This window comes from Myxocyprinus asiaticus, chromosome 11, assembly GCF_019703515.2.
Source record: "Myxocyprinus asiaticus isolate MX2 ecotype Aquarium Trade chromosome 11, UBuf_Myxa_2, whole genome shotgun sequence".
Lineage (NCBI taxonomy): Eukaryota > Metazoa > Chordata > Actinopteri > Cypriniformes > Catostomidae > Myxocyprinus > Myxocyprinus asiaticus.
Window position 1 is genome coordinate 4,625,799 of NC_059354.1, and position 106,307 is coordinate 4,732,105.

Consider the following 106,307-nt stretch of genomic DNA (forward strand, 5'->3'; position numbering starts at 1 on the left):
GGCTTTTGATCAAATCCTAAATAAAAGAGTTGTAAGCCAAGAACCAAACCAACCAGCTCCAAGATGGATCACAACATTTCAAACTCTGATTTGAAGCAAAAAGGTATTTGAAAATCTAACAAAAAGGCAAAGGTACAAGACTGTGTACTTAAAGTCTTTAATGAAGGAATGAACTACAATCCCACGAACATTGCAAATTAAGTAATCTAATAAAAAAAATATGGAAATTTATAAAACTATTGATTTTAGGTTGTGGATAATACATACAGAAACAAATATCAAAATATTCAGATATTTACAAATATATAAGTAGTTTGAGGGTGATAGGAGACTCAGTTGTGTCATTCACAGTGTGTCATGGAAGTGGGCGGTCACTTGGTGTGCTTTGTTGGCTGCAGTTCTTTGATTGGTGTATCTTTCACTTCAGGATCATGGGTAGTGTAGTTCTTCACCATGAATTTCGCTATTAAACACAATTTTTGAGCATAAATATGAAATAATGTGGACAGATAGCTTTAACAGAGGCATATCACATCGATGAATAATCTTGGAGCTCACGGTAGGTCTTTCATTAAATGTTTATAATTATTGTTACAAATTAAATTGTCTTTGAAAAAAAAAAAAATGAATGGGATTTTTACTTCTGGAACCTGACTGTTATGCTCTATGGTGTTTCCAGAAATCTCTGTGCCGTATTTTATGTGTTATTTATAAGATAAATAAATATTTGGCTAAATATTAGCCTACTGTTTAGCATATGTTTTCAATTGTGTTATGCAGTAAACCATATTAATACCATTAAACCATAATTGTATATTTATGTTCCAGTTTGAAAATATCATGATTGTGTTTTTGGAATATTTTCAAAAATAAGAGCGAGTCAAATGTTTAATTCTTTGTTGTATTGATTCATGAACGCTTTGCGAATGTTCTCTACCGAGTCATTAAAAAGAACCGAGTCAAAAGATTCGCGAATCGGACAGCACTACTGTGGAGAACCATGGCGGTGCAACAAATGACATGGTTGCGGATCTAAATTGCAGGCAACACAAAAACTGGCGCTCTTAAACATTGAAATATCTGTGAAGGTAAGAGAAACAGATGCTTTGATTGTTGCAGGAGTTGTAGTTGTCTCTAACTCGATTCCCGAAACTTTAACCTGATCATTTGTTGGAAGTAATGCTGCGCTATTGTTCCACGGCGAATCCCACTGGAGGAGTTTTAGTAGGTTTGGTGGGCAGGTTTACTGCGGTAATTCTTGATCATTTAAAGAACATCAGTTTAATTTAGGGCTTCAGCTTCAATCGATTACTGAGACGATGTTAGATACTGAGTAGTGAATCAATGGAAACCTGAGGATCTGCCTGCAGATGACTGTTGGAAACTTTTTGATCTGTGTTCAAAGTTTCTTTGATCAGACCGATGAGTCTCGGATAGATTTAATCTGGTAGCGAACGAGGGCTGAAATAACGAACATTTGGAATCAGGAAGTTTGAACATTTAAAATATATATGTATATACATTTTAAATATAGAGTGTTACATTGTCTCTTTTCTTTTCAGATGATCGCGGGGATTTGATACCATGTATCAGAGTGACTCAGAAGGGCTCATGGCATTGTCCGATTAAGGACAAAGGACCACAGACTTGAAAATACAGTTTTAAAGTCGCACTTGTCCTTTTAGAAAGTCAGTGGAAAATGATCAAAGCTGAGACTAAGGGAGAAAGCAACCTGCGGAGCGCGTCCCCGCACAGAAATGCATACAAGTCGGACTTCCACGCCATTAAATGCTCCTTTGATGGCACCAAATCCGACAGCGCGGCCAAATCTTATGCTAATGGCTCCAGTGACCCCCGGGAGGACACCAGAGGGAGGCCGTTTGGCAACCGGATCAACAAAATCAAGAACATTTTCCTGCAAATGGATGGTCAACAGCAGCAGGAGAACCAAGAGGTGAAACCGGCTCACAAAACGGATGCATCTCCGGTGTCCCCAGTGGCCAAGTTGCCACTCATTGCCAACAAAACCTGCCTCAGTAGTGTCAACAACCAAGAACCGCAAAACACAGACAGAACTCCAAAGGGAGAGGAAGCTGAGATAGATAAAGCTGCCCTGGCGGAGAAATTCTCAGTGACCAGAAAGCTCTTTGAGAAAGGGATAAATGAGCAGCCCTCTGGAGAGAGGCCGCTACCCGGCAGAGTTTCTGTGCGTCTGTCTCAGGGGAAGGTGTCCGAGGAGGGGCGTGGGGACCGTAGGTCCTTTGGATCTACTGAAAATAGCAGTAGCAGTGCCATCAAAAGTCCAACTGCACTTGAGGGGAAGGACGATGAAGATTCAAAGCAGGTTAGTAAACCATCACTTAACACCGGACCCATTTCCAGGCGGTTGGAGAACTTTACTGTGGATAGTGACAATGAGGAATCAGTTCGAACCTCAGCTAAAAGTCCTGAATGTTCACTACCGTCACCTCTACAAGGAGGTTCTCAAAAACCCACTTCCCCTGGTATGGATCCCACCCACAAACCCATGTCCCCAAACTCTGATGCTTCACCCAAACCAATATCACCTAAAACAGACTCTGTAGTTGGTAGCCCTCCATTCAAGTCCACCAACCCAGTTTCTCCGACCATCAGGGGCACCAGTGAGCCTCTGTCGTCCAATGCCCATAGCCCATTTAAATGCTCTCCAACCCAACAGAGCTGTCCTCAACCGAGGGACCTCAAACCAATGCAAAGCAATGTTTATGAAAAGATCAGGAGTCCAGAGGAACCAAAAAGTGAGAACCACATAATTCAGAGCACATCTAGAGACATGCCTCATGAGCAGGCCCCACCATGCGTGGATCCTGCTGGGGCAGGAGTGGTCCGAGCCGAGCTTGTGGTGGTCCAGAACGAGTCTTCGGAGAGTGAGGAGAATGACGAAGAGTTTTTGGAGGATGTTATGATGGAGGTAAACCTAAAAAGGGAACTTAAATCTGAGGTGTCGAGAGCAGGCGTGGCTGACTCTCTGATGGTGGCATCACCTCAAAACCACATGGAGGAAGATACAGAGGTGTGTTTGGCAGCAAAGCTGAAGAAAGAGGAACCAAATGAAGAAGAGGAGGAGATTGTCCAGCAGAGAGAGAACGACTGTCATGAAGATGATGAAGAGAGCGAGCAGGAAGATCCAGATGAATGTGGTAGAACATCACCTGTGTTTTATAGTTTTGAGAATGCTGCATTTGTGGATGATAAGGAAGTGGAACTGGTTCGGAGCCAAGAGCAGAATGAAGATGAGGAGGATGACTATGAGGTCTACGAGGAGTATGATGAAGCTCCTGGTCTCTCTGAGGATGAGGAACTGTCTCCACAGAAGAAGATAAGATTCTCCACTGAACCCATCCGGGTAAGCAGTATCATAACAGCGTTTGGGTGAATCTCATAAAAACACGTCCAAGTCACATTTCACCCTAAAATCAAAAGAAGAAATACGAAATTATAAGAAACAATAAAGGAATGATATTTTGCATAAAGACTAAGCCTAGTTAGGACCGTTAAGATTTTTTGCATTGTGACATTCTCTTTAGATTTAGACAGTAATTAAAAATATGCTGTATTACAACTTTTTAGATTTAAATCAGCATACATGAAATGTAGTACAACAAATGCCACCAATAAAAATATGTAAATACTTAATTATTTAAATATATCAGCGTGTTTCTTACGAAACTTGTCAAGGAAATGTCCTGGTTCTATTTCCTTGTTTTGTCAAGGATATGCAATTTTTATATATATATATATATATACAGGTGCATCTCAATAAATTAGAATGTCGTGGAAAAGTTCATTTATTTCAGTAATTCAACTCAAATTGTGAAACTCGTGTATTAAATAAATTCAATGCACACAGACTGAAGTAGTTTAAGTCTTTGGTTCTTTTAATTGTGATGATTTTGGCTCACATTTAACAAAAACCCACCAATTCACTATCTCAAAAAATTAGAATACATCATAAGACCAATAAAAAAAACATTTTTAGTGAATTGTTGGCCTTCTGGAAAGTATGTTAATTTACTGTATATGTACTCAATACTTGGTAGGGGCTCCTTTTGCTTTAATTACTGCCTCAATTCGGCGTGGCATGGAGGTGATCAGTTTGTGGCACTGCTGAGGTGGTATGGAAGCCCAGGTGTCTTTGACAGTGGCCTTCAGCTCATCTGCATTTTTTGGTCTCTTGTTTCTCATTTTCCTCTTGACAATACCCCATAGATTCTCTATGGGGTTCAGGTCTGGTGAGTTTGCTGGCCAGTCAAGCACACCAACACCATGGTCATTTAACAAACTTTTGGTGCTTTTGGCAGTGTGGGCAGGTGCCAAATCCTGCTGGAAAATGAAATCAGCATCTTTAAAAAGCTGGTCAGCAGAAGGAAGCATGAAGTGCTCCAAAATTTCTTGGTAAACGGGTGCAGTGACTTTGGTTTTCAAAAAACACAATGGACCAACACCAGCAGATGACATTGCACCCCAAATCATCACAGACTGTGGAAACTTAACACTGGACTTCAAGCAACTTGGGCTATGAGCTTCTCCACCCTTCCTCCAGACTCAAGGACCTTGGTTTCCAAATGAAATACAAAACTTGCTCTCATCTGAAAAGAGGACTTTGGAACACTGAGCAACAGTCCAGTTCTTCTTCTTCTTAGCCCAGGTAAGACGCCTCTGACATTGTCTGTGGTTCAGGAGTGGCTTAACAAGAGGAATACGACAACTATAGCCAAATTCCTTGACATGTCTGTGTGTGGTGGCTCTTGATGCCTTGACCCCAGCCTCAGTCCATTCCTTGTGAAGTTCACCCAAATTCTTGAATCGATTTTGTTTGACAATCATAAGGCTGCGGTTCTCTCGGTTGGTTGTGCATCTTTTTCTTCCACACTTTTTCCTTCCACTCAACTTTCTGTTAACATGCTTGGATACAGCACTCTGTGAACAGCCAGCTTCTTTGGCAATGAATGTTTGTGGCTTACCCTCCTTGTGAAGGGTGTCAATGATTGTCTTCTGGACAACTGTCAGATCAGCAGTCTTCCCCATGATTGTGTAGCCTAGTGAACCAAACTGAGAGACCATTTTGAAGGCTCAGGAAACCTTTGCAGGTGTTTTGAGTTGATTAGCTGATTGGCATGTCACCATATTCTAATTTTTTGAGAGAGTGAATTGGTGGGTTTTTGTTAAATGTGAGCCAAAATCATCACAACTAAAAGAATCAAAGACTTAAACTACTTCAGTCTGTGTGCACTGAATTTATTTAATACACGAGTTTCACAATTTGAGTTGAATTACTGAAATAAATGAACTTTTCCACGACATTCTAATTTATTGAGATGCACCTGTATATTGCTTGAAGAAAATAAAGCTCCCATTTCGGACCATTAAGATTTTTTGCATTGTGGCATTATTTTCAGGACACTAGCACATTTTACCTCCTGATTCTCATTACTCTAATGTGTTCGAATGTTCTTATTTTAACAATTCTCATTGTTTTCAGTGATGATTCTCATTACATTAAAACAGTCATAACTCTATTACAATTAAAAAATAGATGCTGTTGTTAATGATCTTTTAAATGAAAATAAGTGAAAATAAAATGCATTACCAAGGTAGTACTACCATGTTGTATAAATATTTTACAATTTAAATAATAAATCTTTTTTTGTGTGTTGCGGTTATGAGAATTGGGAGGGGTAAAAACTGTCAAGAAAATAATGTCGCAACGTAAAAACTCTTAATGGTCCTAAAAACATGCTTCATTTTATAAATGCAAAATATCATTTCTTATTTATTTCTTTTGATTTTGGTGTCAAATAGGACCAGGACATTTTCTTGACGGGTTTCGTGAAAATCACCCATGGTTTTTTATTTTTTCTCAACGAGAGATGTTTTGCATGAATTTTGGGGTGAAATATGACACATGTTCTTAACTGGTTTAATTAGATTCACCGATTTACCCTCAATTTGCCGCTGGTGCTGTGGTGTATGGGCATTTTATTCAGATATGCTGCCATAATATTAGTTTAAAAGCTCTAATACTAAATACTAAATGACCTCCAATGCTTTGCAGACGTTCTCTTTTATAATGGGTGGTAAAATCCTTTTTATAAACTGTTGCATATTTTTTCTGAAGATTCAGGGTTTCTCTCATGTGTCTTCTACATGTCTTCTGTGGTCTTGGTCTCTGTGGAAAATGTGCTTTTGTATTAATTTGTTTATTAGAGACACGTTGAGTTTATGGTTTATGAGAAGGCAGACACATCACTGTGGTTTTGGAAAGCAAAGTTTTTGGGGACGTTTCAAGGTCTGCTGGAAACACTCTCCCTCTGTGTCGCCTGAGGTCACAGCTTTGACATGTTGGGCATAAGAGGGACTCATTACAGAACACTTGTTTTGGGGGTGAATAGGTGGAATATTTTTAGGAGTTTTGTTGACACTGTGGTTTATAGAGGTACAGAGAGATGACCTGAAATGAGGATGAGGAGGAAGAATGCTACAGTATGGCTGGCATAGTACTGTAATATGTTTTATGACCTTGTAGCTGTTTCTCTACTGTCTGTGAGGCAGTACAGTTCTTCTGAATAGGGATTGCAATTGTGAAAAGTTTAAAGATTCTGGCTTCAGTTCCAAATTGGCTGGATGATTCTGATTTCTTAATGATTCCATTAATGATTCTTTTAATACTTCTGGCTAAGCACTGTTGTAGCACCCTTCTTTATGAAAGAAAAACAATGCAACATTATTTTTAAAGTACCTTACTATAACAACAAAACTCATTTGAAGTTTTGTTAATATGTGTCTTGAACAACACATATGATATTATAATGAAATATGGGATGTGATACGATAATTAGCGCGCTTACATGTAAGATCTTCCACAATGATAATGCTTAATAAGCCAACAACATATAAGGTCAACATATAATGTAAACACCTTAAACAGTTTTCCTTTATTGGTATAAGGTCATAAACGGCTGAAGCATAAACTGATCGGCACAGTAGATTTTTGCCCATTACCCCGATTTTGCGTTGCACATTTGCCTGCGTTCTTACCGATTTGCACGTGTTGTACGCATGACTGTTTACGTTTTGATTTCAAATTCAAAGCAGAGAATAATCCTATGATTTTAAATCTCATGTAAACACAGTTTTCTTGCATTTTTTGGTAGTTATCGGCGTATTGGTGTGCATGTAAACACACTCATTCTGTGATTATTTTTAATTGCAATATACATAAATGGTGAGATCGCAGTCTTTTACTTAGTGGTGCACCAATCAGGAAATTTGAGGCTGATATGATCATCGGCCGAAACAATCCAATCACCGACATTTATTTTTAAAATACCTCCTACCACACTTTTACAAGTTATATGCTGCAGTTAGATGCATTTGCCCCACACTGAAAAATTACAGTAAAATTGACTTTAATTGTGAAATGCAAACATGAATTAAAAACAGATAAGAATAATTCTGTTTGTAACACAAATCACTAATTATTAAGCAACTGTGTGAAGAAACGTTTAAACTACTGATATTAGTGGTATTGTGACAAACATATACCTGTGATTCTCACGAAACAGATTGAGCACCTGGAGAGCGCGCGCATGTGAGAAAGTGAAACCGAGAGCGCGCATAATCGCTCAAACTCATAATCGTCTCTATCGCTCCACTCATCGTCTGACTGACTCATGTTACATCACGTACTGTATACTCCGATTTCGTATTTGCATCTTTATTTGTTGTTTACATTTTTTTTTTTTACATTTGTTTGCAGTATATTTGTCCTCTCTGCCTCTAGTTGTACAGCGAAATTACTGCGTCAAATTTCGATATATCACGAACCAAAAAAATTACAATCCATATTAAAGCAAAACTCTGTATTTCAAAATTTGAAACATTGTTTTCTGTCCATTCTGTGATCATAAATGAAATGACCAGTCAAACATCATAATCTCTCTAAACTGATTTTACTCTACTGCACTTTTTTTTCTACACCATTGACAGGGTTTACATAAGGTCCTTGAAGTGCTTAAAGTGCCTGAATTTAGCTTTTAGACATCACTATTCGGTTTTTCTACATGTGCAATAGAGGTCTTTAACCCTATCCGAGCCCGTCAGCACATGCAAAGCAGGTTATGGGCCAGGTTCGGGTCAGTTTTTCAAGTATAGGGTTGAGTTAGGACTGTTCACATGTGTTTTTGCATGCGTCTGCACTGTTTTCCTAATTGTTTTTATATATAAATGCATTACACATACGTCTTTGACCGTTGCACCGCATCTTGCATTTATTCAGCGTCTCGCGAAAGACGGACACATTTTTTAGACACCATCACAAGTTAAAAAGAACTGTTTAAAAAGCATCTCTCAAGATATTTGCGTTGTTTCATTCTTGTGCTGCATGACTTCATGCAAGTGTTACATGTGATTCCAGATTGTTTTTCACCAGGAAAAGTTTCAGCGCTTGATAAATGGTAAGCCAATGTTTTTTTCCGGTGTGCTGGTGTGCAGACAAAAATTCAAAATGTAAAAATCAAAGCATCCCAAAGAGGCAAATATACCGCAGCAGTGTAACTCCACATGACAATACGAACGTTCGCTGCCTCACGGAAATGTGAACCTGCCCATGCAGAGCGCATATCAGGTTTGACACTTAAATGACGTTTTTCTCGTTGGTTAAGAATACTATGTTGCAGTTAGTGACAGTTTGATTATTTTTGTAATCTAGCCTATGTATTGCACTTTTTAAATTCGCAGTTCACTGTGGACATTATTTCTTGCTATTTTGAGTAGTGTTTGATGCAGATGCATTGCAATTATGGCTGCACAATTAATCAAAAAAACTAATCGCGATTATGATTACGTCTGTCACGATTATGTAATTATGAAAACTGACTATTATTAAATTTGTCTACTCCTGTTTGTAATGGTTTCTATTTAGAATGTGTTTTTGCAGCGGTCGAGTTTCTAACCAATCCCAGACATGTGCGTTGAGCAATGAAACAACAATGGCCAATCAGTGATGCAGTGAGTCTACAGTCCAATCAGTCAAGACAACCAATCCTTATGCACAAGTTTGAAATAGTCTGATGTCCAGATGCTTGCTTACAGTATGTTTCATCTTTGTTTGCGATGGCACACGAAAATTTGTGCTAAAGAAACATCATCTGACACTCGAAAAGAAGCTGTAGAACAAAAGTGAGCAATTTTTAATTATTTCCAAATCGTTGCATGTCGTGCCATTTTATTTACCATAGGTAAGCAAACAAGCAACGCGACAAAACTAAAACGATCCCCAACCGTTATAATCAAGGTACAGACAGGGTCTACATGAATGAATTATTGGCTGTGTCTCATTTGGAAGGCTGCGTCCTCCAGAGGTCGCATTTGTCGGCCGCATACGTTATCGAGGCTGTCTCGTTTCAGAAAAGCACTTCGAATGCAGCCTTCGAATGCGACCTTCTTTCATGGGAATTCGGAGGATGCATGAGGTGTATCCTTCATGGCACTAACAACCCACAATTCTTTGCTTCAATGGAAAAATTATGACAATTTGCCCGTAAATATGTTCAAACGCAAGGAATGTTAATTCCCAAGTTGAAGTACCTCAGTAGATGGGTGCAGAGTATATAATGCGTATAATTATATTAATATATAATTAAAATAAAGTATTAGACTAGAAGTACACCTGTAAACTCTATTTTCCTTTCTCTCTACATTAGGGTTGCAAAATTTCAAAGTTGGAAACTTTCCATGGGAATTAACAGGAATATATGAGAATTAATGGGAATATATGGGAATTAATGGGAATAAACTGGATATTTGCAAAATTGCAAATTAGCCTATAACAGGGAACTTAAATGTAGTTTATCTTACAGCATAATCTTGGTTAAAACAACCAGATTTAATTCAAATTCAGTTGAATTTCTACCCTGCGCACTCCTCAGTCACATGCACACAGCACACTACTTACTACAGCAGGACTATTGAAGCCACACTACTGCATTTGAGCACAATGACTACATCCAGTCAAGTAAGTTTTGATGATATTACTAGGGTAAATATATTTGATCTATGGTATTAAAGTTTAACTAGCAAATACTAAAATCAAAATGTGTTTATACAGTAGCTAGCTAGCCAGTAAATCAGATATGCTAAATGTAAGCTAGCTAACACCATTTCATTGACAATTTAAGAGGCTAGCTATCATGGTGCTAACTAGCTCAACTGTGATACTGTTTCCTCTGCCTTCTGCTAGCCAGTTTTCTGTTATCATACAAGAACGTAGGTTATAGTTTGATTTAGCATGCTGACTGAGGAGTGTTCATCTATTCATCTAGCCTATTTCTATTCATTTGTCCAGCATCAGTTGTAAAATATTTTACCATTCCAGAATATTCCAATTGTTTAGCTAACTATTTATATATCTGTGCATGGCATTGCATTAGTGTTTTTTACAAGTTTTTTTCTAATCTTATTCTACAGAACAATGCCACGTGTGCCATCTGATGTGTGGATACATTTCACCTCAGCCGATGTAGAAGGAAAGGCTGTGTACATTTGCAAATACTGTGCAAAGTCCTATGTTAAGAATGCCACAAAGATGTGGCAGCATGTAGCCAAGTGCCCAAAGTTTTTTCCAATGTTTCCAAAATTCCCCAGCTTAACTTCCCATGGAAAGTTTCCGGAAATTTACCGGAAATTTTCCGCCCCTTGCAACCCTACTCTACATCATTATAACTTTCCTAAAATGTACCTCATGCATTCTCTTCCATAGGGACTTTATTCCCTTCTCACTCAAAGTGCTCGCGATTGTTAAAGAGTGGCGTGCTGTCATAGCAACCATGTTACGTTCCGTTTCCGTTTGTACTACGAAGGCCGTCTCGTTTAAATGAGACTTGTTTAAAGGAGGACACTCGGTATACTCCGAGTGTTAAAAAAGGACACAAAAAAGTGCAACTGCTGTTTGAGGCCAAATATGATCTAACGATGATCTTATGCTAACAAGATCACAATTTTAAATGCAGTAAGTAACTTCAATCTAAATTGGCTGTTCAGTTTGACTTGAATATGTCAAATATTATTATTTACTGTATGTGGACCAATAATTTAAGCAGTAAAGTCCAGGTCCGGCTTCTGACAGCTATGCTAGGGGTGGGCTGGGGAATATCATAGGTGGGCATTTGGGATTGGGGAGGGGTTACTCAGACTACTAATTTAATGTGTTTAATTGACGTAACATGGCGTAATTGTCAAGATCATAAGACCCAGTATAACAATATTTTACACATTTTAAAAAATATATTGAAATAAATAAACTGATAAACATTGTATATAATCATACACACTTATAACACTTATTTTAACCACTAATAGTTCTAAATATAACTAATATTAGCATTATATTCATTCATTTTCTGTTAATGCATAATTTCATGTATAGCTGCTTTGAAACAACGGCTGTTGTGAAAGCGCTATACAAATAAATTTGACCTGACTCATAAGATTGAAGTATACTACCTCCATTACTAAGAAACAAAATAAAGCAATATTAATTATTTAATTATTAAGATAAATTAGAATTACAGCCTTAAAGCAAATTACAAAGACAAATTAGAGTCCCCACCAATGCAAAGACGGAGTGGAGAGAAATAATATCAAGGAGGAAAATAAGGATGAGTGAAAGGGAATATATTAGATGGAGAGATCAATAACATATAAGATTAAGATCCTAAAATTTGACACAGATGAGAACTGCTTAAAGAAGTAATTATATTATATTAAATGATGACAATTCTTTCTGTGTGACAGAAATGTAATAAGCAATGATCCTGCCCAACAAAGGCAAAACGCAAAATTGAGTTCAGACTGAAACAGGTCTCTTATGATCTGTCTGGTGACAGAAGAGTTTGTCTCATATTCTGAAATTCAGAGAAACCATTGTGCGAATATGCAGTAACAACAAAATCCACATCAAATAATTCAAGCTATTTTTCTCAGTTTCAATGTTAGTTAATGAGTATGGCTTTTGTAGGTAGTAAAGGGTATTGATATTTTTACCAGAGAAACTAAATGTGTCATTTAGTCATTTAGGGAACACAGGAATTTGGATGGCTGGATGGATGGAAAGTAATGACATGTAAGCACCAAAGGTTATTTTCATGGCAAAAATAGAGTAGTTTAAAAATCAATGACAAACAATAAACAAAAAACTATCACAGCACTGTAAAAAGATGTATAAGAGATGTAAGACGCATGGAGACAGACAGAATCTCTCATGGACACCGAATTAACAACAGGGAAAGCAGAAGCACGCGTCCCACAACAGTGCGGTGCGGGACCAGTTTTGATTGCTGAGTGCAGGTGCGGGCGAGATGATCTGCGCTGGAACGGGAGAAAGACATGACCCGCGTGACTCCCACAAAATATAAATATAAATATATTTGTTTCATGTATTTAAGGTACAGAGTGTTATTCGTGTCATCCGTCTATTGCGCAAGAGCAACAAAAAAATTTACGATTTACAGCCACAGGGTTGATTCATACAAATTCTTCCTTGTGCTCCATGCAGCGGAAAGTCCCTTCGTGCTATGGATGTTTCAAAACTTTGAAAGCAACCAAAGGTCAATCAGATATTTGGCAATGTTAGTGTTAACAAAACACTTTTGTTTTTTTCTCCATCTAACGTTTTTTTGTTGTTGTTGTTGTTTGTTTTTTTTAGATGGGAAAGCCTATGATAGAAGGGACAGAATCTTATGGGAGTGGGACTGAAAAATGCAGGCTTTTGCGGGCAGGAGCGGGACAAAACATGAAAGTTGCAGGCAGGAGCAGGACAAAATATTACATATTTTTTTGCGTGAGCGGGACAAAATCTTTCGGGAGAGGGTCTGAGAAATCCATCCCGCACAGACCTCTACCTTATAATTCAGGTCCAGTACTTCACGAACACCTGCAGCGCAATTTTGGGTAGCTGATGTGGAGGGAGATATTTGATAAGAGGGAGCCTGTGGTACATTAACAGCAGTCACATGGTCACTGCACACTGAGACAGCACCAGGCTTCTATATGGGCAGTAAAAACCTATACATTGCACAAAAATATCTCTTATTACCGTTACATAACAACTCGGACTTTCTGGATTGCAGCATCCACTTCTTGAGTGTGTCGTTGTTTTCGGCAAATGACAAAAATAGAAAAACACTACACATTTCTGGTGCTGTTTTGTGATTGGTTGGGCAGTCTACAGCCCACCCTCAATGTTTGCAACACACAGCCCTTACACATATTGCTTTTAACCAATGCACAAATTGGAAAAAAATATATTTTATTTAAAACCGTGTTTCCCAAATGTTTGATTATGTGGGCAAGACTTACGTTTGGGTGGGCTCAGACCACCCCTGCCCATGCCTACATCCGGCCCTGGTAAAGACACACATTGCATGTCTGATGGTAGTTTTTGATTTTTATGCCACATTTTTCAGGCTTTGGGAGTGTTAAATGTGTGAGGATGTGAATGCATCAACATGATACATGACACACAGGCACATTGACTGAAATTAAAACTGGTTTTGTCAGTAGTTCAAAAAGAACCTACATACACAGTATTTCTTCACTTTAAACCATAGATATACCTTTATAATAACCTTTAGTAACATTAACAAACATTATTACAGTATGTAATGCTTAAAAGAAACTGCAGCACAGCCCATAACCTGCTGTTCAGAAGAACCCAGAAGCGCGGTTGCCTGCTTGGTGACGTCACAGTGATTTCATCAAATAATTGTCATTAATAATTGCAATTATAATATCAAGGGCAATAATTGACAATTATGATTTTTGTCATATTTGTGCAGCCCTAATTGCAATAAACCTTTTTTTTATTCCTGAGTCCTGACTCCCGATGAAAAACCAAATAACCGTTCCTGAACAATCGCGGTTAACAGAGCATTAAAAATGGTTACTGTGCACATCCCTAACACAATGCTTTCTTGTGACATCTAAAAACTTTTACTGTTACACATGCAAGGCGATACATTTTCACATTTGTGTTACATAACCAACGACATTTACAAGGGTGATCAAATTGCATGGTTACTCAACTGATAGAGCTTTGCACTTGTGATGCAAAGGACCAAGGGGCCTCATGTATAAATAAAGTAGTCTTGACATGAAAATGTGCGCACTGCCACACAAGCTCTATCCCTTGCATATGCATTCTTATGTTTAATATTTAATCATACTTATTATTATAAACTTAGCTTTTCATTTATTAACCCACATCTAGAATAAAAAAAAATATGGGGATATGCTTTCAAATCAGAAGTAATCATTATCCAGCTGATAGAAGGCTATATACATTTTTACAAAACTAATTAAAAAGGCATTTAAATATAAGCAGTAAGGAAATAAGTAGTGGTTGACTGATATGGTTTTTTTAAATGGCCGATGCCGATATCCAGAGAGCAGGGTAGCCGATAGGCCGATACAATGCCGATATATCACACAAATTAATATAGTAAATAAAATAAACATAAAATTGCTAAAAAAAAAAAAAAAAGATAAACTCTTATTTAGCACTATATTTACTGAATTTCACATAAAACTTTAACTTTGTAAAAAAGAATGTAAAAAAATTATATTGTATTTTAAATGGTAGATTGCAGTTTCTTCTGATTTCTGTTTAGTCATCAAATTTTAGTAATTTATTTGCACAGCAAGAAATTGTTAATGTATTAGGAAGAAGGAAATAACAGTACACACAGTAGTCCAGCAACCATAGATGGCATGTCCACGTTAGCAATCACATTTACTCAAAAAAATACCAAATCAAACCAATTGTACATACAGTGAATAGTGAATAAGACATTTACTTTTACGGATATAGATAGTTAGTCCCGCCTTACAGGTAAAAGACCCAATCACCTTTTAGATACAGACATCGCCTGTCTGACATCGCCTCGAGAACGCGCATGCGCATTATCTATAAAAGCTGGGAAAATTGGTTTTTTAGTGTAATCTGAGGTAAAGAAGCACCATTTATGATACCAGTGTTGTCAGATTTTACTGCTGATTTGAAATATGTTCTTTGATCATAATCTTGACCAACCGTTTTGGAGATTTTGGTCTTTCTCCTTTCAAGTAGATAGGAGCTGCACTGTCATGACTGGAAATAACCTCCCTAGTGTGTTCCAAACATGGCCGACAGTGGACTGACTTGCTAGAAGGACTTTGGTTGCACTCACGCGCTCGTGTGGATCCAGCATGAGCCTCAATATCCTGACAGTTTAAATGGCCTGGATTGCCAGCTTGTGTTGTCGTCATGATTTGTGAATCAGAGGAGCTTTTGATCCTGATCCTGAAGTTTTTGATTCTGGCTGATTTCGTTTGTGAGGTTCGTGAATTACATCTGTTTAAACTAGATATCTGCATATTTGCAGATGGTATATAATAAATAATAGTTTTATTTATATTTGCCTTTTATCATTATAAAAGTGACAGGGAACCGTTAATGAGAGACTGTTAGAAAACGTGCTTCAGAGGAAGATATATGAGCGTTCCACAGGATGCTGGATCTGCTTAAGTTGTGTGAGGTTGGTTTATTACATCTGTTTAAACTAGATATCTGCATATTTGCAAACGGTATATAATAGAAGTTTTATTGATATTTGCATTTTATCATTAGAAAAGAAAGTTTAAAATGACCGGGAACTGTTAAAATACGTGCTTTAGAGAAAAGATTTATGAGCGCTCCACAGGATGCTGAAGTTGTGGGAGGTTGGTTTATTACATCTGTTTAAACGAGATATGTGCATATTTGCAGACGGTATATAATATTAGTTTGACTTGCCTTTTATCAATAGACAAGACAGTTAAAAGTTACAGGAAACTGTTTAGGAGAGAGAGGGAGAATGAAACAGGTGAGCACTTTAACATTATGAGCTCAAATGCGTCTGCCGTGGCTCTGATATACGGACCGTTCAAATGACGCTGTGTTGCACACCGGTCTATTATTGTAGTAACACGATTGCTTCACATGCAAGCAGCTGATTCTCGGTGCCCTCAAGAAACAAATCAGCCAAAGGGGCAAATTTATCTGCCGATAATTAAAGTCAGAATATCGGCCGATGTATTGGCCTTGGTGATAAATCGGTTGACCACTACTCTTAATGAACAGTGAAGGATTTCTTGGCCCAAGAACAGTGAGGATTTCTTGGCTCATGATATTTTCGATTCCCAAAGGCCATCCACTTGGAATTGTTCTATTACAGAAATCATTTTGAGGTAAAAGACAACATTCAAATAAAAATGATCTGTGATGTTGGCTCTGACTGATGTAGAATGGCCTGGTAAAACAGAAGCATCAGAAACATGGTACTGTACAGCCACACACAGTTGCAGCACTGCACTGCATAAAATGTCCTTCCTTTCTGCCCCATTTACCAATAATCTCGGCACGAAACGCAATAACAACCCCATGGTACTGAAAAATGATGAAAAATACCATACAAAATAAAAGATAAGCTTACATTTTTAACATTGGATTTATTAAAAAAAAAAAAAAGGCTGTGATCTAATGTGATCAGATCAGATTTTTGTTAATCACTATCTTTGTTTTGCTTCCAGAAAAAAAATCTTACTTTTAAGGATCTATAAAAACATCCTAAAAAATATTTTTGTAAATTACCAGAGTTAAGTTAGGTTTATACTTATTACAATAAAAAAAGAATTTCCCAATGGTGTGAGAAGACATTTAAAAAATATAAGATATATTCTTTGTAAACAAATCTTAGTATATTATTATGCTTCTCAGGTAAATTAATCTTGTTTAATGGATGTTAAGAAATTATTTTTAGCAGCAACGTTTATTCACATGTAACACAGGCTTCAGTGTGTATTATCTTCTATAGCTTCTCCTTCCATTAAACACGGAAGTATTACATGTCTGAATGGCAATATGCATATGGTAATTATGTGCAGATGAGGTCATGCATAGTAAAAACAGGCCCTTGTAAGCTCCATATATGGTTATTTTGGGGAGGAGACGGGATGGTGAATAAATCGCATGCATGTTCACACAATCATCCGCTAACTGGGTTTTATAAAGGGACTTTGTGCATGTTCTGGCGTATGTACAGTTTTATAAATGTGAAAATCTTTACCTGGAAAACTGAGCTCACACATGCCATTACGCCCAACCACACTTACCGCTTTGGCCACTGGGAGCAGTGTTTTGAATCTTTGATAAGTGCAGACCGATGTCAATTTACTGTTTCAGTATTCACTGTGATATCAGTCCTGGATTTTTTTTTTCCCCACCATCTTTAATGAAAGTCATTTGGTTACAGTATTTTTTTTAAAATAGAACCAATTCTGAATAAAAACCGGTTCTTGATTCCCAACCCTTTTGAAAAATGCCTGTTCTTGAAAGACTGTCCCTGTCTCACGGTGGACACACACCAGCACATTCTGTCCCCTGTCCTATGGCGGTCTGTCACGGTGCTTTAGATCTGCTCTTCCATGCTCTGTTGTCTGATCAGGCCTTGAGACACTGAACCTTTTAATGTCTATTAATCTATTTTCAGTTGATTTCCATCTGATGCATTCTTCAGCTCTGGAATGTCTATTACAGCTTTGCTGGTAATAATCAACACAGTTTTTTTCCATTTCCATTGGGCTATGTGAAATGAGAGGTGAACATAGCTCTGCCATGGTGGCCTCAAGGTGCCAAAATACCAGCAGTTGTCTGATTTCGTGGCATTCAGGAACCTGGGATGTGCTGCCTCTGTTATATGAAGGGTACTGTATGCTCCCTGCACTCCAAACAGGTGTGCTAAAGGTGTGGAAGTGTGCATTATATACAGTAGATAAACACATTTCTTGTGTGAAGCCTTGATTTCTGTCACTCTGTTTTTTGAGTACTCAATTGTTGTAGATTTTTTTTCCTTTTTAAGAAAATGTGATTGGTGCTTGCCCATGTAAAAGTTGCCACCATGCTGCGATGTAGTTGTGGGCATTTTTGTTACAGTTGCAAAGGCATTCTTAGTGGTTTCTAGTAGTGGTTGACCGAGATATCGCAGAGGCCAATAAATCGGCCGATATTCTGACTTTTTTAATTATTGGCATCGACCGATACATTTCGAGCACTCGTATCTTCCTCTGAAGCATGTATTCTATCAGCCAGAAAAAAAAACTTCAGGATCAGGATCAAAAGTTCCTCTGATTCACATATCATGATGGTCAGTGGTCACAATCCAAGCAGGCGATCCAGGCCATTTAAACTGTCAGGAGAATGCTGCTCGCTCTGGATCCGCACGAGCACGTGAGTGCAACCAAAGTCTTTTTAGCAATCAGTTCACTGTCGGCCATGTTTGGAACACTCTCGGGAGGTTATTTCCAGTCATGACAGTGCAGCTCCTATCTTGGAGAAAGACCAAAATCTCCAAAACGGTTGGTCAAGATTATGATCAAAGAACATATTTCAAATCAGCAGTAAAATCTGACAACACTGGTATCATAAATGGTACTACTTTACCTCAGATTACACTAAAAAAGCAATTTTCTCAGCTTTTATAGATAATGCGCATGCGTGTTCTTGAGTTGATATACAGGCGATGTCTGTATCTAAAAGGTGATTGACTCTTTTACCTGTAAGGTGGGACTTCCCATACATCCGTTGACCGTTGGCTGCAGTTGGGCATTCTAATTTCTCCCATTAATTTTAATAGAAGTGGTCTGTCTCTGCTAAATAGTCTCTGGTGCAACTTCAAAATAAAAGCATTTGTCGTGTGCTGTAAGTAAATGTCGTCTTCACTATTCACTGCATGTACAATTGTTTGATTTGGTATTTTTTGAGTAAATGTGATTGCTAACTTGGACATGCCATCTATGGTTTCTGGACTACTGTGTGTACTGTTATTTCCTTCTTCCTAATATATTAACAATTTCTTCATGTGCAAATAAATTACTAAAATTTGATGACTAAACAGAAATCAGAAGAAACTGCAATCTACCATTTCAAATACAATGTTATTTTTTTACAAAGTTAAGGTTTTGTGTGAAATTGAGTAAATATAGTGCTAAATAAGAGTATCATTTTTTTTTTTAGCAATTTTATGTTTGTTATTTACTATATTAAATTGTTATATATCGACATTGTATTGGACTATCGCAATGGGCATTAAAAAAACCCATATCAGTCAACCACTAGTTTCTAGCACATTGCTGTAAAGTTGCTAGGATGTTCTGGGTGGTTACAAGTCAAATCTTAGTGGCTCAAGTCAAAACAGCCTCCTCCCAAATTTCTATGATATTCTGGTCTCAACAAGCTGCACAGTTTTAGGTGGTTTCTTCAACTTTGAATACTTCTAAGTACAGTCTTGTTAAAAAAAATTCACACTCTCATTAATTTTGTTTTATTTGACTTCTAACAATGTTCAACAGTGTATCTGGAAAGTATTCATAGCGCTTCACTTTTTCCACATTTTATTATGTTACAGCCTTATTCCAAAATGGATTAAATTCATTATTTTCCTCAAAATTCTACAAACAATACCCCATAATGACAATGTGAAAGAAGTTTGTTTGAAATCTTTGCAAATTTATTAAAAAAAAAAAAACAACAAAAAAAAAAAACAAATCACATGTACATAAGTATTCACAGCCTTTCCTCAATACTTTGTTGTTGAAGCACCTTTGGCACCAATTACAGCCTCAAGTCTTTTTGAGTATGATGCTACAAGCTTGGCACACCTATTTTTGGGCAGTTTCTCCCATTCTTCTTTGCAGGACCTCTCAAGCTCCATCAGGTTGGATGGGGAGCGTCGGTGCACAGCCATTTTCAGATCTCTCCAGAGATGTTCAATCGGGTTCAAGTCTGGGCTCTGGCTGGGCCACTCAAGGACATTCACAGAGTTGTCCCGGAGCCACTCCTTTGTTTTCTTGGCTGTGTGCTTAGGGTCGTTGTCCTGTTGGAAGATGAACCTTTGCCCCAGTCTGAGGTCCAGAGCGCTCTGGAGCAGATTTTCATCTAGGATGTCTCTGTACATTGCTGCATTCATCTTTCCCTCGATCCTGACTAGTCTCCCAGTTCCTGCCGCTGAAAAACATCTCCACAGCATGATGCTGCCACCACCATGCTTCGCTGTAGGGATGGTATTGGCCAGGTGATGAGCAGTGCCTGGTTTCCTCCAGACATGACGCTTGCCATTCAGGCCAAAGAGTTCAATCTTTGTTTCTCATGGTCTGAGAGTCCTTCAGGTGCCTTTTGGCAAACTCCAGGTGGGCTGTCATGTGCCTTTTACTGAGGAGTGGCTTCCGTCTGGCCACTCTACCATACAGGCCTGATCGGTGGAGTGCTGCAGAGATGATGGAGGCCACTGTGCTCATTGGGACCTTCAATGCTGCAGAAATATTTCTGTACCCTTCCCCAGATCTGTGGCTCGATACAATCCTGTCTCGGAGGTCTGCAGACAATTCCTTGGACTTCATGGCTTGGTTTGTGCTCTGACATGCACTGTTAACTGTGGGACCTTATATAGACAGGTGTGTGCCTTTCCAAATCATGTCCAATCAACTGAATTTACCACAGGTGGACTCCAATCAAGTTGTAGAAACATCTCAAGGATGATCAGTGGAAACAGGATGCACCTGAGCTCAATTTTGAGTGTCATGGCAAAGGCTGTGAATACTTATGTACATGTGATTATTTTTTCATTTTTTATTTTTAATAAATTTGCAAAGATTTCAAACAAACTTCTTTCACGTTGTCATTATGGGGTATTGTTTGTAGAATTTTGAGGAAAATAATGAATTTAATCCATTTTGGAATAAGGCTGTAACATAACAAAATGTGGAAAAAGTGAAGCACTGTGAATACTTTCCGGATACACTGTACATGCATCACATAAGATTTATGTAATTTTTGTTAGGTAAATCCCCACCAAAGTGTGATTTCCATCACATCTCCTATTCATTATTGTGGTTAAAAGAATTCTGTGCTGGAAATAACGATGGAAATTACATTTTTAACATTTTTTTAAATATAATTGCCGACTCCTTTGTCTTGCTAAAGCTAATTTCATAGATAACATTTTATGTATCGATTGGAAATGATGACCAATAAAAAAATATTTTTCTTTGTTTTCTTTAAACATCACTTGTCTCGTATTTAATCTCAAGCATGCTCTTCACTGACACATTTGCCACTTGGTTAACAAGTAAACTAACTTAAAAAAACAAACAAAAAAACCCACTTTATTAGGGGCAAACTTGTTTGGTGTGTTTTAAATGATGCCACATCTGTGGGACAGTCATAATTTTGAAAAAATGTAGAAATCATTTTCATACAACAGATATTGAAATGGCTTATGTTTATTTCACTCTTTGTTTTGATTTTCATAGTTTTAAACTTGTGATTGTATTTGTAGAATAGGTTTTCATAGTTTGATATTAAAAATCTGGTCTGGCACAAGGCTAAAACAGTCAAATACGGAACGTATAAACATTAAAGGCATTTTAAATTTATTTTAAAATAAATGAGGAAGACCTGGTTAAAAGTTTGTTTTAATGTGACTTTATAATGAAAAGAAAATAAGTGAAATCTCTTTGCCTTAAAGGGATAGTTCACCCCAAAATTTTAATTCTCTAATCATTTACTCACCCTCATGCCATCCCAGATGTGTATGACTTTCTTCTGCAGAACACAATTTAATATTTTTAGAAGAATATTTCAGCTCTGTAGGTCCATACAATACAAGTGAATGGTGACCAGAACTTTGAAGCTCAAAAAGCACATAAAGGAAACATAATAGTAATCCATGAGACTCCAGTGGTTTAATCCATATCTTCTGAAGTGATATGATAGGTGTGGGTGAGAAACAGATATTTAAGTCCTTTTTTGACTGTAAATCTCCACTTTTACTTCCAAGTTCTTCTGTTGTTTTAGGCAATTTGCATTCTTCGTGCTTATCGCCACCTACTGGGCAGAGAGGAGAATTTATAGTATAATGTATAACAATATTGATCTGTTTCTCACTCAACTATCATATCACTTCAGAAGATAGGGATTAAACCACTGGAGTCTTATGGATTACTTCTATGCTGCCTTTATGTGCTTTTTGAGCTTCAAAGTTCTGGTCACCATTCATTTGCATTGTATGGACCTACAGAGCTGAAATATTCTTCTAAAAATCTTTGTGTTCTGCAGAAGCAGGGTTGTGCACCATTCAGAATTGAATGAGGAATGCCAATTCAATTCCAATTCAATTCCAGAATTTGGTCTGAATTTGAATTGAGGAAGCAAAAGGGATGCAGAATTGCAATTCAAATTTGAATTTAAGGCAGTAGAATTGGAATGAAATTCAAAGAAATTCATATGACTGTTTTGAAGTTAATTTTTTAATAATACATTTGATTTTTCAGTATAGCATGAAACATGCTATAATATTATCACATGCAAAACAAATGGGGTATTTCCAGAAACATTACGGTTTATAAAAAATATGGTTGTATTGTTCGGTCATTTGCATGGTTTTATTTAAATTTTTCTTGCTGATTTTGTTGTCATGGTAGGTAAATTTTTTTGTGATGTCAGGATGAGTTTGTTTCTCTAATAAAATGATCAATTTGTTGATTGTTAACTTTGTCAGGTTTTATTTACCAAGTGTCATGGTGTATGTGCCATTTTAAAATACATTTATATGTTTTTGTTTCCTCATAAATGTACATGTTATGAGTAAAAATGTGATATTGGTTTAAGACAGCAAGCACATCACTCTCCACAAAATATATGTTTGTTGAAATGTTGAGATGAGATCTTCAGATGCAGTTTAAAACCATGTAAACAAAGGAAGAAATTGTCATAGGACTTCACAGTCCTAAGTTCACAGAGTTTAAGAAATATTTATAAAGTTAACTTAATTTAAATATGTAATTGTTCAAACTAATATGTAAAAGTCATGGCAGGTTAACATTTTAAGTTCAGTTAATTTACTTAATTTTAAGTAAACTTTACAAAAAATAAATGCAAGCCTAATTTCTTTAGTTGTACAAACACCACTTTTTACAGTTTTAATAATCAATAATAAATATAATAAAATTTAATAATGTTTGAAATGCCACCTATAGAAATTTGTATTTCATTTATTTCACTATATTTAATACAGTGCTGTAAAAAAGTATTTGCCCCATCCTGATTTCTTCTGTTTTTGTGAATATCTCATACAAAATTGTTTCAAAAATTCAAACAAAATCTAACATAAAACAAATGCAATCTGAGTAAACACAAAATACAGTTTGTAAATGATAATGTTATTTATTGAAGCAAAAAAAGTTATCCAATACCAACTGGGCCTGTGTGAAAAAGTAGTTACTAAATCCCCAAATCTATGAAACTGCATTCATTATGGGGTTCAGCTGAACTAGACACACCCAGACCTGATTACTGCCAGCCCTGTTCAATCAAATCAACACCTAAATAGAACTTTTTCAGCAGCATGAAGTTGGTTACAAGCACACTATGCCAAGTTTGAAAGAAATCCCAGAAATGATGAGGAAAACGGTGATTGAAGTACATCAGTCTGGGAAGTGTTACAAAGCTATTTCAAAGGCTCTGGGACTCCAAAGAACCACAGTGAGAGCCATTATCTCCAAATGGAGAAAACCTGGCACAGTAGTGAACCTTCCCAGAAGTGCCCGACCTTCCAAAATTCCTCTAAGAGCACAGCAACTACTCATCCAGGAAGTCAAAAAAGCCAAGGACAATATCCAAGGAACATCTGTCGTAAATCAAACACAGATTTCCACAAAAAGAAACTCTTTCCTACGGTCAAGCATGGTGGTGGTAGTGTGATGGTTTGGGGATGCTTTGCTGCTTCAGTGCCAGGGCGACTTTATAATTGAGGGAAACATGAATTCTGCTCTCTACCAGAAAATTCTAAAGGAGAACGTCCGGTCATCACTCCATGAGTTGAAGCTCAAACGCAACTGGATTATGCAGCAAGACAATGATCCAAAGCATAGGAGTAAGTCCACCTCTGAATGCCTCAAAAGATGCAAAATTTAAGATTTGGAGTGGCCTAGTCAAAGTCCTGACTTGAACATGATAGAGATGCTGTGGCAGGACATTAAACGGGTAGTTCATGCTCAAAAACCCTCCAATGTGGCTGAACTAAAGCAGTTCTGCAAAGAAGAGTGGGACAAAATTCCACCACAGCGTTGTAGAAGACTGATCTCCAGTTATCAGAAGCGTTTGGTTGCAGTTTTTGTACTAAAGGTGGCACAATCCACTATTTAGTTTAAGGGGGCAGTTAGTTTTTCATATGGATGACATAGGTGTTGGATAACTTTTTTTTGCTTCAATAAAAAAATAAAACAGGTTGCCTTTGTTTTATGTTATATCTGTTATAAGAACTAAATGGGGGGGGGGGGGGGCAAATACTTTTTCACAGCACTGTACATTTTTATTTTATGGACCATGGTGGACGAATACATATTTTCCCAGAATGCTAATTTGCTCAATATATTAAACAATCAATAGATTAAAAATTTGAATCTGTTTTCATTAAGTAATTTACAAACAGTGTGGTGGACAATTTCTATTGCTGTACAGCAAAAACAAAATCTATTTTGATGGTTGTGTTAATTTTAGCTTTATTATTATTTTAGAGAAAAAAATTAGTGAATAAATAGGCATACTTGGTCAAACATAACGTAATTATTTGTCACAAAATGTGTCTTGGACTAATGACTAATGAAAGTCCAAGTAGTGACTGTTTTGAACTCAGTAAGTTCCACTTCCTGTCATTCCAATTCAACTTCCTGTTGGGCGCGGCCAATTCAATTCAAATTCCAACTCATTTATTGAATTTTGCACAAACCCGTGCAGAAGAAAGTAAGTCATTCACATCTGGGACGGCATGAGGGGAGTAAATGATGAGAGAATTTTGGGGAGAACTATCCCTTTAATACAAATCAAACCTTGGGACATGAAATTGGCCGAAGTTCAAGAAACACCCTTTTAAGTTATCTATTTAATATTATGCTGAATTTCAATTCTTAGGGTTAGTGGTTTGTTCATATCCTTAACCCTAAAATTGAATGGTAATGGCTAGTTACACTTGCCTTAGCAAACACAACTATAGAGGGATGCAACCTTTTGTCCGATCCTTACACTCACTCTCTTTTGCTTCATCTCTTATTTCTATGTGATTGTGAAATGAAGGTGTGTAACTGTGTAAACAGGTCTTGCCATGGCATGAAAGAGGTATTTTCCACCTCAGTCTTAACATGTTCAGTTAAACAGTGTTTGTTCAGTTGCTGCCACTGCAGGTTAGTAAATGTTCAGGCAAACGTTTGTTATGACTGTTTTAACAGGTTTGCTGATGTTTTGAAAAAAACTTCGAAATCTTTATTACATTTATTACATTTTTTTTTTATTTTTTTTATCTCTAGTGTTTGAGGCAATCTTTCAGCAGGAAACAGGAGCTCCTCTTCATTCCTCCATCAGAGTGAAATCGTTTTTATCGCTGGTTGTAGTTCACAAGACATCTGTTCTAATGGACAGTAGTTCAGTATAGTATGCAATAATTGTCATTAAACAGGACAGAAATCAGCGTTAATGAATATAGGTATGTTTTGTGTGAATACAACAGCAACTTTACAACTTTGGACTTTAGTCAGGGTAGATGCCACATCCAGATTAAGGAGGCTGTGAGGATTAAGGGCCGTTCACACAGAATATGTTGTCGTGTCCGTGTGCGCTCCATTTTCCATTGTTTTTCTGTGTAAAAATGCTCTGACAGATGTGTTTGACCACTGCATTGTCCAGCTGTTTTCTCAGCATCTCAGCAATTTAATATGCCATTTCCCTTGTGAGGACCGCTGGCTGGTCCTCACAACGTAGGTGATCTCAGGTTTTACTATCCTTGTGGGGACATTTGGTCCCCACAAGGATAGTAAAACCTGTACACACACACACACACACACACACACACACACACACACAAGTGATGTCACTGAGAATGAGCTGTATATTGAGGAGCTTAGTCAGGGTAGGGAGATAGTCAGGGTGGTGGAATCAGAGTAGAATTATTTTTTTGACCATTGTTTGTAAATATCAGTGACCTCGTTTGGGTCAACTGGGATGTCCCTCTCAATGGATAGCAGGAGAAGATCTGAGAGCCTGCCTTCCCCAAATCTGTTCCTGAGTCTTGATTAGCTTCAGTTTAGAGAATCTACTGCTCTACTGAAGTGTTTGTCACTGGCAATATGGCATATATTTTGAGGAGCTTAGTTAGGGTAGGGAAAACTGTGTCCACAATGTTGACTATAAGGCACCTTAGCATAGCTTGCACATTGTTGGTTGGAAGAGCATAGGATGAGCAGAACACCTTGAGTTCAGTGACGAGATTTTCTTCCTCCACGTCATAAAACTGGCAAACATCTCTAACAGATAGAGCAGCTCTGTCATCTGTCATGCCTTTCCAGTGACTTGAGATGGTAAGGCAGTGAAGACCCGATAGGATTGTCCCAGTTGAGGTTTCATCCTTCCCATTGAATCTCCGGTCTAGCTCCTTGGAGAGGATGTCAGTAAAAGTAAAGAACATCCTTCCCCGGTAGTGCTCTTCCAAGCTCTGGGCTTGATGGTCCTCTGTAGAAGATTGGGAGCTGTACTTGTACCACTGAGGTAACTTTCTGTGTCTGGCTTGTCCAGGTATTTCATCAGGGACCTTAATGCCAGCTGCCCCTTCTTGTTCTTTGGCTTTTGAAAAGAGGACCTTGAATTCCTCATCTTTCCTCATTGCTTTCACCTTTCCCATGACCCCTTCCACAATGGTGTATGACACTGAAAAATCAAGGTCCTTTCTCCAGAGTGCAGAAGAAGCAATGGCAGTCTCAGTGAAGACAGGTGTGGTGATCTCCATGCATAGAATAAATTCAAAAGGGCACTGCGTCATGTTTTCTCCACTGGAAGGGGACCCAGAGGGCACTTCAAGTTTTTTTGCGCATAGGGGCACCTTGGAGGGCACTTTTCCACATTTCCTCACACATAGGGGCACCCTAGAGGGCACTGCATTACAATTTATCCATTGGAAGGGCGCCCATTAGGGCACTGCATCATATTTTCTCACATGTTGGGGCACCCTAGAGGGCACTGCATCATGTTTTCTTGCACACTGAGCCACTGTAGAGGGCAGTCGTGTGTCAGTCAGACAGCGTGCAGGTACCGAATAATGTCGTGCTCGGTACTACCGGTACTGCAGAAACACCGGAAATGTTAACGTCTTTTTTATTTAGTATCGACTTGGAACCGAAGTACCGGTACTTTTTACAACACTACCCTGACATAAATGAAAATTGACAGATAATGATATTCGAGAGGTTATTTTAAGACTCTTAGTAGTAAAAAAACAAGATATCTTTGAACATAGTATATTCCACTTTGCTGTCAGGGTTATATCCGATTTCAGATTTCCCGCCCCTAAAAAGGAACTGTGATTGGCCACTTTACATGTCAGTCAGGATGGTGTTTTTCTATTTAAGTGGCCAGTTCTTGGTCAACAGATTAAGCTGCAAAGTAGACCAAACTTCATGCCAGTAGTGAAAAGTCTGGCTACATGAAACATGTTGGGTTGAAACCCAGCCTTAGTCTCATCTAAGGAAGTCCCATGATTCAGGGTGGGAAGAGGCAGATCAGACCGGGTCTCACGGTAACCTGAGACAGTCCTGTAGAAGAGGAGAGACAGTGTGAGAAAGAGACACTCTTTGTTCTGTAGAAGGAGTAGAGTAACTCCCTTGATCAATGTCTTCTGTTAGATGTTTCTGTTGCCACTGAAGTCATTGTGATATTGAAGTCATATTCTACACTTTATATTATTTTCCTGAATCCCCTTATTACAATTGAGTTTTTCTTGACCATTTCCACCCTCTCTCAGACTCTGAATTAAACAGGCTGTTTTTGCTACTGTACTTCCATATGTAAATGGCTCTATGTCTCTGTTATGATTGGCTGTCCTCAGTGTAAATGATCTGGGTAGAGGAAGAGTTTTGCATTGCTAATGTTATAAACATACAGCTCTTATTTCTGCGTAAGCAGAGAGTGCGAGTCCAAGTTTCTATTGAGTATGTGAAAAATTCTGCTTGCTAAACTGAACAAACTTGTGTCTTCAGTGTCCAAACACTTTAAGTGTTAATAGAAGAAATGGTGATGTTACACAGTGATAAACACTCGACTGTCCCAACTTTTTTGCAATCATCTGATTTGAAATGAGTGTATATTTAAAAAAAATAAAAAAAATAAAAATAATTTACAAGGTAAAACATCCAATAATGTGTTGTTGTAGTGCTTTCTAATGTATATAGCACAGGGTGAATAGAATTTACAAATCATTCCTTTTTGTTTTTATTGGCATTTTCCATACTGTCCCAACTTTTCTGGAATTGGGGTTGTATTTGGAAAAGCAGTTTTTATTGGATTTACTGCCCTCAGCAGTCTGTTACCAAATGATCAGATCATTTCAGATTTTTCTTGCTAGAGGTGTGTTTATACAGACTACTTAAGATATTTTGTTGTTCTCTTTATATATATATATATATATATATATATATATATATATAAAACTATGTTTTTTAAGAATATGTCAATGATGCCATTGATTAGATTTTTTTGCCCAGAATTTTTAAAGCCTGATTATATAGAAATGCGATTAAACTGATGTTCATATCCTTCCCTAACATAAGCATTGACAGGATTAGAATACTGTATTTTCTTCTATGTGATGTAACATATGTTAAGTTAAAGGAGCAATATGTAACATTGATATCAAGCGTTTAAAATGGGTACTGCAGTCCAAATTCAAAATATTAGAGAGAGTTGTCTCCCGCGCCCCCTCCTCCCCAGACTCGAAGCTCACGTTGGTTGCCAGGTTGAGGACACGCAACAGGAACGAGCAAACTGACAATGGCAAGCGACGAGCCTTACACTGTAAGTTGATCAGCTAATGTATAAGTTTGCAATGTTTTTGTCAGCTCATGTGGATTTTTTATAACTCTGTCAATGTTAGCTAGATGTATTGCTGGCTTCCATGGCTGCAGAGCGCTGTGTTTGCCCGCAAACTTGTTTCAAATCTAGCAACCTGGGGTGTCGAAATACTATTGGGAAATGGGCAGTGGACGGGATCACACAGGCCAAAACACAAACAGAAATTCTGGCCCAAAATTTCAAAGTAGAATATACAGGCTATAACGTTGATTTCGTAGAAGCCAGTATTGCAGCTTGGCATGTTTCCTAAATCTCTGATAAAATATGATAATTTTATGTTTTAGTACAGTAAATATATTACATATTGCTCCTTTAAGCAGCCAAACTGAAATGCTAAAGCAGTTCACTGCACTTACCAAAAGGTGTTTGTTGCTCCATATGTTGTGTTGTTTTGATGTTATTGAGAAGGTGAGCAGTTTAATCGTTAAATAGTGAATAGCAGACAGCAACACACAGTTACTAGAGTGATGACACCTCACTGCGGTAATGACACAGGTGTAGAGTTAGTACCTAGCTTTACTGCGCTGTTTACTCTGTGTGTGTGTGTGTGTGTGTGTGTGTTGTGACTAACTCCATAGCTGTTGTTAGCATCTCATATACACACACCACAAATAGCAGTGTGTGTTACATATGTGATGATAGTTTAAGCATTTGTTGGTGGTGTGTATTTTTAAAAGTGAAGAGATTAGAATATTTGGTTGGCAACAGTTGTCCTCTTGTGTTGGTAATAAGGGTTTTAATGGCAGTGGCAGCTGAAGTGGACGTTTTAGCTCTGTTCTTCACATTCTCTGTTTTAATTTACATTTACATTTATGCATTTGGCAGACACTTTTATCCAAAGCGACTTACAGTGCCCTTATTACAGGGACAATCCCCCTGGAGCAACCTGGAGTTAAGTGCCTTGCTCAAGGACACAATGGTGTTGGCTGTGGGGTTTGAACTAACAACCTTCTGCTTACCAGTTCAGTGCTTTAGTCCACTACGCCACCACCACTTAATGTAGTGTGCTTTATTGGCACGCTAAAACAAGACAAAGCAAAATACAGAACATTAAATAGAGTAAAATAACAGTGCAAAAGGAGTAACAAATATTGCAAGCTTTTTAATAGCACACCTCTCCTCAATAAGCCGAATGTTTCGAGGAATCATTCATCTCCGTAGCACAAACATTGATCAAACATTGTTCAAATGTCTAACCCCGAGTAAGAGCAATGGCTAATAGTGATGCTTGCCTAAGATAACACATCTAATAAAATGAAAGACAATAAAGCATTGTAAACTATTAAAGTAGCATTTAATGAGTTAAAAAATGAAGTAAAATAGTAAATAAAGATAAACTAAAGATGATAAAATAGGACTGAACGTGCCAATAATAGTGACAGTGAACTTAAGTATATTCTCTCTCTCTCTCCCTGTCTGTCTGTCTGTCTGTCTGTCTCTTTATCTTCATGTCTGTTGTGGTTATATTTAGTAACACAAGGTGTGTTCTTCCTGTTTTCTGTGAGTTGAGTATGAATATGCATTTGTGTGCTGTTGTGTCCTGGGAAGAGTGTGCAAGTAAGATTCTGTGTGTGTGTGTGTGTGTGTGTGTGTGTGTGTGAGATTGAGGAACTTCTTCTCAAAGCTACACAAAAGACTGAAAACACACACACACACACACACACACACACACACACACACACACACACACACACAGGTGTGGTGTTAACACTGACATACTTGAGTCAAAACATCCCTTCACCTAAGCAATGTAACACTTAACACGCCTCCATCTCTCTCTCTCTCTCTCTCTCTCTCTCTCTCTCTCTCTCTACTAAGTATGAGACGTATGTACTTCGAAATGCTGCTTATCGGACAACACATACTTTTGAGAATCTAGTAAGAAAGTAACATATTTAGACAAAAAGCAAGCTTGGATGTGTGCTTAGAAAATACACTGGGAACTGAACGATTTGGACCAAAAATCGTTCAAACCATGTTTTGCCCATGCTTTACTGCTGACCTGAAATACTGTTCTACAAAGGGTGTTCACACGAGTCATGTTTAAAAAGAACCAAACTAAATAAATAAAACCATGAAACAATGAGGGGAAAAAAATCCCCATCACACTCACATTTCACCTCTTCGCTGTGTACATTTTTGAAAATTTGTGAAAGCATCAGCTCACTTTATAAATAATATTTTTTGGAAACCCTCTCAACTTGAATGTTATATTCTTATTATTTAATTATTATTATTATTATTATTCAATAATAATTTATTTATGTAAAAATGTCCTTGCTTGTGGCCTTAATACGCAGTCCGGTTAAACCCTCAAGCCTTTATTTTGGTTGAGTTTGTAGTTGAGTTGACAACAGCCTTTTAATGCACTGAAATACAGTTGTGCTCAAAAGTTTGCATACCCTGGCAGAAATTGTTACATTTTGGCATTGATTTTGAAAATATGACTGATCATGCAAAAAAAAACTTTTATTTAAGGATAATGATCATATGAAGCCATTTATCATTACATAGTTGTTTGGCTCCTTTTTAAATCATAATGATAACAGAAATCATCCAAATGGCCCTGATCAAAAGTTTACATACCCTTGAAAGTTTTTCAATTTGTTACAGACACACAAGGTGACACACATAGGTTTAAATGGCAATTAAAGGTTAACTTCCCATACCTGTGGCTTTTTAAATTGCAATTAGTGTCTGTGTATAAATAGTCAATGAGTTTGTTAGCTCTCACGTGGATGCACTGAGCAGCTAGATACTGAGCCATGGGGAACAGAAAAGAACTGTCAAAAGACCTGCGTAATAAAGTAATGGAACTTTTTAAAGATGGAAAAGGATATAAAAAGATATCCAAAACCTTAAAAATGCCAGTCAGTACTGTTCAATCACTTATTAAGAAGTGGAAAATTCGGGGATCTCTTGATACCAAGCCAAGGTCAGGTAGACCAAGAAAGATTTCAGTCACAACTGCCAGAAGAATTGTTTGGGATGCAAAGAAAAACCCACAGGTAACCTCAAGAGGAATACAGGCTGCTCTGGAAAAAGACGGTGTGGTTGTTTCAAGGAGCACAATACGAGGATACGTGAACAAAAATGAGCTGCATGGTCCAGTTGCCAGGAAGAAGCCTTTACTGCACCAATGCCACAAAAAAGCCCTTGACACGCCTCACAGCTTCTGGCACACTGTAATTTGGAGTGACGAGACCAAAATAGAGCTTTATGGTCACAACCATAAGTGCTATGTTTGGAGAGTGGTCAACAAGGCCTATAGTGAAAAGAATACCATCCCCACTGTGAAGCATGGTGGTGGCTCACTGATGTTTTGGGAGTGTGTGAGCTCTAAAGGCACGGGGAATCTTGTGAAAATTGATGGCAAGATGAATGCAGCATGTTATCAGAAAATACTGGCAGACAATTTGCATTCTTCTGCACGAAAGCCGCGCATGGGACGCTATTGGACTTTCCAGCACGACAATGACCCTAAGCACAAGGCCAAGTTGACCCTCCAGTGGTTACAGCAGAAAAAGGTGAAGGTTCTGGAATGGCCACTCTGGGGAGATCTCAAACTTTGCATGACCTGGAGGCATTTTGCCAAGACGAATGGGCAGCTATACCACCTGCAAGAATTTGGGGCCTCATAGACAACTATTACAAAAGACTGCACGCTGTCATTGATGCTAAAGAGGGTAATACACAGTATTAAGAACTAAGGGTATGAAGACTTTTGAACAGGGGTCATTTCATTTTTTTTCTTCGTTGCCATGTTTTGTTTTATGATTGTGCCATTCTGTTATAACCTACAGTTGAATATGAATCCCATAAGAAATAAAAGAAATGTGTTTTGTCTGCTCACTTATGTTTTCTTTAAAAATGGTACATATATTACCAATTCTCCAAGGGTATGCAAACTTTTGAGCACAACTGTATGCTCATCTCCCTTTCTGTCCACAGAAACCCGCTGTCATGGGGTTATTTTAGATTTGTACAGTATAGTAAATTTTAGCGCCCAAACATACAGGTATGTGAAATTACACACACATGCAATTAAAGGGATTCTGGAATACTAATATATTATTCACTCAGCGCACATTAGCACACCGAACCGAACTCTGAGCACATCAGTCACTCATTTTTGTGTACAGAGCACAGAATCGCTCTGAAACCACATGTGTAATACACTGATCCCGTTTATATGCATTTAAGAAAGTACTACACATAACAGACAAAACAGCTGCACACATAATCGCAGCACTGCCGACAGAGCGTTCAGACCATTTATTTATTTAATTAAACTGCAGCCCTCCATTTCGATTTTAATTAAATGATTACCTCTAACGGGGAATAAAACCTTTCATATTCTGTTTTCAACATACTGTGATTGGGAAGCAATAATCCTAATTAGATTGAATAAAAAATAAAAAATTTTATTTATATGATTAAAGCAGATGATAACTGGATGTCACTCACAAGAAACGTAAAACCTAGTGAGATTATGTGAGAATAATGTAGCGTACTGTTTGAAATGCTGCATATTGTTTGATATGCTGTTCTTTAATGCTGTTCTTTTTGTGTACGGTATTGGGTAGAATGCAAGAAGTTAGCTAATAATCCTTTCTGAGTATAGCTTAGCAAACTTTTAGAGTAGCAAATTGGTTGAGATGATTGCAAAACATTGAAAGTTTGTGTTAAGTAATAGTACTTCGCTACTGAAATAAATATTTTGTGAAAAATGGTTGTCTTGGCCAGGTATTTATTTGTGCTCTTACATGTAGACCAATATGCTGATAACTGTAAAAAAGAAAAAAAAGAAAAAAGGACTTAAACATGATTTTCAGTAATCTGATTTTGATCAGTTTTGATCAAGTTTTTATGTCAAAACGTAAACAGTCATGCTCATAACACTTGTGCACATTGAAGAAGCCAGTAAAAATGCAGGTAAAAGTGTTTTTGTGCAACCGTGAAACCGGGGTAATGGGGGGGGGGGGAGGGAATTTGGTTTATGCTTAAACTGTTTATGACCTTATAAAGGAAAACTGTTTAAGTGTTCGTTAACAATTCTACATTTCCAAATGTTTACTTGAATACTTGATATTGCTTCTTGTATAGTGTGCTTGTGCCATCTTTCTTTAAAGCAAATGCCATATGGTTTGTTATTTTGTATGTTATGCATTTTTTAAGCGTGGCCAAAGTGTTCAAATACTCCTTTTCTGTATGTGAAAATTGTGACCCTAGATAATGATGTACCACACAAAAGAAGAGGCAAAAGAACATGAATGTAAACAGTATAAGGCCATTTTCTAATGTCTGAAAACAGTTAACCATTAACAGGTGATGCAGTACAGCATATGTCTAGTGCAGTGGAGCTTTTCACTGTCACATTTTTGATGTGTGCCAAATTTATGGGTCAAACATTAAACTTTAAATATATAATTAACATGAAAATGTTAGTTTTTGACAAATGACTCTGAGCCGGTTCTTTTAATGAATAGCTCCACTAACTCACAATGTATGACTTTGAATCAGGATTCATCAGACAAATGACTCTTATGAGCTGTTTTTTTTTTTTTTTTTTTTTTTTTAAATGAATCGCTCGAGACGACTCACTAAATCAAATAAAAACAAATTATTATTTTAAATCAGGATTTGTTGGACAAATGACACTTATGAGCAGGTGTTTTTAATATATTGCTTCAAACAACACTTTACTCACAATTTAGCACTTTGAATCAGGATTTATTGTACAAATGACTCTTATGAACCAGTTCTTTTAATGAATCGCTCCACTAACTCACGATTTACCACTTTGAATCAGGATTCATCAGACAAATGACTCTTATGAGCTGGTTCTTTTAATGAATTGCTCCAGATGATTCACTAACTCATGATTTATCACTTTGAATCAGGATTCATCTGACATGACTCTATTGAGCTGGTTCTTTTATTGAATTGCTTCAAACAACTCACTCACAATTTATCTCTTTGAATCAGCATTCGTTGTACAAATTACTCTTAACTGCTGATTCTTTTAATGAATCGCTCCACTAACTCACGATTTATGACTTTGAATCAGAACTTGTTGGATAAATTACTCTATGAGCTGGTTCTTTTAAATGGGTCATGACATGCTCTTTTTTAATATTCTGTTATCTTCCCTGAGGTCCATTATAATGTTAGTAAAGTTTTTTTGCACCAAAACAGTCATCATTTAATAATATATGATCATTTTCCACCCTGTCTCTGGTCCTCTGTCTGAAATGCTCAGTTTAAAGCTCTCTGGCCCTTTAAGACTTCAATGGAAACATACAGCCATATTTGAAACACAATCTGAATAAAATGAACAAACCTCACATTATAATCACATGTATCAAACTGTTCTCTCAAGCACAGCAACTATCAAACAGTCATGACATTTTTTAAACATTCACGAATGAAACTGGTTACTCACAGTTTTGCGGTCCAATAGTGTTTCTAACTGCCCCATCTTTCAATAACAGTTCCTTGCAAAGCTTGAATCATACTATGGCTGGTTCACAAACAATCCACGCTGATCTGAACTATAAACATATACAATCTATGCTGAAATGTTCTGAATACACAAACGTAATACAATCCATGGTGATGTTGGGTGATTCAACAGAGAAAAGCAGAGATGCTGGTCTTCACATCTCACATCTTCCTTGTTTGTATACACACAGAATGGCATGTGTTTCTCCCAGACAGTGGGAGCAGCAGAATGAGACATGTTTTTCAAAGTTACGCTTGAACCACACTTAAAATGCAGCGCACATCGCTGTAAATGCATCAAAATGATCAAAGATGTCCATCTAGTGCATGTTTAAAAAAGACCAACACAGATGGGTGCAAAAAACGGTCCAGGACACCTTAAAAACAGCAAGAAACAGTGCATCTGAATGAAACAAGTGGAGGTCTCATTTTTAGAGTTACAACTTGACATTGCGTCTTTTAAAAGCAGCGAGAGATGTCAAAAGCTGTTCATCTAGTGTAGAAAAACATTTAAATCCAGATAAGCACATGAAGGTGTCCTGTGTAAGTCCCCTTATCCCCATGGGATGAATCTCCCATGATAGGCCCATCTCTCCTCTTCACCTGTGTGAGTGTGACTGAGCACCAGTGGGTGGGGCCAAGGGTGCCATGATGAAAAATAGGCGTTGATTAAAGAGGCAGTCATTATGCAGATGTATTTGGTCCTTGTGACGTCACAAGTTCCACAAATTCCAAACGAGCCATTTCAACAGCCTGATTTAAATAAATACTATTTTTCTATTACGTATGTTTTTATAGTACAATGATCTCTTAATTGTCAAAAGATCAAGGAAAATTTGATTCCTCATGTCATGACCCCTTTAACTAATTGAATGTGTTTTTGCCCTGTTTAGTTTCACCTAAAAAGATTTGAGTGACTGCGTCCAAAAAATCTGATTTTGTCTGCCTGTGTGAACATAGCTATCCGATAAAAATCTAATTGTTTGGACGCAGTCACTCAAATCCGCTTAGATTTTTGTAGTCTGAACAGGACAAAAATACATTAAATCCACATAAAATTTTAACAAGCCTCATCCAAACCACATTCGTAGGTGGTTTGGAATCCGATTAAATCGGATTTTTTTTTTAAGAATTTTGAGTGTTTCATCACAGGACGCGGGTCCTCGTCTCACCATCCGATCTTTTTATGATTTAATACGGGACACAAAGCCTTCAATACGGGATGTTTCGCTCTCTGCTAAAATACAGGACCCCATGATAAAAGGCATTCCGTATGGGATGTTGTAATTTCGGCCAAAATACAGGACGTCCCCGCTTAAACAGGCAGCAACAACACTAGCAGCAACAAACATCTCATATGCAACCTCTCCCATTTTTAAGCCGTTGTCTGTGAAGAATGTTCATATTTGGATACTGCTCTCATCAAAGTCATAATCAATGGTAAAACATCCATCGCTAAAATCTCATGTGTGGTGAATATATGCAAGTTTGCTGCATTACCATGACAACTAATGTGGATGTGATCTATCTGGCCATATATAACTGTTATAATTTGAACAGTCACTCAAAAAAAAATTGATTTTTCCTGCAGTGTGAACAAAGCCTTAGCTGGTTCTTTTAATGAATTGCTCCAGACAACTCACTAACTTATGAATTATTTAATTGTCAGGATTAATTGTACAAATTACTCTTATGAGCCATTTTTTAAAATTTTAGTTGCAATTTATTTGTAGGAAAAGCAAGCGAGCAAAGCAAGCAATCGGACAAATAACTTTTATGAACTAGTTCTTTTAATTAATCATTCCAAACATCTCATTAACTCACAGTTTATTGCTTTGAATCAGTATTCTTCAGACAATTACTCAAATTATGAGCCAGTTATTTAATTAATTGCTCCAAACAATTCACGACACGCATTGAATCATGATTCTTTGGACAAGTGAGCTTTTGAGACGATTCTTTTTCAAAATCATTCCACACGTCTTACCAACTCATAAAATTATCGGATTGAATAAGTCTGATGAATCCTACTTTGAATTAACTCACTGACTCAGTTACTGAAGTAACATCATACTCACTTTTGACCGAGCGGAAATTAAGCAAGAACCTTTTTTGTGAATTTGGATTTTTTGAAATCAGCTACACTTCAGTTTAAGTTGTAAATAAACCAGAATATTACTTTAGCTCTCTGTTTGAGGATGAGGATGAGCAAGAAGTGTGTTCAGCCAGACAGGAAGCTGTATAAATGTTGTGGTGTTTGGTAACTGAAGCAGGTGTGAACAGCACAGCCCAGATTCTCAGTGGATGAACGGTCAGGTTTCAGCAAAGAAAAGAAACATTGTTTGAATTGCTGGGGTTGTCCATGGCAACAGGAGAGCTGGAAGAAAGAGAAAGGAGAGGAGGCCAAGCATGAGCAGTATGAGGTTAGAGGAGGCCTGCCATTCGTCACATGCACAAATACTCACATATATTTGACAGTTAATTACCACACTTGGGTTTGCTCTCTGTATTTGGCTATATGGTTAAATTTGCACTCTGTTTCTCTCTAGATGGATTTTCAGTGTGATCATGAGTTCATTTAGACAGCCTGATCTCATGAACATTACGTGACCGTGGCAACATTTTAGCTAAACAAAATTACCTGCTTCATTACACGTTTGGCTGCAGTTTCCCAGTGAAATGTCCAGCGGGGGGTGCCAAAAGCGAGTAAAATGGTGTCGTAATCAGACATGTTTTTTAAGGTGAATATTAGATGGAGGTTTTTTTTTTTTTTTAAGTAAAACGTACCTCCCTGACCTAAAACTTCAACCTTAAACTAACCAATTGTGATCTAAAATCAAATGAAAGGTGAACAAAACAGACAACCTTACCCTTAAACCTAACCGATAGTGTCCAAAAACAAAATGAGAAATGAAAAGCACATTTACTGAAGCAACCACATCATGTCATGTCGCTTCTATGACACTTTCGTCTCACATGTCAGCTTGTGTGCTTGACTGGGTTCGAGAATCAGTCTTCTGAGTTCAAAGTCAAACACTTTATGAGGTGAGCTACAGCACAAGCTAGTCACATTGGAATCAGTGTGTAAATGTAGGTGAGTCTGTGATACAAGCGTTAAAATGTATCGATTTTCATATGAAAATCGGAAAAAGTGTACCGATATCATAACATGGCAGTGTGTGAGTTAATAAAGTCATAATCTGTGGTTGTACTTGTGATTTGTGTGAAAGTGAATAAAATGCACTATTTAAAAAAAATTAAAAAATAATAGAAATGTCAATCATGAATGTTTCATGAATGTTGAGATTCATTTTCTGGTGCCACAGTGCATTGTGTGAGCACTCCAAATTAATTGTAGCCATCACCAACCATGAAGCGCGCATGAAGATAAATCTGTAGCTGTGATGTACGCACGCCATTTAAACGTTTAGACAGGCTCGACAGTGAACACAAAACTTTCCGGTTTTACTTTAACATTTGTGTAATGGCAAATGTTCTCGGATGTTGTGCGTTCATACATGCAGTGTTAACCTCGTGCGACCCCGCGTCCTTCTGCGCAGACATTGTGTTTTGGCTCCGCTATGCGTAACACATCATTTAAATTCATTTAAACTGACTGATCTCAGTTCAGGACACTCTTGGCTGTCAGTAAAGGGTTCAAATTCAACATACGGAGTCATGTGACAAAGCAACATGGCGCCGATCACAGCAGAGTTTGTCTTTGGGAGAAACACCTACAAAACTACATCTGGTAAGAAACCTCATTACGTTTTTACATTGAAACCTGTTTGAGTAACAAGATTAGAGTCTCTGGTTTCATCTGATATGCCATTTGAAAAATTTGAGCTATTTATCATGAAATTGCATGCTGTTAAACACAATGATCACTATAGTGGACAATAGCACATATTTTTCATTAGAATAACCTATATAACATGTCCTATATTTACTGTGCATTATCACATTGAGAAATGATTTTTTTTTTGCTTTCAGAGGCTTTATATGGAGTTAGGATGAAAATAAGGTGCATTTTGAACTGTTCTGAGACCAGTGCAGACAGACAGCACACCGGAGGTTAAGTCATTCACTAAATAGGGAGCAAGGGAGCATGGTTAAGTGCATTCACTCCTAAAATCCAGTCAAAGGACAGTGATGGGACAATGATATTCAGGACATAGATTCAGAATTTATAATGTATTAATTTTATTTTAATATGGTTGACAGTGATTGGACAAAGCTGGCCATTACTTTGAATGAGAATTAATTATTCTAATTTTTTATTGGTAAAATGCTTCAGCACTGGCTATCACTTATTTGTTTGACAGTGCAAAGAGAGAACATTAACTAAGTTTCCATCCACTTTTTGTGCTGTTCTGTTTATCGACAAAGTGAAAGTGCGTAAAATGTTTTTGAGAAAATTGCTGCCTCCGGCTCGTTTCCACTCAAATTGCTTTTTACCGATAAAAATGTCATTCTTAAAAAAATAAAAAAAAATAAAAAAAAGAGTTTTGATTTAACGCAAAACAAATCTGCCCTTGAGCCGTTTCCATACAGAATTTTGTGTATATCGCAAATTGTAGCCAACCTTTCGCATACCAGATGTCCCCACATTTGTGTAAAATGTAGAGAGTATTGAGACAATTTTTTGAAATTGCCCATCTTACTGTTTAGTTTCACATAATTGCAATAGTAGGAAATATCAGAACATGACGTAGAATTGGAGTAGTTGTTTATCTGCATCTGGGATTATTAGAAGAAATTGATTGGGATACTTCAATTAGTGAGCCTGTAATCCTATATTACACTCCTGAATTAAAATATGGACAATCCGTTCACACAGGGCAGCGGTGTCCGAAAAAGCACAACACTCCTCTTCACTTTCTCAGATCACAAAATTATGTGCTTATGTTCTTATTTTTCTAACCAAAAAACACATTTCTTTTTCTTTTACTAGTGTAAATAAACACTTGATAGCATGAAATGCTTGAGAAACACTGCATTAGTCCATACATAACAGCCAGCGTAATCTGCAGTGTTTTTTTTTTTTTCCAAAGAGATGTTAGAATTTACATTAAAACTCTGTCCACCTCTTCCAAAAAAAATAAATAAAAAAAATCAAAACTTGCAATGTGTTAACAAATTTCGATGTTTTTACACGACCCCATATAGCTCTGTTATTTATGACTTTATCTATATCCGTACACTTGTTATGATTTATTTTTCTTGATTTAAGTTAATGACTCCCTTCATATCCCTTTTCTCTTATGTATATTTTTATCTATATATTAGCCTAATTATTTTAGCACTTTTGTTCAATCCCCTTGCCACTGGATTTTATTTCTCTTTTTGTTTTTCTGTTCTGAAAAATCGTGTCTGTTATTGCAATGCAATAAAAAAAGAAGTGCGTCTTCTCATTGGCCGACATCCACTTAAGACACTCGGAGAACTTAAACAACCATAATTAATGCTTACAGGCTGGACAGTGCAGATTCACGTGTTTTGTTTTTTTTTTTACCAGCATGTTGTCACTTGATTTATATAATGTTTCTTTTTTTTTTCTTTTTACTGGGTGTTTTGGTAAAACATGCCGTAATCTTTGCCGGCTTGGGAACACGCAGTCCATAAAAAGTCTGGAAATACTTCCATCAAGAATAAAGGTAACGTGTCTTTTAAAGAAATTGAGGAAAACTCGAGTCACCTCATTAGTCCAAGAGTTTCTCTCCATTAAGCTGGTTGTTTTGAGGACAGGTGTGATGCAAATTCTGTCATGTGACACTACATTTTTGCATTAATGCCATTTTTCTTGACAAACTGTTTCCAAACCAGTTTTTCACGACAATTGTTGTGTCGACATAGGATATATGCGCTAAATTTAAACAGAAAAATATTATGTCGACACTTATGTATCGATAATTTACGTTTCCATCAGCTTTATTTTGATGCACTAAAAGTTTTTCGCAAAAAATCCTTGGATGGAAACATAGTTGAGATTTGTTTGCATAAGTAGAAGAAAAAAACATTGTAACATAAGTCAAATCCAGTCAAATATTTTTTATTTGTATAGTTTTTTATTTGTGCTTTTCCCAATACACATTGTTCCAAAGCAGCTACTCAGAAAATCAGCTGTAATGTCTATGACGTCTCAAAAACATGAATAACCAACACTCCTGGAAATAGAATAAACGATTTGATTAAAAAAATCTGACTTTCTATAGCTTGGTATTATTTCAACTTAGTTCTGCTGTCCAAATGTGTGGACATCAATTTTAGGGAAAACTATTTGCTGTAGAGTTTTTTTTTTTTTTTTTTTTTTGATTGGTTGAATTTGCGTAAATTCTTGCCATCACAAGATCGCAAATTCCTGGAGGGACTGCCATATGAGTCCTGTGCTATATCCAAAGTCTTCTGAAGCCATATGATAGCTTGGTGTAAGGAACAGACTAAAATTTAAGCCGTTTTTCACTGAAAATCTTCCACTCCGCTCTCAGATGATGCTATTGACATCAAAGACGTGTTGCTGTTGCTTGAGCTTAACTTGTATTGAACCCTGAACATTCCTTTAATATAGTTATTTGGCATCTTTTGGAGCTTGATAATATGGGTTCGTACATGAGGGTTAGTGAATGACAGAATTTTCATTTTTGGGTGAAGGATTCCTTAAACAAGCGTCTTTAGTCCAGTGGAAACAGAGGGTGAACTGCACCGAGGGGGACACCGTTCAGTTGCTGCTGTGAAGATTCATGCTGAGCTTTTCTACATAATGTGCTGCCTAGCTGACATAGACTGTTGTTTAGATTAAATCCTGTGTGGAGTGTGAAGGAATGTTTGTATGAGAGTTAGTCTGTGTGTGTGTGTGTGTGTGTGTGTGTGTGTGTGTGTGTGTGTCTGGTCACGTGGAGGGGGAGATTATGTTCCAGTTCAGGAAGCTGAATAGTTTTTTCCAGTTTTTGGACTATAGCACCAACCCAGGGCCGTTTCAGACCATTCTGGCACCCTAGGCGAGATCCCTATTGGCACCCCCATCGGGCAGAGGCCTCCTCTTTGGTGCCCTCCCAGAAGGTGGCGACCGCCTAGTTCGCCTATGCCTAGAAACGGCCCTGCACCAACCCCTCTCCAACCCTGTCTGTCTTTCTTCCTTCTTTACGCACACTCTCTTTTTAAAAAAAGATCATAGCCTTCCAACAGTCCACAGTCCATTTATAAGTCAAGATTTCTTGCACCAAAAACAGTCATAAATTACATTTTCACGACCATTTCCACTCTCTCTGGTCCTTACAATTAAACAGGCTGTTTTTGCTAGTGTACCTTTAAGACGACATCTGTTATGATCAGCTAACTGCATTTATGACCTTGTATTAATTGAGAGGTCTTATTCTAAAATTCAATTTCACTCCACAGGACTATTCAAAATGGTCCATTTCTACACAGTGTTGCAGACGGTTCTCAATAATAAAGTTCCTCATTTCTGCTCAGCTTCTTTAATTGAATCCCAGATTCCAAAGAACTTTGGCCGCCTCACAAATGTTGTTTCCCCTAAAACTGCATATCTGTAGTCAAAGGGGAAACCCTCCAAAACGGCACAGTAATAAAGAAGCGGTTAGTGATGATGTTATCTGCTCGATCTGGCTCTTTATTTCTCTTCCTCATAGTGTGAGTATGTAGTTCTCAGGGGGATTAAATGATGGGAAAAAACCTTTTCCTGTCAGATCGATCCATGATGCTACTCAGATGAGTGTTTTTGGCCTGGCCTGTTCTGTGTGTGTTGTTTTAGTATGTTGATGTGTAGTCACTCAAGCTCTAAAATGCTCCAGGTAGTACACACACACACACACACACACACACACACTGGAAATGTTTTGCAGGTGAAATCATACCCCTGACAGTGTCCAAACCAATGGATTAATCTCATTCTCCTGCACAGGATGGGTTTAATCTAGTGACGCACACGCACACACATAAACACAGGTTTTTGTCAGATCTGGAGAACACTTGTAGAACTGGTAGAGATATGTGCTTTGACTCTGTTAGTTCAAAGTTTAAAGCTTAGACCTACACGCTCTCTCTCTCTGTCTGTCTGTCACCAAAATAGGACTTAAAGGGGTAGTTCCCCCTAAAATGAAAATTCTCTCATTATTTACTCACCCTCATGATATCCCAGATGTGTATGACTTTCTTTCTTCACCAAAACAGATTTGAAGATAATTAGAAAATAGCTCAGAAGGTCCTTAAAATGCAAGTGGATGGAGATTTCTCTTTGAAGCTCCAAAAATCACAGACAGTCAGCATAAACTTCATCCATTCAACACCAGCTGTTAAATTAATGTCTTTTAAAGCTATACGATCACATTTGATATGGAAAAAAAAAAAATACATATTTAAGTACTTTTTAACTATAAATCATGCTTCCGGTCAGCAGCGGTATGCGCGTGTGACATAATTGCATTGGCACGTGAGACGCGCAAGAACTGAATAGGGGTCGACCGATTATCAGCCTGGCCAATAATTGGATCTGATATTCATAATTTTTATAATTATCAGAATCGTTATTTTGTCTGGTTTTAATTTCTGTTGGCTCTTATGCCACCGCATCTCTCTGAAATGTTACTGCTTGTAGTCTGGCTCAAGGTCCTGCCCACAGTATTATCGGATTGGTTATATGTCACGAGTAAATGGCCAATCAACACTGTACTCCGTATTCGTGGGGGAGAGGTGGGAAAGAGGAAAGTAGCAAGACACTGAGAGGACAAGCTGTTTTCAAATGGTAAGAATGCAGATACTGGGGGCCTGGGTAACTCAGTGGTAAAAGACGATGGCTACCACACCTGGAGTTCACTAAAAACCCAGGGCGTGCTGAGTGACTCCAGCCAGGTCTCCTAAGCAACCAAATTGGCCTGCTTGCTAGGGAGGGTAGAGTCACATGGGGTAACCTCCTCGTGGTCGCTATAATGTGGTTCATCTCGGTGGGGTGTGTGGTGAGTTGTGTGTGGCTGCCGGAGAATAGCGTGAGTCTCCACATGCACTAGATTTATTTCAATGATAGTAGACCGTAACGAAGAAATACAGTGAGCAGCAATATAAATGGGCGGCAGAGATAAGGACTGATGTAACAGAGTACTCAACTGTATGAGTTGGTGTTTTTACATGTTATAGCTGATTGTGGTAGCTAGCTAACCAATGTTCGGAGGTTTAGCAAACATAATGTCAACTTTGCTAGCGTTAAATCTTTCACCTCCGTTGTGAATAGAATCTCGTTGCCCTTTTTGCACTTGACTAAGTGGGTTAGCCAGCAAGCTACACGAAGGGTGTCAACTCCAATAATGTTGAGTCTAGTCTGTTATCACATGTTAATACATAACATTCTGTTATGAGCCGTTTAGTTCATTATTTTTATAGATTTAAAGTTTCAGTTCAAAAGAAATGCTGCTAGGAGCTCCCTTTATTTTTATTTGAAAAACGTGAGATTACGTCCGTAACATGCCAACGCGAATATGTCACATAAGAGACCACGAGAACTCAGCGCTCTCGTGAAGCTTACCGGAAGCGATTTACATTTAAAAAGTATTTAAATATTGATATTTTTTGCAACAAAAGCGATCGTGTCACTTTAGAAGACATTCATTTAACCGCTGGAGTCATATGGATGATGTTTATGCTGACTGTCTGTGATTTTTGGAGCTTGAAAAGTCAGATCACCATCCACTTGCATTTTAAGGACCGACTGAGCTGAGATATTTTTCTGTTTTTCTTCAAATGTGTTCTGCTGAAGAAAGAAAGTCATACACACCTGAGATATCATTAGGGCGAGTAAACAACAAGACGATTTTCATTTTTGGGTGAACTATCCCTTTAATTTAGCCTAGTTTTGTTTCAGTTGGGTTCGTTTTTTCGCTCAAATTCTGTCTCTCGGACTGATAAAATATAGGGCCTTCCCCATTGGCGGTACAAATTTTAGGTACTTTTCCCCGGGTCTAGTGCTTTTCGTCACTTTTGCACCTAAGGAACTATAGTTCCTCGAAACCGATTTAGGTGACATTTTAAGCTCCTACTCCGGAGTAGATACTTTTGGGGCGGATTGGGACTGTGGGAGGTGCTGCAGCCTGTGATTGGTCAACACATATGACAAAGCATTGAGAAAGGAGAGGAGCTCCACAGCTACTGTTAGTAAACAATCAGTAATCAGATGGTTTGATGCATCTTCGGCATGTGTCGGTCCACCTGGAAACAAAGTGTTTGGAAGGTACTGGGTTGTTACAGTGAACGCTTTTGAGGATAAAATAATCATGGATCTGACTACGTTTGCTGTGGCATCAAATATTTGGAAGACATTCAGACTAGTGGTTGACTGATATATTGTGAGGCTGATAAATCGGATAATATTCAGAATTGTTTTTTACTCGAGACCTCGTTGAAACAAATGTAATTCACGAACATCACAAAACTTGTGCAAATCAAGCGTTTTCTTCCTGTGGAGCGCCTGTATATCTTCCTCTGAAGCATGTATTTTACCAGCCTGGATCAAAACTGTGTCCCTTTGACTCACGAATGTGGCATGACGATCAGTCTGTGATGCTCCAAGCAGGCGATCCGGGCCGTGCAAACTAAAAGCTGTCAGGAGATGCTGCTCGCTGGATCCACACTAGTGCGTGTGAGCAACATAAAAGTAAAAGCGCTACATGTGCACTGTAAGGACTGTAAATGTCATATCTCTAATGCACACATGCCACTACATGAAGAAATGTCTTTATCTTCCTCATATTTGAACTCAAGTCTGTACTCTAGGTTGTATTGACTGTAAAGAGTGTGTGCACTGGTCCGTGTGTCTCTAGTATAGAAATCTGTGTGTGTTTGTAGTGAATGTTCTGTTGAAGGGATTTTGTCTATGGTAGACAAGGATGTCTTTCACTGAGATTATAGCAAGCCCTTCTCTGGCACAACTGTAGACAAACTGATTACTGCTTTGATTTGGTTTCACTGATACAGCCAGTGTTTTTGTAATAACAGGACTATTAAACAGTTCTCTAAGATTTGGAACATAATCATGAAGCTACGCAATCTTGAAGATTATGAAACTAATATAAATAGGTGTAGGGTGTGTTATTAGCTGTGATTGATGGTAATAAGTGGTTAAAGAGAGCAGTTTGGGTCATGAGCTGTGTTTCTGTTCTCGCAGGTGTACAGCACATTCTCAAATGAAGAGTACGACCGGAGGAATGATGAGGTGGATCCAGTTGCTGCATCCGCAGAGTATGAGCTAGAGAAACGGGTGGAAAAGATGGACGTGTTTCCTGTGGAGATAGATAAAGGTGAGGCCATGTATTCTGTTGCTGAATCCATCCTCAGCTTTATCTGCCATCTTCTCGCTTTCTCTAGAGACGATTTGAAAATAATTAGTCATTCCAGTGAGGACTGCTGTAGAGGTCTGCACTGGGCTCTTTTTTTCCATCCCGGTCTCGCAAGTTTCTATCCCACACCCGAACAACCCAACTGAATTTTGCTCCAGTTCACCCGCTCTCTGCCCCCAGTGTTTTTCTTCCCGACTGCTCCTGTTCCCGCAACCCCACATTGTTTTCCACATACGGCAAAAGCCATACAAACAAACAACAACTGTACGCAATGTTTTATTTTTCTGTTATTGCTATTATCAGATAACACGTGACATGATGCCCATCTGACTTGCCTTAGTTTGGCCATTCTTGTAAAGCTCCATTGACTATAACCTGTTCTAAATATTGCATAATTTGATGCACGTGTTGTGTGCACATTTTTAAGTTGGATTTTCTGTTTATCAAAATGTAATTAATTGTAAAATAAAATTATAAGTGTTGTTTTATTTTTTATGCATTCATAAATCAATAATATGAACATATATATCCACGTCTGATTTTTCAGGCTCTTCTCTGACCACCGGCTCCCGCACACAACTCATGGACATACCGTTTGCTACCGCCTTCAACTCGGAAATGTAATCCCGCGCTGCAAGAAATCTGAATGGGAATGCAGACCTTTAGACTGCTGATTAAAACTCATGCTGCCCTGTAGTCTGATATCTCAAGGTTTAAAGTGGGGTTACAGTCCAAAAATACACTGTTAAAAATAAGTGATGTGGCTCTACCTATATACCTATATCTAGGTTTTGGATTTCATGACTTGTGAAACTAACCTGCCAAATGGGAATATGTATCGGCCTCGGCAATCTATCGGGCGACCAGTAGTTTAAAGTAGAGCTGGGAAATAAAGCCAGGAACAAACCCAAGCACTTTTGTACAGTGAGAGAAATTTCACCTATGTTTTTCCCCACTTTCTGTGGCAAACATTGGCATATATACATTTTCAGGAGGTACTCGCTTGACTCAACGCACATCCTAGCACAGAAACTGATTGTGTGAAGCAGTGCATGCTTATTCATTGCGCAACGCGTGTCCTGGGACATTTACTGTACGGAGAAGGAAGATTCTTCATCCACAAGTGGGCGAGTGAGACACGCAAGCTGCCGTATCTCAAATTATATATGAACGTGAACCCCTTTTCAAAAGCAGAACCACCCGAGTGAGACCCAGCAGGTGTGAGATAGAGACTGAAGGACGTGGCCGTTCAGCAAACTACTGCAGTTATACTTGTAGATAACAAACGGCAGCCAGAGAACATAATAGTTGTACGATTTTAAACTTCAGCATTCAATATGTTTTATATCTGTATGTATAGTGTCTAATAATGCATTGGCAATGTACACTTTAGTTTCTCTTGCCAATAAAGTTTGATATGAATTGAATCCAACCATTTGATCCTGTTGTTAAAAAAGTCCACTGGAAAACACCAGATTTTGCCCAAATTGTAATTACAACATGACCACTGATTTTATGGCATGTACTGTATACATATACTACTTGTATAAAAGATTAATACCTGTAAAAATGTATCTAATTAACTCTATCCACACAAAAACAAAAAAAACAACAACAATAGCAACAACAAAAACTTACATTTTAACATGTACATATTTCAATAAATAAAATAAATGATGACTAACCAATTTCCTGCAAGTTCTTTGAGACAAAGTACAAAGTAAATATTTTTATGATGATTTTTTTTAATGTTTGTTGTATCATGTACCATAGTGTAATCGCGATTAATCACGATTAATCACAGAAAAATGTGCGATTAATTAGTTAAACATTTTTAATAGATTCACAGCCCTAGTTTAAAAACAAAATGAAATGGCATTCACAACACATTGACTTCTGCAATGTGACACATTTCCAAGTATGATAAAATGTAGGGCAGGACTTGATTTAATTCCTCAGAATTGAATTGGATAGTGAAGATAAGCCAATATATTATTGGTTAATATTTTTCTTAGCCCTTGGTTACATCTGAAAAACAGATGTCAATTATTGAGATGAAAGATTATTAAAAATAACTTTTTAGAATAATGTGCAAAATGGCAATTTTGATTTCATTTTGTTTTTAAACTCTTCTCCTCTCTGTCTCTTTCTCTGCAGGTGATAAAGGGTTGGGCATCAGTATTATAGGGATGGGTGTCGGGGCAGATCAGGGTCTGGAGAAACTGGGCATCTTCGTCAAGACCATCACAGAGGACGGAGCTGCAGAGAAAGATGGCAGGTGAGATTTTCAGAGAGCTGTAAACTTCAAAGAGCCTCTGGGGCCCCCATGCCTTAGAAACACCACTACTAACTAGGGCTGGGTATTGAAACGATTAAATTTCAATTAACAAACTCTTCTGATTTGATTTACTTGAAAATATTTCATTTATAATGTCCATTGTGCTTACATTTTGAAAAATGATCTTTCAGCGAATGCTGTCAATTGTACAGGGGTCCATCTCACTTGGTACATTATGAAAATATACAGTACATTTTACACATTTTATCATTAGTGTTTCATCATTTTGGTCACATTTGAACTTTTTTAAAATGTACAAATTCAAAGTATTCCATCAATAATTAAAATGTCTTAAAATAACGTTATATTGCATACGTGTGTGTGTATGTATGTATGTATGTATGTATGTATGTGTGTGTATATATATATATATATATATATATATATATACGTTACATGTTTATTCTTTACATGCATTAATATGCACTATTTACAAGTATTTGCATTGATTTGTAGAACACATGCTAAAAACCTGTACCATCTCTTTAAATAAAGTGGCAGTTCAGCGGATGTCTTACAGAAGTGTTTCGGTTGAGTGCATTTTAACAAGAGTGGATTTGAATGGCTTCTTTACTGCATCCGTGCTTTGTGTTATTAGAATGAATGATTCTTTTTTCTTGCTTTTGATCAACAACTGACTGTAAAGAACACTAATTAAAAGAGACATTATTCAATGATAAATGGATTTTAGATCTCAATCTTTGGTTTTGGACTTTTACTTTCAACATGCAGGATCTCACTGCTGAACTTCTTCTCCACTATACTACTCAATCACTGGCGAGTGAAATCTGAATATTATCAGCTAGTGACGAGTCACAGACAAATTTGGTCACGTATACCAGTGATTTACTTGCATTGTAGAGGGTTGCCACATAAAGTGAAAGATCCATCTTGGGACTTTAAGAATCAATATCAGAATCATTCAACTGAAGATCTCAGTTAATCGGAAAATCGATATTTTTACTAAGCCCTACTAGTAAATAATTGATACCTTTCAAACCTTCTATCGAAAAGAGTTTACTTTTTGAATGAGAACACATAAGCCTGACCTTATCTGCTACCTATATCATACTAATCAGACCACTGTCAATGAATTTATAAAAAAACAACTACATTGTTTTACCAATATGTCATTCGACCCCACACACAAGTGCTGCTGGTGTTTTAAAGGAATCATGGCATGCCTTTTTTTATTATTATTATTTTAATGTTTTCTTTGAGGTTCACTTATAATATTAGTAAAGTTTTTTGCACAAAACAGTCATATATTTGTAAAAACATAATCAATTTCCACCCTCATTCTGACCCTCTGTCAGGAACACTCGGTTTTGGTGCTGCTTCTCCTTTAAGACTTGACAGTAAATACCCACTGTTCTGATTGGCTCTCTGCTCTTGACTGACCTGCTCTCTAACAGCTCACCCCTACTGGGCGGGGCTACGGAAGTGATAAGGTAAAGTAGGTGTTGATGTGTTGTTGTGGAGGTGGTCAGATGCAAATGTCTACAACAGTGTGACATCACAATGTGGAGGAAGTAGAGAACGAGTCTTTTTGGATGCTCTGTTTCATCAAATGCTCTTTTTGCAGTGAGGAGGAAGTTTTGAGTTCTGAAACTTACAGTATGTTTTTATTGTACAAACTCATACTTGTGGAAAGATCAAGGAAAATTTGATTGCTCATGTCATGACCCCTTTTAGCATTTTTAAACGTTAATGTGTCATCAGATTTCCAAACGCTGCTTTAGGATCGGTTCAACTTCAAGCTGAATTGAGTGTGTCCTCATTTGGTGTTTCCTGAGGTCATCTGAAGCAGGACGCACGTGTTTGATCTCTGTTTTGGGCTGGACATCTTTGTCCAAATGCACTGCATTTATGACTGTGTCACAGCAAAGAAAATACACTCACTCATCCAGTTTCCTGTGAATCCCAGTGTTTTGTCCCATTGCCAGAACATGTTATAAACAGATCAGGTGTTTGCAGTGTTACTGATTGCCCAGGAAGATCTCTCCTTTATGGTGTCATGTACTTCATAGTGCAACATTTAGTAGATTTACAGCAGTGTTGAATTACACGGAGGTAAAATGTCTAGATGTTTGACATCCCACACATACTCTCGTGAGTGTGTTATCTGTTAGTTATTTTACAGTATGGTTTGGAGCACGTAAATCTCATGATGGCGTCAACGTAGCAACTTTTTGCCTGCAACATGATAATATCCTTGTAATTACATTCTCACCTAAGTTCGGACGATTCCATGATAGGCTCGGAAATCTTCAGATTTATTGCACATGTTTGACCACAGTCTGTTTTGTTATGTAAATATATTAGTTTAGGTACAAAAATTCCATCATATCGATATTTTTGATCCCTTAACCCAACCCCATTCCTAAACAGAGCCTCACATTACACTATAATGTAGATATTTTTAAGCAACTGTCCCCATCCCTGTGCCTAAACCAAACCAATTCTCAACACTATAAAAGACATAATGAGCAAAAAAATAAATAAAAATAAAAAACTTCTGAAAAGTCTTCTGAAACCATACGATAGCTAGAACAGAATGAAACTGGAGGTTTTAATCGCTCAAAATCTTCAAAAACTCCAATGAAAACAGTTACATCTAGTTAAAAAAAATATACATCCAAACATTAGAATGTCGTTATCTGTCAAAGAATTGGAAAATCAATGGCATTTGACATCATTTACCAAAAAAGGGTTCAACACAAGTTAAGTTCAGTCGACTGCATTTGTGGTGAAATGTTGATTGCCACAAAATTACATTTTGACTCGTCCCTCGTTTTCTTACAAAAAAAAAAAGCAAAAATGGAGGTTACAGTGAGGCACTTACAATGAAAGTGAATGGAGACCATTTTTAGAGGGTTTAAACACGGAAATGTGAAGCTTATAACCTTATAAAAGCACTTACATTAATTCTTCTGTTAAAACTCATGTATTATTTGAGCTGTAAAGTTGTTTAAATCATCGCTTTTACAATCATTTTAGTGTTTGTTGACATTACATCATCATGACAACGAAGTTGTAAATTGGCTAAAACTTTACACAGAAAAGGTCTGTAAGTGATGTTATCACACTAAAATCATGTTAACACATATTGTGGCTATACATTTTTTTTTCTCCCAAATTTGGAATGCCCAATTCCCAATGCGCTCTAAGACCTCGTGGTGGCGTAGTGACTCGCCTCAGTCCGGGTGGCGGAGGATGAATCTCAGTTGCCTCCGCGTCTGAGACCGTCAATCTGTGCATCTTATCACGTGGCTTGTTGAGCGCGTTACCACGGAGATCTAGTGCGTGTGGCATCCACGCACAACTCACCACGCGCCCCACCGAGAGCGAGAACCACATTATAGCGACCATGAGAAGGTTGCCCCATGTGACACTATTGGTTGCTTTGGAAGCCTGACTGGATTCACTCAGCACGCCTTGGTCAGCGTCTTTACTTGCTGAGCTACCCAGGCCCCCTTGTGGCTATACTTTTAAAAAAGAGCCTGCAACTAAAAGGTTGCATTTTGCGACCTTTCTTCTTCCCAGTGCGACTAAGTTTTGTTATAGGTCACACTGGTGCGACTTCAGTGTTGTCCAACACTCCCTCTCTCTTTTGCTCTCCATTTATGCGCTGACGTTTTCTGTAAAGCTATATCAACCGGCAAGCGCATCACCCGGATCAATGGACAGAGCAGCGCAAGCGCATACATAGCATGTGAGTTAACTCACGGACTGGTCTCGAGCTCTCAACCACGGCACGCAGCATAAATCAAATACATGTCTGCTGGCATCTTTCCAACTGTAAACGTGCATATATAAGGTTAGATTTTATATAGTGTATAGAGTATACACACTTTACATACTGTATTACAAACATGCCCCAAAGCGGCTGCTCTCTCGGGCATTGTGAGCATCATTGAGCGGATTTCTTCTGCACCAGACACACACCAAGAAGCAGTAAGAAGCACTGCACGAGTTGCGGAAACCATTTGAATCTTCTGGTGCAAGCCTCTCTAAAAACCCACAGTGAGTAAACTAGATTAAAACCACATTAAACGACCGATATTCTGAACAATATTTAAAAGATGGTTAGGATTTATTGTGACGTGCACAGATATATATCAGCAAATACACATCACTGCCCTTAAATTACCATTAATTTACTGTCGTAACACCAACTGTATAAACTATAGTATTTTAGAAAAAACATATTTATTATAAATATTGTCATATAACTACTAAAGTTCTATTAAATTTATAATATGCCTCATGGGAGTGAAGATCCATGCTTGGTTCTACGTGAGGTTACCATGGTCTTGTTTCAAAAAACACTGTTACAATTATAATTATATAATAATGAAATAAAAATAAAAACTCTGTGGTAAATTTTAATGGGGCAAATGGAAAAATAGAATGAAGGGCTTTAAAGCCTGGACCTTTAGGAATTATGGACATAGAGCTAGTTTTTCTTCTGTGTAAAATCTGTTCTCTTCTAATTTTCTCTGACTGTAGAAAAATATAACTGGTTTGTTTGCTTTCAAATTTCCAAGAAATGACTGAACTTGAATGAACTTCAGCCTGATGAAAGGAGTCCCAATTCAGTCGCACTGTCAGAATTATGTTGCCCTATGTAAATGAGGTGTTAATTTTTTAACTTTTATAGATATTATAGATAAACTTAGTGTTTTGCCAGTAAATGTACATCTGCATACCAACTCAAAATCAATGCCTTACCATCCAGTGAGCATTTTAGTGGGGCAAAAAAATGCAATATTATTGGTAATTGCACTTATTTTTGTAATATAATAATAAAAAAATGTATTATTAGTTTCTGTCTTTACATTTTTAATTTTAAAGGCTGCAGACCCCCGCCCCACACTGGTGCAACCATACGAGTTGCTGGTTCTACACCAACTGTAGAACTTGGTGGCCCCTGAGCCACCACTCTCAAAAGTTAGTCTGGAGCCCTGCAATTTACTTTCATTGTAAGTGACTCGCTGTAACCCAGATTTTTAAAGATTTTTTTGAAGAAAAGGACAGAGGAGTCTAAATTTATTTTTGTGGTAATCAACATTATGCCACAAATGCTGTCGATTGTGCTTAACTTGTAGGGTACTATGGGGCTAAAGGAACACCTTAAGGAAAATTTGCTTTTTTTTCTGGTCACAAAGTGTATCAAGATTCATGAAATACATGTATTTTTATTGAATATTGATGAAGCAACATAATTTGTCTGAAAAGAAATAACAACAGAAGGTTGTTTTGAAAGAAATTTTTTAAGGTGGCGAGGGAGCCTTTTACCCCACGCTTGGGGAAAAAGGCCCCTATAGGGGGTTTAAAGTGCTATTGTGTAGATACTGGGGCAATAGTTATAGGGCATAATTTGTGAACTTAGGCAAATACATTTAAGACAGCAAGATGCTTTTTTGAGGAACAAATTAATATAATTTGTATTCAAAATAACTACTTCAGAAAAGGGTGCATCATTTTTTGTTAATTTCAAACACATTTAACATTTCAAAACATCTCAAGTATTCTACAGACAAATCTCCATTGTGACTGGATCAGTCAATGTGAACCCACTTTGAACATTTTTCTAACAACAAATCTATTCGCCTCACTTAAGAAAAACAATGTGTTTAATAGGGACCTTTTATCCCAAATATTATCCTTTCACTTACTGGACAGTTATTGATTTTTAAAAAAATATACTGTGGCAAGGAGGATTGGGGGATGCATGCCTGGCATCCCCCAATCAAGTACAGACCTTGGATCAGGCTAATCAAGCCGACGAGAGGGATAAAGGTGGCCGGAGGTGGCAGTTAGGGATAGAGAGAGCTGCAGGCAGCTGCCCAGTATGCATGTATGTTTGTGTGTTTTTGTTTAATTAAATATTACTTTGATGCTTTGTCCGGTTCTCGCCACCTCCTTTCCATTTTGACCCCGTTACATTGGTGCCGAAATCTGGGAAGGAGGAGGGATGCATCGTAGTAGAGTCCTCGCCACTAACATCCACCCCAAAGGAGCAGCCGTGGCCATCCGCCGGGGGACTGAGGAGCCCGGCCGCCTGAAAGTGGAAGATCGACCGCTGACCGCGAGGGGAGGAGGGGCTCCCGGTTGGGCCGCTGCCAGGGGCAGAGGAGACCCCTACCGACCGCTAAAACACGGCGGGGTCAAAGAGAAGACTGCCATCCGCAAGCGGGGAGGGGCTCACTGCCGACCGCCTGGAGAGGGAGAGCCGCTGCCAGGGTCGGGGGAGACCCCTACCATCCACCAAAACGAGGCGGGGCGTTCCGTCCGCGAGTTCTCAAGTTTTTTTTTTTTTCTCTCTCTCTCCCGCAGTTGCTCCATGTTGGCCTTTCCCTCTCTTTTTTTTGTTATTTTCCCTCCCTCCCAAGTCCAATCAGGCTAATCAAGCCGACGAGAGGCAGATCGGGAGAGAGAGAGCTACAGGCAGCTGCCCTGTATACGTTTGTGTTTATGTTTGTGTCTTTTTGTTTAATTAAATATTACTTTGATGCTTCGTCCGGTTCTCGCTTCCTCCTTTCCCTTTTACATATACATATAATCATTTTGAACAAAATTGAAAATGACAAATAAGTATCTCAGAATAAATGTTTTAATTTCAGGGATATTCATTAGCTACATAAATTTGCAACTTTTTTAAAAATATAAAAAATTAGATCAAATTGCCTCAATCAAACTTTAGAGATCACACGCAAAGATCTCATGGATCAGGAACATTTTCCAGTGTATAGTGACAAACAGGTGTTTATGAAAGTGCTGTGGTAGTTTTTGTTGCTATTTAGTGTTTAAGGAGAAAATAAAATCAATGGAGCCTTTAGCCCCGTTGTACCCTATTGAACCCAAAACATTCCTTTAAGAGGGCAAGAAGGTCCAGAATGCAGTGCACAAATAGAGGATTCATTTTATGATTATTTTGTTGTTTTTCTCATTTGAGCTAAAGCTCAGACTTCTGGAAAACTCCCTTCGAGTCCCACTACAAACAAAATGGAAATTAAACAATGAAGCAATGAGTAAATGATGACAGAATTTTAATTCATTTCATCTTAAAATTAAGCCTTGGGTAAAGTATTGAAATTCTCTGAAATGAGGCGGCATATTGGTGGTGCTGGCAAAAAGTTGCTATGATGACGAATCGTTATGAGAGTGTGTTGTTTGGAGTGTTTGAATCGCCAACATTATTAGCTGTACTGTCTGTAACTATAATCAGTCTGAATATTGCTGTTGCCTCTTCACATTGCATTTGCTGCCACACACTTCCTGGGACTAAACCTTTGTTTGAGCCGGAGATAAAGTAACAACAGCATTGTGATGTGTTGCAGGATCCATGTGAATGATCAGATCGTGGAGGTGGACGGCATCAGTCTGGTTGGAGTCACTCAAATCTTTGCTGCGACGGTCCTAAAGAACACAAAGGGAAGAGTCCGGTTTGTATGGATTTGTGTACCAGTTGATAATATACTTGCAAGTTGTAAAGTCTTTTGCATGGTTCAGTGGAGGTCCAGTATTATGAAAAACCTCACACTCATTCTAAAATAATGTGGTCATTCATTGCAGCATGCTGTAAATGTAGAGATTTAATCTGTCAGCTCAGACTTTTGACTATGGCTATAAACTCTGCTCCACACTGTAGTTGATGCTATCGATTTCTGTCCTTTTTTCACACTGCTCTTAACCCCAGGTTAACATCTTTTAAAACCCCACTTTTAATCCTTAGTAAAGCAACGTTCCACATTGAAACCATGCGTTGTTAGAATGTTTCAGAAAGTTGTTTAGTGACACACAACCATTAATATAATGCCTTACTGCTTACCACATTGAATATTCTCCGTCTGAGGGAAACTAGTGAAGTGTTGAACAATGATGCCAAATGCAATAACTGCCGTGAAATGAGACCGTATTCTTTGTTTTGGTGGCATATTTCAGAAGATGAATGACAAACAGAGCTGATTTGCTGCTTTGCATTTCCACCAGAAGAGGGGCTCCATTGACAGGTTGCATGTTCGTCACGAGCTGTATTCATCCAATTATTGTTATTGACAACGCAATTATGCAAATAAGAATATTAACCCGGGTTTCTAATGCACAGTGTGAAACCTCGGAACATGAATACCCAGGATAAATTATTAACACAGGGTGAAGTATGAATAACCCAGGGTTAACAATTTTAAGCATGAAAAGCCCTTTAGACTGTCATATGGACCCTGTTCACAGTGTTCAATTATGTTTCCACTTTAAAGGTACACGCAGTAATTTTATCCTCATTAAAGTTTTACTCTTAAAGAAATGTAGTACTTTTGTATAAAATCAAGAGGACTAAAGGTCATATCAGTAATCTTATAAAAGCTGTTTTATTCTACATGGACAGGGTCCCCTCATGGGGGCGGCCACCTGAATACAACTCGCTTCATCTCAGTTTCTGCCCTGTTATTGGACACTTTCACTCATGGATTGAATCTATCATGGCTGACTGTGAATAGTGAATGTTTGGCATCGGTACTGAAAACCATTGTTTGAATGATGCAGCATCCACACCACTAGATGTCAGTGTGTCCAAGTCGACATAAGAAAAACATTGTACATGTTCAATAATCCATGATATTACCGTGGTACATTTTTGTTAGTGTTTTGTGATCAAAATTTCCGTCCATCCAAAAGTAGTACCAATTATTTCACTACATAACTCTTGAAAATAAAGCTGTATATACTGTACGCACTTTTGTGCGTGCATGTTTACTCCTGCTGCCATCTCTGATTACACTTCTCTCAAATGTACATGAAACACTAGGTCTGGTGTTGTGAGATAGGTACATATGTCATGTTTTAACCCTTAAATGCACAATATTGTTATCGCGGGCTCTTCAAAATTCCATAAATAATTCTAGATAACCTTTTAGCCAAATTGTTTAGATTATTCTGATCGCTCATTAGTTTGCTTTTCCCATCAACGAATTGAGATTTACAACACTGTGTGTGTGCGGCAGAAATTACACATGCACACGCTGATGTAAATAAACCAGCGTGGACTAGAAGCACGGCTGAACGAGGAACGCGCCAACCCTTTATCCGCCTTCAAATAGGGTTAATTCAGAAGTGTGGAAGTATTTTGGGTTCCTTAAAAATACAGAGGGATTGTTGGTTGGAGATGGTTTCCCTTTGTGTAAACACCTCAAACATGTTCGCTCATCTGACAATCATCCCTTGCAATTCAGCGAGATAAAGGTAAGTTGTGACAGTTCTGCTTGTTTTTCCAAGCTGTTTTTGAAAACTGAGAGACAGCACTCTTAAGAGACAATTAGCTAAGTGACATAAGATGACAAAGAAAGGAACTGTTGTTGCTATTTGCAGATAATGTGTAGCTTGCTTTCTAGTGGCCAGAGAGTAGTTCGCTAAAAGTCCGCTAGATACACAGTAACGTTTGTGTCTTGTAGTAACAACTAGTGTAAAATACAGTTGAAATCACATAATATTAAGTCCTGTAATCAGGGCCGTAGTAAGGAATTCTGGGCCCCCTGACTCTATATTCCTCTGGGCCCCTTACCTATTCAAAAAATACAGTTTCTAATTTATTTTAGGGCCACCTGGACCTTTGGGCCCCTAGAATCGTTACCACCTTTCACCCCACTAGCTATTGCCCTGCCTGTAATTATTAATGCCAATGTGGCACAATTATGATTTCAATATTAACTTCAAGTTGGAATGCTACACAATCGTTTGTTGCCATACAGTGTGAGTGAACTTGTGGTTATTCAATTTGTTGCTGGCGCCTAGCCAGATATTAGCAGCTGACTTGCTACCCAGAAAACAATCAAACATGCATACTATTGTTGTAGCCGAGTAGCTGGCTTGATAAAATCAGTCTAGCCTTACTTTAACATTAGCCTCAACAAAACAAGGTCTGTACTGATTTGTAATGCCCCGTGGCATAATGACCATTTAGATATTAAGACATCAACTTAATGTTATATTTGGCTATGTATCTATGGTGTTGATGGTAGTTTTTTAAATGTTCAGAGTTCTTTGTTATCTGTTCATTTAAAGGCCAGTTTGGTTTTGATACTTTTTTTAAATATTGAACTTGTTATTAAAATAACAACAATAATTGTACTGTGGCCCTGATACGCCCCCTGGGTGTACTACTGAAATTATGTAAATTGTACATCTGTCTTTAGACTCAAAAAGTGCCTGAGAAAATACAGATGTGTAACTTGCAGTATGGGTAGCTTATGTGTTACGTTTAGCTCAGTATGTGTTTGACAGCCAGTTGTGTTGTGTCATAATAGTTCAGCATGGAAGTAATGAATCCTGTTCTATCACTTGCTGCACTGTCTCTTTAATATATGAAAATAAAACATCAAAACATAATAGAATAGAATATATTTTATTATTTTCAAATTTTCTTAAAAATGCTTTGAAAATGTTACGCTATCAAGGGATTTTGAAGATCCATTTGTGATAGATATACAGTGCGTGACGGGTCTCTAAAGACTCGAGGTATGTAGCTAATAATATTTTGTCAAAACTTCCATGCATTTAAGGGTTAATACTTTGCAAAATCATAATTGAGCTGTCAGAAATTATATGCATAAATAACAGTTTTGATACAAGAATCCAAAATATCACTACAATATCATGCAATCCAAAAGAATCACAATATATTAGGGGTGTAACTGGAATATTATGTGTAATAATGCTATGGGCGAATATAATCATAATGTCAAATGTCATGTCTAATTTGATTTCATCAGTAAATTATTATTATTTAACTGGAAAAGCATGCACTTCCATTAAATATGCATTTGTATATGTAGATGTATTAGATGTAGTCAGATGTAACCAGAGACAATATTATAAAAAAATAAAATTAAAATAAAAATAGTTTTAATTAAAAATATTTTAAATGCATGAAATCAGTGACAGTGTGTAAGCAGCATATGTCTTTAATTCTAACATAATTCTGTATTTTCAATAAGCAGAATTATTAGCTAATATTTCCAGTTGGTGTCACCATTGCCCTGTTCTGGGATGATTTTTGGTCTCCGTACATCTCTGATGGATCATTTAGCAATTTTAAGAACAATACTTTTAGCTACATTTTAAAGGAAAGGAACTGTTTTGCAAATGTCATTAAAGTAAAAAAAAAAATAAGAAGAAGAAGAAGAAGAAGAAGAAAAATCTTTAAATCTGAACTTTTCTTGATTCAGGCTTATAATGAACCGAACTATAAGTTCAGTATCGTGAACCGAATTGTGAGATGAGTGAATCGTTACACCCCCTACAATACATTGATATACAGTAGCAGTCAAAAGTTTGGACACACTGATTCAGTATTGTTATTTGAGCTTCTTCAAATTAGTCCCTCTTTGTCTAGATTACAGCTGTCTTCATTCTCTCAAGTAATGTCATGAGGTGTTTCATCCTGAGATGCTTTTTAAACAGTATTTAAGGAGATTCCATGTATGCTGGACACTTGTTGGCTGATTTTCCTTCACTATCCACTCCAACTGTTTTGTAAAGAAATTCATAAGTAGGCTCAATTTAAATTTGTCAACAAAATTAATTGCAAGCATTGCAGCATAAGCCGTTAGTTTAACAGATTTTTAAGATCATGGGAAACTTAAATGCAGTCAAGAGTGTCCAAACCTTTCACTGGTAGTGTACATTCCCAGCGCAGCCCACCGAAACACACAGAATCAGTCTGAGTTTACACTATTTACTACAGAAATGTCTATTTGTACGCTTTGAGCTGAAGGGGATCAGTTTACCACATGCAGATAAACCAAACACACAAGCTAACATTGTTTGCTCTGTTTGATTATACTATTTGAGGCGGAGGAGATCAGCACACACAATCATGTCTGTTTGCCCCATGCTCACCTGTCAATCACCCCCATGCAGGTTCCTGATTGGCCGAGAGAAGCCGGGGACTCAGAGTGAGGTGGCGCGGTTGATCAGTGAGACTCTAGAGCAGGAGCGACAGCAGCAGCAACAACAGGAGGATGACACGTATGAGCAGTCCACTGAAGAGGTCAGTCACTTCCTGTGCCATTGAGTTGATTGGCAGGCGGTGTCTGTATCTATAAGGTGATTGGCTCTTTTACCTGTAAGGCAGGACTTCCTTTCTATATCCGCTGACCGTTGGGCGCTAGAGCTTCTTGGTTGGGTGTTCCAATTTCTCCCATTCAGTTTAGTAGAAGTGGCCCATCTCTGCTAATATTATCTGACTTTGGCCAACTCTCTTGTATTAAATGCTATATAAATAAAGTTGAGGTGAGATTAAAGTGTAAATGCTGTGATTTAATATAGTTTACATGTGCTGCGTGGTTCACAGTGGTTTAGTGCTCTGCTTTGTCATCTCATACAACGTGAATTATTACTGTCTGTGGAGTGGCCAGTGTATGTGCGGACAGATTTATACATTCATTTAAAGCACACAGCTCGAATGCAGACTAAGATTGCAGCCTTTAGCGGTTTAATAAATCACACTAGGACATGTCACGATTTTAATTTGATAATTGTCAATTAAAGTGTAAAAGGAGTAACAGAACACATGTTCAAAATTAGCCTGTGAGCTTAAAGCTGTCGTGTCAGTCATACTGCACGCTGGTACCGGATAGAGTCGGTGCTCTGTACTACCGATACTGCAGAAGCACTGGTATTGTTATTATCTGGTATTATCTGGTATTACTGGTATTATCTTTTTTATTTTAGTATCAACTTGGTACCGAAGTACCAGTACTTTTGACAAAACTAGCAATATAGAATATTATATAATCTAAATATAAAAAATGTATATAAAAATTATATATAGGGGTCCTGGGTAGCTCAGTGGTAAAAAACGCTGGCTACCACCCCTGGAGTTCACAAGTTCAAATCCAGGGCATGCTGAGTGACTCCAGCCAGGTCTCCTAAGCAACCAAATTGGCCTGGTTGCTAGGGAGGGTAGATTCACATGGGGTAACCTCCTCGTGGTTGCAATAATGTGGTTCGTTCTCGGTGGGGCGCGTGGTGAGTTGAGCGTGGATGCCATGGTGGATGGCATGAAGCCTCCACACGCGCTATTTCTCCGTGGCAACGCGCTCAACAAGCCACGTGATGAGATGCGCGGGTTGGTGGTCTCAGACACGGAGGCAGCTGGGATTCGTCCTCCGCCACCCGGACTGAGGGGAATCACTACGTGACCACGAGGACTTAAAAGTGCATAGGGAATTGGGCATTCCAAATTGGGGGGAAAAGGGAATTTTTATATATATATATCTATATATATATATATATATATATATATATATATATATATATATACACATATATACACACACTATATATATATATATATATATATATATATATATATATATATATATATATATATACACACACATATATATATATATATATATATATATATATATATATATATATATACACATATATATACATACACATATATATACATACACACTGGCGGCCAAAAGTTTGGAATAATATACAGATTTTGCTCTTGTGGAAAGAAATTGGTACTTTTATTCACCAAACTGGCATTCAACTGATCACAATGTATAGTCAGGAAATTAATAACGTGAAAAATTACTATTACAATTTGAAAAACAAATTCTGAACTTCTTAATCTACTTGAGTTCTCATCAAAAAATCCTCCACATGTAGCAATGACAGCTTTGCAGATCTTTGACATTCTAGCTGTCAGTTTGTCCAGATACTCAGGTGACATTTCACCCCATACTTCCTGTAGTACTTGCCATAGATGTGGCTGTCTTGTCAGGCACTTCTCACACACCTTACAGTCTAGCTGATCCCACAAAAGCTCAATGGGGTTAAGATCCATAACGATCCAATTATCTGTTGTCCAATGTGTTTCTTTGCCCACTCTAACCTTTCCTTTTCTGTTTCAAAAGTGTTTTTTTCTTTGCAATTCTTCCCCTAAGGCCTGCACCCCTGAGTCTTCTCTTTACTGTTGTACATGAAACTGGTGTTGAGCGGGTAGAATTCAATGAAGCTGTCAGCTGAGGACATGTGAGACGTCTATTTCTCAAACTAGAGACTCTGATGTACTTATCCTATTGTTTAGTTGTACATCTGGCCTTCCACATCTCTTTCTGTCCTTGTTAGAGCCAGTTGTCCTTTGTCTTTGAAGACTGTAGTGTACACCTTTGTATGAAATCTTCAGTTTTTTGGCAGTTTCAAGCATTGTATAGCCTTCATTCCTCAAAACAATGATTGACTGATGAGTTTCTTTTTTGCCATTTTTGATCTAATATTGACCTTAAGACATGCCAGTCTATTGCATACTGTGGCAACTCAAAAACAAACACAAAGACAACGTTAAGCTTCATTTAACAAACCAAATAGCTTTCAGCAGTGTTTGATATAATGGCAAGTGATTTTCTAGTACCAAATGATCAATTTATCATGATTACTCAAGGATAAGGTGTTGGAGTGATGGCTGCTGGAAATGGGGTCTGTCTAGATTTGATCAAAAATGACTTTTTTCAAATAGTGATGGTGCTGTTTTTTACATCAGTAATGTCCTGACTATACTTTGTGATCAGTTGAATGCCACTTTGGTGAATTAAAGTACCAATTTCCTCCCGAAACAGCAAAATCTGTACATTTATTCCAAACTTTTGGCCGCAAGTGTATATATATACAGTTGTGCTCAAAAGTTTGCATACCCTGGCAGAAATTGTGAAATTTTGGCATTGATTTTGAAAATATGACTGATTATGCCTTTTATTTAAGGATAGTGATCATATGAAGCCATTTATCATCACATAGTTGTTTGGCTCCTTTTAAAATCATAATGATAACAGAAATCACCCAAATGGCCTTGATCAAAAGTTTACATACCCTTGAATGTTTGGCCTCGTTACAGACACACGGTGACACACACATGTTTAAATGGCAAATAAAGGTTAATTTCCCACACCTGTGGCTTTTTAAATTGCAATTAGTGTCTGTGTATAAATATTCAATGAGTTTGTTAGCTCTCAAGTGGATGCACTGAGCAACTAGCCATAGATACTGAGCCATTGGGAGCAGAAAAGAACTGTCAAAAGACCTGCATTACAAGGTAATGGAACTTTATAAAGATGGAAAAGGATATAAAAAGATATCCAAAGCCTTGAAATTGACTGTTCAATCACTTATTAAGAAGTGGAAAATTCGGGGATCTCTTGATACCAAGCCAAGGTCAGGTAGACCAAGAAAGATTTCAGCCACAACTGCCAGAAGAATTGTTCGGGATACAAAGAAAAACCCACAGGTAACCTCAGAAGAAATACAGGCTGCTCTGGAAAAAGACGGTGTGGTTGTTTCAAGGAGCAAAATATGACGATACTTGAACAAAAATGAGCTGCATGGTCGAGTTGCCAGAAAGAAGCCTTTACTGCACCAATGCCACAAAAAAGCCCGGTTACAATATGCCCGACAACACCTTGACATGCCTCACAGCTTCTGGCACACTGTAATTTGGAGTGACGAGACCAAAATAGAGCTTTGTTTGGAGAGGGGTCAACAAGGCCTATAGTGAAAAGAATACCATCCCCACTGTGAAGCATGGTGGTGGCTCACTGATGTTTTGGGGGTGTGTGAGCTCTAAAGGCACGGGGAATCTTGTGAAAATTGATGGCAAGATGAATGCAGCATGTTATCAGAAAATACTGGCAGACAATTTGCATTCTTCTGCACGAAAGCTGCGCATGGGACACTCTTGGACTTTCCAGCACTACAATGACCCTAAGCACAAGGCCAAGTTGACCCTCCAGTGGTTACAGCAGAAAAAGGTGAAGGTTCTGGAGTAGCCATCACAGTCTCCTGACCTTAATATCATCGAGCCACTCTGGGGAGATCTCAAACGTGCAGTTCATGCAAGACGACCAAAGACTTTGCATGACCTGGAGGCATTTTGCCAAGACGAATGGGCAGCTATTACAAAAGACTGCACGCTGTCATTGATGCTAAAGGGGGCAATTCACAGTATTAAGAACTAAGGGTATGCAGACTTTTGAACAGGGGTCATTTAATTTTTTTCTTTGTTGCCATGTTTTGTTTTATGATTGTGCCATTCTGTTATAACCTACAGTTGAATATGAATCCCATAAGAAATAAAAGAAATGTGTTTTGTCTGCTCACTCATGTTTTCTTTAAAAATGGTACATATATTACCAATTCTCCAAGGGTGTGCAAACTTCTGAGCACAACTGTATAAATAAAATATATTTAAATAATATAAAATATATTACTTCCAAGAACAACAGTCTAAATGTAAAACTAAAGTTGACCGAAAAGAGAAACATAAGTATTTAGAAATATTTTGCTATTTAAAACAATATTTTTCATGTCATTCAGATGTTTGTAATGCTTTAAAAGGAAATCATGGGTCTGTTCCAAAACTTGAGTGAGCTGCCTTGCTGTCTCTTGCCTACTTAGGCAGCTGTCTTCTATGGCAGCATCCTTACTGAAATGATGCCTCATAAGCTTTCCGCGATTTGGAAAGGCTCTACATAGTCTGCAGCTCCGTGCATCATTCATATAGTGCTCCTCACTCGCAGCGCATGCAACAATCACAATTATTCACTGACTATTATAACCAATGTCCAGTGTCTTTGATTTGAAAAGATTACAGAATGTGGCTGATACTACTGACCCAGGATCAGAATTTAGAAACTGTTTTACTTTGGTTCTAGATCTTTAAGGCAATGCCTGTATAGACATACTTTGTGAAGACTGGATTTTGATTACGAAAGTGTTGTAGACGAAAATCTCTAACAACAGAGTGAAGTTGTAGTTGCACTTTTTAGACTTTCAGATGCTGTAATATCTCCAGAACTGCTTTGTGTGAGAGTTCAAGTATGCAAAAATATGTAAAAACCCACCATGTTGAACAAGGAAACTGATTCGTGAGTCTGTTCACAGTCTAAATGAGGTTGTTTACGTCTGTGTTGAAGTATAATCTTCTGCTACTTGGGTAGGAAGTGTTTGGATTATGACTGTTCTGAACGGTTAATATTTCACCTGCTCTTTGGAGAGAGAGGTCACAGGCACGAGGAAGGTTATTTAGCATGTTTTATTCTCTGTACTGGACACGTTAAGGCCGCACTTGGGTTACTTTGTTAATTTATAACATTGAACTATTTTTAGACTGGTTGATTCTTCTGCTTTGTGTTTACTTCATGTCTCTGTGTCTGTCTATGATGTCATCACAGGACGAGCAGTATGAGGATGAGGAGGAAGGGGGGGAGGAGGGCATCCTGGGTTCGAGTTTTGGCAGGAGGAATGTGGAAGTGTATGACATGCCTGAAAGTGAAGAAATGTTCCTGCCATCAAACATGGACATCACTCATCTAACATTCAGATTTAAAGAGGTAACAGAGATCTTGAATGATCTCAGAGTTGATGAATGAAGGTACATATAATGATTTGTTCTTGTGAGATTTGATGGATTGAGTGTTTTGTTTCTGTTTTATGTTCAGCTCCAGCTGAAACACAGCATTGCAGAAGCTGAAGTTGATGAATTGAAAGAGAGGGTATGAACTGTATCTGGCTTTTTCCTGAACAGCAAGTGTATAGCAATTTCTAAGCAATTTTTAGAGGAAAGGGGGGGACTTTTTCTGAAATAATTTGCATTCCCTCACAATAGTTTTGCTATAGTAAAGTTATTTTTTTATTGGTTAGTTTTACTATAGTGACACCATGGTTAATTTGTGGAACATGGACGGTTGTTTTTTAAAACTAGTTCTTACCACAGAAAAACAAACAAAAAAAAAAAAAAACATGGCTACTGCAGGTTTACTATATTAAACCATGCTTAATTTTGTAAATGCATGTTTTTTGGTGGAAACCTTGGTTTTAAAAACCTTACTTTTACCACAAAATAACCATGATGTTACTGTCATAAAATTGTAGTAATGTATGTATATATATACACTGATCAGCCACAACATTAAAACCACCTGCCTAATATTTTGTAGGTCCCCCTCATGCTGCCAAAACAGCGCCAACCCGCCAACTATTTTTCTCACCACAATTGTACAGAGCGGTTATCTGAGTTACCATAGATTTTTTTTTCAGTTCAAACCAGTCTGGCCATTCTCTGTTGACCTCTCTCATCAACTGGTCATTTACATCCCCAGAACTGCTGATCACTGGTTGTTTTTTGTTTTTGGCACCATTCAGAGTAAATTCTAGAGACTGTTGTTTGTGAAAATCCCAGGAGATCAGCAGTTACAGAAATACTCAAACCAGCCCATCTGGCACCAACAATCATCCGTGTGATTATCTAATCAGCCAATCGTGTGGCAGCAGAGCATAAAATCATTCAGATACGGGTCAGGAGCTTCAGTTAATGTTCACATCAACCATAAGAATGGGGAAAAATTGTGATCTGAGTGATTTGGTATCATGCCACGGGCTTGATTGTTGGTGCCAGATGGGCTGGTTTGAGTATTTCTGTAACTGCTGATCTCCTGGGATTTTCACACACAACAGTCTCTAGAATTTACTCTGAATGGTGCCAAAAACAAAAAACATCCAGTGAGCGGCAGTTCTGCAGATGGAAACGCCTTGTTGATGAGAGAGGTCAACAGAGAATGACCAGACTGGTTCTAACTGACAAATTCTACGGTAACTCACATAACTGCTCTGTACAGAATGCTATTCTGAGATGCGGGTTGGCACTGTTTTTGCGGCACGAGGGGGACCTACACAATATTAGGCAGGAGGTTTTAATGTTTTGGCTGATCGGTGTGTGTGTGTGTGCATATATATATATATATATATATATATATATATATATATATATATATATATATATATATATACTGTATATATATATATATATATATATATATATATATATATATACTGTATATATACAGTTGTTTTTTTTTTTTTTTAAATAAACTCTCTCTTTGTCCTCTAAGGGGCTTCGTATGATTTTAAAGGAATAGTTCACCCAAAATTAACGTTTTGTCATAATTTTCTCATTATTATGTTGTTCCAAACCAGTATGACTTTCTTTTTTCTAAGAAACACAAGAGGAGATATCTACCAGATCTTTCAAGCTGCTATTTTACACACAGTGAAAGTTGATGGGGACCAGGGACTGTCAAGCCTCAAAAAGGGCTAAAAAGCATCATGAAAGTAGTTCATACAACTTGTGTTCTATATTCAAAGTCATAAGATACAATAGCTTTGTGTGTGGAACAGACTGAAATCTAAGATGTTATTGATTTAAAATTTTGCTTGACAGTTGTGGCCACCATTCACTTCCATTATATGGAAAAGAGCAGCTTGGACATTCTGCTAAATTCTACTAGAACTCCTTTTGTGTTCTGCGCAAGAAAATAAGTCAAACGGGTTAAAACGACATGAGGGTGAGTAAATGAAGATGAAAGAATTGACATTTTTAGGTGAACTTTCCCTTTAACTGTAAAATGCTCTTGCATTGTTGTAGTTGAAGGGGTCGTCAGAGGAGCGTGCAGCGTGGGAGGCGAGGGAAACTCAGTTAGAGCGGAGCGTTCAGGAGAACTCAGAAAGAATCGCTCAGATGGAGAAGAACTGGCTGGAAGCTCAGGCTCTCTGTAAAAGCATCAACGAACAATTGAATGACACACAGAGCCAATATGAAATGCTGGACAAAAAATACTGCAAAGCCAAGAAACTGCTCAAAGACTATCAACAGAAGTGAGTGCTGAACACAAACTCTTCATCAGTATACTGTAAAGTGCAACTGTCTGTTTCTGGAAGTGAAAAATCCTTTTTTTTTTTGCATTGACAAATTGATCATTAACGATAACGTATAAACCTTTACAGACAGTACTGTGAGCTCCGTGGTTGTTAATGGATGGAATATATGCTTGTGCTGAAGCCATCAGTCCATGTTATTTCAACTTAATTTAAAAAATAGACCATATTCACAGGAGCGACATTTTTTTATTTTTAACGTGAATGAAAGTGAGGCTGTGAGGGATCGATGCCATCTGTTCAATGGCACGCATGGTATAAAGCTGTACAAAGCTCCTAGATCACATCTGATTTTCCACAACTCATTTTGTCTGGAGTTCTTTGAATACTGAATGTTCTTGGATAGATATTTTATCAATGTTTTATCCAAAACATTTTAATTACAGTACAGCCCATTGAAGAGACTGTACGTCTATCCCTCACAGCCTCGTTGTCATTCCTGTCAAAAATCAAAGATGGCGCTGCTGTGAATAAGGCATGACGCATTTTGAATGACGCAATCGAGTCGGTCTCCCTACACTGTCAAACTACTTATATTTGTATATATTTGAATATTTTGCGATAAAATTCCAATAAACCGTATATAATCAATAATAATTTGATTACATAATTGGCAGTGCTTCATGGGATTGTAGTTCATTCCCTCATTAAAGACGTTAAGTATATAGTCTTGTATCTTTGTCTTTTTGTCTGATTTTCAAATACTTTTTTGCTTCAAATCAAAGTTTGTAATGTTGTGATTCCCCTCGGAGCTGGTTGGTTTGGTTTATGGCTTACAACTCTTTAATGAAGAATTTAATGAAATTCTTATGGAAATAAATTATGGAAAAAATACTTCCGGTACCAAGAAGGCTGAAAAAAGTGGCCGGCCAATGTTACGCTCTATCACACAGCTGTCTGGAATACGTCATTCTGATTGGTCAGTCACTGCATTTTTGTATAGTGACTGATAAACTGTAAATATCTTTATTGTCCATTTGCAACATTTTTCTTAAACTGTGCTAGTTTCTTGTCCTCTGTATCACTCAACAGTCTCTTTATAAGGAATGTAGCTATTTAGGCAGTTTTAATAAACTTTCCGGTCTGACTTCATTCTAATATGCAGTGCCATTTTTCATGATCCAATCAATTAACAGAGTTTTTTTTTTACTCCTTGAATATTTAGTTTCATTTGGAAATACATCACATTATGGGAGTAAAATGGGTTGTGAATGCCATTTCATGTTGACTTTATAGTCAAGTCATTGCAGTGTTTCTGGCTTTTTTGTTTGCTGTCATTATGGGGTCCATATAAACACATAGTGGTGCTATGCTTGCTTTATTGGTAATCAAAATGACTTCATTTAATCAAAATGACTGTTGCAAACCTGTGACTTTCTTTATGCATAACATGAAAGGACATTTTATATGAAGATTCCAGTGCGTCCTTTCAATACAATAGCTTTTGTGAGAACCTGCATCGTTTAGCACTCAAAACAAATTATTCTAAGTTCAGTCATAAAACTCTACCTGACTCAAGCTGATAGGTTTATTGAACATGTAATCTGTAACCCAATCAACTTGCAGACTCTCTCTTTTTCTAACATTTAAATTGCCACAGTTAGGGTTAGGTTTGAAGATAAGCCGGTTTTACTACAGTGCACTGCAAGAGTTTTCTCAGTGAAACCCTCCTCCACCTCAGCACCACAGTCTAGAGCTGCTTCACTGGGATTGTATGTACAGTTGAAGTCAGAAGTTTACATGCACTTAGGTTGAAGTCATTAAAACTAATTTAAGCACTCTACAGATTTAATATTAGCAAACTATAGTTTTGGCAAGTCGTTTAGGACATCTACTTTGTGCATGACATGAGTAATTTTTCCAACAATTGTTTACAGACAGATTGTTTCACTTTTTTTTTTTTTTTCAATTTGGAATGCCCAATTCCCAATGCACTCTAAGTCCTCATGGTGGCATAGTGACTCACCTCAATCCGGGTGGCGTCAATTGACCATCAATCCGCGCATCTTATCACGTGGCTTGTTGAGCGCGTTACCGCGGAGACATAGCACGTGTGGAGGCTTCACGTTATTTTCCACGGCATCCATGCAAAACTCACCACGCTCCCCACCAAGAGCGAACCACATTAGAGTGACCACAAGGAGGTTACCCCATGTGACTCTACCTTCTCTAGCAGCCGGGCCAATTTGGTTGCTTGGGAGACCTGGCTGGAGTCACTCAGCATGCCCTGGATTCAAACTCACGACTCCAAGGGTGGTAGTCATCATCTTTACTTGCTGAGCTACGCAGGCCCCTCAATTGTTTCACTTTTAATTGACTATCACAATTTCAGTGGGTCAGAAATTTACATACACTAAGTTAACTGTGCCTTTAAGCAGTTTGGAAAATTCCAGAAAATGATGTTAAGCCTTTGGACAGTTAGCCAATTAGCTTCTAATAGGAGGTGTACTGAATTGGAGGTGTATATGTGGATGTATTTTAAGGCATACCTTTAAACTCAGTGCCTCTTTGCTTGATACCATGGGAAAATCAAAAGAAATCAGCCAAGACCTCAGAAAAAAAACTGTGGACCTCCACAAGTCTGGTTCATCCTTGGGAGTAATTTCCAAATGCCTGAAGGTACCACGTTCATCTGTACAAACAATAGTACAAAAGTAAAAACACCATGGGACCATGCAGCCATCATACCACTCAGGAAGGTGACACATTCTGTCTCCAAGAGATGAACGTAGTTTGGTGCGAAAAGTGCAAATCAATCCCAGAACAACAGCAAAGGACCTTGTGAAGATGCTGGAGGAAACAGGTAGACAAGTATCTATATCCACAGTAAAACAAGTCCTATATCGACATAACCTGAAAGGCTGCACAGCAAGGAAGAAGCCACTGCTCCAAAACCACCATAAAAAAGCTTGGCTACAGTTTGCAAGTGTACATGGGAACAAAGTTCTTACTTTTTGGAGAAATTCTGGTCTGATGAAACAAAAATTGAACTCTTTGTCCATAATGACCATCGTTATGTTTGGAGAACATAACACAAAATAGATGGCATCATGAGGAAGGAAAATTATGTGGATATATTGAAGCAACATCTCAAGACATCAACCAGGAAGTTAAAGCTTGGTCGCAAATGGGTCTTCCAAATGGACAAAGACCTCAAGCACACCTCCAAATTTGTGGCAAAATGGCTTAAGGACAACAAATTCAAGGTATTGGAGTGGCCATCACAAAGCCCTGACCTCAATACGATAGAAAATTTGTGGGCAGAACTGAAAAAGCGTATGCGAGCAAGGAGGCCTACAAACCTGACTCTAAGACAGGGAATGTTTTGTACGATTAAATGTCAGGAATTGTGAAAAACTGAGTTTAAATGTATTTGGCTAATGCCTCCTACACACTACATGACTTTCAAAGACGTCAGATTGTGGTATCATTCATATAACACAACTGTCTGTCTTGTCATGGAAGTCGTAGGGTTTTCAAGTTACACGAGGAATCGGTGACAAGGGTGAACACATTACAAAACATTTCACTATTGACGAATCCCCGACAACTCTGTTGTGAAATGTAATTTGGAGTCCAGGCAGAGTACACGCAAGAAGTGATAAGAGATACAAAAACAAATGCATGATCATATGTTATGCATTTCAGAATATGATGTGTATGTTTTACATAATGTGTAAAGGCATCATATATTTTATTGGTTACAATATGAAAAAGAACCTCCTACTGAAAAATCTACATATTTGCTTACCTGACTGTCCAAGAGAATTAGCAATTTCTCTCCAACTCTTCTCTTTCTCCACCGTGGTACAGTTCAGAGGAAACATCAAATAGGCACTGGTGCTCCTGCCAATGTTCCATTAATGTTTCCTCCATTTCTTCGGTCCAATGAGACTTTCTTGATACCGCAGCCATGCTAGTTGATGTTCTGTTGCTGGTACATCGGGACTCCTCCCACTGAAACTTCCTGTGCCCCGTTTCTTGCTCTCTCATTGGCTGTAGGTCAACGCTGCAGTTGTATTCAGTCAAAACACATTTCACATTGCGCGATTTAGAATCGAGACAGGTCCAGATATTTAACATGCTAGATATCTCGCTGACATCGGCGACATGTCAGCGCTTCTCTCAGATCTCGTCTTTGATAATTCATACAGTGCGTTCGTCGCTTAAGGGAGCGAGCTCTGATTTGCCTATGATTTCGGGCTTTTGTCGGCGATCTCCACAAAACTGTTGGCGAGTGAAAATCGGGCCTAAAATTGTGTAGGGTTAACTCGGCATAAGGTGTATAAACTTCTGACTTCAACTGTATGTTTAATAGTGCAGCAGCATCTTGTCCAACAAGACCAAACCTACCAACTTGTCATATCCATTATAACACCTTAAATTTATTCTTTACTATTCTCTATTCTATTCTTAACTCTAAAATAAAGTTGTCATGACTGAACTCTAATTTGCGCATGAACACGTGTGCCAGTGTCAACAAACTTCTTTCATAGAGCTCAGGAACGCACAACAGACGTCAAGGTTTTCACTGGAAAATTACTTAAATTTCACCTGGTTTCTCACCAAAACCTATTATGTGCCTTCAAAACACTTGAAATGGGATGCACAAGCGGGATAATGGACAACAACCCCAATTCCAAGAAATTTGGGAAAGTATGCAAAATGGTAATAAAAAACAAAAAGGAAATGCAAAATACGGCTACGAAGGCCCCGTACAATTGTGCAACTGAAGACCTGGATAATGGATGAATGGGGGAATTCTGCTTGTTAAACTTAACAAACTTGTGTCTTCAGTGCTCAAATGTTTAATAAGTGTCATTAGAAGAAATGGTGATGTTACACAGTGATAAATACTCGACTATCCCAAATGTATGTTGGAGTATGTTGCAATCATCTGATTTAAAATGAGTGTACTGTATAATTTCAGAAACAATAAAATAAAAACCTCAAATAATGTGGTGTTGTAGTGCTTTCAATATAGCACAGGGTGAACAGGCTACAAATCAATCTTTTTTGTTTTTATTGGCATTTTGCATACTGTCCCAACTTTTCTGGAATTGCTGTTTTACAAGAGAATTCACGGATGATTTTGCATGGTTCATTGATGTCAGGTCTATTATATTATTGGCTTAGAAGACTCACTTGATCCAAGTTGACCATTATGCTCTCTGCTGTAGTAGAGACATGGAGGTCGGTATCTCAGTATAAAAGATCTCTGACCTATCCCTTTAAAGTGAGCCAATGATGCCACTTTGAAATGCAGAGATTATAATAAAGCATTCTAATTAACTGGAAATGTTTGTGTGATATAGAGAAGCAGAGTTCGAGCAGAGGGAGGAGGAGCTCAGAAGAACACTGGATGAGAAAGAGGCTGTGTATAAATCTCATATAGAAGATCTGCAGCAAAGGGTGAGCACATACACATGACCGAGACCAGAGAGGTCAGGCTTTTACATCACACTCATCTCTCTCTTTGTCTCTCTGTAGTTGGCAACGCTTGAATCTGGCAGCGGTCGTAATGAGTCTTCACTGTCAGGCAGTAAGTCTGCAGATTCACTTCTGCTGGGTGAGTACAAGCTTCATTTATCTCTCATGGCTTTTTAATAGCTATATGAGGCGAAGAATTAGTAATTGATTGTGATGGAAGATTTTTTTTAACCATTTACAATGCACACATTAGATCACATCTCAACTAAATAACAGAAGAATACTTTAGACTTATAAACTGACTGCTGCAAATGGTTACGAATGACATGGGAATTTCCTGAAATATTGGTACGTTCACTAGTGTCTTCAAATTGTCGATTAACAATGTCTAATAGTGTATATACTAGGGCTTGCACGGCCGGGTCAATGTTTACCTTATGTGACTGATGAGGTTGCGATACCCTAAAAAAATGTTCCACTATTTTCCACATTTAAAAAAACATTGATGGTTAATTCCAAATGATGTCCATCATTTTGACAGAAAAAATAAATAAAATACAAGCAAGAAAACCATTTAAATCATAGCGTGTCTATTTTCATTTTAACCAAGTCATCACCACCACATCTGATATCATGCATTCTGTGGTGGAAATGACATTTTAAACACTTGAAATGAAACGACAGACTCCGGTGTCTTGTGAAAGGCGCGTCACATTTACCTTCGCATAGTGAAATTCCTCAGGCAAAATACAGTCATCTCAATGGAAATCTGTGCAATCGTGAGTTTCGCGTGATGGACTTCTGGTGGCAAAGAATTTCCCTTTGTGGATTTCGCGTGGAGTTCAAGTTTGGTGAACTTTTGACTACCACACCTGGAATCGCAAGTTCGAATCCAGGGTGCACTGAGTGATTCCAGTCAGGCTTCCTAAGCAACCAATTGGCCCGGTTGCTAGGGTGGGTAGAGTCACGTTGGGTTAACCTCCTCGTGGTTGCTATAATGTGGTTATCGCTCTCAGTGGGGCGTATGGTGAGTTGTGCGTGGATGCCATGGAGAATAGCGTGAAGCCTCCACACGTGCTAGATCTCCGCGGTAACGCGCTCAACAAGCCACGTGATAAGATTTGCGGACTGAGATTCATCCACTGCCACCCGGATAGAGGCGAGTCACTATGCCACCACGAGGACCTAGAGATCATTGGGAATTGGGCATGCCAAATTGGGGAGAAAAAGGGGAGGGAAAAATAAAAGGATTGGTGAACTTTTGACAGGCAAATTGACCAATAGTAAGTTGCATGGTTTGGCAGTGACGTCTGTGTGGGCGGTGCTTCATACACAACTACACTGAATATTCACAATGGATATCATTTTAGTGCAGAGTTTCTTTTTAACTTCATTCTCCTAGAGTATAAAGTGCAGCTTTAAAAAGAGGCTACTTGGTAATGAGTTTTTTTGCTGGTTTCACATGCACACGCCTTCTTTACCTGCAGAATTTCACCGTGTAAAGGTAAATGTGACAGCACCATAAAGGGATAGTTCATCCAAAGATGAAAATTCTCTCATCATTTACTCACACTCATGCCATCCCAGATGTGTATGACTTTCTTTCTTTCTTTAGCACAACACAAATTAAGATTTTTAGAAGAATATTTCAGCTCTGTAGGTCCATACAATGCAATTGAATGGGTGACCAAAATCTTTGCCAAAAATCTCATAAATGCAGCATAAAAGTAATCCATAAGACTCCAGTGCTTAAATCCATGTATTCAGAAGTGATATGATAGTTGTAGGTGAGAAACAGATAAATATTTAAGTCCTTTTTTACTATAAATTCTACTCCCTGCCCAGTAGTGGGCAATATGCATGAAGAATGCGAATCGACAAAAACAAAAGAAGAAGAATGTGAAAGTGGAGATTTACAGTAAAAAAGGACTTAAATATTGATCTGTTTCTCACCCACACCTATCATATCACTTCAGAACACATGGATTAAACCTCTGGAGTCATATGGATTACTCCATTTTATGCTGCATTTATGGGATTTTCTTTTTTTTGAGCTTCAAGTTTCTGGTCACCATTCAGTTGCATTTTATGGACCTACAGAGCTGAGATATTATTCTTAATTTGTGTTCTGCAGAAGAAAGAAAGTTATACATATCTGGGATGACATGATGGTGAGTAAATTATGAGAAGTTTCATTTTTGAGTGAACTATTAATTTAAGGTTAATTCATAGCTAGCACTTTCTGTATCCAAAATGCAGGTAGTTAAGTAGTATTTACATACTTTTCATACAATTTGACAAAATTACAGCTCGATTTGGAAATGAGTGCTGGTACCTGAAGAAAGCTCCATATGTAGATACTGTACATAGTATTGCTAAAGCTGTCAGTAGTTTTGAGGCCAGGAAAGCAGCACAACATGAGTGTTTTTGATTGTGTTTGTGGCTGTGTCTGTGGGAATGAATGTGTGATTTCTATTGACTGACACTCATTAAGGGCTCCACCATAATATTTATTAAAGATATTTAAGAAAACACTAGTGCTATAATTATAAACTGTTAGAATCTAGTCAAACATTGCTTAGCGAAACAAATTTAGATGCAAGTAAATTGATGTAATAAAACTGAAAGATGTGTTTACCTGACAAAACTGTACAGTTGGGAATTTGAGAATTATATAGCACAGTAAACTTGTAAAACATTAATAAGTAATTCACATGCAGTGGCGGACCGTGCATTTAAAGTCTAGGCCTTCAGTGTGATTCATGCCATTAAGAAAACACAGTTTCATAATGAATATGACACCCTATGCCTTTGGGCATCATACATTATGTCACAGCTAATTAGTAATACCAATTGACATTGTAAAAACACATCCACGCATGAAAGCCAGAACTTAAAATGACATTTAATGCTCAAGCAAGCCTAATTTTAACTGCAGCACGACTGTTTTGTGAAATGAACGAAAATCATAATTTTTCATATGAATCTACCAAGGAGGTCTATAATACCTGGAAAAATCTATCTAATAATATTTGCGATTTAAACGTTGCTTGCAATAAATTTCATTTCGTCAGGGTACATGGTTATGCTGCGTTCCATTCAAGTTGGATGTGGGATATTCCTACTTGATATCTCCGACCATAAATGCATTCCATTCCCTGATATTCGGAACTGCAATGCTCCCATTAGCTTAGAAGGGGTTTGACTCTCATTAGAGATGTCTCCTAGCAACCCAACTGATAAACAATGCTGCAGCGCTAGCGTTTTTGCTACAGGTGTATGATTATCAAAAGAGATTATAATGTTTTATACACCTGTTTCTGCAGGCATTTGTTAAACAAGCTTTAATATCATGTAATGTGGAAATGAACTCATTTATCGATATTACTTAATAAAGTGAATGTTTATCACTTACTTTGTATATCTCCCTGAGTGTCCACATGTTTGTGTGACATCATGCCCCTGCACCTCGGTGAAATTGGAGTTGAGAATTTCTGCTCGAGCCTACAAGTTGTAATTCTGACTTCAAGATGCATTCCATTGCACTTTTCCTAGAAGGAAGTTGTAAAATCCGACTTTCCGAGTTGAATGGAACGCAGAACTACTTTTCAAAACTTGATCTGACACTGAATGCTCCAGCAGCCTAATTTACACTTAGAAAACTCCTGATGTTGCTATAACAATGCAAAAAGCACTTACCAATTTACTTTAAGTGAAAATCAGTCCTCCTTTCCTGTTTAATAAATTAATCAATCACACGGTCATGCAGAACATCTCATGTTTTTAAATCCATAAGGATGTCTTTCTCAATGGCGATAGCAGCAGTGATGACGATCTCACGCTCTTCGCTTTCAAATTACGTACATCACTTAAACATGATTGCGTCACTCAAGGCCAGCTAGAAGGCCTCGACCGGGACATATCCTGAAGATCACACCCACCAAGAACAAATAAATCAATCTGATTGGCTGATGAATCTGACAATCTGACTTTAGTTGCCCATTCATTTGCACTGTTGAGGGATTCTGTGGAAATTCTGAAGGCCTGAGGGGGTGGAGCTCAGATTCACACACTGCTTCAGGCATGTGATCTGTGAAACAGTTATCACACTTTGCTTGTAAGCATCAAGGAATGAATTCTGATTGGATAAACTTAAAATTTTTCACTATTTGTTTGTAGATTAATTAAGAGTGGAAAGCGATTTAAAAATACATAGGGTAAAAGGTGATTGCAGATGAAAGGATAAAAAATATTTATTTATTTGGCATGTTAGGCCAGCAGAGAAGGCTTTGCTGGCCCTGAGAATTCGCCACTGCTCACATGATCAGAGAGTTTTGATATGACTCTGACACTGGCCGTTTACACCTGGTATTAACATCTGTCTCGGCATATACTGTTTTACGTCTTGTGTTTATACTTTTGAAACTTTTTAGCATTTATGGACTGGCCCCATTCACTTCCATTGTAAGTGCCTCACTATCACCCAGAGTCAAAATAACTTATTTGTGGTAATCAACATTGACACAAATGCTGTTAATTAAGCTTAACTTGTACTAAGCCTGGAATATTCCTTTTTACTAGTGTTAACGTTGTCTTAAAGGGATAGTTCACCGAAAAAAAAAAAGAATCCATACGACAGTGGTTAAATCTATATCTTCAGAAGCGATATGATAGATGTAGGTGTGAAACAGATCAATATTTAAGTCAGAATGTGAAAGTGAAAGTGGAGATTAATAGTACAAAAGGACTTAAATATTGATCTGTTTCTCACCTGCATTTATCATATCTCTTCTGAAGACAGATTAAATCACTGGAGTCACATGGATTACATTTATGCTGCCTTTATGTGCTTTTTGGAGCTTCTTGGAGCTTTTGAATTTATGGCCACCATTCACTTGCATTGCAAAGAACAAAAGAGCTGGAATATTGTTATAAAAATCTTCGTTTGTGTTGAGCTGAAGAAAGAAAGTCATACACATCTGGGATGGCATGAGAGTGAGTAAATGATGAGAGAATTTTCATTTTTGGGTGAACTGTCCCTTTAATGTTGAAGTGTCTAATTTCTGACCCACTAGTGCCACCAAAGAGAATTGCAAAATCAAACAAACAAAAAGCTTTCCCAATTTTGTTTGCAGTGGCACAGAGTTAAAGGTTTATGGAAATAACCCTATGAATGGCTTACTTATAGTTGTCTCTGCATATTAAGCTGGGATAGGAGAAAGTATTTTAACACTGAAAAAGTTACACACTTCAGCTTTAAAGCTATTGTAGCATTGTTCACATGTGTAATATGCAGTTTGGTTTAATTTGTCAGGTCCGGACTGGAGTGAGGTCATCCCTGAGACAGAGCGTTTGGACACCAGTGCTCTTCGTGCCCGAGCCCATCTGGCCCAGAGGTCCAAACGACAGCCACCGTCCCGCAGTAAACTCAAAGAGACGCTCTGCTCGCCAGCGGGACCTGCACAGGTCGGCAGCAGGAAGAGCTTAAAGGAATGCTTCACCCAAAAATGAAAATTCTCTTATCATTTACTCACACTCATGTCGTTCCCTTTCTTTCTCTATCTGTTTCTCAGGATGATGATGGCTGTGAATCGAGGAGACCTGACTCTCCTCCTCACTGGAGATCAATCCAGGAGAGTTTGTCCCTGCCTCTGGTCATATCCTCCTCGAAAGAAGAGGTCCATTCTGGGGAGAGCAGTGGCCAATCAGTGCAGAGGGATTCACAAAGCCCCGCCCTCTCATCACCCAAAGACTCCTCCCCCTCCAACGTGAAGAAGAGAGAGTCCAAAGGCAAGGGCAAGGAGGTCAAAGGTAACAAGCATGATAGTCTGATAGACTGTAATATAGGCTAGCCTGATTTGATATTTAAAGGGGTGAAGGAAAATTTTCATTGATATTTTGACATATAAGAGGTCATTGTGCAATAAAAACATACTTGTAAGTTTTAGAACTCAAAGCTTCCTCTCCAGTCCAAAAAGAGCATTTATTGTTTCCACTCTGCAAAAACAACTCGTTTTGAAATCGGCTACATTGTGATGTCACAGTGTAGTATCATTTGCATGGTCCCCGCCTCCACAACATATGTGATCATCGCGGCCGGTGAGTTTACAGAGAGAGAAAGCGGCTGGGATACCGCAACACTGAAAATGGTATTGTAGCTTTAATTTGATTTTAAGAGTTACGTTAGGTCCCAAGATACCTTTGTGATCCGGGTTGTGGAAAAACTGTATCTCTGCAATATCTTGTACCATGCCTTCCACTGGCTGAAGCAAACACTTACAAGCAACATATTTTAGGTGTTCTAATAATTAGATGATTGAAGAAAATGACAATTATAAACTTATAGCATATTTAATTAAAAAAGCTAACCTGTTCAACATTCAATTAATTAAATACAACATAACAGCTAATGTGTTCATTTATAGTTAACAAACAGCAAACTTGATTAATCTCTTAAACCGATAATAAGATCATCTCTGATCTCTGAAGAGACCAATCGGCCACTGTTTTACAGCTTGAATTGGACTGATCGCTTAGATTGACAGGTCTTGATTTACCATGCGCACAACTGAAACAGTGCTGGATCTTATTATTTGTTACTTATTCTATGTAATTATGTTTCTGGTTTATTGTGGCATTTACAAATGTAAGTAGTTCTTAGGTTCAGTAAAACCCTCAGATCACTTGTTTGGAGGGTTTTTTAGACTTTCGATAAAAAAGGCTACCGTGGTTCCAAATGCCATAACTTGCTTTGAGATAACAATACAACATTTTGCCCAGATACAGTTGACATGATTGTAGTCATCATGTCAAGCATGAATAATTAACAGAATGAATAAATAAACTGCATCACTTTCTCAGCAGTATTGTAACATAAGAGCCTCCAAACATGAGATGTACATGTTTGCATTTTTGAGAAAATCAAGATTATGTGTGGTTAGTAATTTTTCAATCACTGAAATAAGGCCATGAAACACATAACAGATTTTGTAGACTCCAGTTTTTGCTCACAAAATTAACTTTTGTGGGACACTTTTTGTGTTAGAAAGGCCGTATCGGATCACGCTCTTCTTCTGAGGTAAATTCACAGCGTGTCTTCTTCCAAAAACGATAATGAGCTCAAATGGGAAAGACTGTACCTCTCGTTGGTTTCATACGGATTACACAATCAGAGAATATTTGTTTTCAATTTAAATTGGTTCTTTTAAAAGTAAGGCTGCCCCTGATAGTCGACCAAGACGAAGAGTCTTGGTCGACCAGGTTTTGATTGGTCGGATGGTCGCAGAAAAAACTCCTCAGAAAAAACTCCACAGGAAACTGACGAACACCAGGATTACCATTGGTTGAACGCTAGGTGGTACTATGGGGTAATTTACATTAAGCAGGGTTAGGGTTAAGCCTACACAATAAAGCAAGACACCTTGATTTCAAACTTTGAACTTTATTTTTTATATATTTTAACAAAAAAATTCAAATGAAACTGGAAGAAAAGTAAGTGCAATTAAAATGTGTTGTTCAACTTTTTGAAAGATGGCTTTACAACAGTTGTGAAGGGCATCATCTCTCTGGCAAAGAACCTAATTCATCTGTGCATTCTCTGCCGGTCGAGTATTTCGTAATACATCATGTGTGTGAATATATTCGTTTTGTTCCCTCCTTCAGGGTATATACAATATCCAATTACATCGGCAACCCCAGGGCTGAGGGATCGATGAATATTCTTGCTTCAGTGATTTTGCATTGAAAATTAATTTATTTAAAAAATGAAAAACTTATATCAAATACATTTCTCTATTCAAATTGCACTCCAAACGAAACGAAAAAGCAATTAAAATAATGTAGTGATCAAAAAAATTATATACACAAGTAACCACTTTTCCATTTACCGTCAGGCAAGTATCCGTCTAAACATGCAGGCGGAAAATCACTTACACATATGAAGACATAAAAACAATTATAAATGTAAAAATAATTATAATGATGATGATAATCACTGAAATATAAATCATGGTTCGAGGTGAATGTATTTTTGTATTATTTTATGTTTTAATCACAGATGTATAGGCTGCAGAGTTGGTCACAATGAACTGCTCTGTGGAAATAAAGTGAACTGAACTCAAAACACCTCCTGAGCTGAGATGTCTGATGTCATTTGCAGCACTCACAGACGATAGGCTACTGTTCTTGCAAATAAATAAATAAATAAATCAGAAGACAGAAACAAAGAAAGAGTGAGAACCTTTTACATGCGCGTGTTCCACGAGACTGCACACCTCCGTACAAACAGTGTGTCATACGTGTGCATAGACGGCTTTTCTGTCATCTGTTCTTAATAATATAATAAAGCGTTTCTTCAAGTGTGTGTCTGTGTCTCTACGGGCAAATTATTTGAAATATTAATGTGACAATAATAATAGCCTAATAATAATAATATTTGAATACATTAATGGGAAAATGAGCCAAATATCATCTTGACATCATCAAAGGCATCAGCTATTGGCGATCACTCTGACCATCGTCGATCCCCGAGATCATCGTCTGTCGGCACAATCCTAATGTGCATTTCTCTCTATAAATTAACAAAATGTTCAGACAGTCTCCTTGCTGGTTTTTCTGACACATTCAGAATCATTACCGCTTTAGCCGGTGTCTGCGGCTCGCTTAAAATGTATATTTTAAAGGCTCATTATTACGGTTCAGTATTTCTCTGTAATGTAGAACATTGTTAGCAATGTTACTTATAACGTTCTTTCTCAGCTCTGGAACTCAAACCATTTTCTGATGCCCCCCAAAATAGATATATTTAAGTAATTATTTTAAATTAATAAAATAAACGTGCGACTAGTCAACTAATGGCTTAAATTAACTCCTACTAGTCGACTAGGAAAATCTTTGGTCGGGGGCAGCCCTAAAATTCAAGCTTTCTATAGACATATTTCTCATGTCTGCGAGGCAAGTATACTGAGTTTCGGTTCATTTTTGTGATGCGCTCCAGACAGAAGTTCACAGAGACCAAGACGGCAGAAAGCGCATCCTGTATGATTTCTTTATTTTACAAAACCACAACGTTTTGCTGTTATTGTGAGTGTACACAAATAAAAGTAAACCCTTTATAGTTTCGAATGATGTCTTACACTTATCTGTATGACCAAAAATGACGGAGTATTTCTTTCTGCTGTTATCAGGGAAAAAGTCAGGTGATCACGCCGGTGCTTCTGGTGACCACAGAGGATTGACTGTTATGTTATCAGTATAAAAAAACAACTCAAACAGGAGCAATTCAAATATTGAATTTTTGGGGGCATTTCCAACCCTGCACGATGCTATTTTGAGCCAACGCCTGATTAGCTTGCTTGTTGTTAAGCTTAATGGAGGGCTATTGCCTAAGTTCTGCTGGCTCTATGGAGATTTTTTTTATAGTGGTTTAATTTCACAGCAGTGGCAAACAATGTCGAAGTTTAGGGCAAACATTGTCCTTACCTGGCTGTCAGAAATGAAGGCTGGTCAGGTAGACTTCGATGTTGTGTGGAGGCTGTGACAAAGAATGTCAAAGAGGGGGAGGGGCAGGGGCTTATGTGGTCTCGCAGAATTACAACTTAAATGCAGATGTCGGGCACATGTTTAATTGAGAATTGATGCCAAGGGCCAAATTTTAATAAAAACTCAAATATAAAATAAAAAATAAGAAATGACTTGCAAAAAGGGCACTTATCTAGTAAAAGAGGGCGGGTGCTTGAGCACCACTTGGGGTCTATCTGTGCATGTGTCTGCCTGCCTGACTTTCGTCAACAGTCGGAGGTGGCACGAAATTTGACGGAGGCGGCCGCCTCATAATTCTCTATGCAGGAAAAACCCTGTTTCTATTGTTATTCCAATCAATAACCATTGTAGTTTGATTGATTGCTTTATATAAATTGGGACAAATGTTCATAACAATGATTGTCTGGACAATGCTTTTAGGGGATTTTGTTTTCATTATTGTAAAATATGGTTTCACACTTGTAATGGCAGGAGGGCGTTTACTTTTTAGTGATGTTAGCCAATCATAACAGTGGGCATCTTAAAGGTGAAGAGGGCCAAAGACAGGGTAGAAAAAGGTCATGCAATACTACATTATGGCATATGTTTGTTGTGCAGAAAACTTTAACATTATAAGTGAACCCCAAGGAAGAAAATTTTTTTTGTGCATGTCATGAACCCTTTAACCATTTCAGTATGATCGTCATCAGCCGATAACTGTGCCTGCTTTGCCAAGTAACAGAAGTCTGGAATTCAAAGTGCACATGTTCTGTTTTTAGCAAATATTGGTTAAAATTTGGATAATTTTACAAATGTTGCAAAACTAAAAAAAGTCCACCAGTGAAAATGGTTTTATTTCTCCCTCTTTTTTAAAATTTTATTTAGATATTAATAATACATTTAATTTCAAATTATTTTAGCTACGTAACAATTTGAGTAAAAGGTAGAGCAATTAACATGAATTTCAAAATTTCTTAGTATTTGGTATCGATTTTGGATTATACTGTTAACTGAGGTAAAGGCTGATTATTCAACCAATAGGTTTTTTTTTTTAATGAAACATTTTATAGAATGTTAAAGTTTTTTTTTTTGTCTTTCCTTACTATGACGGGCACAGACATTGAGGCTACAAGAGTCCAAAATGTATAAAATCCCAAATGCAATTTATCGTTTAACCAAAATTCCAATAATAACCAGGAAAAGAAAATCTGATTTGGTGCATAAGGCAGGACTTTTAAATATAAACAAGCCCAAAATACACTGGGGATTCCAGGCTTGGCTCTGTTACAATGTTCTCTATGTAAGTATTTACCAAATTAAGCTTTTTATGGGCTATATATTCACCAGATGAAGGGTTTTGTGTATATACAGTTGAAGTCAGAAGTTTACATACACCTTATCCAAATACATTTAAACTCAGTTTTTCACAATTCCTGACATTTAACCATAGAAAACATTCCCTGTCTTAGGTCAGTTTGGATCACTACTTTATTTTAAGAATGTGAAATGTCAGAATAATAGTAGAGAGAATTATTTCTTTCAGCTTTTATTTCTTTCATCACATTCCCAGTGGGACAGAAGTTTACATACACTTTGTTAGTATTTGGTAGCATTGCTTTAAATAGTTTAACTTGGGTCAAAGTTTTGGGTAGCCTTCCACAAGCTTCTCACAATAGGTTGCTGGAATTTTGGCCCATTCCTCCAGACAGAACTGGTGTAACTCAGCCAGGTTTGTAGGCCTCCTTGCTCGCACACGCTTTTTCAGTTCTGCCCACAAATTTTTTTATCGGATTGAGGTCAGGACTTTGTGATGGCCACTCCAATACCTTGACTTTGTTGTCTTTAAGCCATTTTGCTACAACTTTGGAGGTATGCTTGGGGTCATTGTCCATTTGGAAGACCCATTTGTGAATGAGCTTTAACTTCCTGGCTGATGTCTTGAGATGTTGCTTAAATATATCTACATAATTTTCCTTCCTCATGATGCCATCTATTTTGTGAATTGCACCAGTCCCTCCTGCAGCAAAGCACCCCCACAACATGATGCTGCCACCCCATGCTTCATGGTTGGGATGGCGTTCTTCGGCTTGCAAGCCTCACCCTTTTTCCGTCAACAGTTCAATTTTTGTTTCATCAGACCAAAGGACATTTCTCCAAAAAGTAAGATCTTTGTCCCCATGTGCACTTGCAAACTGTAGTCTGGCTTTTTTATGGTGGTTTTGGAGCAGTGGCTTCTTCCTTGCTATGCAGCCTTTCAGGTTATGTCGATATAGGACTTGTTTTACTGTGGATATAGATACTTGTCTACCTGTTTCCTCCAGTATCTTCACAAGGTCCTTTGCTGTTGTTCTGGGATTTGCACCTTTTGCCCCAAACTATGTTCATCTCTAGGAGACAGAATGCGTCTCCTTCCTGAGCTGTATGATGGCTGCGTGGTCTTATGGTGTATATACTTGCGTCCTATTGTTTGTACAGATGAACGTGGTACCTTCAGGCATTTGGAAACTGCTCCCAAGGATGAACCAGACTTGTGGAGGTCCACAATGTTTTTTCTTAGGTCTTGGCTGATTTCTTTTGATTTTCCCATGATGTCAAGCAAAGAGGCACTGAGTTTGAAGGTAGGTCATAAAATACATCCACAGGTACACCTCCAATTCAGTACACCTCCTATCAGAAGCTAACTGGCCAATTGTCTAAATGCTTGACATAATTTACTGGAACTTTCCATGCTGCTTAAAGGCACAGTTAACTTAGTGTATGTAAACCTCTATACCCACTGGATTGTGATATAGTCAATTAAAAGTGAAACAGTCTGTCTGTAAACATTTGTTGGAAAAATGTGTTGTGTCATGCACAAAGTAGATGTCCCAAACGACTTGCCAAAACTATAGTTTGCTAATATAAAATCTGTGGAGTGGTTAAACAATGAGTTTTAATGACTTCAACCTAAGTGTATGTAAACTTCTGATATTTGTATAAACTGTATATTTCAACAAATGAGGTTTAATGAGAAATAAGTTTTATTATTATTCACAAGATATGAATTTGGAGATTACCATATAGCATTCGGCATAGATTTTGACCAATAACCGATTGTTCCAAAATGCAACTATTGGTACAGATTAACGAGTAAAACAGATATATTGGTCTACCTCTATTTGGTAAGTGCCCCAACTGAGCTGGTATGGACTCCACAAGTTTGATAAAACCTGATTAAGAGATTAAAACTGTTGTGTGGTGCAGTGGTTGATTGACAGTTGAGTAGGCGGTGCTTTGCTGCTGGTTGAACATATTCAAAAAATTAGCATTTACATTCCCAGTGTGGTCACATGCATTCAGTTGACACATCTCAAAACTTTTTGGACCTTGTTTTCACTTGTCTTTAGCATCGTTCCATCTCAAACGGATCGCCCAAAATGCACCTTGATACCAGGTGTATACGGGCCAAAAACACGAAAGCTGTAGCTTGTGTAACAGATGCGGTACCTTTACCTGAAAAGTTCTTGGGGGAGTTTTATGTCAATTTAAAAGGTTTTCTGTGTGATAGTGACTATTATGACATTAAGTAGTTTTTTCTTCGCAAGAGAAACCTGCTCAATCAATTCATGAGCAAATGTGTTTGTTTGGACTGTTGCAGATATTTGTCTGGGTTTGTGTTCTGATTCAATAGTGTTTATTTCAGATGAGTCTAATGATGCTGCTGGAAAAACCAAAAGGAGATTCCCAGATTTTGGGTAGGTGCAAAAAAATTAATGACACTCTTATAGCCTCTATCAGTTGTCTGTTTCTGTTTGTCAGAATTTGTATGAGAATTATGGCAAATTGTATTATGTTTTGTTTACTGTGTCTTCACTGTTGTTGTTTTTTTGGTGTGTATTTCTGATTGTATTGTTCTGATAGTGGCTTGCGTAAATCCGGAGGAAAAGGGAGAAAACAAAACAAAGAAGCTATGAGAGCATCACTGGACAGCAGGTATATATACACACACACACTGAATTTGACTTTGCTCGGTAGCAGAGACTGGCACGGAATTGCAACACACTAAATTTCTTCAATCACAAACAAGCGAGAGTCATGACACTAATGGAGTTCTCTCTCTGCCTGCTAAAAATATATGTACAATCTAGGAAGCATATTGAATTTTTGATTGAAAAACAATATTCCCGAGAGCACATATGAATGTTTCTTATACCAAAGATGTCAAGAAGATTTGCAGTAGTCTGTGAGTTATGAAGGAAAATATAAAAACTGTTACATTTGCCTTTGGTTTCCACTGCTGATGAGACAGGGCTTGCATTCACTCTTTTCATTCGTCGTCTTTTGTAGAGGTTCAGCAGAGCTTCTCGAGGAGTCTGGTGGAGGGATTCGAGTCTCACCTTCAGAGTCCATGACCTCCATCCCCACCTGCATGCCCTTCTCCTGGTTTGGAGAGAAGGACAAAGAGAGAGACAGAGAGCCGTCTTCATCATCCAGCAGTCTCCCGTACACCACTGCAGACACCAGCGAACACACAAACAACTCCAAACACAAGGTGAGATTGCACACACACTGTCTTACTGGAGAAAATCCACACCGGAATTTACAGGTTTCTTTCCTTTTTTGTAAACAAGGACTTAGGCCTTGTCCACACGTATATAGATATTTACGTTTTCGCCCTCAGAACAAAAAAACAAAAAAAATCCACACCAACAGAATTTTAAGAAATCTCTTTAATCATATGACAGTGCAAAAACACTCTCATAACCATGCCAGGCCAGGAGTTGGCAATGTTGTGCCTTAAAGCTTTTATGTCAAAAACCACAGAAGAACATAATGGGCATGTGTCTTTTTTTCTGACAGCTGCATAAACAGTTTTGCAGGCCTATGACAGCTGACCACAACAAAACAAACCATTCAGAAATCGAAAACCGAAAAGCATTCTGCCATCAATGTAAAATCCCTGCCTGTCAAATTCTTGTGCATGCCCAATATTTAGTGATAACTAATTTTGCAAATTTTGTTCATGAGGCTACCATAACCCAAAACCTGTCCAGTTTCCATTTACATCGTTTCCGTTTTCAGAAATATCGTATTCGATGGCATATACATTTCTTCATTAATTGGTCTATACACTAAGTGGTTTATTAGCACACTCTTAAGGCCCCAATATACTACTAGCTAGTGTTGTCAAGATACCAGAATTTCAGTAGTTGATACTGATACCAGTCAAATTTAATGATTCTCGACATCAAATTCGATACCACAGAAAAAAAATATAGGTAATATGCTATTGAACACAGTCCTTTAGCCTATTTAAAAAAGTTTAATGCATCAATGAAAACAATAAATTAAAACAATGACATGTTTCCTTCGAGTGTTTCTCAATTAAGTAAACATTGCTTATGAAATCATTTTTAAAAAAAAATCTAAATTCTATTGATTTATTTCCCAAATTCCACATTTTCCAATTTATTTTTCTTAATTCATGTTTTAAAGTTTAATTCAGTTTCAACTATAGAAAAAAAACAAAAAAAAAACACATTTTTGTCTTTGGATAAAAGCATCTGCTAAATGAATAAATGTACAGTAAATGTAAATATCATCATCAAAATTGTCTATTCAAATGAATCCAAACTTTAATCAAATAAAAATAGAACAATTACTTTTCAACAAAACAATACTTTTTTTTTAATGAAGTGTTTTAGTAAAGATGCTCACAACATGATCTAAAACACAACATTGCTCTTATTTTTGTCAAATAAAATGCTGCACAACAGAGCATCACATTATAAATGAAAACATTGCTGAAAACTTCTATTCTAACAGCACTCTTGCTTGTGAGATATAAGTTCAACATAATAATAAATTTGACTAAATACTGGTGATTAGATTTCTGACACTATTTCTTTAATTCCACGCATCAAGCTTCTTTTTTTTAATCAAACTTTTATTTTGACATGAATGCATTTCTGTTTTTGTGTTTTTGATGGTAGTTTTACACTTCCGGATAAGATATATGGTTATATGACCCAGTGTGATTATTGAAGCGCAAAATGCTGCAATGCTATATCTCTGTAGTCTGCAGGCACTGCGCAGGTCGCAGTAAATGAGCGCTCTTCCATCTACTACAACAAGCACAGTGTGCGATTCTCATAAAATGTGGTGTTTTCAGTATATGAGTGGCTTCACACATTCACTTTGCTGCACACAGTACATGCAGACTGTATATTTATTTAATTAAATCACATCCCTTTGTGGTTTAATAATAATCACACTAGGACATATCACAATTTCAACTGGATTAATTGTCCATTTCTGTGTAAAAGGTGTCACGGAACACATGCTCAAATAAGGGTGTTAGCATTTGTAAGCAGCAGTCTGTCAGTAAGACAGCTCGCGGGGACCGAATCGATTCAGTGCTCTGTGCTACCGGTACTGCAGAAACACTGGCATCGTTACATCTTTTTTATTTTAGTACCAACATACTGGTACTTTTGAATGACTACTACTATCACGGAGTGTGACATCATTTCGAACAAAATCTGGCCAAAACTAAGGTGTTTTTGAGTTTTAGTGGACTGATTTTTAATCAAATCATTATTTCTTATTCATTTGCTTGACAACAACTGCAACCAATTGCAAAAAACAGTTGAGACTGTTACGTCGCTCCAAAAATTAGTTTATTTGATCGTTTGACTTTTTACAGCTGCCTGTGTCTCAGAGCACCCTGAATTATTTTTGTTTGAATATGCATGGATGTAAATGAATGAACAGTAGATATTAAGAATAAGATGTTTTAATGACACAGAATTCTGATTAATACAGCCATACATCAGCGGTCTTATTCAGATTTCTAGAAACCAGAATATTGGCACGATCAGGTTATGGCAGTTGGGTTAACACATGATCAGAATATAACCAAATTCTGATTAATACAGACATACACCAGAGGCCTTATTCAGTGGCGCAATCAGGTTATGGTAATCAGTTTAGCACATTTACCCAATACGTACATAATCAGAATATGAGCAAAGAATTTTCATGTGCATGTAAACAAGGTCATTAAAGTTTTTATCTGGTTTTGCTGTGTGATTTAAATATTACTCAAAATATCTTGATACTTGTCATTCTGAGACTCAGAAAATAGGTAAATCAAGATATCGAAATGTAGAATAAATATGTGAGTGTTTTGTTGCATGTGTCTGTAAAGTGAGTTGCTATGGAAGAAACGGTGTTGAAATGTTCTCGAGACCTGCAGCCATATGGATCTGATCATTAATCAGACCGAGAAAGAGAGAGAGACACAGGAAAGAGACAAATGAGTTGGAGGCAGAGAGAGAAAACAGACTTAGACAGACCATGTGCTCAGAAAACAGGCTGTAAACTGTATTTACATTGTGTCCGAATTCACTTAATTGTTTTTGGTCAACCCTTCCACATAGTGCACTATGTGGAATTCTCTATGTAGGAACTAGTAAAACGAGAGAGTGATTTTGGACACCGCTTTAGTTTTGAAGTGTGTTTGTAAGAGTGTTGGATGGTAATGTCATTTAACCCCTCTCCCCAAACAGACAAACCTCTCGTGGTCATCTCTGTTCAGTCGATCCTTAGATTTGGTACAGTATATTTTCTCTTGTAGACACTACTAGATGTCTGACTTTAGTCTTAACAATGTAAATATAGTTGAGTAACACCACTAAAACTTCTAGCATAGTGTGTCCGTGTGTGTTTGTGATAGATGCATGATAGTACTTCTGATTTAATCAGTAAAATTGTGTCTATAACAGATTTGATTTGAATATACAATCACTCCTTTTCTCAAATGATTATACAGTTGTGCTCAAAAGTTTGCATACCCTTGGAGAATCGGTAATATATGTACCATTTTTAAAGAAAACATGAGTGAGCAGACAAAACACATTTCTTTTATTTCTTATGGGATTCATATTCAACTGTAGGTTATAACAGAATGGCACAATCATAAAACAAAACATGGCAACAAAGAAAAAAATTAAATGACCCCTGTTCAAAAGTCTGCATACCCTTAGTTCTTAATACTGTGTATTGCCCCCTTTAGCATCAATGACAGCGTGCAGTCTTTTGTAATAGTTGCCCATTCGTCTTGGCAAAATGCCTCCAGGTCATGCAAAGTCTTTGGTCGTCTTGCATGAACGACATTTATATGTTTGAGATCTCCCCAGAGTGGCTCGATGATATTAAGGTCAGGAGACTGTGATGGCCACTTCAGAACCTTCACTTTTTTCTGCTATAACCACTGGAGGGTCAACTTGGCCTTGTGCTTAGGGTCATTGTCATGCTGGAAAGTCCAAGAGCGTCCCATGCGCAGCTTTCATGCAGAAGAATGCAAATTGTCTGCCAGTATTTTCTGATAACATGCTGCATTCATCTTGCCATTAATTTTCACAAGATTCCCCGTGCCTTTAGAGCTCACACACTCCCAAAACATCAGTGAGCCACCACCATGCTTCACAGTGGGGATGGTATTCTTTTCAATATAGGCCTTGTTGACCCCTCTCCAAACATAGTGCTTATGGTTGTGACCATAAAGCTCTATTTTGGTCTCGTCACTCCAATTTACAGTGTGCCAGAAGCTGTGAGGAGTGTCAAGGTGTTGTTGGGCATATTGTAACCGGGCTTTTTTTGTGGCATTGGTGCAGTAAAGGCTTCTTTCTGGTAACTCGACCATGCAGTTCATTTTTGTTCAAGTATCCTCGTATTGTGCTCCTTGAAACAACCACACCGTCTTTTTCCAGAGCAGCCTGTATTTCTCCTGAGGTTACCTGTGGGTTTTAATTTGTATCCCGAACAATTCTTCTGGCAGTTGTGACTGAAATCTTTCTTGGTCTACCTGACCTTGGCTTGGTATCAAGAGATCCCTGAATTTTCCACTTCTTAATAAGTGATTGAACAGTACTGACTGGCATTTTTAAGGTTTTGGATATCTTTTTATATCCTTTTCCATCTTTATAAAGTTCCATTACCTTGTTACGCAGGTCTTTTGACAGTTCTTTTCTGCTCCCCATGGCTCAGTATCTAGCCTGCTCAGTGCATCCACGTGAGAGCTAACAAACACATTGACTATTTATACACAGGCACTAATTGCAATTTAAAAATCCACAGGTGTGGGAAATGAACCTTTAATTGCCATTTAAACCTGTGTGTGTCATCTTGTGTGTCTGTAACAAGGCCAAACATTCAAGGGTATGTAAACTTTTGATCAGGGTCATTTGGGTGATTTCTGTTATCATTGATTTAAAAAGGAGCCAAACAACTATGTGATGGCTCAACATATCATACATCCATCACTTAGTCAGTGTGTTACTGCATGATGATAAACTGAAAAAACGCATTAAAGACTAAGAAAGCTCAAATAAAACTGCTGTTTCTCCCAGATGCAGTTGATATTCAATCTAAGCACAAAAGCAACATTTCAAGCAGAACTATCTATTATTTTAGTGGATTACCTGTATTAACAGAGCTTTAGATGTGTGTGCTTGTCATCTGTGTCACTGCATGTTGATATCAGAAACACTGAAGAAGAAATGTTAAGTTCCCGTGCTTGTGTATGTATACGCTTTTTTAAACTTTCCAAATGGATGGTTATTTCCTTTTAAAGCCATTCATAACCACCAAAGTTTATACTTGTTTTAGCACAGTGGTCGATTTACAGGTGAGGGGTGGCGCTTTGCTGCTATCCACAATGCGTACAGGACAGATTCACATTTCACACCTCAAGTACGATGTGGTTACATGCGTTTTTGACTACGTCCATGATCTGAGAACATTTTAGATTCCGTTTACACCTGTATTTAACACTGAACACTTGTGATTGGATCTCCCAAAACACATCTTAATACCAGGTGTAAACAGGGTCTGTGAAGCTCTGTATCTGGATTGGTGTGTTATTCTGTACTGGTATGTTGTAGTTGTTGCCGTAGAGTAGCTGCAGGTAGGTAGTGGTCGACCTATATGGGTTTTCCAGTGGCTAAAGCTGATATCTTCCGAGCAGAGTGGCCAATGGTCAATATAATGCCGATATTAACATGCTAAAATACAGTTTAATGATGGCAAACACAGGCATACACAAAATGGCAAAATGGAGACAGTGTTTTTTTATTTATTTTTTTATTTGGAATGCCCAATTCCCAATGTGCTTTTAAGTCCTTGTGGTCACGTAGTGGTTCGCCTCAGTCCGGGTGGCGGAGGGTAACCATCGATAACCAACTAAATTTCACAGACCACATCTCAAATACAGCACAAAGACTGCAATATCAGGAAGATAAGGCCCTTCCTCTGACACACAACTTCTTGTTCAGTCACTCCTCATAACTAGACTGGACTACTGTAACGCTCTCATTGCAGGCCTCCCTGCAAATGATCCAGAATGCAGCAGCACGTCTGATCTTTAATGAACCAAAGAGAGCGCATGTTACACCACTCCTTGTCTCTCTTCACTGGCTGCCATTTGATGCACGTATCAAATTCAAGGCTCTTACGCTGGCACACAGAAACGTCACTGGGTCTGCTCCAGCATCCCTAAAATCATTTCCCACCAGGAGCCTGCGGTCGGCTAAGGAATGGCACTTTGTTGTACCAACACAAAGAGGCACCAAAACACTTTCCCGGACTTTCGGTTTCATCATACCACGTTGGTGGAATGACCTTCCCAACTCCATCCGTGAATCTGACTCACTTTCTGTCTTCAAAACATGGCTAAAAACTAGGGGTGTGACGAGATCTCGTGGCACAATATTTCTCGTTGAGGTGAAAAGCTGTCTCACGATATCAGCATGACGGAGTGTGAGGGTGAAATTAGCATAGAAGATGCCCCCACCACTTTTAAATTGTTTGTGTGGCAGCATTTTAGGTACCCGCTGGAAACAATAAATGGCGACAGAGTGACAGACAAGACACAAAGGCTGTGTCTCATTTGGAAGGCTGCGTCTTCCGGAGGTCGCATTTATCGGCCGCATACGTCATCGAGGCTGTCTCTGTAAGAAAATAGTGCCGTACACCGCGGCTAACACAAGCACTATGCAAAGACACCTACAGAACCCACTGCAGCTCTCAACTAAAATCAACCAGGTCTGAAGAGACTCATGTGAAATCATACAGGAGAGAAGCCAGTCAGTTGAGTTTGTGGCAAAACCTTTTACAGTGCTTGCATACTGTTCTGTCTTTTACTGCATATGATAATTCATACTCAGAAAGTAGAACTGAAGTGACATTCATTACAAGATGATTAGTTAAAACATTTAAAAAAAAACCTGCATTGTTTTGCATTTTGTGACTTTCAGTCGAATAAAAGACTATTTTTCCAGTCATATACACTACCGGTCAAAAGTTTTGAAACACTTGACTGAAATGTTTCTCACGATCTTAAAAATCTTTTGATCTGAAGGCGTATGCTTAAATGTTTGAAATTAGTTTTGTAGACAAAAATATAATTGTGCCACTATATTAATTTATTTCATTATAAAACTAAAATTTTATTAAAAAAAAAAAAAATGTTTTTGAAATTGATGACTTGGACCAAATAATAAAGAAAAGCAGCCAATAAGTGCCCAACATAGATGGGAACTCCTTCAATACTGTTTAAAAAGCATCCCAGGGTGATACCTCAAGAAGTTGGTTGAGAAAATGTCAAGAGTACATGTCTGCAAATTCTAGGCAAAGGGTGACTACTTTGAAGATGCTAAAATATAACACAGTTTTGATTTATTTTGGATTTTGTTTAGTCACAACATAATTCCCATAGTTCCATTTATGTTATTCCATAGTTTTTATGACTTTACTATTATTCTAAAATGTGTAGAAAAAAAATTCTGGTATTATATTATAGTATTATAGTAAGTGTTTCAAAACTTTTGACCGGTAATGTATATAGTGTTAAAATATCGTCTCGTTCTCGTGAACCCAGTATCGTGTATCGTCTCATCTCATGAGCTAAATGTATCGTCACACCCCTACTAAAAACACATATTTTCCATGAGCACTTAACCAGGCACTATAATCTGTAATAACTTTAATCTATCTTGAATACTATTCTGATGCTAGTGAAACTTTGTAGTACAGCACTTTTCGTACCACTGTCTCTTTAAGATGATTCGCTTATAATGTATTCCTCTTTTGTAAGTCACTTTGGATAAAAGCGTCTGCCAAATGAATAAATGTAAATAAATGTTTATCAGTCATCTGATATCTGACGTGTTTACTTTTCATTATCAGATCAACGTTTGCCACCCGTGTTGTAACTACAAGGCAAGGCAGTTAGCTAATCTTTTCTGCTCTACATAACACAGGGGATACATTAATCTTTGCTGCTTTTTCGCGAGCCAACTAGCTACCATTTAAGTTAACACTAGATTGCTAAGTAAGAAGTAGAAAGTTCTAGTCATTAATTCTTCTTAACATCAGTCTTCTTAACATCACATTTGGCTGATAGGATACTCATGCTGAAGTGTTACGATCAGTGAGGCATCTACTTTCAGTACAAAGTTAATTTGAAAGAGAAGGGGCTGCAGCTCGCGAAATACAGCAAACATTAGCTAACTGCCTTTTGGAACCCGTGGCAAACATTGATCTGATAAACATTTATTTCATGCATCTAACAGCCTGTTTACCAATCACACTAATTACATCTGGAATTTGCATCAGGGCAGAAAAGTAACTTGCGCTAGAGAGAGGTGGTGGCTCTCATTCAGCCATTATCCCATGTTGGCACTATTTCACAGCAGACAATTCCTCTTCCAAATGTGAAATGTGAGCTACATTGTGATTGGTCAAGAAGGATTTCGATTACATACAGGCTTGATTGCTCAGATGTCTTCGTCAAATTTACCTGAATCTGAATATAAAACCTTAATCGGTGTATTAAAAAATGTAATCTGAATTTAACAATCTGAATTCGTGCCACATACATTTTAATTTCAAGTTTAATGTAATTCAGTTTCAAGTAAACATGTTAAAATTCAAGTCCTAAAATTCAAGTTCAAAGTTAGATGTAATTCAAGTTCAAAACTGCAAATTCAAGTTCAAGTAAATATGTTCAAAGTCAAGTCCTAAATTCAAGTTCAAGTCCCAATGACACACATTTTATTCCATACAGATTATCTAAAGAGCTCACATATAATCTGATTCATCAGTCTAACCAGCTGTAGGCATTTCTAATCGTTCTGCATGACTGTCTGTTGATGATGCTGGACCTGTTGACATTTAAAGACTCCAGTCTTATCCAGATTCTCTGACATTAGTAAATGGCTATAAAAAGTTCTTGGATTTGTATCTTTAATGCAGTCTGATAGATTTCAGATTATTCTTTTTGTGATGGCTGAGAGATGGAGGAATATAATGGACAAAATTGAATATATGGATGTTTCTTCAACTTCGAGCACTTTCCTGTTGCAGGGATAGATTTCTGTTTCTTTTTGCTATATGAAGATCACATTAACTTAATTGGAAACTTTTTATGAGGTCTTCATCATTTATTTGTGGTACTTTTCAAATGCCTATTATGTACAGATTTGGCTGTTTTAGTCTTGTTCCAGACCCAGACTTTCAATCTTAAAATATGAAAATCTATCAAACAAATACATCACATGTTTGAAACTATTATAATGGAAACAAAGAGTGAAATAAAAATAAACCATTTCAATATCTGTTTTATGAATTACAATTTTTATCAATTTTTCAAAAATTATGACTGTCCCAAACTTGTGGGGTCATTTCAAACACACCAAACAATTTTGCCCTTAATTTTTTTATTTTTTTGCCCCTAAAGTCAGTGTACTTGTTAAAGTAGACAAAAGTGTCAGTGAAGAAGAGCATGCTTAAAATGAAATATGAGACTATGGATGTTTGAAGAAAACAAAGAAAAATCCAGGTAAATGTCACTTGAGCAGAATAATTTTATTGGGTGTCATTTCCTATCAATACATAAAATGTTAGTTACGAAATTAGCTTTAGCAAGACAAAGGAGTCCATTTAAAATAGAAAACGTTAAAAATGTGACGATCTTTGTTCTCGTTATTTTACACGCTTGATTGATGTTCTCAGAAGATTGTTCTTTCCACTTGAAAATGTCCTGAATGTACATGACCACATTTTATTAGCAACTGTCATAAATAGCTGATACGCCGCCAATCTTTGTGTTTGGATAACAAATCCTGCTTTCTGTGCCCGTTCTAGAGTTTATCAGTGCTTGATGATTCAAACCCCAGCAGTCCTGGTTCCGATTTTTCAGGGCTGGTGGTGGAGCCCAACCTGTCAGGCCGTTCTCGTACGTTAACCTTCTCCTCCAGCGAGGTGAGTGCAGATCGGACGTTCATTTGCATGGTTTTCCTGCACAGTAAAGGCCATCTGGAAGGTCAAGTATTGTCTCGTTGGTGGCGTGGAGAGACTGTACCACCCCATTGCTTGTGTATTTCCTGTTTTGTAGTTATTTTTAATTTAGAATAGAGGCTTGGACTGCATGTGTGTGCTTTCTTGTGCAATGTCTATGGTGACGATTTCTGAAGGGGTTCCTCAAGTCATCAAAACTTTGAAATGTGACAATATTTTAGTTATGATGTGATTTTGTTTTAAAGGGATAGACTCAAAAATGAAAATTATTTCACAGTTTACTCGCCTCGTATTGTTCCAAACCTGTATGACTTTCGTTTTAGGACCCGTTTTCTGTATTGCATACAGTAAGATAAAGTTGTGGGACAGAAGCTGATGTGTGTTTGCATGTGTTAGATACTGGATGAAGAGTCATCCTCTGGAGGGAAGGAGTATCAGTGGCAGAATCGTCCGGTCTCTGATTGGACATCGCAGCAGGTGTGTCATTGGCTGATGGGTATGAACATGGAACAGTACACACCTGAGTTCAGCACACAGGCCGTCGACGGACAACAACTCCTCAACATGGACAGTGACAGACTCAAGGTGAGTGCATTGAGATCAAAGCAATTATTCAAGCTAAAGTGTGACATATCTGCACTGCTAATGCCACCAAACAGAATCACAAAAATTATGTTTTTTTCAAACAACTTTCTTAGAATACTCCCTCCATCTGCCACTGGTCAAACAAACCGATAGTCCCACCTTAAATTCTATGCCGACTGTAGCATGATGACTCCACTAATTAACGAGTGTTTTGTGACCACCTTCGATTCCAAAAAGGAAAAAAATGCTTGTTTGTCAATCCATTCCATTTCTCGAATGCTCCGATTCGGTTTTTGTTTGATCCATTTAACACATTATGGCTCCATTTAGTGAGTGCTCTTGCTCAAAAACCTTTCAAGTTCATTATTCTTCTCTGTAGTCAGTTACGGATGCTGGTAAAAGCGGCAAATTTGAGAGCGGGAAGAGACGCCATGCCCCCACATTCAAACGCGCATTCCGCGTCTGTATTGCTCCGTGGTCCGATCTCGGTTTCATAGAGACTGCGAAATATGGAATCAACTGCTCACCCATTTCTGAGATAGAAATTTTGTGTAGTTTGTTTGAAAGCTGTATACCCGAAGGGGATTTGAATCCGGGTCTTAAAGCAAGAGGATCAAAAGATCATACCAATCAATATAAGAAAGTATTTAAATATAAAAAATTACACATCAGCTTAAATTTTCTTTCAGTAATAAAAGCAATGTGAATAAAATTGCAAGTATTCAATATGTACTCACTGAGCACTTTATTAGAAATATGGGCAGGGCCTCACTTTGCTCTCAAAACTTCTTCATGGCATGGATTCCACAAGATATTGGAAACATTCCTTTGAGATTCTGGTCCATGTTGACATAATTGCATTACGCAATTTCTGCAGATTTGTCAGCTGCACATTCATGCTGCGAATCTCCTGTTCTTCCACATCCCAAGGGTGTTCTATTGGATTCAGATCCAGTGAATGGTAAGGCCACTAAAGAACAGTGAACTCATTGTCATGTTCATGAAACCAGTTTGAGATGACTTTTGCTTTGTGACATGGTTAATTATCATGCTGGAAGTAGCCATTAGATAATGGGTAAATTGTGGCCATGAAAAGATGCACATGGTCAGAAACAGTACTCAAATAGGCTGTGGCATTCAAGTGATGATTGATTAGTATTAACGGGCCCAAAGTGTGCCAAGAAAACATTCCCCACACCATTACACCACTGCCACCAGCCTGGACTGTTGACACAAGGTAGGTTGGGTCCATGAATTCATGCTGTTGGCACCAAATTCTGACCGTACCATCTGTGTGCCTCAGCAGAAATCGAGATTTATCAAACCAGGCTACGTTTTTCCAGTCTTCAACTGTCCAGTTTTGTTGAGCCTGTGCCCACTGCAGACTCTGTTTTCTGTTCTTGGCTAACAGAAGTGGAACCCGACATGGTCTTCTGCTGTTGTAGCCCATCCGCCTCAAGGTTCGATATGTTGTGCATTCTGAGATGCTATTCTGCTCACTACAATTGTATAGAGGAGTTATCTGAGTTACTGGAGCCTTTCTGTCAGCTCAAACCAGTCTGGCCATTCTCCATTGACCTCTGTCATCAACAAGGCATTTCTGTCTGCAGAACTGCCCCTCACTGGATGTTTTTTGTTTTTTGCATCATTCTGAGTAAACTCCGTTGTGCGTGAAAATCCCAGGAGATCAGCAGTTACAGAAATACTCAAACCAGCCCATCTGGCACCAACAATCATGCCACAGTCGAAATCACTGAGATCACATTTTTCCCCATTCTGATGGTTGATGTAAACATTAACTGAAGCTCCTGACCCATATCTGTGTGATTTTATGCATTGCACTGCTGCCACATGATTGGCTGATTAGATAATCGCATGAATATGTGTATTAAGTGCTCGGTGAGTGTATAGTGGTCTAATTGTGGCTGTTGTCTTAATGCCATTGTCATCAACTGATATTATTGACTCTTTATGATGAATCGCTTATGCTATATTCCTCATTTGTAAATCATACAGCAAGTGTATAATAACAGACATCTGTTGAAGACTCATTTGAAACTCTCTCCTGCAGGCTCTTGGTGTGTCCAGTCAGAACGACCGAGCCACTATCAAGAAGAAGCTGAAGGAGATGAAGAAAGCGCAGGAGAAGATGGAGAAACAGCGGGAAAAGCGAGAGAAAGAGGCCAGACGCAGCGGAAGACTGCCTGCCAACACTGACTCGATGTGCTGATGATATTCAGTGCATGCCACGTTTTCTTAGTTCTTCATCTTTTCACCTAAATGGATAGTTCGCTGCTTTAGTTTCAAAGTCTCTAAGGCTGTTACCACTTCCTCAAACATGTAAATGAGCCAGTTTACTACTCTGTAGAGTCAACAGAATGAATATTGTACTCGCTTATAGAGTATAGTCAGCGATCAGACACTAATTAAGCTTGTTATGAGTTATGAACAGGTAATGGTTTCTTACTCTGACTTATATGAACAAATATGAGAAGTCATCTGTATGGAACCAGTCAGTTTGCTTAGAGTTTACAGACTGTGCTCATCTTTGGTTGCAAAAGAAACAAACAAACAATCAAAAAGTTTATCAGAATAATTTGTGAAAAGGTGTTTGGTCTGTTACTGTCTTCCACCTCTTATTGGTTTTAATTGTATTTTATGATACCACTGTAGGGGCTATAAAACAAGCTTGCTATTTTTAAGGGAATATATATTTAGATGCCTGTTTTCACAACTTTGCCACTACTATTGTGGCATGAATAGTGCTTTTAAAATATTTTAAATTGTATTTTTAGGAGTACTTTTGGCCTGTGGTGCTGCATGGGTAATTTTGCTGGAACTTTGTACAGTGATTTGAGCACTATATTTTTACGGAAACAAAGGGGGACGCGGATTATAAATGTACAAATGAAATATTTTATACACAATTATTAGCATAGCTTTAAGGAAAATGCATCTAACTTTTATACACATTTTCTACTAAGTAGAATAGCTCATTGGTTAAAACCATTTTTGCTAATTCTGAAGTACATAGAGTAAAACTCAAAGGTGTTTTTTCTGTACATCTCATCTTGACTAATACATTTGGAGGATTTGTATTGTACATCACAAATACTGCGATAAAATACATCATTGTTACAAAATATAGCAGTGACCATGGCCAGAATTTATTTTGTTAACTGAAGGTGCATTGAATTAAAGTAATGGATTACTGTCTGATTTTAAGATTTGTTTTAAAAAGAGATGCATGTCATCATGATTCTATATCCTGTGGTTACGATATATTTTTCTACTCTGTAAAACAAGATTTTGGACAAAGACTCTTTAATATTCGAATCAGGCCTTCTATCTGGTACATAGTGTATAAGCTGCAAAATAAATGCTTTCACCTCTTGTAACAAAGTGTATGTGTTCAGTGAAGAATCCCAAACAGGTTTTCCTTAACAGTGGGAACGTTCTCAAATATTAAAACTTAGAGCTGACAGACTACCTAGTCACTGCACACTCATCGATCATATAGCAGAGAAGGATTCATGTACAAGTATTCAGATACTTAAGAAACAGAATATAGTGTAGTTCTGAGAAAAATTCTAGCAATATTTGTGTGCAGATGGCAAGTTTATGTTGTATCTAGGACTGTGGATAGAATCAGAATCAGCTTTATTGCCAAGTATGCTTACACATGACAGGAGCTTCCAGTGCACAACAATACAAAAACAAAACAAGACACATTATTATACACATATGTGCATACACACATGTAGTGCAAATCTAATACAAATCTGTTATGCACAGTGCAAATACAATCTGTTATGTACATTACAATTTGTTTTATTTTTTTATTTTTTTTTTTTCAGAGAAATGAAATGGCAGAAGAGATGGATGTGTTGGATAAATATAATTATAATAAATAATAATAATATATTAACTGTTCATGAGATGGATAGCCTGAGGGAAAAAAACTGTTCCTGTGCCTGACGGTTCTGGTGTTCAGACCTCTGAAGCGTCGGCCAGAAGGCAACAGTTAAAAAAGGGAATGGGCAGGGTGAGTGGGGTCCAGAGTGATTTTTTCAGCCTTTTTCCTCAGTCTGGAAGTGTATAGTTCTTGATGGGGGGGCAGGGGGCAACCAATAATCTGCTCAGCAGTCCGAACTGTCATTTGTAGTCTTCTGATGTCTGATTTCGTAGTTGAACCAAACCAGACAGTTATTGAAGTGCAGAGGACAGACTTAATGACTGCTGAGTAAAACTGTATAAGCAGCGCCTGTGGCAGGTTGAACTTCCTCAGCTGGCAAAGGAAGTACAACCTCTGCTGGGCCTTTTTCACAATGAAGTCAATGTGTGTCTCCCACTTCAGGTCCTGTGAGATGGTAGTGCCCAGGAACTTGAATGACTCCACTGCTGCCACAGTGCTGTTTAGAATGGTGAGGGTGGTCAGTGTTGGGGTGTTCCTCCAAAAGTCCACAATCATCTCCACCGTTTTGAGCATGTTCAGCTCAAGGTTGTTTTGACTGCACCAGACAGCCAGCTGTTCAACCTCCCTTCTGTATGCAGACTCATCGTCATCTCGGATGAGGCCGATGACAGTGGTGTCGTCTGCAAACTTCAGGAGCTTGACAGAGGAGTCATTGGTGTAGAGGGAGAAGAGTAGTGGGGAGAGCACACATCCCTGGGGGGCACCAGTGCTGATTGTACAGGTGCTGGAAGTGAGTTTCCCCTGTCTCACAAGCTGCTGCCTGTCCATCAGAAAGCTGGTAATCCACTGAAAGATAGACATGGGAACAGAGAGTTGGTGTAATTTATTCTGGAGTATAGCTGGGATGATGGTGTTGAAAGCCGAACTGAAGTCCACAGAAAGGGTCCTTGCATATGTCCCTGGTCTGTCCAGATATTGCAGGACATGACGCAATCCCATGTTGACTGCATCATCCACAGACCTGTTTGCTCTATAAGCAAATTGAAGGGGAACTAGAAAGGGTCCAGTGATGTTCTTCAGGTTGGCCAACACCAGTCTCTCAAATGATTTCATGACCACAGACGTCAGGGCGACAGGTCTGTAGTCATTAAGTCCTGTGATTTTTGGTTTCTTTGAGACAGGAATAATGATTGAGCATTTGAAGCAGCATGGGACTTCACACTGCTCCAGTGATCTATTGAAGATCTGTGTGAAGATGGGGGACAGCTGGTTAGCACAGACTTTCAGACAGGCAGGTGAGACAACGTCTGGGCCTGAAGCTTTCCTCGTCTTTTGTTTCCGAAAGACCCGGCTCACATCATTTTCACAGATCTTAAGTGCAGGTTGAGTAGCGGGAGAGGAGGGGGGATGCAGGAGGTGTTTGTGTGAAGTGAAGGTCAGAGTGGGTGTGGGGTGTGAGATTGGGCCTTTCAAATCTGCAGTAGAACACATTCAGGTCGTCAGCCAGTTGTTGGTCAACCACAGGGTTGGGGGTAGGAGTCCTGTAATTTTTGAGTTGTTTCATGCCACTCCACACTGATGCAGGGTCGTTAGCTGAAAACTTGTTTTTCAGCTTCTCGGAGTATCTTCTTTCAGCCACTCTGATTTCCTTGTTCAGTGTGTTCCTGGCCTGATTGTAAAAGACTTTATTCCCACCCCTGTAAGCATCCTCTTTGGCCTGACAAAGCTGTTTGAGCTCTGCTGTAAACCACGGTTTGTCATTGTTGAACTTTAAATAAGTCCTAGTAGGAATGCACATATCCTCACAGAAACTGATATATGATGTTACAATATTTGTGAGCTCAGCCAGGTCTGTGGCTGCAGCCTCAAAAACACTCCAATCCGTGCAGTCAAAGCAGGCTTGTAGTTCCCGCTCTGCTTCATTGGTCAATCTCTGTTCTGTCCTTACTACTGGCTTGGTTGATTTTAATTTCTGCCTGTAGGTTGGAAGAAGATGAACCAGAGAGTGATCAGAGAGTCTCAAAGCTGCTCTAGGGACAGAGTGATATGCATTCTTTATTGTTGTGTTGCAATGATCCAGTATGTTCCTGTCTCTGGTGGGGCATGTAATGTGCTGTTTGTATTTGGGCAGTTCATGTGTGAGGTTTGCTTTGTTAAAATCCCCAAAAATAATAATAACTGAGTCCAGGTATTGTTGTTCTATGTCCGTGATCTGATCAGTCAGCTGTTGCAGCGCTGTTCACACACGCGTTTGGCGTTTGACGATTAATGGCTTACAGTTAATAAATAGCACTTCCAAATTAGGACAGCACATCCTCTTTACCGTTGTTACATCTGTACACCAATTTCATTGATGTAAAAGCATGTTCCACCGCCTCCTTGTTTTCCCCGTTAACTCCGCTCTGACCAGCTGAAAACCCGGCAGATGTAACAGCCAGGTTTCTCTGAAGCACACGGCAGCAGAGTTTGAAAAGTCCTTGTTTGTGCAGGTGAGGAGATGTAGTTCATCCATTTTGTTTGGAAGAGAGCGGAGATTCGCTAGATGAATACTCGGCAGTGCTGTTCGAAAGCCGCGCCGACGGAGCCTGACCAGCGCACCTGCTCATCTCCCTCGCCTACTTCTCCTAGCACGTTTAAACAACACAGCCGTGCCTCCAACTAAAATGTCCAGCAAAACGTCAGAATATTCAAAAACAGGGAAAAGGTTGTCTGGTATATGCTGCCGAATGTTCAGCAGTTCGTCCCTGGTAAAACTGACTGGAAAAATATTACTAAACATAGGACAAACAAACAAAAACAACAATTAATCATGCCTCATGACCCAGTTTCGGAATATTTTCCTACCATTGGACCAATCCAAGCTTGAAGTACATGTAACTTGTGCTTTTACTAGCCGCGTCAACAGGGGGCAGTCAGCGCGCCTCAACAAACCTCACAAGAGACATAGCCACAGACTAAGAGCCGCTCACAGGACATTTTCATGACCAGAGCCCCTCCCCCTTTTCTGAGCTTTCAGGGTTAGCAAAAAGGGTAACTCGGCAGTACACTGGCAAGGAGATCAGAGTCCATCCTTTTTGAATGTATGTCAATAGAGACGCTAGTGTGCTGAATAAACTGCATTTGAGGAAACAGCCCGTCTCTTAATGAATCGACCGCCTGTTTTACACTAAATCATTTTGGAGTGAACTGTGTTTAGTTACTACGATAAAATTTCTGTTTTATAAGAGAAGTCATAGACGATTTTGCGACTGGTAGATGTCAGTTTACGGCTCTCCCCGTTCATTTGTATGGTAGGTTCCATTTTCCCAATCATTTTTACCATAGACTTTTCATAAAATCCCCCATAAAAGAGTTGTAAGCTATGAACCAAAGCAACCAGCTCCATGGTGAATCACAACATTACAAACTTTTATATGAAAAAAAAATCAGACAAGGTCTTTTACGAGGGCATGAACTACAATCCCATGAAGCATTGCCAATGATGTAATA

General features: G+C 38.0%; 1 protein-coding gene across 3 annotated transcripts; it reads left to right on the forward strand.

Moving 5' to 3' along the window:
- The first annotated feature begins 990 nt into the window (after nucleotides 1-990).
- LOC127448056 (neurabin-1-like) lies at nucleotides 991-102,300 on the forward strand. 3 transcript variants are annotated; one of them, XM_051710319.1, is made up of 20 exons: nucleotides 991-1,088; nucleotides 1,563-3,385; nucleotides 46,734-46,866; nucleotides 49,063-49,183; nucleotides 56,590-56,694; nucleotides 61,166-61,295; nucleotides 66,490-66,648; nucleotides 66,757-66,810; nucleotides 68,739-68,968; nucleotides 74,344-74,440; nucleotides 74,519-74,597; nucleotides 79,773-79,924; nucleotides 80,032-80,269; nucleotides 87,660-87,711; nucleotides 87,878-87,949; nucleotides 88,304-88,508; nucleotides 91,528-91,572; nucleotides 98,165-98,281; nucleotides 98,714-98,902; nucleotides 100,974-102,300. In XM_051710319.1, the coding sequence occupies exons 2-20, from the start codon at nucleotides 1,700-1,702 to the stop codon at nucleotides 101,130-101,132; spliced, it is 4,023 nt and encodes a 1,340-aa protein (XP_051566279.1). In that variant the 5' UTR covers nucleotides 991-1,088; nucleotides 1,563-1,699; the 3' UTR covers nucleotides 101,133-102,300. The 3 variants fall into 3 exon arrangements, with proteins under 3 accessions (XP_051566279.1, XP_051566280.1, XP_051566281.1); XM_051710320.1 differs by lacking the exon at nucleotides 91,528-91,572; XM_051710321.1 differs by lacking the exons at nucleotides 91,528-91,572; nucleotides 98,165-98,281.
- Nucleotides 102,301-106,307: the final 4,007 nt, after the last annotated feature.

Bases quoted from the DNA above. Each gene is read 5' to 3' on its own strand.
- LOC127448056 (XM_051710319.1), top strand. From the start codon at position 1,700: ATGATCAAAGCTGAGACTAAGGGAGAAAGCAACCTGCGGAGCGCGTCC. The intron at 88,509-91,527 runs GTGAGATTGCAC...CTCCCCAAACAG, and splicing joins CAAACAACTCCAAACACAAG to ACAAACCTCTCGTGGTCATC. The intron at 98,282-98,713 runs GTGAGTGCAGAT...TGCATGTGTTAG, and splicing joins TAACCTTCTCCTCCAGCGAG to ATACTGGATGAAGAGTCATC.